The sequence below is a fragment of the Prionailurus bengalensis genome, chromosome B1 (genome assembly GCF_016509475.1).
Source record: "Prionailurus bengalensis isolate Pbe53 chromosome B1, Fcat_Pben_1.1_paternal_pri, whole genome shotgun sequence".
In the NCBI taxonomy this organism is placed as follows: domain Eukaryota; kingdom Metazoa; phylum Chordata; class Mammalia; order Carnivora; family Felidae; genus Prionailurus; species Prionailurus bengalensis.
In genome coordinates, this window is record NC_057344.1 from 82,493,316 (window position 1) to 82,637,494 (window position 144,179).

The 144,179-nt window shown below is 38.0% G+C and overlaps 2 protein-coding genes across 3 annotated transcripts; one reads left to right on the forward strand and one right to left on the reverse strand.

Moving 5' to 3' along the window:
* Positions 1-10,113: 10,113 nt before the first annotated feature.
* On the reverse strand, positions 10,114-105,862 carry LOC122475958 (hedgehog interacting protein). Its single transcript, XM_043568094.1, has 13 exons — positions 105,060-105,862; positions 99,105-99,297; positions 93,031-93,187; positions 92,138-92,339; positions 47,216-47,367; positions 46,656-46,829; positions 45,890-46,033; positions 42,484-42,605; positions 40,093-40,216; positions 38,997-39,127; positions 35,808-35,889; positions 19,652-19,800; positions 10,114-16,923 (listed from the first exon to the last, which is right to left on the reverse strand). The coding sequence occupies exons 1-13, from the start codon at positions 105,336-105,338 to the stop codon at positions 16,730-16,732; spliced, it is 2,103 nt and encodes a 700-aa protein (XP_043424029.1). The 5' UTR covers positions 105,339-105,862; the 3' UTR covers positions 10,114-16,729.
* LOC122475963 (CLK4-associating serine/arginine rich protein-like) lies at positions 105,809-108,810 on the forward strand. 2 transcript variants are annotated; one of them, XR_006295348.1, is made up of 3 exons: positions 105,809-106,276; positions 107,839-107,935; positions 108,216-108,810. XR_006295348.1 is itself a non-coding variant. In XM_043568108.1 (2 exons), the coding sequence occupies exons 1-2, from the start codon at positions 105,809-105,811 to the stop codon at positions 108,228-108,230; spliced, it is 483 nt and encodes a 160-aa protein (XP_043424043.1). In that variant the 3' UTR covers positions 108,231-108,810. The 2 variants fall into 2 exon arrangements, 1 of the variants encoding a protein (XP_043424043.1); XM_043568108.1 differs by lacking the exon at positions 107,839-107,935.
* The last annotated feature ends 35,369 nt before the right edge of the window (positions 108,811-144,179 follow it).

Consider the following 144,179-nt stretch of genomic DNA (forward strand, 5'->3'; position numbering starts at 1 on the left):
ACTACATTGTAGTGTATGAAACTCATCATCGGAAATAAATGTTTGAAAACAAAATGAGAATAAATATTATCATTAATTTGGCAGTCACATTGTGGGAGGCAATGCAAATACCTAGAAATTTGGAGTAATGAAGTCATTGTAATCTCAGTAAGTTTTTAGAAAAATGGATAGACAGATTTAAATAAATTCCAAACCCCCTCCCCCTTTTCTCCTTACCAGAAAAAAAAAAGACAAAAAACAGTATTGTTTATTATACTAAAGAGATGCTGGGCCAGTTTTGTCGGTCAGACTTCAAATGAATTGCAATTATATCCATGGAACACTATTTTCAAAGGACTTTCACTATGTTATCTTGTTTAATGTTTGCAGAAATGTGGCAATTATCTTTACATCCATTTTTATCAGATATGAAATAAGTATAGATCGGGGTGACTAGGTGGCCCAGTCGGTTGGGTGTCCGACTTCAGCTCAGGTCATGATCTCACAGTTCGTGGTTCGAGCCCCATGTCCGGATCTGTGCTGACAGCTCAGAGCCTGAAGCCTGCTTCGGATTCTATGTCTCCCTCTCTCTCTTTCTGCCCGTCCCCCACTCATGCTCTGTGTCTCTGTCTCTCAAGAATGAATAAACGTTAAAAAAAAATTGAAATAAGTATAGATCATGATGTCTTCCAAATGTTAATCATTCAGTGTCTCTTGAATATGACATTGGAAAGACCACAGTGATCAGTGGCTTCTGACTTAATTTCCAGTGCTCATCCAGCGAGTCCACCATCATGCCATTATCTAGTTCAAATTACCTTGGGCTTCTAACTAGAAACACAGATTAATTAATTAATTGTATATTTATTTTTTAAATTTATTTATTTATTTTGAGTGAGAGAGAGAGAGAGGGAGGGGCAGAGAGAGAGAGAGAGAGGAAGATAGAGAATCCCAAGCAGGCTCCGCGTTGTCAGCTCTATAGAGCCTGATGTGGGGTTCGAATGCACAAACCATAAGATCATGACCTGAGCTGGATCCAAGAGTTGCAGGCTTCACTGACTGAAGTGAAGTACCCAGGCACCCCGAACACAGATTAATTTATATAGTCATCATTAATTCATAGATTTCCAATTAGAATAGTGCACGATCTTGAATTACATTCTGAAGTCAAAGGAGTATAACAAGAATTGCCATAGTAGCCTGTCCACCCCCATGTGCTGAGGCACTCCCCCTGGAAGAGCACTGTTGCTCTCTTGGAAGCCATCCAATACATCCAAAATTCAGGTGTATTTCAGCTTCAGTATTCAGTTAAGGCTTTCCCTTTTGTGCATGTTTACAGGAGAAAGAAGACAACATTTAGTTTAATCCTGAGTCTTTTTCTTCTAACAATTTGGAGGCTACTTTCAAAAGAGCTGAGATGATAAATAGGATTTCCTGAAATGTTGCTGCTCAAAGAGGAGTCTATGGGGCAGCAACACTGGAGTCAGACTCTGCTTAGAAATGTAGACTCTCAGGTTCCACTTCATACTTAGTGGATAAACTGCCTTTCACAAGATCCCCCAGGTAACTGGTAAGAAAGTACATTAAAGTTTGAGAAACACTGGCCCAAAAGACAGAATACTAATTAACAGGACTGGGGATTGGGACTGGGGGATCGAGGTCAGATACGGCATCTGAAGTTGAAGAACGAACACATTCTTTCAGAGCTTGGTGTTCTGCAAGTTTGGTATGTGATGCCTGCTGTTCAAGGTTTTTGGCACTAGAGGGTGACATTGGGCTGCACAGCTGAGGGAGAAAGGCCTCCCTCCAGGAAGCAAATGGGCATCTTAAAATGAGGTACTATTAAACACTTTTGGTCTCGTGTTAAATTTTCTCTAGTTACCAAATAATGACTGACATTTATTAACATGAACCATGTGCCAAGCACTGGGCCAGGCCTTTCATGTGAATGGCTTCATTTAGTCCTCAGAGGGGCTATTATTGCCCTACTTTAAAGATAAATTGGAGCTTCAGGAGGTCAGGGAATATATTTATGGTCACACAGCTAGGAAGGGCTGAGAAGCGATGGATTGGACTGAGTCTGTCTGTCTGTGAGCCTGAGCTCTGATCCTCCACACTGCACTGTCCCCTCTCTTGGCTCCTCTCACAACCTGCAGGGCATGCATAATTAAATAAACAACTGTGACTTTGTTAAACAACTAAAATAGAAAAACAAAGAATTAAGTTACAATTCTGTGCATTTTTAATGCACTTTCTTTGGGAGGCAGGAGAGCACAGAGGATATGTCTACAGGCTCTAAAGTTATTCTGTTCAATACAGGAGCCACTAGCCTGGCGTGGCTATTGAGCACTTGAAATGTGGCTACTGTGGCTGAAGAAGTGAATGTTTAATTTGCTTAATCCTGACTGGTTTACCTTTAAAAACTTGGTCCAGGTATTAGAAGCATTTAAGTATGCTTGGAACAACTAGGGTATGTGAATCTACTTTTTCAACTGTCAAGTAGTTTTGATAAAAATTTCATGCCTGAATTAAAATGCACTGTAAGTGTGGAATACACACTGGTTTTTCAAAGACTTAGTATAAAAAAGGATAGAAAATATTTCATTAATAATTTATGCATTGATTACATGTTGAAATAATATTCTGGGTACATGTATTTATATAAAATATGTTATTAAAATAGTTTCGCCTATTTCTTATTTTACTTCTTTAATGTGGCTACTAGAAAATTTTAAATGATACACAGGGCTTATGTAATAATCTTGTTGGACAATGCCATTCCCAGAGACAGATTGTTGGGTTCAAATTCTCATAGCTTAATATGAGATATTAATATTCTTAATAGCTATGAGAATGCTGTATCCCTCCATTTCCTCATGTATGAAATGGTGAAAGAATACCTACCTCACATGGTTGTTGAGGAGGTTAAGTGAGTTCATATTTGTAAAATGCTCATCGAATGACAATTCTTCATGGGTCTTTTGTGTTTCTGTATATCTTATAAAGCAGAAGCACTGAATGCCTTTGTTCTGAACTATCTTTTCAAGGATGCTTACATAGCAAACAGCCTTGGAAAAGAGGTAGCTTCTCCCTCTAATACAAAGATCAGGTAGTTTTGCCTACTGTTCATCATAAAAGGGTTGGTATTCCTAAGCTCGAAGTTCCTTTTCTGCAACTGAACCCACTGTGTGTGCAAGTAGCACCTGGCCCCTTCTGTGTTACTTTATGAAATTTGGGGCTCAGAAAACTGGATGTTGGTTATGGTTATTGTTTTGAGTAATAAACTGTCCTTTGTCTCTGAACCAGGAGTTTCATGTCTTCTGCCAGCATTCATGAAATTGTGACAGCCTAATTTGTTAGCTTGTAGAGTGAAATCTCAGACCCTTCATAGTTCTTTATGGTACTTAGAATAGGTGCCTGGCACATAGCACTACGTAAGTATTAGATGTTATTACTTTTACCCCCCACTTACTTGCACATGGTTGAGCTGAACTGCTACTGTCTTATGCCTTTTGTGTCTACTTCCATTTAGGAAAAGATCTTTTTTTTCATTTTTTGGGGGGCCCCTGACATTATGCTTAACTGTACCTTATTGTTCATGCTTCACAGTTGACTTCAGGTTGCATGTGGTAAAATTGTTAGAACTGAATCATAGAGACAGCCTAATGGATTTGATTTGCGCTCTCTCTGAATGTTGTTGGTTATGGCTCCAAAATTCTTCTCTTCCAGGAGAATTTTATAGAACTAAAAATAAAGGCACATAGAAGCACTCCCATGCCCCTGGTTCCTCTGTCTGTACTTTGGGAAGTTTGGCATATGATAAGAGTCAGCCACTATCACTTGTGTCCACCAACATTCTATGTATATGGTGCTACTCTTCATCTGTATACTCAGAGATGTGCGTACACATTATTACAGTGCATAGTTTCCACACATGCATAATGGTTTTAACTGTACTATAAAACTATACCTAGAGTTAAAAAATTTTATTGGTTTTGGTCAAAAGCCAATGTAAAAAATTTCAGAGCAAAGGCTATACAGTACTCTTTAGTACTGTAAGAGTACAGTATACTATTTGGAATAAGCTATGGGATCAAAACATAACAAAGTCAGAGGGAATGTGAAATATTTTAGTGTGGATTATATATAAGGGATTATCAAACAAACACATCACCAACACATATAAACTGAACTCTCTGAATTGCTTTTAGGTCTGGTTTTTGAAGGAGACACTCTATTTTCATACTGGTAACTTAAATTTAAATTTAATTAAAATTAAATAAAATTAAACATTCAGTTCCTCAGTCACACATTTCAAGTGTTCCATAGCTACATGTGGCTGGCTAGTGGCTACTGTATTGGACACTGCAGACAGAATACATTTCTATCATCACAGAAAGCTCTACTGGGCAGCCCCTGCTCTAAAAAGTGCATAAATAGGGGCACCTGGCTGGCTCTTTCGGGTAAGCATCCGACTTCAGCTCAGGTCGTGGGTTCCAGCCCCGTGCTCCGCATCAGGCTCTGTGCTAACAGCTGGGGGCCTGGAACCTGCTTTGGATTCTGTGTCTCCCTCTCTCGCTGCCCCTCCTCTTCTTGTGCTCTGTCTCTCTCTGTCTCTCAAAAATAAATAAATGTTAAAAATTTTTTTTTAAGTGCATAAATATTTGAATCAGATGGTATGTCTTGTTCTGTAGTGAGCAGCATTAAAAGTTGCTTCCAAAAGTTCTCTACCTAGAATTGACATAATTCTAGATAAAGTGATTTTCTACTTTTTCAAATCTGTATCTTCATTTAAATATATCTATTCACAGTGATATTTTCCTTTAAAAATATTTTTCTCTTGATAGGAGTCTTTCACAGCTTTCTGTTATGACTACCTACTATCTTGGCACAATTTGCATAGCTTAGAACTAGCATGTATTTTGTTTATGGTTACATATTGCCTTAGCAACCCAGTTTAGGTTTATTTTGAACAGGTAGATGAATTCCAGCATACCTGAAAATATCGTAGCTGTTTGTGCAATTATGATGCTATTGCTGAAATGAAAACAGCAGCTGTGGTACCAACAGCAAGCAGCCCCAACTTCACATCATGAGGATGACCAACTGCCACGCACAAATATTCGCTCTGTGCTCCTGTGTACATTCTACTCAATGAAGCACAGGCCTGGAATTAAGATATAGGACACATCCTCGGTTCCCTTTTGGAGGCAGAGCCATGTTTCCATCGAGGACAGTATTACAATTCTGGCCTTGTAGTTAAAACAGCCTATAAACCTATAAAACAGGCTTTAGATCCTTGCCCTTCAAAGTGTGGGATGGGACACGTACCAGCTGTATTAGCATTACCTAGGAATTTATTAGAGATATAGAATCTCAGGCCCCACCCCAGACCTACTGAATCAGAATCTGGATTTTAGCAAAGCCCCCCGGTGACTGGAGGCCCACTGAAGATTGAGAAGCTCTGCCTTAAGATAATGAAAATGAGACCTCAGTAAGTCCGATGACATTTGTGGAGCGTGGGGTTATGAGTTGAACTGTGTCACCCTCACAAAATGTGTATGTGAGAGTCCTAACCTTCAGTACCTCAGAATGTGTCCTTATTTGAGGAAAAGTTCTTTACAGAGGTAATCAAGTTAAAATGAGGTCGTTAAGGTGAGCCTAAATCCAACATACCTGAGGCATGGCCAAAAATTTTTTTTTTTTATTAAAAAAATTTTTTTTAATGTTTTATTTATTTTTGAGACAGAGAGAGACAGAGCATGAGCAGGGGAGGGGCAGAGAGAGAGGGAGGCACAGAATCCGAAGCAGGCTCCAGGCTCTGAGCTGTCAGCCCAGAGAGAATCTTAAGCAGGCTCCACACCTAGCACAGAGCCCGATGTGGGGCTCAATTCCCACAACCCTGGGATCATAACCTGACCCATAATCGAGAGTCCAACAGCCAACAGACTGAGGCACCCAGTTGTCCCCACAGTTATCAGCATTAAATATAATGCCAATAAATAACTGATTCTCCCTGGGCTTATTAGTCAAATAAATTCATGTTATCTCTGTTTCAAAATTTGTTAGCAAGAAAATCCACTTGAGATAGTGTCTAACTTGTCCAATGTCTCAAAGTTTTTGTGAGTAATATAAACATAGTTGTTGGGAACAAATGATTTAGATCAACAAATATGGGATAAGAGCTTTTAGGCACAATAATTATGTTTTATGGTATGTGTACTTAAAAAAAAAGTAGCTTCCACAGATTTTTTTGGTAACTTGAAACTGTCAGGTTTTGCTAAGTTAAATTAAATGTTGGCATTTCATTAAATATCTGGATCATTTTCCAAGCAAGATAAAACACCAAAACATTGACCACTGAACATAGGTTTGTCTACTTTTGTCTTCCTATTGCTGAGAAACTAAAGATAAACTTAGGACTGTTAGTAACCATGTCTTGTGCCACACTGAAAGACTGTACTATTTAAAAGGGTGTATGCTTCTAGGTATTATAAAATGCATTTATAAATTTGTTGGTCCACAATTGCTTACTTATTAGTGTTCACTAAGAATTAAGGGATTCTAATATATAGAATATATATATAGAATATATATATAGAGAAAATATATATATTAAAATTCTAATATATAGAGAGAGATAGATATGAATGATAAGGAGGGAAGAAAATGACCATATATGAGAAGAAGGCAAGGAAGGGTGTGCATTATTGGTAAGAGAATAGTAAGTTGTAGAAAGTTTGTGGAAAAGAAATCTTTGAAAAGGAATTTTAATGTGTGGTCCAGCTAGCTAAGATTAAAATGAATTTATTTAAAAATTAGTTAATATCGGGGCACCTGGGGGGCTCAGTGGGTTAAGCGTCCCACTTTGGCTCAGGTCATGATCTCACCGATTGTGAGTTCGAGCCCTGAGTTGGGCTCTGTGCTGACAGCTCAGAGCCTGGATCCTTCTTCGGATTCTGTGTCTCCCTCTCTCTCTGCCCCTCCCCTGCTCGTTCTCTCTCTCTCTCTCTCTCTCTCTCAAAAATAAATAAAAACATTTAAAAAAAGAGAAAAGAAATGGAGTAGTTAACAGACTCCTATCTAAGATTTCCCAATTTCAAATCTGTCATCCACATGGATTTTTGGATTAGTAACATTAATAGAAATACTTGTTACAGCATTAGCTGTATTAGAGTTATTAGCTGGAAGGAACCTTACATGAGGAAACTGAGTCCTGGTGCAGCGAGAGATTTACGCAATATCACCTGGCTAATTAGGTGTAGATACAAGACCAGGATCCGTATTTCACAGCTCTCGTCCAGGGTTCCTGACAATCTACCTGAAATACATGGCTTTGGTAGCTGGAGATCATAGAACAGAGTGTCTATGATAATATACATTGCTTTACATAAAGCACATGGATTTTGCATCAAGTAGTTTTAATTATAAGGCTATAAATATGTCAAAAGGATCTGACAACATCTTCTTAAGTTACAAGAGTGAGCTCAAGTAGTTTCTTTTTTTAAAAAAAAAAATTTTTTTTTTCAACGTTTATTTATTTTTGGGACAGAGAGAGACAGAGCATGAACGGGGGAGGGGCAGAGAGAGAGGGAGACACAGAATCGGAAACAGGCTCCAGGCTCTGAGCCATCAGCCCAGAGATGACGCGGGGCTCGAACTCCGCGACCGCGAGATCGTGACCTGGCTGAAGTCGGACGCTTAACCAACTGCGCCACCCAGGCGCCGCAGCTGAAGTAGTTTCTGATGTGGGCATATTCCCAAGAAGAATGAGTTTTATAGTCAGGAGGTACCCAGGCTTCTCTCTCCCTCTTCCTTGGCCCCCTGTTTCCTCTTTTAAATTCTGTTGGTTTTAACATTAGAAAATGTCATAGAGAAATCAAACATAAATCAAATTATGGAAATGCAGAAGAAAGATTTCATCCAAGTTGTTTTTCTTCCTTTTATCTTCTCATCTTTGAATGATGGTAGGTTTTAATCTCCAGAGAGACCTCTTTGGAACTCCAAATAGGAAAAACTGTACCTTTTCTATGAGATACTAAGCATAGCTGCTATCTTCCTTTGGAAATAGTATATTAGTCTCTCTCTCTCTCTCTATATATATATATATAATGAGTGTAAATAATCAAATTCATAAAACTATCTCTTGAATTAGCTATCAGACTCCTGGACAAAACTAGCTGATAGGTTTTGTTTTGGTTTGTTTGTTTTTGGAGCTGATACTTCTAATAGTACATATGTGAGGTGTGAAAATTCTTTTTTATTAAATGTTAATTTATTTTGAGAGAGAGAGACAGAGAGCAAGAGAGCGAGCTATCTGTCAGCGCAGAGCCCAATGCGGGCCTCAAACTCACAAACCATGAGATCATGACCCAAGCCGCATCAAGAGTCAGATGCTTAACTGACTGAACCATCCAGGCACCCCATGAGGTATGAAAATTCTTAATGACAACTGTGGGAATGCCTTTTCCATTGGCAGCTGCCTAAATAATTTAAGGGTTTGTATCAGGTTTCCAGGTAAGATCTCTCTGACTTCATCTTCCTGTGATTACATTGGGATTGAAGGCAATGAATTATGAATGTGTTCTCTTACAGGAGATCTCTTCGTGTCCCTTCGTAATTTCACTATGTTATCTCTTCTCGTCTGTGTCTAAAGCACTCTAATTAATACATGTATCATGTTCTAAAAAAGGAAAACAGAAACCATTACAAGTGTTTACAACAAAGGAAATTGAATGTGGGGGAATTGATTACACTGGTGATGGCAGAGCTGAGAAGCCAATCAAGGGAGAGCGAGGGCACCCAGAGAGATTAGCAACAGCAAAAAACCAGTTGCGTCTCTAGGCTGTTACACACGTATGATTATTTTCCTTAAGGCAAGTATGCAGGAGCTGCTCTGTCAGGGATTACAAACGTAGAAGATGCCCTCAGGAGATTTATGATCTGGTTGGAAGACCAGACATGCACAGGAAACACAAGGTGATTAAGGGCTAAACTGTGGGGACACAGGCTAAGACCTAGAAGTGCAGTGCCTGAGGAAGAGAGAATTCTGGTGCTCCCCGGCCAATGTGGAATGAACTAAAGGGTACTTTTCATGGAGTGATTTTGCCTAACTTGAAACTTTTAGAGACTAAGCTGATCCCAGGGATTCTGCCTATGAATAAGCACCTTATGACACTTTTTATTCTCTTAGAAATAATGATCTCTTATGGAGAAACAGCTTTTCTTCTCAATGAGTCAAAAAGATGTATTTATTCAGGAAGAAAGGAGACCCAGATGAAATCATTTTGCTCTTCTAAAGAATATTGGTGGATTATGGGGCTCCTGGGTAGCTCGCTCAGCCGGTTAAGCGTCTGACTTCAGCTCAGGTCATGATCTCGCGGTTCATGGGTTCGAGCCCCACGTCGGGCTCTGTGCTGGCAGCTCAGAGCCTGGAGACTACTTTGGATTCTGTGTCTCCCTCTCTCTCTGCCCCTCCCCTGCTTGTGCTCTGTCTCTGTCTCTCAAAAATGAATAAAACATTACAAAAAAAGAATATTGGTAGATTTAAAATTTATGTTCAAAATACCATATCTGACGATATATATAAATACTCCTGATAGGGTTAATTGGAGGCAAATGGCAAGTTTTGGGGTATCTGCAATAATCTTTTCTCATGTCCCTCCCCTTCTATATACTTCTTCCTTTCAATTTGGGCACTCAGTACTCTCAACTGCTCTTTTACATTTTTCACTTATTAATTCTTACTGACTTAAAGGGATCAGATTTAAACTATTTACAACGTAGAATAAATTTGAATCAACATAACCTCTTATAGCCATCTGATATATATATATACATATATATACATATATATGTATATACATATATACATATATATGTATATATATGTATATATATATATATATATGTATGTATATATATGCAATGAAACTGACCCTTAACATTGGCATATATTTTGGGGAATAAAATTTTAAAATTAGAACATGAAAAGTGACAACAGGAAAGCATATTTTAAAGAAGTAGTTTGTGTACAGAATATTTAAAAATAAGCATTTATATAACCATTCTGAATATTTAGGAAAAAATTTTGAATACTAAAATAAAAAAGAATTTTAGAATAGCACATATACATCAGGTCATAAGATAAAGTTTAATACATTTGATCATGTTAAAGGACACAAAACACAGCCAATCTAACCAAATTTCAGGCATGCATTTACATAAATATATTAAATTAAGAAAAGAAATTGTACACTTAAACATCCTTTTCACCTAAAAATCATTAAATCCACAGATCAACAATAAAATCCAATTCTCTGCATTTACCACTTTAAGATACAATCGTTCTATTTTAAAGATAACACAAATACACTTGTTAGAATTTATATGCATTATACATATATTATATATTACATAGATAGTGTGTATACATATGTAGTGTTTGTACAGATAGATAAATATATATATACATGGGTGTGTGCACACGTACAGATACACACAGATGTACTTTAGGCCATCTGTACTATTATTGCTGGACTCTAAGTTGAGCTGAATTGGAGCTGCTTGGGTGTGACTGGTTATTGTCTTTTGCTTCAAACATGTTCATCATACCCACTGGGCTCACAATCCCCCATTGTAAACATCCTTGCCTTTTCTATAGCACATAATCATTCCAGGCACTTCAATAAATATTTGTGGAGTTAATGAATGGAAAGGTAGCTGAATAATAGAGGATTGATCAAAGAGAACTGAATGTTTTAATAACTTGGTTAAATAAATCAGATTAAGTCAAATTTAGAGGGATTATCTGAGCCAATGACTTTGCCTATTACCCTTCAGAAGAACATTTATGCAAATCCCAACTAGTACCTATATTACCTCTGCTCCCTCAAACATGTACCTGCCTTTACCACTTGTTCTCACAGCTTTCCACGTCCTAACAGAAATTCAGGCAAGGATTCGTTACTTGTCAACAACTTAAAGGAAAATGAACAGCTAGAAGAACGAAAACACGTTAGAAGAATAAGAAAGCTAACTATTCTTTAAAACTGGACTAAATTAATCATAAAGATAAAGCCAGGGAAGACACAGGGGTTTTGTTTTGTTTTTTCAGATTTCTTTTATGCTTATTGATGATAATGATTTGATAATTTTTTCATTTTAATTAGATGGGTTTCTTTCAAATTAATATGTCCTAGGGAATCAAGCCACCCAAATTCCATAGTACCTTCATATCATTTATCTTGTTACTATGTGGTTCTTGGTGAAATGCATGTCCAAAAATGTCCTGTGGATATGAGATACGGAGAGCACCTGATTCTCGTAAGGCTGTCAATTTAATTTCTCAATAATAGTATTATGAATAGAATGTATTAGGTTCTACTATACATGTAATCTTAACTTATTCTAGGAAAAGTCATGTCTCAGATTTTAAGAATGGGGTAAAGAAACACCCAACATACATTCTGGGCATAGACTACACCAAACCTGATCACACATTGTTCATATGAATGGAAACTATTGGCTAGTCGTCAGTGCAAAGAGAAATGTACTGGAATTAGTTTCTAACTATGAAGACAAAGTTTATTATAAATTTATCCATTATGAATTTTACAGCACTGTTAATGTTCTGTTCTTTCAATCCTATGTGCTAAAAATGTGTTTTTTTTAACTTAACATATTACAGTCAATTGAGATAACCCACCAAACATTTGTTAATTTGCATGTATATATAAAATATACGTATATTTTGATTTTAAGTAATATATAATTGACACATGCAAAAAAATATCCTTACTGAAACTAGATGTCTGACTGTGGTATACATGAGCAAATTCTAATAGGTTAGAATTCATGTTGAATTGATATCTTTTTTTGTGTGTGTGGTAAGTCAGTGTGTAATCTGGCTAAAAAAAAAGCATTAACAATTTTTAGACCTAAGGCTTTATGTGGATACCAGGAATCCATTATTTACTCTTTATTTTTTCAATCTGCTTATATATGACCTATACAAAAGAAAGCAAGGTAAATGATGGGCATCTCCTGGGTTCAGATTTAATTGGAGATTTTAAGAAAAGTGCTGAGCTGACAAATGAATACATCTCTTCCTAGCAGCTAGGGAGGGTACCACTATGATGGACAAGAAAATGGCACTCGTGCTGTCTTGAATGCAGCTCACTGTCCTAAACACTTATTTTAAAGCAATTTTAAACCTTACGAGAAGATATTTAAGAGACAGAAGTGTTGAAGTTGGCTAGGATTAGTGTTTGGCAGATTTTAAGGTCATGGTTTTAGTATTTTTCATATCAAAATGCTTCTATTATTCAGTGTCCACCTTCTCTGACATCGTTAATTATTGGAGGTATGACTAATTTGTGTTAGAGTGATGAAGAGAAAGAACGTAAGATAGCAAACGTATTTCTTTAGGATATTCTGAAGAGGGCCTTTCTGAAAGTATTCACAATACTAGGCTCACTAACTTCCTAGCACGGATACAGATATATGTACATTTTCTGGGCATGGAACTTTGGTCTGATTTCTCTGCAAGTTCAAGTCTCAACCCAGAGGTGGGGAAAGGAGAGATTTGGAATAATCTTCAAAACAGACTCCATACAGATGGTCATGCTTGACTAGGAAATAGCTACTAACTTTTACTACTGTTAGCTCAAGCTCTTGACTGGGGTATTCTTTGTGTTTTCCTGTATCTATGATGGAACACAAGCCAAGCTGGAGCATCCAGGATTGTAGTCATTTATCCTTTTGGTTATTTTTTTCGACAACTGTAATAGGTCGATCTAATATATTCATATTTGTCTACTGTTCTTCATGATAGAGTCTGAGCACATGTGACATTGGGAGAGGGTATTTTTCAGGAAAACAAAGATCATAATGAGCAAAATCAATAGCTATCTACCCCAGGACATCTTCATTATGGGTGTACTACTGAACACATGTCTGTTTAGTCAAAACCGATAGAAATGGAAGAGCAGGAAGAGGTTACAGGAAGAAGGATACATGGGGTGGGGGGAGGGAAGGTGAGAGAAGAGAGACAGAGAGACAGAGAGAGAGACAGAGATGGGGGTAGAGATAAATACTATAGGTAACATTCTGTAGAGACGCTCAGAAACTTTAATATATCAATCAGCCAACTACATCTGCCTAGGGTATACATCTTTTTCCTCTTAAAAATTTGGTCTTGCTTTCTCTTTTCTGTTTCAGAGCTAAGAATGTTAGACTAATAATTAAGTTTAAGTTAATGTGTGCTTTGAAAGACCCTGGATGTAGCATCTAACCTCATATTTCATACCTGGTAGGCTTATTATACAGTTTATGATTCAGAGATTAAAAAATAATACCGAAAAGAAACATATTAAGGTTGTTAATACATTGGGCTGTAATTATTTTCAAAGGAATCAATAGAGAAGAGGCACCTGCTCTGAAGTATATAAATGAAAAAGAGAATGGTTTTCTATTCAGGTCGTGCGTCTGTGTTGTATGTGTATGTTTCTCTGCTCTTTCTTTATGAGATAGTCCAATAATCTGAGAAAACTTCTGAGTATTCTTTGTGAAAGAATAAGACCTATATTTTACAATAGCCACACCGAAACAAAATTCCAAGAAGAAAAGGTATAGATGGAACTTTTTATCATTGCACACCTTATTTTTTTTTAACTCTTCTTTTCTTTTCAGTTTAATGAATGCCAATTCAGTTTTCTTTTCATTACCTTAAATAACTGGCCAGAAAGCAGGGTTCTATTAACCAGGACAAGAGTTTGGCCAAAGTCATGGTAGAAAGTTTTTTTTTTTTCCCAACCCTTTATAACTTCCCTAACAGCATTTCACATTAAATGGACACCCAAAGCTTAAGGTCCAGAATGGACAAAGGGATAATAATATACATTTTTCTATTTCTTTATCTCACACATCTACACTCATACCAAGGACATGATTTTTTGCATTCTGATTGTGTGCTTCCAGAACCAAGTAGACATTGCCATTCACAGGACAAAACAATAACTTTTTCCCTAGCTCATACTTTCAACCAATTCCTACCTGCCTATCATGGATCATTCAAGAGAATTCTCCAGTCACAGTTTAAAAATATGACTGGAAAAAAGCAAGGTCAAAAGATTTTTTTTGAAATGATCACTGAGTTTAAAATACGTCGCCATCAGTTAGCCACCGCTATTTACGTCTCTCCCAAGAACAAAAAGAAATGGCTCCAACGACTTGACTTTCTTTGCTCGGGTTTAATATCCATGGATCTTGCTATCTTCGCTTTTAGAAGAGTTTAGCCTTTTATTCTAATGGTTCACAATAGAAAAGGCAGTGACACCTGGGGTACATATGTTTTTCTAAGACATTTGAAACTCTTTCACTTGGGAAAGGACTGTGTAAACGTTTGGGTCTGGTCAATTTAATATAGATATTTTTAAACAGTAGAACTAATGGCAATATAACACCTTTTCGTTTGGAAAGATTCTTTTGGAAGAGATGGAAAGATTAAGTGTGTAAGAAGAAACCCTGGATTTTTCAGATTTTGCTGAATATATAGCAGTATCCTTATTGTTTTCAGTGAAACTATGAACAGGAGAATGTGTAATAAAACTGCACAATTTGACAGATTTAGACAGCTGGCTCCCTCACCAGAAGTTCACATTTTGTTAATGTCACCCACGTTGAATAAGGGACGATTAGATGGTAAGGTCCATTTACAAAAATGGTTGTCAGGACATTTTTTTTTTTAATTGTAAAACTTTCTGTGATGGAATTCAGTAAAAGGGCTATGAAGAGAAAGCAAAGGAGACAAAAGACTGCTATTAACCTCCAGATGCGGGCTACTGCAGGTTCATTGCAAGATTTGTCACACTCTTGGGCCAATGAAGTGTTAGTGTGACTAGAAGGGACCACCCCTTTTCTGGGGTAAGAGGGCAATTTGGTCTCCATGCTCATTTAATCCTGAGACTTCTTTGAATAGACTGTCAATTGAATCTAAATTGTGCAAAATTATGCATGCACTTTTTAATGCAGGCTATTGTTCACTAAGCACTGAACCAAGATTTCTCAACCCATTTCCATTTGGCATGAGGTCACTTGAAACTTAAGCAATCATATATGGAAGACAAGAGCAGTGTACTTAACCAACCTTTCTACATAAATGCTCACTGTGCTTTAATTGCAAACCTCTCACTTTAAAACAATAGAGAAATACTGGTTACCCGATTTTATTCTTTTTAATTGAGGTTCATATTCCCAAAGGTAAGGAGTGGGTTTGGAAAGTCAGCCTGTGCTCATATTCTATACTAGTCTACAATTTAGATTCTGGAAGAACAGATGTTTACAGAAGGACAACCCATAGCGGGTGTGTGCACGTCACGATAGATGCTTTCTCAGTAGTGCAAAGAGGCCTTATGATTTTGTTACAATCCAAATGTGGAGAGCTGGCCTCAAAAACCAGTAAGAAAAATGTCTATCAGACTTTTTGCAGTTTTAAATTAGATCATGGCATTTCTTTAAAAACCTGAACAGAACATTTATAGAAATTTATTCATACATTAACCAAAGAGGATTTTCACTGAGGTCTTAAAAGGAACATATACATTAAAACTCATATTTGGCAAGAATTAGTATTTTAAGCTTACATAGCCAAGATTTGTTAGAAACGAGTGAGCTCTTCTCCAGTGAGTTTCATTCAGTGTGAAATCTGCAACGTTCTAATCACATATACTCTGACAGTCTTGCTATGGTGAAAAGCACTTTACATATGTTTAATGCTGGAATTTTATAAGGATTGGCTGTTTTCTTGCTTTTTCATCCGTCGTTAATGATTACATGTTGGCACAGGGGCACATTGCTAGATTAGATCCACAGCACATTAAAGACTGTTTGCTTTCTCACTCCCCTTCTTTCCAATTAAGTTGGTGAAAAATGTAACTTTAGTATTTTACAGGACAGGGCAAAGATGTTTCATCTAGGTGATGTCTATATTATAAAAATAAAATAAAAAATATAAATAGGTAACACAAACCCAGTGCCTATTGTTAGATACAATATATAATAAAAGCAGACCTTTTAGGAAGATTGATTTCAGAATATGCCGTTATGATTTAATTATAAAACGCTTGAAAACAATCTTGAGATTAAACTAGAGTAACCGGATTTCTCTGCCAATAAGAAGGTAAGTGGGTAACATTCTGTAATTGGGTACATTGATACAAATGAAGATTACAATTTTATATCGTCGCCCATTTAGAAATTCATCAGGGAGTTCTGAAACATTCTCTCACATTATAATCCTTTAATATAAAAATATTGCCTTTTTTATTAGATCCATCAGATTGCACAGTAATGTTTCAAAACTCCATTAAAGTTGACTTTAGCTATTACAGACAGAAAATTCCTGGGAAGTCAGATAATCTCTTTTGGTGACATAAAAATTCCGTTATCAATTTACAATGGAATTTCTGTGTAAATTACCCCACACAAGGAAATATATATATTTAAAACCCATCTGTTATGCAACCACGCGTATAGGGGTTGTGAGTGTGTGTGTGTGTGTGTATGTGCATATGTGAACAAACGTGCCGACATACACACACAGGATCTGCACATTTCTGGAAATTATTTTTAAATTAATAAAAGAAAATGAAATCACAGGAAGTGTGTAGCAGGAGAACAGTCTTTCTTTTTAATGACAGGATAAAAAATAAATGCCCATTGGAAAGGAAGATTCAAACAGTCCCAGAAACTATACAATGTAACTTGTTAGATCCAGCAAATAAGATGTCATGTCAATGATCTGATCAAGAATACCTGCCCTGGTCACTCTGCGGATGTTTCTGTCCACTTGTTCACACTGAGGACCAAGATAGCCTTTTTTACAGAGGCACTTGTTCGGTCGCACACAGACACCTCCATGACGACACGCTGGCTCACATTTTGCTGGCAGGAAAAAAACAAAAGCGACAAAATCACACTCTCATTCTGCATGTCAGAAACAGCACCGAGTAACGAGGCCAACAAATATCTGATGAGTAAGGGGAAAGGAGGGGAAGAAGGAGGTAGCCAGTCAAACAGTGATCCAAAAGATAGTAAGTAACAAGAAGGAAAGAAGGTTTCCAGACCCACAGTTATGTGGAAGCCAGGACTCAGTAGAGAATGGGAGACATTTCCAGGGAAGCGGAGATCACGGGAAACCATTTCAAGCCCTTGCAGAACTGACTCTATTTAAAACGAGGATTTTAGTTCTTCAAATATGTCTGCTCCATGAGGGCATTTCCAACAGAGGGCCTTCCAAGTAACTCCATGTTCCCATTTCTCCAGGGCAGGGCCTTAATGTGGGAAGGGCCTGGCCTGAGAGGGAGACCGGCAGCTTCAGCATCTCCAGGGCAACATACAGGAAGGGTCAGTTCTCAGTTTTGGTCAGATGGAACAGCTCCCTTAGATTCCTCCTGCCTTTAGCTCCCAGGAGGTGCACAGCATCGCTTCATCTCTGATTACACTTTGTGGCCCTTCTGGGGCAGTGCAGCGGGCCAATCCTTTTCAGGGTGGCTCTCCACACAGAATCTCTTCATAAAAGGATTTTTACCACCACAATATAGGTGGGAAATGTAAAGATTTACTGCTAAAATGAGATGGAGAGATAAAATTGGTTTTAGAAGTTGTCTTTTACTGATGGGATAAATGTGGGCTGTGCAGCCACCAAAGACAGAAACAAATTCCTTGAACACGTGTCTTCATACTTTCAAGGGACAGGGTTATTTTAACCTTTTCAAATGCATTAATCAAAACCCAGGGGTCTGTGGTTGACAAATGGAAAAGAAACAACAAGAGAATAATGAGATGATTTTCTTTTTTACATTTGTGGTTGATGAACTATGTTAGTATATGAATAAAGTTCTTGCTTAGGTCAAAAATATCATGAATAGATTACTTTTATAAAATGGTTCTGATCTTATATATTCAAATGATTTAAACTGATAAGTGGAAAGATTAAAGTACTTTACTGAAATAAAACTTCATGTTATCTCAAAGAATGTCAATTTTCATTTACATCACTTATTATTATCATTATTTATAATGGTATGTATAATGCACCTATATTTAAAATAACTTGTTTACCCTCAGTTTAAACATACTGTTGCTAGAAGGCACTCAATAAATATTTGTTATCTGATAACTTGAGGTGACTTACGAGGTCAGGCAAAATGCAAAGTAAGGAATAAAACAGAATGGACACTATATAAAAGAAGCAGAGAGAATAGGTATTGTCAGGCATTAAAGGGGGCAGAATGAAGATACATTATCAGGAATTAGAATATCTGTGCATTTGAACACTGATCCTCATTTTTTTGTCAACTAAGGAAAAAGAAGACAGAATGGGTAAATAAAATGTAAGCAGCTATTTTAACTAACATAATTACCTAATTTCTGTAGACTTTTAATTATGATAACTCTCTCCTAGATATATAACCATGGTATTAATCAACCAGGTAGTGTTATTAGTGCTGAATCAATTTAAACTTAAATTGTACACTGCATATGTGACTGTAAATGTGGCCTACGTTTTGTTTGACAATATATAGAGAAGTTACGGTTGAAATTTTTGGAACAAATATGTGTTTCAAATAAAGAAAAAATAACATTTACACATTAACTATAATATTAAGTATGAATTTGTAACACATTTTCATTGGCAAGAGAGTCTTTAAGATTTGAAATATTTGTAAGTAATATGTATATGCTGGTTGTTGAAAACGCATTAAAAATGCATTTGTCCTTATGGAAATCTCCTCCAGTTTTACTGAGAAGTAATTGACATGTCTCACTGTAAAAGTTTCAGGTATACAGCATGATGGTTTGGTTTATATATATTGCAAAATGATTTCCCACAATAGATTTAGCTAACATCCATCATCACATATAGATAACATAAAAAGAAAAAAAAATTCTCCCGAAAATGGATTTTCACCACATACATCCTAGACGCTAGGTATCTGAATCTATCTAATTTTCTTCACACCAAGTAGAATTTAAACATCATTGCATGTAATTGAGGAAATCCCTGGTTAAAGGATAGGGTAACCGTGGAATAAATCTCTTCTGCTGTCTCTGAGCAGCTGCATACCTAGTTGATGGTTCACAAGGGAGTGGCAAAAAGAATTAAAAAATCTCATAATGTGCCCCTAGATAATTGCGTTTTCTCCTTTTTATTTAATAACACCCACTGAAAAACCCTGTTTTTAGTGCACTGTAGCAAGAAGGCAGGCAGTAAAGTTAGGGAGGGCATTTATGGGGTGTCTGGAAAATGCTGGCACTTGGAGAGGGGCTTTGCAAACACTAGGTCATTGGCTGGTGTGAAATCTCAAACCTAGGACTGAGAGCCTGTACAGATGATCTAGTTGTGCTTTTTTCATTTTTCACCATTTGAAAGGACTCAGTTATTTCAGAGTCTTTTACATTTATGATTAACTTATATATGTGAATTGTTTACATTAAGAGAATGGGAAAGATTTCATTTGCAAGTTCAGAAACAGACTGAGCATTCACATTATAAACGGCTAAATTCTGAGCCGTAGATAATTCTAGAAGACATAGCTGATGGTAAGTTCTTGAGTTCCTAAGGACTGCCCCGTGCCCAGCCTTTCCTGGGCACAACAGATATACTGACCAATTCTGCAGAAGTGCCCTTCCCATCCTGGGGTGCAGCAACACTTGCCCGTGGGGGTACAGTAGCCGTTCCGACAGAGCCGGGAGCATTCCGAAGTCAATGTCTGTGCAGGCTGTACCGTGGCTCTGCACTCCTCGGGCATCAGAGGTCTGCGTCAAAAGACAATGGATCAAAGTGTATTTGGGCTGAAAACCAGTATCAGGATGAAATCCCGCGAATTTGTAGCTTGCAAAGCATTTCTTTTCCTTTCTTTTAAGTGGGTCAGAAAGATGGACAACTTTTCTGAGAATACAAAATACATGCCAATGAAGAAATAACCTAACCAGTTCTGGACCAGAGAACATCATAATGAACATTACAAGAAATTTTGTCATGATCAAAATTCACTGATTAAAAATACAATTATATTATATTGGTGTTTTCTATTTGGTAGCTAAACATTTCTAGTGATTAAAATTCTTAAAATAAAGACACATAGTTTAAAACTCCCCCCCCCCCCGGTTTACAAAAATGTTTAGGAATTATATCTGAGATACTTTTCACTTGTTATTGGCATATTTGGCAATATCACAGGGTGAAGGCATTCATCTAAATGGCCACTTGCAGCCCAAAAAAGCTTGGGAATCATTTTTTGTTTAATTTACATTTCTCTTGAAATACCTTTCTCAGACTGATTTTTCTCAAAGGGATATCGTGTGTGTGTGTGTGTGTGTGTGTGTGTGTGTACGACTGACTCAAATTTTCAACCCTTTATGCAAAAAATAAACCATATATATATAGATAGATAGATATAGATATATATAGATATATAGATACATTTTCAGATCTTTTATTTTGTCCTGCTCTGAAGAAAAATAATGCTATTAGCAGCAAACAGAAACATCGTATCTGCTAAGTAAAAAGTCACAGACTTTGTTTTAATTGCTCTACAACTGCCATCACTGAGAGACGCCTTCAAAAGAAGATGTCTGTGGTTCTTACTGGTTCTGAAATAAGAGGCTGTCATTCAAGTTGGGCTAGAAGCATGGTCAAGTGCTCATCACCTAATGTAGGAGAAACAGTGCACAGTGGGATTCCTCTATCAGTCACTGTTGCCTGGGTCACAGTGTGGGGAGCAAGTGCTTTCCAAAAGTTCAGGAATGTAAACAAACACTCAGCACTACTCAGATCACCACCATTAGGATGGCCAAAGCAGTTGGACTCCTTAAGGACCATAACAAAGAAGGTGATAATTATAGGTCAAAGCCACCAGAAGAAGTAAATGATACAGCCTTCTAAGAGAAGCACATAATTAGGCCCTGTTGACTCCTTTTTCTTGAGACAGGTGATCTTGTTCTGTCCCTCTGGCAGTGAAAATACTTTGGGGCCTGACCTCCGGCTGTGTCTACAATGACTCAAACCATATTCAAAATACATAGTGACATCTTTCGCTTCTCTCTCCAATAAAAGTCCCACTCTATGTTGAAAGTACTGTTTTGCAACTAATGTGACAATTCAGAAAGCTCCCTTAACCTCTTATTTAAATCTAGAAATGTCAATTTATGTGAAAGGTCCTCAAGGCATTCCATGAGCTGGGCCTATTATCAGTCCGACAACATGAATAATTTCCATGTGTTCCCCAAGGAAGGGAGTCTTTCTGGGAGAGAGGGCAAGGCGCGATGAAGTGGAGAAAAAATGAAATGGTTATGCCAAGGGAAGTGGGGGCATTACTTTCACCTTCCTGTTTTGTTGTTGAATACCCCAAGTCGGCTCTATTTCTTTCTCAATAAAATTCTTGGGGCAGGTGGGTGGCTCAGTCAGTTAAGCATCGGACTCTTGATTGCGGCTCAGGTTGTGATCTCATGGGTTTATGACACTGAGCCCCAAGTCAGGCTCTGTGCTGAAAGCAAGGAGCCTGCTTGGGGTTCTCTCTCTTCCTCTCTCTGTCCCTCCTTCTCTCTCAAAATAAATAAATAAACTTTAAAATAAAACTCTTACCTAGTGAAACAATGGTGGCATTTTCGATCACTAGAAGGGCTGTTTTTCAACAGCCATGAAGTTCTTCTGAGTCACAGGCATTCAATAAACAGGTATTGTTCAAATTATACTGGTAACCGAATTCTGTTTATCTAATTTCTACTGATTACTCACTCATTCACCCTCTTTCTGACTCATTCAAGAAAAAAAGACTCAGAAGTAGGGTATGTCAGGGACACCTGGGTGGCTCAGTTGGTTGAGTGTCTGACTTCAGTTCGGATCATGATCTCACAATTCTTGAGTTCAAGCCCATGCCAGCACAGAGCCCACTTTGGATCCTCTGTCTCCCTCTCTCTCTCTGCCCCTCCCCCACTCATGTGCACACGCGCGCGCGCTCTCTCTCTCACTCTCTCTCTGTCTCTCAAAAATAAATATTAAAAAAGTAGAGTGTGTCAAAAATATATCACACATTATATATGATGCAAAATATGCAGGCATGTAGCTCCTACACTCCTTGACAACATGGTTTATGTCTGAGCAGGTGAATTTAAAGAGGAAGAAAGAGGACACTGGGGTGGCTGGGTGGCTCAGTCAGCTAAGCATCCAGCTATGGCTCAGGTCATGATCTCGAGGTTCATGAGTTTGAGCCTTGTGGGGGGCTGTTGTCAGCACAGAGCCTGCTTCGGATCCTCTGTCTCCCTCTCTCTGCCCCTCCTTGCTCTCTCTCTCTCTCATAAATACACATTTAAAAAAATAAAGAGAAGAGGACACCATTTACATCAAGAATGTAAGTGACCAGTTAAACAACAGCCGCCAGAAGATGTTGCCCATTTAAGTCAAAGTGTTAAGCACTGATTCCGTGTATACTGGGAAGAGGAATGAGGATGTGACAAAGGAGGACTGGGAATGAAACACAATTCTTCAGGGCAGAGCATCCGCTTCCTGTTTCCCTGCTGATCCTCCAATTAGATGCCTTGACTATTTTTCACCGTTCAAATATGTGGAAACTCAGATAGGTAGGGGGATTCTAAGTTGGTTTTTGCCAAAGATTTAGTAAATGCTTATCTTTCTGTGGATGTAATTATTTCATACGTGGGCTTGTTTGCTTTAGCTAATCTGAGACTAAGGCTGTCATATATAAACATGATTCCCTTAAGTTTTTATTTAAATATCTAGGAAAATAATCTTTTTTTTTTTCTTTTATGAAGTGGCCAACTAACATTCCTCACTTAGCATGTTAAATAAATGCTCTCTCTCTCTTTAAATTGTTATTCTGTTGGGGATCTTTTAATTGAAAATTTACACAATGGATAGCCTATCTCTTATAGAAATTGACTTAATGAATGGGTTCTCCTATCTCCTTTTCCATCCCCATTGAAATGAAAGCTTTCTGAACGCAAAAGTGACATATTCAACCCTCTTCAACACCAGTCACTCCCTCAGGCAAGTACTGTGCTCTTCATGGGGATAAGACATAAATAAAACTGGGTTACAGTCCTCATGGAGACACCACGGGGAAGAGAGACATTCAAACAAGTATACAAGTATACAAACAAGTATACAAGTATAATGCAGTGTGACCTTTGTTATGTTATAGGTGCATATAAAGCCACACAGGAATACAGACAAGGAAGCAATTAGTTTAGGATTGAGGGATGTTTTAGAAAGATGATATTCAAGCCACCAAAGTATGTTATCTCCTTCAACTACTTATATACATAGGAGCTAGGAAAACACTACAGAGGCATTCACTAAGTGTTTATTGAATGCATATAGTAGAAACTTTCTCAAATGCTTTTTCTGGAATATAAATTCCATGAAGACAAATGTTTCCCTCTCTTCTTTTTGTCTCTCCAGGGCCTAGAAAAATGTAAAGCACATGGAAGATTCTTAAAAATCTGTTGAATGAATGAACAAATAAGAATATGGAATTTTAAGAGAGTGTTTATTTTCTGTGCTACTGAGTAAAGACATTAGGAATATATGGGCTATTTAGGGGAGGGATATCATTTAAATCTGTTATACTTTTATATCATAAGCTTAAAACTAAGAAACACTTGCTATATTTCTCTGCATTGCCTAAATTAACTCAAATCTTACAAAATTCTTCTAAGGCATGGTTACATTCATTTTAAAAGAAACATTTTTACACTAATTATAATCATAGTAAATAAACAACAGACCATAAAGTAAGCATGACATAAAGAAATATGATTGCTTATTTCCTCTAGCTGGGAATTAAGCCAATGTATTAAAATTCATTTTTCTGGTTATATATCTGGTAAAGTGTGACAGAGAGTTTTGGTCATCCCAACCATCCCCTCCACTCACTCTTTGTTCTCCTAACATTTCTTTTTTCCATTGAAAAGAATAGGGTTCCTTTACATGGAATGAAGAGAAAACAAAAGGAATAAAACAAGTAAATTTGAATTTTATTATTCACCTTGAAATAGACTATCATATGTTTACATGAATACTACATATACCCAACTAGATGGCATCTAAACAAAATTCTAGAGTACATAGCTGTGATATGTACTTCATTTTTCATTCTTATTCTTACTGGACTGGAAACTTGGGTGTTTTAATGTAGGTGTACTAAGAATTGCTTAAATAGTTTTGTTCTTCTTTTAAACAATTACTTTTTTTAATTTGTGGATCTTTACCTCTAGTCAATGAAGTCCAAGGTAGCTTTCAAAGTAGAAAACTTACCCAAAAGGATGTTTAGGTTTGTGATAAAGAATACATTAAACCCATTTGTTGATAGTTATCTCTATAGTCTTCAAACTTAATTTAAATCAGAAAAACACACTTTATAATCTTTTTACACTTGACAATGAAACAGTAGGGCTAGTGCCAGAAAACTGCCCCAAATTCTTTAATGCATAAAGCATTGTTTCTGGAAAAACAATGGAAAAAAAAAGAGAGAGAGAGAGAATGGCTCTGAACTTATTTATGTACATTACATATCCTATTACAATTTTTTATTTGTACTGCATATTTTTAGAATTCCAACTTAGGATGGATAAAGCCAATGTTCCCCCACCCCCTACCCCCGAGATATTGCTTTGGATTACTACATTTTCTATTCTGCATTTTCTTAGAAACCTACTTTGTTTGGTAGTATCATAAAGATTTAGATACTTTCCTGAAATAAAGGAAGAAGTTGAGAAGCATAAGTGATTTGTAACATAATCACATGTAATGAATTTTTGTGAGTAGCTAAGGCCAACAGTGAATGTCTCTAGGTAGTGAGATTATAGATGGTTTTAGTTTTATGATATTTAATTTAATCAATCAACCAATCAATCAATCAATAAGAAGTCCTCTGTGTATCTGTATGGAAGCACAACTATAAATCCTATCTGAGCAGGCCTGTTCTTCAGATTGAATATGTCAGAAATCTGTCTATTGTGTTTTTTACAAAAAGTAAGGGGACTCATTCTGAAACTTTTGTTAGCGGCACAGATTTTAAATTCATGTTAGTGTAAAACAAGGTACATAAAATCATGAGTAATACTTATTTATAAAATCCTGACTTATTAGAGGTTTCAGAAGAAGTAATAATTCTATAGCTTCTCTTAGTTAACAATCTGCTTAAGGGGGCAAGGTGATGTAAGAACTGTCTTATTCTTTTATCCACATTCACACTGGGACACATGGAAAAATGTTCCTTTGCAACTGTAACCTTCGCAAAACTATTTTTCTTCCATGCTTTTTCCTATTCTCATGGGAAAGGATAAACTGATAAATCTAAGTTCTTACGACTCATAGCATGGTTCCAGACCAGAAGAACCAACATCACCTTGGAGTTGGTTAGAAATATAGAATCTCAGGCCCCTCCCCAGACTTACTGATTCTACACTATAGCCAGCGTGTCAGGTGACACACATGCAATTTCAAGTTTGAGAAGCACTGTTCTCACTTAGGGCCATTTCCTAGCCAGTAGCAATTAATGTGGCCATGAATTAGTATGGCCAGGAGCTTCTAAGTAAAGAATGCCTTGAAATTGTATGACTGGACGGAGTCTTCGCCACTGCACAGGAAGGCAGTCTTTGGATGCCACCATGGATTCTATGGTTTAATGGGTTTCCTCACTGTAAGCATTTTGATACACAGCAATAATCCATAATCATGCATCACCTCTAAGACCAATATTCAGCACTTTTAGCTAAGAAAAGCCAAGGGAATGGAAACTTCTCATAATGGGATAGATTTTACTGTTTCCCATCTGTGTAACTTGGGCACAGGCATAAGCACTAACTTAGTAGAACTGTTATCATCTTTCACATACACATTTTAGTGCTTTTCTCGAAGGTCAATATATAAATTGATTTTTTTTTTGAAGTCTGGATAATTTTTAGTCTGGATGTTCACTAAATTCTTCTTGCTCGTGTTCACATTTCTCTTTTCAGTGTCAATTTATCCACAAGGAGTAGAATTTTGTATTCCACTGGATCTATAGCATGTTTGGGGACTACACAGAGCCATTTTGTGGCAACTAGTAAGACAATACATTATACAAATTCAATTTGACTGTAAGGAATCTTATACATTCATAATGCAATCATATTCCAGGTAAAAACATAGCCATGCAATAATGGTCTCACTGGGACTTCATGGAAGTGTAGATGGCTGAATACATTTCCTAACAGTATTTTTCAAGTACTATTTGACATGTCATTAAGGAATGCTGTCCTTGACATTATATTACATGGAGGCTGCAGAAATATCTTTTTATACATGTCTTGAGCAACCTTGATATTGGAGTAAAGGGAAAGATAATTTAAATTCAAGAATAGCTCTGGGGGCACCTGGGTGGCTCAGTTGGTTAAGCATCTGACTCTTGGTATTGGCTCAGGTCATGATCTCGCAGTTTGTGAGATGGAGCTCTGCACTAACAGTATGGAGCCTGCTTGGGATTCTCTTTCTCAAGCCTCTCTGCCCCTCCCACCCCCAAATAAATAAATAAATAAATAAACATGAAAAAGAAAGAGAATAGCTTTGAACTTATGTACATTACATATCCTATTACAATTTTTAATTTGTACTGTATATTTCTAGAATTCCAATTTAGGATGGTTAAAGCCATTTTTTTCCCTAGACATTGCTTTGAATTGCTACTACATTTCTCTGTTCTGAAATGTGCTGAAAAAAATGGGGCTGGGCCTTGGCCTTTTTCTCTGAGACTAACGTTGTCTTCATTTCGAGGTCTTGCAATTTAAACACTGAGCATATGCTCACTCAGAAGTCTTGCTGACTGGCTTTAATACCTGGGCAGTTTGGGATCGAGTGAGCACTAAATTCTAAAGGGGCAAAGGCAGTGATGATTTGGTGAAGGGAGCCACAGGTTTAGCTGCCTTGGGCTAGTAAGATTATGAGAACTTCCACAAATATCACTAAATTCTGTTCTATGGTTAAAGATGCAACCATAATAAAACCAAATAATGAAGCCACTTACACTTTTCAGTAATTTCCTATTCAACTTTATCCTCATGAGGCAAGGCAAGTCCTGTTATTCCCCAAATTACAGGCACAGTACATGTATAAAGAGATTAAATGGCTTTCACACAACTAGTTACACGTAGTCTGGAACTATCTCCTAGCGTAGTGTTCTTTCCATTCAACTGGTTCTCTTTAGGAAAAAGGGAGCAAAGTACCCATATTTTAGCCCCTATTAATCTCACCATCCAAATACCACTACCACAATACACAAGTATCTACGAGGGTATATGGGTCTCCTTCATTCAACTTCTCAGATTAACTCAATGTATATATATTTCCATGGAAAAATTGGGAAATGAAAAGTTATGTATTTCCTCAAAGGGAAAACCTAGGAGAAATAATTAATGAAACTAGATGATAATGTCATCTTTTACAGAAAAAAAAAAGTCCAATTTTCTTAAACTGCCTACAATGTCTATTGCATTGTGTTTTCAATGTCCTAAATTCAGAAACAGGTCTACCCCAATTATCAGCGGCGAATACAGAAAAAATAGGCATTTCCACTTTAATTCAACGTACACGTTCCTGAAAAATCTATGGTACAAAACTGCATACTAAAAATAATAGGGTTTATGTGAAGACTAGGGTTGGGGAAGATACCTCAAGATCTGTACAACTTTGTAACTACAGCACTAAAAAAACAAAACCTGGAACCTTTGGGAGAGCGCTGGGACAGCTGGAGGCTGCCTCAGCTGAGATTAGGGACACACAAAAACAAAATGGTGGTGAGCTCCTGGGAAGTGCAACCTGCATGGAGCAGGGGCTGCAGGAAGCATCTCTGGGGAGGAACACCCATGCAGGCACTTATTTTTCATTTTACCTCTGAGCTGAGAAGCCTCCTCTGCCTTGGCAACAGCCAGCCTGAGGGTTTGTTCTTTTTCTTCTAATAATGGCCCTACTCGCTTGAAAAGCTACATAATTTCCATGTTATATGGTCATTGTTCTCTTTGAGAGTTAGTGTTAAAGAAAATCACAGTGTAGCAGAACGGACTGGGCCAGGGAGCCAAATCATGGTGAATCTTACCCATCTCAGTATCCATAGCTTTCTGGACTATAAGTTACAGTGTACAATGTTCTCGCATAATTTTTTTTGTCCCAAAGTGTTATTTATCTCAGATAATATTATTTATGTTTTTGATAATGTATGTGATCTCCCAGTTTAAGGTAAAGATTAGCTCCTTAGAGGTTGGGACTAAATTCTCATTTATATCCTCCCTCTGTAGCACATAATACAACATCTTGAACACAGGAGACAGGTAAAAGATACTTGTAGATTGATTAAATCTCCTGATTTAATTCTGGAGTGTAACAGTATACTTTGATAAGATAAAAATAAAAACTGAAAAACTGGAGCACAGTGAAAACTCAATGCCATTGCTCCCTAATATAAAGAAGGAAATCTACTCTGTTCAGAATTTTATGTTCAAAAGCAATTGTTAACTTAAAAACTTAATTTATAAAACCACAATTAATAAAAGAAATCTTAGATACTAAATAAATGTCTGTAATTGGGAAACTAGGCATTTAAAACACCTTGATTACATTATGATTCAAAAGACTTAAAAGCCTACAGTATTTTCTTTCAGGAATCACCAAAAATAAATAAATCTTTTTCTCATTTATAAAGCTGTAGAGGTATCAGTGTTTTAATTTTACATCATAGGAAGGCAGAAATTTTAAATATCACTAAACGTTTTAAATGGGAAGCAAAAATTCAACACAAGTTTCTTTCTGTCTTTAAAAGAACACAAGAATGTCAATTTAAATTCTCTTTCAAGACCATGAGGGTGACAAATACCCAAATTTTGTTGTTACATTTTTTGATTCATTTGTCAGTGTTGACAAAAACAAGTCGTGTAAGCAACAGATTTTTTTTGAATTAGTAAAAAAAAAAAAAAAAAAGGCAGGGGGAAAGGAAAAGATGCTAAGATGACGTTTTTCCTTTAAAAAATACATCTTTCTCAGGATACCTGGCTGGCTCAGTTGACAGAGCATGAGAATCTTGATCCTGAAGCTGTAAGTTCAAGCCCCATATTGGGTGTAGAGATTACTTAAAAATAAAATCTTAAATAAATAAATAAATAAATAAGTACACCTTCCTCTAGAAAACATCTTTTTACAAATTGATGGAACTGTTTTATGCAAGGTTAAATCTGCTTTTATCTCAATTACTGCAATATCTGATGACACATTGCCTTACAATGAAACTACAAAATATTCAGGAGATCTAATAATATCTGACTTCACCATTGCCCTAGGCAGGGGAGTAAGATGGGAATTAAAAAGAAAAGCTTTTAAGAATTTTCGACTCTTGGGGCGCCTGGGTGGCTCAGTCAGTTGAACTTCCGACTTTGGTTCAGGTCATGATCTCATGGTTCATGGGTTCAAGCCCCGTGTTGGGCTCTGTGCTGACAGTTCAGAGCCTGGAGCCTGCTTCAGATTCTGTGTCTCCCTTTCTGCCCCTCTCCTGCTCATGCTCTCTCTTTCTCTCAAAAATAAATAAACATAAACAAAAAAATAAAAAAAAAAGAATTTTCTACTCAACAAAAGAGTCTTATTTTGAAGAATATATTCTTCATTATTCATATTTTTCATTTTCGGTGGCAATGAAGTCTTCATTGCAATCTGTACAATTAATTCTAGGAATTGATATTTCAACATTTCAAAACTGATAGTTTAAGAGAGACTACAATTAGTATAAAGCAGAAAATTCCCTTGAATGCTGTGGTCATATGTCACATCTCCAGGAAATAAGATACACACACACACACACACACACACACATATATGTATATACATATGTGTATATATATATATATATATATGTGTGTGTATATATATATGGAGATATATATGTGTATAAATACGGAGAGAGAGAGAGAGAGAGAGTGAAAGAGAGAGAGAGAGAAAGAACGCCTTATAGAAGCATTTTAAGCGACAATGATTTTTTTTCATAAATTATTAAATAATATTTTCTATTTATTTTGAAATAGGTGGGGGTTCTAAGCAGCAGGGTGTGGCTTACCTGAGTGGGCTTAAATGTGTGTGCATATGTATCCATATGCAAATCTTAGTAAAGTATGACCAAAATTCCAGTTATTCTTAGGTCATTACCATACATTATGCATGCATGCTCCTTCATTCATAGAAGTTTTTAGTTTGATCTTATCCCATTCTTTTGTAATATTATCCTCAAAATTTCAAATGCTATGCAGCAGCTTAGAAAGGATTTGTCAGTCAAAATTGTGTTATGCATCGCAACATAAAGTATAGCTCATTAAGAATAAAATACAAGCTGGCAGATAAGAATATATCCATTTGTAGTTATCCGATATGTAGAAGAAGAATAATAACAAACATGTAAAACATGCATCCTTGTCTTTTAGACTTCAAATCCACCATGCTGAATGGATTTTTATAGGGCATATACTTGTTCATGACCTTTACTGTTAAGAAATTCTGTCATGTTTGAAAACTAGTCCCTAGTGGAGCCTGTGTCCCTGTTAATAGTTGAAAGGTCAATGGAGCTGCTAAACAGTTTGTATTACTGTCAGGGTGGCCATGAAAACACCGCCTGCGGCAAGAGGACTCGGCAGCTGGGTCAACAGGCACTGTGGGGATTTATCAACCTAGGGGGGCCACTTGCATAAAACTTTGACTGATGAATTGGGACTAGACTGGCTTATTGGGCTAAAGCCTCTCTATTATGTGTGACTTTCCTTAGGATGGCAGGGCTGCGTGCAGGCTCCCCGAGACATATGCTAAGGATAAACAACTGATTTCCTCTTACGAAGTGATTTTTTTTTAAGTATTCTTCAGCATCCAGGATAATAAGGAGTAGGATGAGGATATTAAGAAAAAAATAAACAAAAGGCAGTAAGTAGGGCCATGGAGGGGAGAAATGGGGAGGAGGCATGGGGAGCACTTTTTGGTACTGGTCACTGCAGGAGTCTGAAGATACAACGTTTCTATAAGATGACTTCTGAAGCCTGGAATTTGCATTGTTAATTTGTAGACCTCTTAAGGAATGGTCTTGTGTGACATGGTTGGATAACAGATAAGCACTATGTTAAAATAGAGCAAGACTGGCTACATGGTAATTAAATCAATATGATTAGGAAGAATTTTGTTTTACAGATTCCTGGAGAAATAACCCTGGAAATGTTTCAAAATTTTTTAAAAAAAGGGGGTCATTTGGTTTAAGTTCATCTGACACAAAAATTAAAGAATCTTTGGCAGCAGTATGAAAAAAAATTATGTTCTATAAAAATAAATCTTGGACGGTATGTAACTGTTAGAATTCTTTAATTTCCACCCCACAGGAGCATTTGTTTGGTTCTGAAAAGATTTAATTCAGAGCAAGCAACCAGGGCATGATGCTTGGACATTTGGAAACTAAGTATTAAGAGCTCTTGAAAGCTCCACCAACATCTTTACCCCAATTTGGGGAAGAGATCCTGAAAACGGAAGAGATCACCTTAAAATAATTCTTTTTTTTATATACATGTTTTTGTCTTAAGGTTTTATTTAAGTGATCTCTACACCCAACGCGGGGCTCAAACTCACGACCCTGAGATCAAGGGTCGCTCGCTCTTCCAACTGAGCCAGCCAAGGGCTCCACATGAAAATAATTCTTGAATGCATAGGATGAATACCAACAATACTACAGAATTCACTATGTTCTAAATGTATTATTTAACTATCTTCAAAGGCACTCCACAGAAATGAGGAAGGGGCAGAATGATCAGCTGTACTCTCTTGATGAGCAAAGGGGCACAGTAGAGTTAAATAACTTCATGCAGGGTCTTTCCATAAGGAAAATTCAGAGACAAGACCAGTTGACTCTGTGTCCTGACAAGATGGACTTGTTCCTAGTCTTGATTAGTCTTAGATGGCACTAAATTTTGGTGAAACTAAAATTATTGCCCACCTCTTGTACTCAGTGTATTGAAATCTGTTTTCTGGAACTGTTGGCCAAAGAAGCTCCCCTAGATGGGGCAGGCAGGACCCAATATTAGAGACTTTTGGGGATCCAGTGAGTTGACTCAGGAAGCTGGGTGATTGGTATTGACTTGATCCTAACTCCACTCTGTCGCAAGATGCAAGTGGTTCAACTTTGACAATATTCCTGAAGTGTGTTCAATGTTCTTTTTACTTTTTTAATGCTTATTCATTTTTGAGAGAGAGACAGAGTGCCAGCAGGGGCGGTGCAGAGATGGAGGGAGACACAGAATCTGAAGCAGGCTCTAGGCTCTGAGCTGTCAGCACAGAGACCGACGCGGGGCTTGAACTCATGGGCTGAGAGATCATGACCTGAGCCACCCAGGTGGCCCTCAATGTTCTAACATGAAGGAAAATTCATTCTTTCTCTACTTTTCCCTTAAATGACTCCTGAGTTCTAGTTACCGTTTAGGAAAACCTGGTTGTAGTGTTATTGAATTTGCATGTTTTTAAATGATAAATAATGAGTTTTGATTTTTCTAACAGGTTATCTTGCCATCCTTTTCTGAGAAGGATGCCCAGTGTAAAATAATTTTAAGCTTACGTAAATGCTTATGTAACAAATAGCATTAGGCCAAATTGTCCTTATAGACTGAGGTTAATGCTGTAACCTAATCTAGTTTTGCCAAAATGACTTAAGAATGTTGCATATGGTTTTTAAACTCTCTCGTCTTTGTTATATGTGAGTGTGTGTGTGTGTGTGCAGGGAAAAACAAAAAACATAAATTTTATAGTGAGTAAGAATGTAATTTCTATGACATGTAATATAGAATATAAAAATTTTATAATTTGGTGTTATTCTCTTCTAGGACCATGAGTCAAATGCTGTTTGAAAGTAATGATTCTGAAAGCATTATTGTTACAAGTCTGGGAACTCCTCCACAAGAATACAATTAACCTAAGATTTTAATTTGAGTTAGATTTTAGGTATAACAAGAAATGTCTATCTATTGTTTTCTTTAGTTCATGAGGCTCTTCAAATTCTCTCTCAAAAGTTTTGGAGAAACAGTTTGGTTCTCAAGCTCTTAACATCCTGAACAATGTTAAGCTAGTAATTAGCTCACGTTTCTAAAATAATCCTGTTCACGTACACTGAAGGGTCTGCTTCTATAGAACTTCAACTCATCTAGGGAGAAATACTATAATAATAAACGTTGGCATCCAAATTGAAACAGCATGAGGCTCCCAACAAATGTTTATGAAAACATTTGTTTTCTTATAGTTGGTTTAATCTTAAAATTTATGTCCATGCCTGTGTACAAGGACAGTGTGTTTGGGACTCTGTTACTACCCCCACCTTCTGAAAACCAAACACACATCTGAACCCTGGCCCCACACATGACAGGACTCAGCAGAAACAGGCACTGTAATGAGAAGTCAGGACTTTTCAGGTATGTCACTCTGAGACCACCCTACTAGAGGAGGCCCTCAGATCACAAAGCCAAGGTCCCTTATGGAAACCCTGCTAATTAGAGACGAATAATGGATTGAAGGTGTAAAATTCACCTCAGCTCACCACCAGCAGACTAAACAATCCAGATGACGAGAGAAAGATTTTGTGAGAAGGAGGAAGAATTCATTATAAGACTACCAGGAAGCTTGTAAAAGCATATCAGCTTTGACAAACCTAATGAAATAACAGTGACTATTTTGAAACGAAGGGCATTAGATCTGAGTGAAATCCCTAGACAGACACCATTATGAATCATTAGAATGCTTACTTTGTGAATTAACGTTAGCTTGATTTTTGTTCTTAATATTGCCAACTTCAACCACCACTGAAGTGCCTGTTATTTTTTTCATTCATCACTTTGCTTTTCGCAAAGAGGACATTCGTTTCACATCCAAGGAGGAAAAGATCTACAATATATAAATAGGTGCTTCTCTTATCGTGGAAGAAAATGATACGCCAAGAGACCATTTAGGACTGATCACTCCTTTTTTTTTTGTTCTGTAGTACCAATGTTAACTTACACTTTTCTCAAGAAAGTGTTTTGTGGTATGGGAAGAGGACAAAACTCTCTATTTTGTTTTCTGGGGGAAAAACATACACTATAACTTATAGATAATATTTTAAGGTGTAAATATAGCTTTTAGCAAACTTTTTAGATATTGGAATTTATTCTTCTAAAAGAGACGTGAGGGACGCCTGGGTGGCTCAGGTGGTTGGGTGTCCGACTTCAGCTCAGGTCATGATCTTACAGCTTGAGGGTTCAAGCCCCACGTAGGGCTCTGTGCTGACAGCTCGGAGCCTGGAGCCTGCTTTGGATTCTGTGTCTCCCTCTCTCTCTGCCCCTCCCCTCTCACTCTCTGTCTCTCTCTCCTTCAAATATAAATAAACATTAAAAAAAATTTTTTAAAGAGATGTGAAATTTGGGAATTTAAATACGCAAATGGGCTCAGGAAGATAAGTTAATACAGAAAGATTTTGAAATTCACACCCTGGTGGAGCTAGAGTCTGGCAACAGTGCATTCAACAGTAGTGGTATTTGAGGACACCTAGGTTCTGTAACAGTTATTTCTGAACTCATGGCTAATATCTATTTGACGGTATATAATTTTATCAGCTTCTGATAGTTCTGACTTATCCATGAAATTAAGAACTGACTAATTATGATTCAAGATAACAATGTTGTGATGTGTCGGTGGAAAAGAGCAAGGGGGATAAATATGTTATTTAAAAGATTAAACATTCGGGGCACCTGGATAGCTCAGTCCAACTCTTGATTTCAGCTCAGGTCATGATCTCATGGTTCTTGAGATCGAGCCCCTTGTTAGGCTCTGCACTGACAACTTGGAGCCTGCTTGGGACTTTCTCTCTCCCTCTCTTTCTGCCCCTCCCCTGCTCATATTCTCTGTCTCTCTCAAAATAAATAAATAAACATTAAAAAAATAAAAATTAGGCATGCCTGGGTGGCTCAGTCAGGTAAGCATCTGACTTCGGCTCAGGTCATGATCTCGCAGTTCACAAGTTGGAGTCCCCGCGTGGGGCTCTGTGCTGACAGCTCAGAGCCTGGAGCCTGCTTTAGATTCTGTCTCTCTCTGCCCCTCTCCTGCTCATGCTCATGCTCATGCTCTGTCTCTCTCTCTTTTAAAAATAAATAAACATTAAAAAAATCTAAGATTAAACATCAAATCTCCCTCTTGCTGCGGTAAATGACAACATTTCTTTAGTTTCCATTTGTTTAGTCACATTAGCCTGCATGACAGCTGTGAGCTTCCAGATAGTTTTGAAATGAGGCTCAGATGTTGAAACTGCCAAATAGCTTATCTTGATTACCTGACAAAAAAAAATCATACTGAATAGCTATAATGTCTGCCAATATGTTTCTAGTTTTCTAGAGAGAAGAGGAAGGTTTATTGCTTCCAACATGAAAGCCAATACCTTTCACATTAGGGTCCTCTTCTGGCGTGTAACTGAGGATGCTGATTCCACAAATTGAATGTTGCTCTCCGATGGCAACAAGAATGACATGAATATGTGGACACAATGGGGCTTATAAAGTTCAGCAGGGTCAAGTCTAGCCCTCATAGACTGGAGGGGAGGGTTCTCCCAGGATAGCACTTGGCATATGGACAAGGCAGAAGTGTTCATCTTTGTTGATTGCTAATTGCAATTCATCATCCTCAATGTGAAGACACTAAAACAACTTGGACAAACTACTTGACTTAAAGGAATATAAAGAGATCTCACCTTTTGGGATCTACAATTTTGTAGAGTTTTCCATTGTGAGTCTGGGTCATACTTTTACTACTTGATAGAATGTAAACTTCACCTGTGAAAAGTGAAATACAGTAAGTTAATTTACAGTATTATAAAGCCTTACTTCCTATTGTCGAAGCAGATTATTTCATATAAATAAATAGATATTTTGTTTTATTTATTTATTCAATTTGTTTAATGTTTATTTATTTTTGAGAAAAAGAGAGTGAGACAGAGTGTGAACAGGAGAGGGGCAGAGAGAGAGGGAGACACAGAATCTGAAGCAGGCTCTAGGCTCTGAGCTGTCAGCACAGAGCCTAACGTGGGGCTCACATCCACAGACTGTGAGATCATGACCTGAGTCGAAGTTGGGGGCTTAACCAACTAAGCCACCCAGATGTCCCAATAAATGGATATTTTATATTTATTTTTGTATCTATTTGTACATGTGTATATGTACGTATGTACATATGTACATAGGTATGTGTACGTATATGTGTGTATGTGCATGCACATTACATGTCATGTATCCGTATCTCTCTATATATCTCCTCACAGCCTCAAGAAAATCACTTGCCTAAAGATTATGAGAGTCTCTGGGGCACGTGGGTGGCTCAGTTGGTTAAGCATCCGACTTCGGCTCAGGTCACGATCTCACAATTGGTGGGTCCGAACCCTGTATCAGGCTCTGTGCTGACAGCTTAGAGCCTGGAGCCTGCTTCAGATTCTGTCTCTCTGTCTCTCTCTCTCTCTCTCTCTCTGCCCCTCCCCCACTCTCTCTCTCTCTCTCTCTCTCTCTCTCAAAAATAAACGTTAAAAAAAAAAGGATTATGAAAGTCTCACAAGTCTACTTTCACAGTGCATCCAGAATTCAGTCACTTGTCTCCACATCCTACTACTATTTCCAGAACAAGCAGATACCAGTGTGTCCTGGATTAGGGCAGGAGCCTCCTAACTGATCTCCCTGCTTCTCCCTTGTTCTTCCATGTTTAATTTCAACATACCATCCACAAAAGATCCTTAAAGCAAGCTGCATCATTTAAGTTGGATCACGTTCCTTTGTTTCAGTACTTCCAATGGCTTCTAATCTCTCTCAGAGCAAAAGTAAGTCCTGGCAGTGGCCTCTGATGCCTCCCCTTATTGCTCTGACCTCATGTGCTATGCTTCACCCTCTTGTTCACTCCTTCCTAGCCACAGTGGCCTCCTGGCTTTGTACACATGAGGCAGCCCCTGTGCCAGGCTCCTGTCTAAGGAGCCCCCCCCCCCCCCCGTTTCAGGTTCTTCGTCAGGCTCCTGACTCAGTTCCTATCTCAGCTTCTGTTCCAGGCTCTACCTGTCACAGCATCTCTCCCAAGTTGTCCCAGCCTCCTGTCCTTCACTAGATCTCCACTAGGTTGGCTTTTCTTTCCCCCTTCAAGTCTGTACATAAATATCATCTTTTCTGACTGCACTATTTAAAATTGCACTGTTCCCAACCCTCTTCACAATGGGACTTTTCTCCAAAGCATTTACCAGTTGACACTATATATAGATAGATATGTCCCTCTCTCTCTCTATATATATATATATACACACACACACACACACACACACACAAACATATGTGTACACCCAACATGGGGTTCGAACCCACGACCCTGAGATCAAGAGTTGGATGCTCCTCAGGCTTTGCCAGCCAGGTGCCCTCTTAAGTAATCTCTACACCCAACGTGAAGCTTGAACTCATGCCTCCGAGATGAAGAGTTGGATGCTCCCCCAACTGAGCCAGCCAGGCACCCCCATAGGGCTCTTAATTAAAGCCAAAGAGTATCACATTAAAGCATAATTCAGTGAAAGCCAGTTTAATTTTAATTATGAAGTATACACGATGCTGTAGCTTTTGACAGTAAGGATTGTATATGCTTCATTTGTTAGGTCTACTCCCAACATAGTATTAAGTGCAGATAGATGTTTGGATATTTTGACCAACGGTGGTGACACTAACAGGATGACTGATGGTGAGTCATTTGCAGTAAGGTCTGGGGAACTCAGAATGATTCAGTCACAACATCTAAATATTCATTTCTAACTCTGCCACAAACAATTTAATCCTCATTTATATTTTAAAACCAGGGTTTGCCAATGAAATTTAAATTACATTACAGAGGATTTCAGTGGAGAAGGGTATCTCTTTGGTTTTTCTGAGCGGGCTAGGAGATACCAAGGGAAAATTAATTGTAAATGTTTTCAATGTTGGAACAAGAAAAGAACAGACTGGACTTCTCTTCTTTAAATCATTGTATTCCTGTGGCTCTGAAATCCATGTTAAGTCCCTTGTTAAACTAAGTGAATGGCATAAAACTATTTACTTATGAATTCCCCATTTGATGTAATAAAACCAAAGCTGGACTTCTAGAGAAAATATTCAGATTCAGATGGGAAACACAACTCTTCTTTCTTAACACCTAAAATTCATCTCTCAGCCTGGGGGAGCATAGTAGCCATGGTTCGTTTGGGTGCTGACCTTTAAACAGTGTCATTATGAAAGCTATGTTTATCTCTATAATTTACAATCAGTAGCATTTTTTCTCTTTGATCGCATTCCAATTTCAACTTCTATTTGCTTGTAAGTTACATACATTTTGATAACATATGAAGAAACATATTATGTGTTATCCCAAAGATCGTCATTCAGAAGATCATTTTTATTCTGTTGGAAAGCAGATCTAAAACTTCAGCTTATCTTACACAAATTGCATGTCCCAGTGGATTAAAAAAAACAGAAATAGAGGATAAGGTGAGACTCAGATTGCAACAATTTTTTAAAAATTTGTTCCAAGAGACATGGAAAGGCTTTCAGATAGAGAATAGAAACAAATGACACAGCTTTACTTAAAGCTTAAGTAGATATTTAAGATTTTCTCTCTTTAGGACTCAAAAATTCTCTTTTGTTCTTGCCTTCCATTTTCCTGCTTTGTTACTTTTATATTTCTGGAGTGGAGATAAGACTAAAAGATGCCCAGGGAAAGCTCACTGGGAAAGAACACGTGACTGGGCCATCTCTAACCTCCACAGTGGGTCATCTTTGCTGCAGGTTACCATTGTCAGCAAATGGAGGACAAGATTGTTCTTCTTATTAAAACAAAGCCTCTTGGGCAAGGGAGTGAGAAAGCAACTTAATAGAAATGGTTTGTACAGTACCTAATTCATCTTCTCCAAATCCCAAGATGTGACCTGAAAAGTAACCTCTACAGGAACCACTGTTGCCGAGACAGAGTGGTTTTTCTTGCCATTGCTTGCTCACGGGACTTTGCTGGAGGGTTAAGAAATTCCTACAACAAAAACATACCGTAAACTTACAGTGAAAATAGGCGTTTGCTTAAAAAAAAAATAAATGAAAGGCTTAGAATAAAGTTCACAATAAATAATTGTTGTGCCATGAACCTGGCTTCTAAAAGGAAAAGTAATATAGCCCATAATGTGTGCAAATACTCTGAAATTCTCATGTAGGGAGAAAGTACTTAAAGATAATATTTTGTTTGGAGGGGGGCACTAAAAGTACCTGAGTATGAGAAAAGCCCTCCCCTTCATCCAGAGAATGATACTTCCTCTCCAGGACTAGACTCCATGCTGTGCTATTAATCAGAGAGAGGGACAGGGGGAAGATCATGGGGTCAGTACACTTTTCTAGTTCCTTTTAGTGACCAAGCATATCAGCTCTGCCATATGCCTGAATGCCAGTGACTCGGGAAACAAGGTTCTTAATTTGGGTTTCATCACAGAGTTCTTTCTAATTATCTACAATGTGACCTCTAAAAATTAGGCTAAAATGTAACTTTGTAGTATTCTTACCAATAAAGACAAACTGAGTTCTATTGTTAAGCATCCTGAAAAGTATGGCAAAAACAAAAGTTCTTAGCCTTCCAATTTCCAAATAATTTGGAAAATACTTGCACAACTCGTGTATAACAATAGTTTTCAAGTAACTCATTATCATGGTAAATTTATGTTAAGGATGAAGGGAAAAGCTTACATCATATGCAAAGTCCATATGAAGACCTCTCTGCTCTTAAAAATTATATTATGAATTTAATCAAATTTGTTTAAAAAGCATCTCTTAGGAAGTTCTTTAACAAAACCACCATAGATAATGAACTAAAAGAAAATAATAGTCTTTATGTGTGTACCTGACCTGACCCCCAAAGGGAGACGATCATTTGAATATTTTATGGCAGTTTGCCCACTAATTGATGGATATGTCATTTGATACATGAAATTATGGTACCAGGAAACCTACCCATTCCGGTCTCCAAACACATAGCTTCCATACAGTCTTTCAGACTGGCATCCTCGGTAAACAAATCCACCCACCAAAGGACCATTACTGAATGGCTTGAATTCTAAAAGTGATGGCTCACTTTCTGGAAAGAAATAAATGTAACATTAGATCAAATGAAACATATTTTTTATGAAATAAAAGTAATGTAGGCCAAGTAATACTATTATGGTCATTTATTTTACATTTGAAGTATGTTCCACAGTACACAAGCAGAACCCTTGTTGTAGATATTTAGTAGAAATAATTCCCATTGCTTAAACCATATCAAATACTAAGACTCTCCATGTGCATCGTACTGAAACAGGAATGCTCTGTGAATGCTTTGCTGCTATAATTGTCACACATACCAAATTTTCAGTGACATTAGAATCTGGATATTGTGGAAATCATGGTTATTTACTTAAGAACCAAAGACTTTTAAAAAATTATAATTTTTTTGTGTTGATTTTTTTTGTAGAAATGCTTCTGCATATATGTAGTAAATTAATCCAGACTTCTGTCAAGTTATATAAAATGTTGGAGAGTCCATATTTTAACGGAAATAAAAGGTCCTTAAAACCGCATTTGTATATTTAAAAACATTATCACTCAAGTAATATCTTCATTTAAACTATTTTAAGAGTTTTGTTTATAGAGTTGTATGGTTAACAAAGTCTATTGCAGCCATTCTTTTTTAAATTACATGTGTGTAGTCACATATCTCAATCTTTCCATGCATGCCATTATATACTTGAATTCATGTACACTAATTGCAATGGAAAAGATCTAAAGCCAGTTGCAAATTAATCTGAAAATTGCTACTTATGTGCTTAATGTCCAATAAGTCACTATCAACAGGCAGTATTTTAGGCAAAAACTTTGGTGGAGAGACAGTAATTTTAAAGTAATTGTCCCTTCCCACGTCATTAGGGTGAATATATTATAAAAAGTAGGAAAGATTAAGTTTTAACTAGTGCACTGCAAGGAAGCATAACTTCCAGGTCATGAACTCTGGAGTCAGTCAGCTTGGGTTTAAATCCAGGCCCTGCCACTTACGTTGTATGATAATTAACCTTTTTGTGTCTCAGTTTTCCCATCTGTACAATGTGGCCAATAATAGTGCCTATCACATGGAGTTGTTCCGTGAATGAAGTGAATCAAATTTATAATGTTACTACAGGGGCTGGCATGTAGTCAGTACTGACACGTGGTTATTTTGTCTTCGTTTCTGTTTTCTGCTTTATTGAAATAAAGATAAAAAATAAATTATAAAATATTTGAAGTATACATTGTGGTGATTTGATATATGTATACATTGTGAGGGGATTCTGTGGATGTGTTTTGAAAACATAAATATAAGGCTATCAATATTGTAGCCAGTTTCAGCTGAGGCCCAATTAATGTGATTAGAGAATTTAGTTTAATCTACAAATATAGCCAAAATTCCATCAAACTAGTGACTCATGAGATTTTTTTCCCAAACCACATTATTCTTTGGTTTGGCTTTTATAAGATGTGTGTGCGCGCACACACGAATACCTGAAAAAAAAAATAAAGTAAAATAACTGAATACCACATGAACTAACACAGCTGCTTCATTCCTGGTGCTAAATAAATATCTGTATTGAATGAGTAAATAGAAGAAGCAATCAATTTAATAATCTTAATCTACTGTGTTCCCTGAATCATAATAATTTTGATATATTGCTTCCTCCAAAAAGAGTAAATAATAAAACACTGAAAAATATTAAGATTTTTGGACTTCATTATTATCCAACTTTATTTTGTATATATATCTCTAAAACATTCTAGTAATCATGTTAGTAAAAGTAATGTCTAAACATTCCATTTTCATGACGTGGGTAAATAACATGTTTTTACATGTCAATTACTTTGTTTTCTTCTACAATGGGTATCTTAAAGAAATTACATTACTATTTGAAACACAATTTTTCTAATTGTTGAGACTAGAATATTGGGGATTGAGGAATTTCTTACCTTTAACTTGTTTTTTTCCACTGTATATAAGATGTTATGACAAGTTCTGCCTTATATTAGAAGTTACTCATCTTGACTCTCAGAGGAGCAAAATATAAACAGCTAATTTTTGAAGGTCCATTAAATTTTTTGCACCTACAGAGCACAGTTTAATCCATTGGAAAGATAATTACCCAAATGGAATTCCTGGGGCTCATAAGAGTCACTGGACCTTTAAAAACGTGTGCAATTTACTCGCTTACCACTGTTGGGTCAGTGTGTTTATGCCTTCCCAAAAGCTCATTTTGTAGAAATCCTTTTCTCTTCAATGAATATGCTAAAGTAAAACAAAGCCCGAATTAAAGCCAAATCAACAAATTATGTTCTACTTACCATAGTCTTTCCCCTTTATTATCTGTAGGATTCTGGCTGATGATCTGTTCTTTCCATTGGAGTCTGAACAAAGTATTGTTAAATTGATGTTTATATCAGTGGGATGTCGATCCACAGCACATCTGCATAACAAAAAGGAGACATCCATGAATTCCTACCAGGGTATTTTCTAAACTGAGACTGGAGATTCCTGACAGAGGAACCCCTTGGTGGGCTGGCAAGGACCCTATGGGCTATTTCCTTTGGATCCTCAGCAGAAACATCCTGATTTGTTTGTTCACTCTGCTGAAGCTAAATGATCTCTGGAGAATATTTCCTAATATTCCTTGGTATCTCTCGCTAGTATGAACATACACACTGACTTGAAACATTTGTTGGTGCTGTTATTAAGGACTATCGCATATATAACATGCTGGGAAGGTAGGAGAACCTTCAGCAGCAGCAAGTCACATCTGCAATACACAAAACAGGCTTCGTTTTGGTCTTTGTTTTGTGTTTTTACATGGAATGGCTATATTCTAAAGCTCAAGCTGCAAAGCATGCACTACAATGTAAGGTATAAAATAAAGCTGGTCCCCACAACCACTGAAGTCTTTTATGTTACACTGACTGTGTCTTCACGTCACCCCCAATCTGGGGTTAGAATATTTCTATGACTTAAGCCACCAACTGTCAACTCCATTAGCACAGGGACCCCTTCCAACTTCTTTATCACTGTGTTTCTGTTACCTAATTCAAACCCAAGAATATCAAAGGGGCTCAATATGTGTTGAATGTTTAAGTCAATGAGGGACTGGGCATGTGGAGTTTGGGTTGCGAGAAGAATGAAGCTGTATAATATAATTACTTCTGAAGTTCTCACAAATGTGGAAAACAGTGTTGCTTTGTTTTCAGGTTTCTCAACTTTGACATTCTTGACATTTTGAGTCAGACCATTCTTTGAGCGGGAAACTGGAAGGAGGAGGTTCTGTACTGAGCATGTACAACGTTTAGCAGCATGTCGGTGGCATGAACCCCTCCTCCAGAGTTGTGAAAACCAAAAATGTTTCTAGGCATTGCCAAATATTCTCTGGGGGCAAAATAATCCCATTGAGAATCACTCCTTTAGGTCAACAAAATACATTAATGACTTAACAACCAAACCAAATCTTTGGGGCTACTAAATAAACTAGAAAACAAAACAACCCGGGAGTAGGTTCTGGGGCTTAAGACATGTTAAGAGTCACACACAGCAATCATCTCAACAACAATAACAGCCACAAAATAAAAACTGTTGCATCCAAATGATCCCATTCATAATAGGGAAACTCTAAGCCTGACCTGCCAAAGATGAGTTAGTTGTTCCGTGGCAACAGTCCCTTTATTGTCTTTAATTCAACGATTCACAGAGTACAATGCCTGGCAGGGAACATGACACAGACGTGATGTGACTTAAGGTGGAACTAAATCCATGGATGGGGAGAACATTTTCCCATCTTGCCTTTCTTTTTAAGATGGAGGAACTATGACAAAAGAAGGTTTGACCACTTTCTATCAAGAAAAGAACAAATCTGGAAGAAAAGGCCAGGTCTCCCAAAGGTGGAGATGCCAGATGCCATCAGGCCTACCTCTGTCTGAATACTATGTCCACTGGGAACCACTTGACCTTTATAACCTTTAGTTTCTTTTCAGAAAAAAAAAAAAAAGAGGTGGGTACACATGGGTACTGGTCCTTATACATCTGTCCAAGTCCACAGAACATACAATCCCCAGTGAACCCTAATGTAAACTTTGGACTTTGGGTGATAATGATGTGTCCATGTAGGTTCATCCATTGTAACACATGGAATACTCTGGTGGGGATGTTGCTAATGGGGAGGCCGGGCATGTGTGGGGGCAGCGGACATGTGGGAAATCTCTGTACCTTCTGCCCAATGTTGCCGTCTTTAAAATTGAAGTCTTAAAAAAACAAGAAAGAAAAAGAGCGGTAATCTAATGTCAGCAGGACCTCAGAGTACTGCTGAATGTCACAAATGAGATAATGTGCGTAAGATACTGAGTTCAGCACTCTGCCCCAAGGTACTTAACACAAGTCAGCTTTACTTTTAGCCAAGAATTGTTTTACTTTCTTTTCTGCTTTATTAAGTCTTTCTCCGCTTGAAATACTCTTGAAGGGAGGTGCAGTTTCCCTTAAGCTCTCTGCTGCCGGAGGAGGTAAGACTCTACAGCATAGGTATCCTGCCATATGCAAGGTCTGTAAAGTGCCTCATCCTGTGTTTTTGCACTGAGGGTCCAGGACCCCTGGAAGGTTGCACGAAAGCTCCAGTGGGATTGTGGTGACTCAGGCTGCTCAACTTCAAAGTGCTGCTTTGCGGTGGTATCTGCGAGTTCTGAGCTATAGGAATGGAATGTGACAGTTTCCTCCACATCCTGAACCCACCGTAAGTACTCCCTGTCGCACAGATTTTAAGATCTGCTGAGATGCCAAAAAGGAAATGAACTGTAGACTTGGACTTTGATGGAGGGGAGATGAAGGGCATGAGGGATTATAAAAATAAAAAGTTCGAGAAATACTCACCTTGCACATAGTGAACACTCAATAAACATTAAATAGCAATAATAACTTAGCTAGTAAATGAATGAATGTGGCCAAATATCCCATAGTATGAATAAGAGACCACAGATTGGATGAAGCTTTCATCACAGAATTGCTATATTATACTCCATAGCATTTTTTAAGTGTACCCCAAATTTCTCACTCTACATACATCTCAGTGTTCCTTTCTTTATAGTTCATTGTAGTAAACGGTCAGTATGAATTCCTTTACTACTTATAATTTTTTTTTCAGGTGGAAAAATGTGAACATTGAGCTCAACTCCTTACAAACTCATACTGCATCATCATATTTAAGTGAAGCTGTAATAAGAAACACAATTTATTTAAAACCTATCAGGTGTGTCGGGCACTCTACTTTGCTTTTTTTCTAGATTTTCATTTAATCATGACAGCATCCTCAAAAGCTGTTACCACCCCCATTAAGTGCGTGTGGAAAATTTCATTTAGAGGGGTTTAAGGAGAAAAATTAAAAAGTTTATCATCTGAATCTGAAAAACGGAACTCTTAATCATTACACTAGTCCAATAGTGTTTAAAAACAACACTCTAGAACTTTAAGGCACTTTTCCTCCATGAATTTGTTCTCTTCCATATGTCTAATCTGCCGTCTCAATCTGCTTCACACATTAATAGAAGAAAGAGTGCTGAGATAATGAGCTGGTGTGATTTTACAGGTGCAACCTTGGACACCACCCGTGGCTGCTCGGTGCCTGGCCCCCCCTCATTCTTTTTCCAGTTCCCGAATCCCGGCCGGGCTCGGGTTTATAGCAGGTGCGGGGTGGTGGGGGAGGGGGGCAGGTCGTGTTCTCACCTGCCTGGATCGTGCAGGCCGTGCGCAAACACTTCCGGGGGCTGGTTGGTGCTGTTGAAGTGCGGATTACTTCTGGGGATGGAATAAGGCACGTTGCACATATCTGTGTCCACGTCCAGCCGCAGCACCGACCCTGTGAAATCACTGAGAAATTGGACAAAGAGGGTCAGTGTTTTCTGCTTTTGTTACATAGTTTACCTAACCTAAATGTGGGAAGGTCGCTCCACAGTCAAAAGAATCATTCCCCCATTTGAGACATAATTATTAAAGTTATGAATTCCATATCGTGGGGAAAGGAAACCGGGGCAGTTTGGTTTCACAGAAACGGCAGCACCTTGACACAGCTGAGTAGTGGCCAAGGACTGCAGCATCAGTAGCGTGCTACATTTTGCAGCTGTTCCTTAGTTTTTGCCAATCCCTGGATTTTCTGCGCCCCCAGAAGCGCCACTGGACCTTGTGCGTCCAGCCTGTGTATTGTGCAAACCACGCAGCACTGATGCATTCTAGAGCATCTGGGTATAGCGACTTCCAAAAATATCATCAGCATATTACTGAATTTTTCTTCATTTTACAAATGCAAACACCCATAAGAAAAGTTAAATGTTTAACCAAGGAGACATAATTCAAAGACGGTTCTTTTTTTTTTTTTTTTTTTTTTTTTCCCAAAGACAGCTCTTAACTCACTGCTCTGACCCTTTTTCCCCGGCTGACACTTAAGACATTTGAACATCAAGGGGAACGTTTTTGGTTTTGTTTTCTTTTTTACCTTAACCCATCCATTTCTTCCATATCATCCAGTGTGATCATCCCATCACCGAGAATGATGTACAAAAAGCCCTCAGGGCCAAAGAGCAGTTGCCCTCCTAGATGCTTTCTGTGGAGTTCTGCCACTTCAAGAAATACTCTGGCTGTTCTCAAATCAACTTGATGGGGATTTTTTCTACATTGGGGGAGGAAACAATACCATGATTGTTAAAGGTGTTTAGGTGAATCCACTAGAAGGTAAAAATGGTACACAAATTAGGGGAGCAAACACTTGGCACGTAAATAAGGAAACATGCTTGAAATGGAACTAATAAAAACTACTGAAAAATTACGTTATTTTCTAAGTTTCAGAAGTAGCACCTAAGCTGAAAGATAAGAGAGGAAAAGTGCCAAAGCTATCATTTTTCGCAATTCTCCTTAAGGACACATAGGGGGTTTTCAGCAAGGTGGAGATTGTGGTTTAATTACGGTCACCTTTGTTTCTAAAATAATTAGGAAGAGATAATGAGAAGATAAGATTGAAAAAATATTTATGCCTCAGTGCATTGTAGTGAGTGATACCTGGATACTGTGTATTCCACAACTCGAAGAATGTGGTCATGAGGCCCGATAGCCCACCGTTCTTGGTTGGTGGTATAAGACACATACAGCTTTCCATTTTTCTTGTAATTGGGATGGAATGCGAGGCTTAGCAGACCTCTTTCATCTCCTCCCTGCAGTCAAATGAAAAACACAAAGAATTGTGAAGTTAATTATGTTCTTTATTGTGTTTCAACTGGAACCCCAAAAGAGTCTCTTTCTTTTCTTCTGGATAATCTTTGCCCAAACTCTTTTCTTCCTTGCCCACTGCACAAAAAAAGATCATGAAACATTTCACTCTGCGGAACTCTTTAAGGGTTAGAACAAGACAGTTGTCTTGTGTGGCTCTCTATGCACAAGACCCTTACACCACTTTTGTCCAGTGATTTGTGTATGCAATCTTGGGAAGCTAGGAGGACAAGTTTAACTGTTGTGATTCTTTGCTGGGTTACTAGGTTGCTTGTAGCTCATAGAAGACAAATAAAAAGGTTCATAATCAGCAGTCACTTCTAATCCAAGTCTCCCAAACCTAAAACACAGTGTGGGCTGCCAACTCCCACTGTCTTGGCAATATGTTTAGAAAACAGTTAAATTGCTTGTGTAATATGTAAACCTTTGTTTTACCCTGGAGGCATCTACATCACTTGTCACAACGATGGTGGTCTGTTCATCATAACTAGGTAATAAGCAGCCTTGGCCTATCTACAGAGGAAGGAGGTATTTTTACACGTACCCTTTCACAGCATCGAGCTTTTCTTTACAGAAGGATGGAGAAACGGGAGGGGAGCTAAACACCAGGGCTGGGACTGGGGTGGGAGAAATGCTAGAGAGGAAAGGGGACACTAGGAAATAAAAAAAAAAAAAAAAGATCCCAAACGACTTTCTTTGTTATTACATGAATGTCAAGGATTGTATACATTAGGCATGCCAAATGCTGTAACAATTAAAACATCATTATGTTCTTAAATAGAAAGGCATTTTATCTTTATTTTCCTGCTAATTCAGCTTGATGAAACTCAATATGGTCTTAGCATTTGCTTTATCCCACAAGTAGTCCCGGAATTTCTATAATGAAATCATAGCATCTGAAATTATCTAGATCAGAGACTTAAAAGTTCAAATTCTAGTAAGCCAGTGAGGGCTTTCTCTGTAGTCTGAGGCATTATCCAAACTGGTGAAGAATACAACACAGAAACTGAAATGAAGCAACTGCTAGGACATCACCTTACCCCCGCTACTTCATTACCTGTCTCATCTCCTGAGGCAAACAGCTAGAAGTTACCCCTTGGAAATCTTACAGGAGGGAAATAAGTCTCGAACACTACAACTTCTTCACAAGTTTATGCTTGGTAATGGAAGCACTCTTTTGCTCTTCTCCCCCAGAAGACCATGTGTTACTACCGAAGCACGGAGCTGTGTGTGGTGGGATTCTACATGGACTGAAGAATTTAAAGTTGTGGGCATGGGGCGGGGGGTAGTGGATGGCTCAGCGGGCTGAGTGTCCGACCTCAGCTCAGGTCATGATCTAGTGGTTTGTGGGTTCGAGCCCCGCATCCAGCTCTGCACTGACAGCTCAGGGACTGGAGCCTGCCTTGGGTTCTGTCCTTCCCTCTCTCTCTGCCCCTCCCCCACTTATGCTCTGTCTGTCTCTCTGTCTCTCAAAAATAAATAAACATTAAATTTTTTTTAAGTTGTAGGTATAAAAGCTCACTTTTAATAACCATTGTTTGATTTATCTCTTGGATTAGACAAAAACTGCTTTCAGAGAGATGCCATCCAAAGTGGAAACACTTTTAAGAGTGTATAAATAAGAAAGTGGATGCAAATATTCCAGAACTACCAAAGCATAATTGAAATGTCAAAAAAGCCAACCTCTTCATTTGTAAGCTACAATATGCTTAATATTAATTTTAATCAAAACAATCTCATTGAAGGGGATGGATCTAATGACTGTGATGAATGAAAATGAGCCTCTATTTTTCAGATGATCTTAGAGTGATTTTTTTTCTTAGAGTGATTTTAGTATTGATTTGATGTTGCTTTTTTAAATAACTTCATTAAGCAAATATCTCTTCTTATGAGATGTTGAAAGCTGGGATGCATGACTAAGAATTGATTGTAGAAAAGCACATTTAAATCTCTTTGATGGATGTATAAGAAAGCTGAGGGGTGGGATTTAGTTTGTGATTAATTCCTCTTCCGAATGTATTTCACTTTAAAGCTTAAGTGCAGGGTAAGTACTTTATACCCACTTCACAAATATTTGCGTTCCACTATAAGGAGCTTTTGCTGAAAGCAGTTCTTTTATAGTTTTTAATCAAATCATCTGAGATACAATTTGAGTTGGATAGCAACATGGCTTAGAACTGTACTCACTGCTTTTCAGGAATTAGGAATGTAGAATTCATGCACTATAGAGAGATAGGGAAAGAGATTTAAACAAATCCACAAGTGACAGAAGGTAATTGTTCACTTTAGAGATTCACCTGTCACATAAATGAATGTGGGGGCATCAGTGGCATTTGTTAAGGTGCCAAATATAGAAACGTAATGAGACATTTGAATTACAAGATAATAAATGAAAAGAAAACAATTTTTTTAAAAGTCAGTAATTCTGAAGTTTTTAGGATGTAGGATTTACATTTGTTTAATTATTATATTACATATGATTTCATATTTTATTTATTTTTATTTTTTATATTTTTTAATGTTTTTATTTATTTTTGAGGCAGAGAGAGACAGAGCATGAGCAGGGGAGGGGCAGAGAGAGAGGGAGACACAGAATCTGAAACAGGCTCCAGGCTCCGAGCTGTCAGCAGAGCCTGACGCGGGGCTCGAACTCACGGACTGTAAGATCATGACCTGAGCCGAAGTCGGAAGCCCAACCGACCGCGCCACCCAGGCGCCCCTATGATTTCGTATTTTAAAGTCAGCTTCCAGGTAGTGATCTGGTTGGCTCTTAGACACATGACTAATTACTTTAAGTTATTTCAGAGAAATACTCACTCTCTTAACGATACTGATAAAAAAATTTAATGTATGATATAAATATGCTAGTGTATCTCAAAATTAGCTTTGTAAACTATGTAGTGTAACATGGCTCCTAAATGTTCAGAGATTGGGAAGAGGGGGTGTATACCACCACTGTCAGGAGATTAAAGTATCGACAGGCCAACATTTACCTTGAATTGGCCATCAGAATTAGATCATCTGTTTAAAGTATGTTACCGACACATCATGATTTTCCTCACAAAGGCAAACCTATCTTTGAGGTCTGGGTGATTTTTCAAGATCTATATGGAGAAATATGTTGATTGGGCATGAAAGGTTTAATTTTGAGGCAGGGTCTATTTAAGGCCAAAAGGCCAGAAACACCACCGGACATGGGAGGCTTCAATGATAGTCTTCACCAGGAAACTGCCCAGCCTGAGATCCTGAGCGCTGGAGCCTGGAGGCAGGGCAGACCCGCAGACCAGCTGTCCAGTCTCAGGGGGAAGCCCTTGTGTGCATGTTACTGACTCTCTTCTTACTGCTCCCCATCTTCTCCTCTCAATTATGTGGCGCTTTATGGAATTAAAAACCATGCACTCCTTCCAGAAATGTCAAATTATCAAGTTGTTTCTAGTGAGCATCTGGGGAGAATGAACCTCTAGTGATTAGTTCAGCCAAGCTGGCTAAAAAGGGAGAAAAACAATTAATAGAATGGCAAATGGAAGAGTCGCGGTCTAGGGAGCCATTCCTTTCAAAAACACATTGACTTCTAACCTTATACTTTTGAAAACATTCACCAAGGTCCAAAATGCTTATCCTGACTCATGTGAAAAGCAGTGATTTATCAAAACGTTCACATTATACTTTGTACTTCATTATTAATACCGAATGCTTTATGTGCGCATTTCACTATGTGCGCACTTCCAGGAACATACACCACTGCTAGAATGCTAGAAATGGGCTCCGAGTAATTTATAAAGAACATTTCAGTGTCCCCTCTGTTTGCGTAATGCCCTTTTTTGTTTTGTTAAAGTTAACTGCTGGAAACTTTTCATCCAAGCATCCTAGGCTACCATTGGGAACTTCCTTCCCCTTTGTTCAGCCTTCTCAAACTGCACCGACTTTGGGACAGCCCCTCACCAAGCACAGGTAGGTGAATGATTTGAAAATAACGTCCCTGTATACTTGAGAACCTTGAGATTTACCCATGTTTCAGAGTAAATCATAAAATTCTCCTAGAGACTTTAAATGAGTAGTTAACTGCCATTCTAGGTATCGTTCAGCTTTCAGAGCAATTTCACAGGGTCAACAGAAAAGAGACAAAAACTCCAAACAGAGAGTATTGACGACTTTAATGTAAATACAAGATCAGATCTAGTCCTATAGTTTTGGGACACTCTTCCCTGATGAACACATCAAAGTTCTAACCAGTTGACTAATATTCCTCTTCTTTGAAGAAAAGGGAAGTATCTACTGGAAAAAGAAAGATAATGATAAAATGATTATAATAGAAAGTATTTTTTCTTTTTTTTTAGAAAAAGTTTATTTTGAGAGAGAAAATGTGTATGCATGCAATTGGGGAAGGGGCAGAGAGGGAGAGAGGGACACAGAATCCCAAGCACTGTTAGTGTGGAGCCCAATGTGGGGCTCAAACTCACAAACCACGAGATCATGACCTGAGCCAAAGTCAGATGCTTAACTGACTGAGCCACCCAGGCACCCCTTTTTTTCTTTTTTAAGAGAAATGGTGGGCATGGTCTCTCATTGATTTTTAAGAAAAACAGTCCCTTCATACTTTCAATGTGGTTAAAGTTAATTTTTTCTGATTTCTATCTTTAAAATTTGCCTTAACCTTTCTCAGGGTTGTATATTTTAGGAAACAAGACTGGGTAACACTGAACTAGAAGCACCATTTCTCACTTCTGCACAGTTTTTCTTAGTGACTCTTTGGCAAGTGACTAGCTTCAAGCTTGGTAGCCTACAGAATGGCCTTATGGTATTGAGAAAGCAATGAAATGTAAATTAAACTAAATAATGCAGTGTTAAGTTCAAGATATGCCTTGTTATGTATAATCTTTGTAAAAAAAAGTCTGTATTTAACATTCATTCAACAAATATTCCTTGAATACCTACTATGTGTTAGGCATTGTACTTGGCACTAGGGACAAGACTAGACGACCAATAAGAACCAATCTCTGTCCTTTGGAAGCTTACAGTATACATGAAAGCAGATAACAAAGTCAGATAATAAGGTAAGTTTTTAGCTGTTTCACTCCCGCCATACTTCTTTGTGATGCTGATTTTGGGGTGCAAAGGAGACAAACACTGCTACACTATTATAAAGGTGCATGGCCCAAAAAAACGAGTATTAAAGGGAATAAATACATATTCTGGGTAACTTTGGACACACAGGCTAATTAGTATATTAGCATCTCAGGTTTCTCCACTCTAAAACTTGGAAAGGAAAAGAAAAAAGATTGGTTTTATGATATCTAAATTACCTGAAGAATATTAGGTAGAGTTTCTGCAAATAGTAAGACCATCTTCCAATTTATTTTATGCCCATGACACAGGTATGAATGAGGACCTCTGGTAGAATTCATGTTCCCTTAATAATGAAGAAGTTTCTGAGAATTAACATAGGGATAGACTGATGCTATTTTTAATTCCCTATAAAATATATACTTTTATTACAAGGCTGATCATCCCAGCTCCCTTTTTACTTGTTATTCACATGTCTACATTTTGTTGGTGCACACCAGGAAAGGAACAAGAGAACTTGGAAACCAACATGGGCCCCTCCTTTTTTTCTTTTAGACTAGAACCTTTTGCAGCTCAGAAATGAGAAATAGGTTAGTTTGAGAATTGTTCATTCAAACACAATGCCAGAAGTATTCACTTTTCATTGCTGGTGTAAAAAAATTACCACTAACTTAGTGGCTTGAAACAACACAAATCTATGATCTTAAAATCTGTAAGTTAGAATCCAACATGGGTCTCACTGGGCTAAAATAAATGTGTCCGTAGGGCTGTGCTTCCTTCTGGAACCTCTAGGGGATACTCCATTTCCTTTTCCTTTCCAGCTTCTAGAAGTCATCTGGCATTCCTTCGTTTGTCTCCTCCTTTCTCCATCTTCAAAAACCAGTTAAAGGGATGTATCTTTCTCCTATGGCACCATGCAGACATCCTCGACTCCCTCTTACACTTTTAAGAATTTGTGATGACACTGAGCCCACCCAGGTAATCCGGGATAATCTCCCTATGTGCCATTTAGCAACTCAATTCTGTTGCAACCTTAATTCCCTTTTGTGTGTAAAGTAACATATTCTAGGGATTAGGACAAGGACACCTTTTGGGGAGGGCCATTATTCTGCCTACTACATGGATATTTTAATCAGTTTTTAAAAAAGGATCGAAAGTACTTATGACCTGACTCATCTTGGCCGTGCCCTACTGGGAGCATCCTGAATGAGAAGACAAATGAAGTTCATGTACAAGTTCACAGAGATACTTAAGGAAAGGTTTATCACAGCAAGCACTCTCTCTTAGCTGTTAATAATGAAAGAACAACCAACACCCTTCAAAATGAAGTGAGAACACCTTTCACAGTTGAGGAGGAGGAAGAGAAGGGGAAGACCACCTGGTAACATGTGGGCATATATGAACTCAGTCAAGAGCAAAACTGCTGTATTAATCACAGGATGCAAAGAAGGTAAAAATAAAATGTAGACAAACCATTTCTACTAACTAGAGGATTTTAAGCTCACTAAAACTATTATTTTGTTTTGTTCATAAGTTTTGAAACATACTGTAAAGTGTTAATTTCTTCACAACTCCTGGAAAAGATGAGAAGCATTGCTTTTCAGTAGTTTCAAAAGTCTAACTTGGTCTTATAAGAGGAATCAATTCCCTGAGGACCCTGAGTTAGCTTATGGGAAGGGTAGGCAGGGGTGTCTTTTGTTATTCACAATAAACCCTGCCAACCTTACCTGAGTCTATGCTAATGAAGGGATTCTTGGCAGGCTCTTAGATAGCTTCAGGATGAGGACTGGTAGCCAGAGGAACCAAAAACATGATTAGCAGATTGGAACCTTCAGCCCAACTGTACCAACCCCCAACCCCCACCCCAACCTCCAACCTCCAGGGAAGGGAGAGAGATGAAATTGAGTTCAAACACCACCACACAGGATCTAATCATCACACCTAATGATTTGATCAGTCATCTATAATAAATTCTCCATAAAAACCTTAAACAACAGGGTTTAGATAGCCTCTGGGTTGGTCAACATATTGAGGTGCTGGGAGGGTGGCAGGAAGCTCCACATCTCCCTCCCCCATACGTTGCCATATGAATCTCTCCCGTCTGGCTTCTCCTGAGTTGTACACTTTATAATAAACCAGCAATAGTAAGTAAAGCAATTTTTTTAGTTCTGTAAGTTATTAAGCCTGAGGGGAGGCTAATGGGAACCTCTGAATTTATAGTCAGCTGGGCAGAAATGTGGGCAGCCTAGGCACCTTATTTGCAACTGGTACCTGAAGTGGAGGAAGTCTTGTGGGACAAAGCCCTTAATCAGTACTGTCTGGGCTAATTCCAGATAGCTAGCAACAGAATTGAAGTGAATCGTCGGACACCCAGTTGGTGTTGGGATGATTGGTTAGTATGAGGAAAAAACTTTCTCATTTGGTGTCAGAAAACACTCCAGAAAAAATCTGGGAGGTTCTTTAGCCCATCCTCCTTGCTGGGGAGAAGGAGATCATGATCAACTCTATTGAAAATCTGAAGTTAGAGAGTAGTCAGGAAAAATTTGGTAGTCTTCCAGTCATGCAAATCTTACTTGGAAATTCTCATTTTTATAGAATATCTTGTGTCATTTTATTATTCACTCTTTTGGCTTTCCTCACTTTCATTGTTCTCTGGGGATGAAACTAGCCAGAACATGCTGAGGAACTATCACTTATGGTACTAGTTTGCTCCTTTTCTTTAAAATTTCCTCTATTTTTCCCCCAGATTTGGCTTTTCTTTTAGGTATGTCCTTAACTCATTCCAATTATTCTCTTGGTTTCATAACTGTATGCTCTTTGAGGCACTGTCTTGTCTCTCTGAAGCCTCATTTCTGCTTAATCGTATTTACTCACTGTTCTAGTTCTCCAAGAAATTATATACAATTCTCAAATGCTTGCAGAACCCAAGCGCATCTCCGCCACACTCCCTTGACAAAGAAAACAGTCTGTCCTGTTTCAAATGAAGTTGGAGAGCTGCTGGAGGTTACCCTGCAATTCAGAGTTTTTAGGAAGTGTTTTGTGAGGTGTATGATTTCTGTTATGTAGCAATTGGTCCGTGTTGCATCTATGCTTAGGATGGTACATTTTGTCTTCTGAAGCGAATGCAAAAACAGACTAAAAAAGTACAAATGGGAGCTATTCTGGATGGAAACCACTAGACCACTAACTTCCCTCAACAATTCTCTTCCCCACGCTTTTTAAACATAAACAAAATAAATCAGTCATGCTGGGTTTAAGTTATGACCTACACAGAGGAAAGATACTAGAAATGGTTCTTTTCTAGAAATCCAGCTTCCCAGTTGCTTCTTAGTCCAAATACTAATATTCTTTTGCTGTCTCACACCTACAGGGAAAAATGTATAAAAATGCTCAATTATATACTTAAAAACTATTATGGTCATAATATTTTATTATGGATGTACATGATTTTATATAAACTTTACATCTGTCAGATGGAATGGTGTTTCATATTTCTATTTTTCCCTAAGCTTTTTACCTATTTTAACCATGATATTTGATACAGTATGGCATATTAGATAGTGGATGGACTTGGACCTTTTACTTTGTCCTGGCAGTCGTGAACTGCTGTAGAACTGGTAATATATGCTGCTCAAGAAATCCAACATGATGCCAGGGAATGGCTTGAACACTAGGGACCATTTGTCTTAATATGTGTCAAAGGATAATGGTATCTGTGGTATTCCAAAGTTCAGTTTTCCAAAACAACTTTTCTAAAAGAAAAAGAAGTACTTCAATAAAATTAAATTGTGTGAAGCATCTATTTGAAATAATAGAAAAATAATAAAACTACAAAAAGTATAAATTCTTCTCAGAAACAAAATCCTAGCCCTAAATGTTTTTTAGAAAAAGGAAAATTTATAGAGATGTTGTAAACATTGAGAGAAAGCACAGCTCTTATGCTGTGTGTTTTGGCTGCATGAAAATAAATTAACAAGAGTTTGGCAAAAACTGCAATATTTGTGGGAGTTAAAAATGAATACAAATGATAATTAAAAAAAAAATTGGAGCTATACTAAGCTTTGCTATTACAGCCTAGAGATTTAATACTTGTTAGACCTTAGATTTGAAAATGTACACATTTCTAGATCGAACTGTAAACAGATAAAATATTGGGCAGCTACCTTGTTAGACACAGCAAAATGCCAGATATGTAAATTAGGAACCAGAACAATTCTCCACTAGACTGTAAGCTTCTTGAAGGCAGGGATCTCATCTTGGTATTTCTGGTTTCTTACAAAGGATCTCATCTACAGTGGAAGCCTTGTTATAGAAGGTAACATGTATTGAATTCTTATTATGTGCCTGAGACCATGCTAAGCAATTTGCAAGCATTATCTTGTTGAAACTTTATAACAACTCTAGAGTTTAATACTATTCTATCATTGTCTTTATTTTCTGGAGAAGGACACAGAGGCATAGGGGATTTGAGTAAATTGTCCAAAGCGCACAACAAGAAGTGGCAAAGCAGAGATTGTCTGTGATTGGAGGACAAATAATGTGAACTATTATGTTACATTGCCCCACTATTTCCTAAATGAAGAAATGAACAAACAATGGATAGATTGTATTTTCTGTTCATGGCTTGAGGCATTATTTAAACAGCTCTACTTAAATTTCCAAAGTTTTGTGAGGGAATAAAATGAAGGTTATATCTCAGTTATTTTAACACAAAAATTAATTCAGGTTTTAGGGCAATGGGCTGATAAACTATCTGTAAAAAGAAATTCCTGATTTGTGTATATGTCCATGGTATAAGTACTCTCACCATGGCCAATTTCAAACTGGCAACTTGATGTCACTGACGGGGATGTGATGAGATGAACACAATTAGCTTTTGTAAGCCCACGACTGCCATTGTAGAATATTTCTATTCTCCTTCAAACCTCTTTTATTCTTTCTCTCCATTACTATTGTGCTCCTTTCTTTTTTCTCCTGCTTAAAAATTTTAATATACCTGTCCTTCTCAATGTTAAGCACCCAAATATTTTTGTAAGTTAAGTGGGGGGTTAAAATAACTAAATAAATCATTATTTAAACATGAGGGAGGTGGTATTTGTCACCTGTTTTTAAATGAAACATACATAAAAGCTAACATACCACCAAGAAACAGAGCAGAACACTCAAGAATCCTTTCAAAGGGGTTACTTGGTTATTTAACAGAGCAAGTGAAAACTTCTTAGTAAATTATCTTTCTGCCCTCTCGTAAGGTTGCTCAGATAATCAAAGAATGTGAAATCACTTTGTACATTCCAACATGCTAGTTGAATATAAGATAGCGATTACAGTCAATAGAGAGGTCGGAGCCATCCTCAAATTCAACTGACCTGTAAAATAGTAAGATTTTGGAAGGGAATGCAATTTTGAAACACAGCATGTGTAGTCTTACATTTTCACCAGGTGAGGAGTACATTTAAAATATGCACAGGAAGTATTGTCTTGCTCCATATCATTCAGAGAACTTTCAGACTTCAGAAAATTGCAGGCATGGAGAGGCACATTTATACTTCTATTTAGCACCAGGCTTGCCACATAGTTTTGATAAAGATCATTTCACATCTCTTCAGAAGATTTAGATGGTATCTGTTCCCAATGGTTTATTTATAAATGATTTGCAAGACTGGAGGTAATCTGAATGTATCTTAGAGTTGAAATATACATACTTGGCCACCATAGGAACATTATTATTATTATTATTTTAGTTAAAAAAATACATATAGTGTTCAGGTACTCTAAAGTTAACCGTGATGTAATATATTTTCTTTTCTTTTCTTTTCTTTTTTTTTTTTATTTGAGAGAGAGAGAATGCGTGCCTGTGCATGTGTGCCAGTCAGGGAGGGACAGAGGGAAAGGGAGAGAGAATCTCAAGCAGGCTCTCCTGGAGCCCAGGAGCCCAATGTGGGGCTCGATCACATGACCCTGAGATCACGACCTGAGTCAAAATCAAGAGTCAGACACTCAACTGACTGAGCCACCCAGGCGCCCCTAAAGTAATTTCTTTAGTAAACAAATCAACCCCAACATTTGAGTGTTCTCTCAGGATACCGGTACAGATCACAATGATCCTTCCTCTCTACCAAAAATAAACTCTATCTACAAATGCCCTTCTAAGATTTATGATAAAAAAAAATATGCATTCTTGATATTGACAAACAACCATGAAAATGACCTCAGAGCAATATTGAGTAATATAATACTTTTATATGAATAAAAGATACTGAATTTAGATTCAAATTTGGATATTAATTATAAACTAAAGAAGAATTTAAGATTATTCAAAAATGTATGAGACAATGTACATCCACTCAAAAATATACATACCCCCACAAATTAGGTGATGTTACAGAATAAAGGAAATATTTATATTTGAGGAATTTCATTTTTTCCACCTTTTACTCTCTCAAGAATTTCCTTCATAAGATCACTCTTTTTTTTTCTTTTTTAATTTCTTTAAATGTTTACTTTTGAGAGAGAGAGAGCGTGAGCAGGGGAGGGGCAGAGAGAGAGGGAGACACAGAATCTGAAGCAGGCTCCAGGCTCCGAGCTGTCAGCACAGACAGAGCCCGATGCGGGGCTCGAAGTCACAAACTATGAGACCATGACTTCAGCTGGAGTTGGATGCTTCACTGACTGAGCCACCCAGGTACCCCCACAGGATCATTCTTAAAGTATATTATTTTTTAAAATTATTAAGTTGATAAATATTGGGCCAGCCTTATTAGTAATTTCTACAACCCCCTCAAATTTATTTTACTTAAACGAGTAGGAAAAAGAAGATGTCCTTCTATTATCATCATGCAGCTTGGAAGTATCTTTCTTAGAATGACTTGGTCTATCTTAAGTATGGAGAACAAACAGAGGGTTACTGGAGGGATTGCGGGATGGGGGATGGGCTAAATGGGTAAGGGGATTACTCCTGAAATCATTGTTGCACTATATGCTAAATACGTTGGATGTAAATTAAAAAAAAAAAAGAATGACTTTGTCTATAATAAGGAAACATATTTTTTCATGGTTTATTAATAAGGGTCTTATGAAGGTTAATAATTCTAAGATTTGTAAGAATAAAAGTACATTTTTATGGAATTATTAGGAATACAAAATTTTTAATTAGAAAACTAATGAAATAAAATAGACCAGTAGGATTTCACTTACCATCCTTAAAACTAAAATATTTGAGGCATAATGTCTGACCATTCTGTTTTAAACATTAAACCTAGAACTACAAGGTATGTTTCCTTGATAGTTTCATCTGATCTATACCTTTTTGGTTTGAAAAGTCTTTTTTCTCTTGTCAGAAAAAAGAGATTCAGTGTCCTTTCAATGAAGAAAATGACAATACTGAAAATAAATGCTTAACTACAGCAAAGAGTACAAAATTGTTTTTAATGAATTTGACCTCTTGCTTTTATCACATTTGTTGTTTATGATGTGTGGCTAATATGGTGGTCATGCAGCTAAAAGCATTATCTTCACATCATTATATAGAAATATAACACTAGTATACTTGAGTTTCGTAGCCATGTTTCACTGCTCTTTGCCATTATATATTTCCTATTGTTACTCTAAGAACTCAAATTGACTTATATGAGAACAAACATTAAACAATTAAGATTATTGCTTTGAAAAGAAACCTTTAAAAAAGAAAACCCAAACCATTTAGACCACCAAGGAGCACTAATAAATTTAAGAAAATATGAGGTTTCCTCTATGTGACTTCTCTTGAAAAGTTATGCAATATATTACGGCAACTTCAAGGTCATATAAAAATTATGGTACTTTAAAAATTATTTCTATTAGGGTTTGTATTTACAGGATTTGTATGTCAATTAAACTTGCAATTAATAAAATAGCAAAATCAAATTCTTTGCATCTTTAAAAAATTTTTTAATGTTTTATCATTTATTTTTGAGAGAGAGATAGAGACAGAATGTGAGCAGGGAGGGGCAGAGAGGGAGGGAGACACAGAATCCGAGGTAAGCTTCAGACTGAGCTGTCAGCATAGAGCCTGATATGGGGCTCGAACTCACAAACCGCAAGATCATGACCTGAGCTGAAGTGGGACGCTTAACTGTCTGAGCCACCCAGGTGTCCCATGGAATTTATAACGGAAGATAACAGGGAGGGCTTGGGTTTCTTAAGTTCAGAAAGAAAAAGGGGCGCCTGGGTGGCTCACATGATTAAGCATCCAACTCTTGATTTTGACTCAGGTCATGATCTCACGGTTCATGAGATCAAGCTCCGCATTGGGCTTAGCACCTGATGATGCAGAGCCTGCTTGGGATTCTCTCTCTCCCTCTCTCTCTGCCCCTCCCTTGCTCATGCTCACTCTCTCAAAATAAATACATAAACTTAAAAAAAGCAGAAAGAAAAAACTCTGAGTACACATACCTTGCCTCAAAAACATGAAGATTAATTATAAGGATGACAATGTCTGGCTGTTCACCTTTTCCATGGAAGTGTCACAGTAGGACAGTTTTCAATGCAAAGGAAGCTCTGTTTCTTATAATTCTTAATATTATGGAAAACTTACTTTATATATCTAGGGATGCTATAATTTGGGGCCAAAAGGCAGAATTTGGGGAACTTCTGATATTCAAATTTCATGAGATTGTGTTCTTAGTTAACCTGAGGGAAGAGCCAAAGAGTGAAAGACAGACTAGAGTTCTCTAATGTTTATAATTCAGCATATGTAGCAATTTGAACAAAACTGATGGCACACAAATGATTCCCATTTTAATGCACAGATTCACCATGCAGACAAAGGGTCCTGGTTCTAAATCAAATGAAGTATTTATAAAGCATCCATTCTCTGCAACACTTGTAATGTCATTACCATTTACCTTTGCTTACTGCACATCCCTTGCTCTCAGATTCCCAGCACTCCATTCAATCATCAGGGGTAAATATGGCAAGCCAGTTGCTTCCGTGTCACTGTGCATCAAATTCCTATGCATTTATGTTTACAAGCATGGGCTCAGGGGTTTAGATTGCCTGGGTTTGGAACCTGGCTCCTTCACTTGTTAGCTTTTTGATGTGGAAAAGTTACTTGGCCTCTCTGTGTCTCCATTTAATCACCTTCCAAACAGGGGCATTTCCTATCTCATAGGTTGTCCAGAAGTAGTTAAGGAGAGAGTATAGGATGGATCCCAACACACCGGTGGCAGTCAATAGAAATCAGCCACTGTTATTGTACCCGATGGCTGGGGCTATTGTATTCTAGTTGCGGAAAGAGACTTGAAACAAGTGAGCCCTCAAATAAATACATAATTGAATTTTGAAAAGGGTTATAACATAAAAGAAGAGGGTATTATGGGAAAGCATATCAGAGGGAATTTAATTTAGACCAGGGGGTCAGAGAAGGCCTCTCCAAAGATGTACATTCATGCTGGGACTTTAGGCGGCCAGAGATTGAGAGGGAAGAAAATTCCAAGGAAAGAAAAATACCATCTCCCAGAAAGAAGCTTTACTGAGTATGATTCTTTGGGAAAGGGATGCAAGGGAAGAGAAAAAGACTATATATATTCTCTCCCATCTTTGCTCTCTGGCTGTGAGAGTGCTTGGTATCTGAGGGCACATGTTAATGGAGTGGAACAAATGTGGGCTCTTCAATATGAGAGCTGGGCTTGAATCCTTGCCTTGTGACTTACAGGCTGTTTGACTCTGGGAAAGTAATACAATACCCTTGAGCTTCAGGGTTTTTTTGTACTGCAAATGAATTATAACTTCTACTTTACAAGATTGCTTTTTTAATGAAAAATATACAAAATAAAGGTTCACAGTTACTAACACTCGGTAACTGTTAACTCGGTTACTAGCTGGCACATATTAGGTGCTCACCAATCAGCTCTTTTCTTCCTCAAGCTAGAGAGCAGAGGGGTGGACTTGTAGTTCACGTACATGACAGAGGGCCCAGGAATCCTATCCTTAAATGTAAGGAAGGATTGGAAGTTTGAGATTATTAACAGGGATGAACAATCATTTATTCATTCATTGATTATTCTGCCAGAGCTATAACCCCAAGCTAAGATACTACCCCCAAAAAAGTATAAGGTCAGCTTCAGAAGAAAGGATAATTCAATTATTCCTCCTAAGCACTAATAATTTTTTCATTTTTCATAGGGAAAACTGTTTTCTCCATTTTCATGGTTTCAAGTGGAAAACTACAGTTAGATAAAATGTTTGATTTTTTCCCCCTCATTTGATGGTGTGTGTGATGAGTGACTTTAGGGGTGAGGGCCTTGAAAGGGGCACTGATAATGGCACGTAGTTTTCTCATGTGTGACATTTGCAGTAAAGCTGCCTGTTTTACTGTATATTTGTAATTATTTGAAATCAAACAAAGGAACCAATTTATAAAGGCTTTCTTATATATGAAATCTAAATCTACATAGGCTCATTCAATTATATAAATAAGGATACTTATGTTTGTATTTATATGTGATGTGTGAATATTAAAAAAGAAAACATAAACACAAATACATTAACACAAAACTATATAGATATTTCAAGAATCATCATATGGTTAGGGGCACCTGGCTGGCTCAGTCAGTTGAGTGTCAGACTTCGGCTCAGGTCATGATCTCACGGTTTGTGGGTTGGAGCCCCACGTTGCCTTGGGCTTTGCGCTGACAGCGCAGAGCCTACTTTGGGTTCTCTGTCCCCTCTCTCTGTCCCTCCCTCGCTCATGCTCTCTCTCTCAAAAATAAATAAACATTAAAAAAAACTCATCATATGGTTAAAAAAGTAAAATTCTAGAAATAGCAACTCATCAGCCAAATTATGGACATAAATATCAGCAATATCAACAAACTGCTTTGTTCTTCTCCTTTAAAAATATTTACGGACACAAAATATATTGCCTTTTATGTTCCACCTATAAGCCTGGATTGTGGGAATCAGGGACTCAGGCAATGTGAAATTACCTATCAAGGGGCTCCTGGGTGGCTCAGTCTGTTAAGCGTCTGACTTTGGCTCAAGTCATGATCTCTAGGTTTGTGAGTTCAAGTTCCACATGGGGCTCGCTGCTGTCAATCACAAGCTCTGTCAGCACAGAGCTCACTTCGGATCCTTTGTCCCTTTCTCTCTTCCCCTCCCCTGCTTGTGCTCTCCCAAAAATAAATAAATATTAAAAAAAATTACCTATCAAAATTAATACGCATTATATAAAACCTTTAAAGGATTTTTTTCCTTACATTTATAACTAAAATGTAGGGTCATGTTCATGTGAATATTAGAAATCCAGGTATCTGGAAGCCTACTTTTTATTGCTATAAAAATGATAAAGGAAATTACTTCTTTTCTTGGAAAACTGGCAATCTTCTCAACATGTGATAAAGAGCAGACTATCACAGATACCTGTAAGATTGTCTAGAGAAATTTCAAATGTACAATGAATATTATTTTGTATAATATCACATGTCATTCCAGAATAGTCTAGAAGAAGGAAATGGCCTGAGACAGAACTGCCCTTATCAGTGCTGGAGTGACTTTAGCATCTAACCACTGCACTGGTTGAAACACAGATAAAGGTTAAGTTTCCTTTGAAGTTTCCTTTAATTTTGTGATAGAAGTCAAAATGGAGTTAAGAAAAGCATGGATAGGATAAAGGACAACTCATTTTTCTTCTTTGGCTATGAGAGTTTTTTGTTTTTTTTTTTTCTATTTACTGTCAGATGGTTAGAACAGCCTTACCCTACTTCTTTCACACAGGTTTGTGAAAAACCTATCTGATCCTTTTACACGGCCCCCTTAAAACAATAACAAAACTTTCTGACTCTCACCACCTAAGGAATGAGTCCAAATTATTTAACAGGGAACAGAAGACTGACCCATCACAGGACAGCCCTAACCTTTTTCTCCAGCCTTAGCTTCTGCTGTTTGATCTCATGTTCTTGCCATTTCAGCCAGGCAACTTCCATGCCCCCTAGGCTTTCATATCCTGATGGCTTTACACTTGGATCCTTCCTCTGCTTAGAAGACCATCCCTATTTAGTTGTTCTGGAGGAATCCACTGATCTTTAAAGACCCAGATCCAGCTCTTCTGCAAAGTATTTACTCTCAGACTCCAGAGTTGAACAGGCCTCTCCTACTTAGTGCTTTCTGTATATTGCTAGGATACCACACCACTGTCATATCATTTGGTGTTGACTGTACTTACCAGTGTCCCTACACCATAAAGAAATCTTCAATGTAAGTCAAGTCTCACTATTTTTTGACTGTACCCCAGCACTCAGCCCAATGACTGATACCTCATAGGCCTTCAACTATTGTTGAGTATATGAATAGAAAACTATAAATCCTATAGCTCTATCTCATGTATTGTGTATATGTTTATACTACACTCTTTTAAGACTTTATCTTATCAAATAAGTCGTTTAAAAGGATTTATCTAGAAAAGGTATGACTTCCCCTCAGTATTGGTAGAACAAAGGAGCATATTGCTAACACATACAATAAAATATTAGCCTAAAATTTTTTTTCGAGCTGGAGACAAAGTGATGCAGTAGTTCAGACAAAAATAAAAGGTAATTATTTCCCATTATGCAGTTTAGGAAAGTTTGTGCTTTACGACATTGTTGTTCTTCAGGATAAATGCGTAAAAGGCAACTAATGATAATATCGTAGTCCTAGAGTCACTTCCTAGGATAATGTCACTAGAAGACATAAAGCAAAGTATTAGGGAGTAACACTAGACAGTTTGTTTTTTCTTATAACTACTTGTCTAGAGCTTCAGAGTACAAACACTAATAAAAGTCAGTCATCATTATGATGTCATTCTCATAATTTCCTTAGAAATAAACTAGCAAGTACAAAAAATATTTATAATGTACGACATCATCTATGTGCCTTTCCATTGCTTAAACTTTGGGTTATATTTAGTGAGGTTTCCTGTTTGTTATAGAGAACACCTCCTGGGTGAAATAAAATACATTAAGAAAAGCTTTCTGAAGTCAAACTATCTTTTCAAACTGCATATGTGCAGGTGTAGCTTAAACACTATGGGCTGAGACAATTGTATGGCCCAATCCAGCATACTGTGAAAAGATTTTTTTCATTTTTGCGACCCAAACTCTTTGGAAGGTATTCATCTGTCACTGAAATGGATTCAGTATCTAAAATCAGCTCCCAAAAGTCATCTGCCTATTGCTATGGCATGGGCATTAGATGACATTTATACCACCCCAAACTTCATGGAGAATGAGTGCTCTGATGACATTTATAGTTGGAGTTTTTGGTGCTCCCACTTTAAACCCATAAAACATCATATCCTTTATCCACATTCAATTTACAGGTAATTACATCTTACACAGAATTTGAGGCACAAGAGAATTGAGATTTGTGTGTATGAGAATGAATTCTCAACCCTTCCATTTTTGCATATAACTTCTTAGATGATGCATTTCCTCACTTCCCATTCTTGCAGGGTTTCATCTGGCAGAATTAATATATACCACTTTACATAGTTTCTTTGACACTTAACATGCACCCCGTGATATGTGTCTTTTGGAGTATAAAATAGACTTAGGAAAACAAAAGAATGAAGGAAACGCAGACTTCTTCAAATACATTAGAAGGGCCTAACCCTTCCCCATAAGTTCTAATATTTAGACTCTCAATTTATTTTGGCAGAAAAATCAAACTTCCCACTCACCCAGGATAGGAAAGGCTTATCTCACCACAGGTGAAACTTTTCCCTAAGACCTGCATGAATAATGCATTTACACCTGTTGGCTGCGTACAACTTCAAAAAGAATCTATAATTAATTCTACAGAAGGGCACTCTGTCAACCAGTCTCAAACTGGGGCTCTTCTGGCAAGCCACATATGGCTTCCTTTACAATTCATATTGCTCAAGGCCAAATCAAATGTAGCTACTTTTTCTGCTTCAACAAGTTAGTCCAAGGTTGACCCCCACTTGGAAACAGAAGCTGCCTTGAGCAGGAACTTGATGAGCTAACTTTCTATTAGTTTATTATGTAATGGTCACAGAAGACAGCCCCATTGGGTATCAGTGCTGATTCTGGAACAAAATTGTTTTCAAATGTTCATAGATTGGATTCTGAATGGTTACTAGATGAACTGTGCATAATTACTGGGGTAAGACCGCATGAATCTGAATCATAGTTCTGCCGGTTACTAGACATTTATCATTCAGAAGTTAACTCTTCCGAACATGAGGTTTTTTTATCTATAAAATAAGAATAACAATGCCCGATTATAGGACTATTGCAAGGATTAAATGGATGTGTATTCTGTATCAACGCTGGAAGGTAGTGGAATTTCAAAGGCGCATCCTCTTCTCTAAACTAAAGGTATGCAGAAGACTGGCTGTATAAAGATGGCTTTGCCAGATACTATATCCGGCCCCTTGATTTGTTTGGCCAGCATCATCTGAAGGGTCACACTTTACACCGAGTGGCAGTCCTTCTTCTCTACGTCAAAGCACTCTTTTTTTATGAAAGCAATGTTTATTGCAATGTCTCTGGGCAGGACACATGAAGGCAATATTATTAGGATATCGAAGGAGACATAAGTAGGATTATCTGCTATATTATTCAGTTGTCACCAAGGAATGACGAGGGGACTGTCTAAATATAACAATTACACAGAATGACAAAACTGTGGTATGTTACCAAAGAATAGATCACCCTTGCCCTGGCGACTTGATCGCTTATTTTAAGCCAATCTGTCATGGAGCCTAAGAAACAAAGAATAATACCTTGAACAACAATGATTTGGAAAGAAATCCAGACTAAGCATCTTTCTTTTCAGTGTTTATGCTTTCACACACACTCTGAGAAACTTTTTGTCCCTGTGACTGTTGAGGCCGGACTAAAGACTTTGGGAAGCTCTGATAACCACCCAAGCTGCTTTGCCTAGAATGCTGTGGCCTTCTGACAAGCCCATAAACAGCTCTACAGTCTCAATCCTCTGTCCCCTTCTTTCCACTCAGAGTCATTTACATCTTTAATGGCCTTTTAATAATCTATATGAAGTCTATAACTTACTAGTCTAAGTTGTTATTAGAAATTTTATTTTTAAGCACCACTTAATTTGGATAAGCAGAGAGCAAATGCTTTCTTTTAAGAACATTTCCTTGTTTTACTTTGTTTTCACTATTTTGAATACATCTTTAATTCCCTATTTTTTCCCATCCTAACTCCAATAGCATCTTTAATCCCAAGACCTCCTACTCTTTTAAAAGATACATTAAATGCCCTCAGGATCACAGATAACAGAATTCTGCATTTTAACCAGCCTTTTTCCTTGAACAACTTTTATGTTGTTTCTACTGATTTTTTTTAAGCCTTGCAACATTTCCCCAAAGACTGCTTCTCACTAATTTCCTGGCTCTTAAAAAATTCCTTTTCTTTAAGTTTGGTGTCATAATAATACTTCTTACAGCCTCCAGGGAGGATACTGAACTTAATTATATTATGGCCACTGTAATTTGGTGGGTCAGCCACACTTACTTCCTTAACCAATTCATATGCTACTCAAGGCTAAACCAAGAGTAACCTCTCTTTATGCTTCAGCAACAAGCTGTTCCAAGAAAGCCGTTGTTTATAGTATTGAGAAACTGTTCCTCCAAGCCACATCCCAGTGTAATGTTCAGTTGGCAAAAAGAAGGTTGTATGTTGTTCAACACGGAAATCTGCCTCATTCGACCACCCAAGAGGGCAGCAAAAATAAGTCACCTAGTAAAGGTGGTCTTTTATACAAAGGTCAAACAGAACTTTACTGGAAACTTTGGGTGGACTGGAAAGTCCTGGCTGGATATAGCGAACTGCATAATTTAACATGTGCTCGAGTTTTACCATATAAGTGAAGCTTATTGCAACGTTGATGCATGCTCGATTATGTTTTTTCTTTAAGAAACAGTGATTAAAAAACGAAAAGGAAACACGATGGCTTGTGCAAGATATTGCTTCCTAATTCTGACACAAGCCTGGATCAGCCCCCTTCTTACTCCTATTTTTTTCTCTTTTTCTTTTATTGGTAATGACAACCACCTGCTCTTCCTGCTTTTCTTGAAGACTGAAAGGAGAAGATAGCAGGTAAGTAGGAGAGCAGAAGAAGGAGGTTTGGCCACTGTGCTGCTTCATCAGGCACAAGATATACTAAGTTAAAGCTAATGGATATTCTCTCAATTTTTAAAACATGTTTGCTTTCAGTCATTTTGTTGCCATGATCAAGATCATTTTTATGTCTGATCATAGTTAATGATCAGATGTGGTATAGTTAAGTACATTTTGTCACTTTAAAATTATAATTTTTTGAATGTTTATTTTTGATAGAGAGAGACAGAGTGTGAGTGGGAGAGGGCAGAAAGAGAGGGAGATACAGAATCTGAAGCAGGCTCCAGGCTCTGAGCTGTCAGCGCAAAGCCCAACACAGGCCTCGAACTCATGGGCTGCAACATCATGACCTGAGCCAAAGTCGGACACTTAACCGACTGAGCCACCCAGGCGCCCCATCACTTTAAAGTTATAAAATGTAGGGTGACTATTTGTCCTAGTTTGCTTGGATGCATTTCTCATTTATGTTCTAGTAAAATCAAGAGACTTTTACTCTCAAAAGTATACCAGTTCGGATGACAAATTAAATTGTCACCCTTATTTTAATACATATTTCATCTGCTAATCATGTGCAAAGGAGGATAATTCTACAAGTACACTTTTTAGACAAAAATATCAGTTTTGTAGAGTAAATGATGTAGAAGGCTGGAATATAGGAAGATGACATCAGTATGGTCCCTGTCTTCTAGGAGCTTATGGTCTATATGGAAAGATAATGGTAGTGTAAGGTGATTAGTCTTATAATAAAGGATGTAACTCATAAAGAATGTTCTTCTGCTATTTTGTATGGAGCAGAAGGATGGAGTTATATACATAGACAATGTTGCACTGTTAATGGTAGAAAGCAGCAGTATGTCTAGGGGGTCAAGAATGCAGTTGGGATTTGAGAGATGTATACAAGTCCCAGGTGTGCCAATGATAGATGGAAATTCAACATAAGTCATTTAGAGGAGGAAGTTGCAGAATGCAATCAAAAGCATCTAGATTTTCTTTTTACCAGTCCCATATATAAAACTTGCAAAAACAGTTCTTGTTAATGGTGTCCTAAAAATGTAAAACTCCAGGAAATACGAATCATAAGAAAATTAAGATTTTTTTGATAGGACTAAAATGTGCATTTAGACAAATATATTAACTCTTTAAAGACAGCCCTAATCTTGTTAAGATATTGTATAAATGATAGTCTAGTAGTCTTCAAAGATTTAAAGCAACATAACCTCGTAGAGAGGAGTGTACTGAGAATAACTAATTGACCATCTAATTTGGGGTCAGCCAACTTTTTCTTACTGGTCCAAATAGTAAATATTTAAGGTTTTGTGGGGCATACAGGGTCTCTGTGACAACTACTCAATTCCACTGTTGTAGCACAAATGGAGCCACAGATAATATGTGAATAAATGTTGTGGCTGTGTGCCAATAAAACTTTATTTATAAAAATAGGCAGTGGGCCAGATTTGGTCTGTAGTCTGCCAACCCTTAATCTAAGTGATTACCACACAGTATGTCTTAAGTATGCTTTACTCTAGCCTACAAGCTATATAATATCCACGTGTGTTGAAATAGTTGGTATAATTGTTACATGCTTTAAATTCAATTATTTAACTATAATCTTAAATTTATCTTCCAAGGACCAACCACTCACTGTAACAACAGTGACCCTTTGTTAAATCTTTGACATTATTAAAACAAAAGAAAATGATGTAATTAGCTCTAGTTTTTTAACAATAGGTCACCTCTTATATTCAGAAACTCATAAATATACCATAGTTATTCTTTGTTTTGTCTACAAAAATGAAGAGTAAGTAAAAGCATTTGCTTTGGACATTTATCCTAAGTGAGGATTGAGATTGAAAAATATTTTATCTGTTCAATCTGATCTAAGTTCTTTATTTTAAAGAGAAAATGAGGAACATCACATTGCATACGAATAGTCTAAACAAATTAATAAGGTTTCAAAATTTTGAACGAGAATGGAAAAGCCCGTGATCCGATAATGAAGCTTAATTCTGGAAGTTAACACTTCTACCAAAGTTACTACTTTAGAATTGTGGGCCAGATTATAAACCTAGAGATTTGTTTTCAGTGCCTAAACTCTCTCAGGTTTTACATTTCTTTGTGTTTTCCTCTTTGAACCCAAAGATCCTCAAACGTTCTTACCATCAAAATCAGCATTTGAGAAAAGAGATGATATTTGTTCTCACTACACTAAAAAGACTGGTAAGGATAAGAGTCAGTTTTATCAGGGTCATTTGCATTTTAAGAGATCAAACTAATAAAAATTTTTCTGTTGATCTTGTAAAATATATTTCATACATTCTTGCTTTTGTAAAAACAATTTTAATGTCTTAGTGTCATCCTGTAAAGAAATGATCTCATCTGCATTTTGTTTCACACCTAGAGATTGTTTTCCTGGGAATAATGCTAATCATCAACAGCATTAGTAGTATACTGGTTCATGTCTCTCTTTCCTTAATAAATTCCATTTAATTGAAATATCAATGGAAAGTGAATGCAATCATCTTTCTATCTTGATATGTGAGGATGTTTTGAAAGAAATAAATCTAACCCAAGGTGAACAGGTTGGCAACAAGTAGTGCCAGGCAGACCTTCACTTTGTGTTCATGGAAAAACACTGCATTTCCTTTGATGAAGTGCATCTGAACAACCAGCAGGTATTGTCATCCTGACATGAATCCATCAGTCGTGCTGTCTGGACGTCAGGGTACGTTATGGCATGTTTTTTCTGCCCTGCAAATCTGCTGTTTCCTACCCTGCTATCAGTTTCCATTTCTCAGTAAGTCAGCCCTTAGCTGCCCTCTAGATTCTCCATATTTCTAATCCACTCTTCACTGTTGCTCAGAAACACGAACATTCTGGGAACGCTAATAGCAAAACATCAGACTTGTTAAATAATGAAGATTAATTTTACATATAATTCAATGTCAGTCTGACTCTGTGTGGCTAACCAACCTCAAACAAATCATTTTGTTTCTCTAGGCTCTCGTTTCCTCAACTGTAGAAGGAAAGAGCTAGGTTACATGATTCCAAAGATCTGTTCAGCTCCTAAAAGTTTCATGATTTTATGACTAAAGCACATGGTGCTTAGTGACAGCTATTTTTTTTTTGAAGCTCAGAAGCCATTTTTGCTTAATTTTGCTTTCCCACCTCTGTCACTAAAAGTTGAACCAACTGCCAGACAAATGAGATGCTCAAGCTCGGTATTATGATCTAGGAGGTCCGTGATCTCTTCTAGGCATTTTTGTGGTCCAAAAACCTTTGAAAAGCAAAAGCTTTCTTACAAGTTTAGCGCAAACTTATTTGCCAGCAAAACTAGACCTGAACTCTTGTAAAGTTTTTATTGTCTTTTTTTTATTCCACTCAGTTTGAATATTTGGATATTTTTCTGTATGTTATTACAAGGTGCCATCCCAGACCCCAGCAGGATTGTCAAGTAATATGTAATATGTGAATCGCCTTGATTTAGGATGAATCTGAAAATCCCAGATTTCTGAAACTCATCTGGTCTCAAGGGTTTCATGCAAAGGATGGTGAGAGGTGGCAAACCTGATATATTTCTAATGATGACCTGAGTACTACAATGTTTCAAATTCAGCATTGAGGAATAAATGATGCTTGGTATTATTTTCATGTTTTTCATTACACTTCAAGTACATTCTTTGAAAACTGATAATTTTCACCATGTGTCTTTTAAATTATTAGCTAATTAAAATATTAGTTAATAAGTTAGTTAATCAGTTAATAAGAAGTTCCCATTCCCGTAACAGATAAATGGAAATTTTACACATTTTAGTATTTTGCAGGTCAATATTGGGAACAATCAGACAACCTCATACCAAATAAGTGAACAAGTAAATGGGAAGATATTTGAACCTATTGAGAAAGTAACCCTGGCACACAAATTCAAAAGTCCTCATTCCCTCCATCTTGCTTTTTTTTTTTAAGCTTATTTATTTATTTTGAGAGAGAGAGAGAGGGAGAGAGAGCGAGCGAGTGCAAGCAGGGGAAGGGCAGAGAGGAGGAAGAGAGAGAGAATAATCCCAGGCAGGCTCCACGATGTCAGAGCAGAGCCTGAGGCAGGGCTCAAACTCAGGAACCCCAAGATCATGACCTAAGCCAAAATCAAGAATTGGATGCCTAACTGATGGAGCCACCCAGGCGCCCCATCCATCTTTCTCTCTAATGCTACCAATCTCTATCTAAATGTTTATAATTAATTCATTGTAATCTATCAAAATACAAAGAGAGCATTTTTGGACTTTTCCCAATTCCTCTGGCTCAATCCGAAGAAATGCAATAAACATTAGCTTGATGAATGAGTCCATCAATGAATGAATGACACACTTAAAGCCATCGTCCCCATGTGGAGCTGAGCCATATTACTTTTGCAGATCTACAAGACATTCAGTAAGCTCCTGCACAAAAACTCTTCAGAAAATAAGTTATTCCTCTAAGCTGAAATCCACAGCTCTGTCAGGTTTTTGATTGAACCAAAAGTAGTTTTATTACCATCTCCTAGTTAATAATCCCCTGGCTGGATCCCACTTGGACCTTCCTAGAGTGAAAGGCCAGTTTCAAAGAAAAATGCTTTCCCATCATATGACATAACAGTGGCAGAATGAACAGTCTGACAAGGGGTCTGGGTAGTGAAATAAAGCAGAAGGGCCAAGTCATTTCAACTTTCTACATGAGCACATTAACACTGCTTTTAGAAGGAACAAATATGACTGAGAATGGTATAATATATGTTAAGGAAAACAAGTTAACCATTTAAGTGAAGGCTTATGAGAGTTTAGGCATGTTTTTTGGCAAAGAGAACAAAAAGGAAAGTCTGTCATATACTTCTGTAATACTATTCCCACTTAAAACTCAGACATATAAGATATAAACTAGGTTTTTTTCTATTAAAAAGAAATTAACTGTTTTTTGAATGCTTATTGCATGCAGTTAGCATTAATATGAAAAACATGTTTAAATGTGACAAAGGCTTTCAGTGAAAAAACCAATGACTACTTTAAAGATCTTCCTAATTGTTAGAGATAAACATACACAATCATGTGTAGAGTCAGGATTTGCGCCTTTCAAACTTTCTCTTGCTTTCATTTAAGTGAATAAGCAAGAACATATTTTAATATGCATATTAAATACCTAGCAAAGTCACACTAACAGACTCATGTAAATATTCAAAGTATAAAAAAGTACAAGATCACTCTTTAAGTAGTCTACAGCACATTAATCACACTATTATGACTAAAGACAAATGAAAACATACCATACTTGGTTCCCAAGGTTAATTAAATTGCACATAATGGAGCTCAACTTCAATGGAAAGAGAATGTGAATTTTATAGCCACAGGGTGCAAGATATTCCAAAACTACATGTTATGAAAATACAAAACCTTATCATTAAATATTTCATATTCTCTAAGCATTTTGGAGACAGTTCCCTACATACATCTGATATCCTTGTAGATTTGGATGCACACTCTACAGTGACTCACCAATAAATAAGATTGATAGATGGAGTTGAAACTAAAGTTTTAAAAAAGCCTTTCGATATAAGGAGAGGCCTGTGGGTTGTGTAGATGTGTTTCATACAGAGCCTCAGCTGCACTTTTTTCATAGCAGAGTCGTATTTTGCAGCTTGGAAGTTATTAAGTCAGTCTCTTGGACCCCGTTGTTTCTGGTAATTCAGCAATGCTTCCTGATGCATATTTTATTGGTCCATCAAATCTAGGTATCTTGGTCTATAGGTCTTAAAGATGAAGGTGGACACAAGCAAGAAACTAGTATTAAGTGAGCATTGACAAAGCACCACCTAATTAGGTATATCACACCAACAGAAAGCATTAGTTGGGTTACTTTGCAACCGTTGAATGTCCCTAAAATATGACATAGATGAAAGCTCAGGACTCTGATTCAGAGCAGGCTTAGTTGGCCCAAGAGCATGAATGTCTGCTGTTTACATTGCCTAGAAGCCATGCCCTCTTCCTCTAGTAAGAACACTTGGACTTTCCCCTGGGGCTCTACCCCTTCCACGGTTGGGGTTCAGCGCTTTGGGCTACACTAATCTCTGCCTCTAGCTCCAGAGAAGGGCACATGACCTGGGCCGGGCCAGTAATAGCGGCACATGTTCTGAAATTCAAGAGTGGCATCAGTTATAAAACTTATGTTGGAACTCATAGGAAAAAAGCAGCTTGCACTCCTCTGAATTACGCTGGTGAGCCTGGGGCTGCTACAGTCTGTGCCACAGGAAGAAAGTCCGCCCAAGAATGAAGCTAACATAAGAGAAACCCATGCCAAAATAGGAGAAAGCAAAGCCAGAAGTTGTTTTGTTTTGTTTTTGGAGTAAGCCTGTTTGAGTTGCGTTTGTTTTTCCTAGGATCTTCTCCCCTTGCATGCATTTTTCAATTCTTTCTAGATTCAGTTCTTAAGCTGCCTTGCCCTCCAGACAAGGAAAAGCTCCCAAATCGCCAAGGGAAAGTAGAGCAGTCATAGCAGCCTGAAGAAGCCAACTGGTTACAGAGAGGCCAACCACATCACTGGAAGCTGGCCATCATTGCTCTTGTCGTCTACCATAGAAAGAAACTCAGAATCTTTGGCTGAGGGTCTAAGACCCTTTATGGGTCCTGTCCCTTGCCTCTAGCTTTATCTCAGTCCCGACTATGTCTTCTGCATTGAAAGGCTCTTGTCTTTTTTCTGGCCATCCCCTTTAAGAGTTGTTTCCCATGTACCAGGTAATTTATTGTTTCTGCTCCCTCATTAGATTTGAGTTTCTCATATCCCTATTGCTTTTCTTGCCCACCATCCATTCCTTGTGGTCAGAGCACTCTGATTTTCCTGTGGGGAACTATCCTTCACATTCCAGGTCCTGGGTTTTGGGTTGGGTTCCAAAGATGAGTTCAGTACCTAACACATATTATAAATTGCTTCTTGGTCCAAGTTTAATGGTAATTGAATAACAAGTCTCCAGACAATGACAGTGTAAGAGCAGGCTGTACTGGCTAAAATCATCAAGATACCTACCTTAACATAAAATTTTTGATGAAGCAAAACAAAAACAAACACACAGACAAATAAAAACCACCTGGCCATATCTCAGCAGGTGCAGACATGATGACAAACAAATGCTTTTGGTAGGATTAAAACAAACAAACAACCTAAGACAGTCTGAATATTAGTGTCTTAACACATATCATCTATTTTATTCTCACTCTAGTTTTCAAATTCGGTTCAAAATTGTGGGTTTGCCATTTTCTCAAGTAAAATCTTCTTAGGGCTATCAACAAGTTACATCTACGTTCTGCTTTACTAATTAGTCTGTTTCCCAGATCCAGAGATAAACAATTGGGGGCAGGGTGTGGGGAAGAGGACATTCTGTGCTGAAATTTTTGGAAGCACATGCATGTGTACTCTTAATGTTAGTGTCACCAATTTAATATCGTCCCCGTCATTTAAAGATTCCTGTCTGTTGACAATTCTTTTACCATGAAGTTTCTCTCCTGGGTGGCATTTAAGCTATATTTAAAACTTACATCTTGTTTATATATGCTCTTGAGCCAGAACCTTTGATTTACAGGAAGGAATTTGCTGATCTCTTTCCTTCCCCACTAAAAAATCACTGACGTTATAGTAATTACTTCTACGACTGTTATTGTTGATCTCTTCAAAGGGCTGAAATGCAAAGCTTAGACAGTTTAGCTTTGCTTGTGCTATAAGCTGAAATAAAAACTAAAAAGATCATAGAAATATTCTACATTTACTCTGTGCACTTACACTTATATACCTAAACACTGTCTGAATAAAAATTAGATGTGTAATTATGAGGACAAGCTTATCTTTAGCAATATTTTATCCAGCCATGCAGGGTTCTGTTGTGCGCAAGTATACGTAGAAGTATGTGTGTAAATATGTAAATACTACATATTTTTAAACCATGTAATACACTTATAGACAATAAAACTGAGCAGTGAAATACTTTTTTAAAGGGAAGAATTAAAAATACTGCCCCATTAAGTGTCATCCAAAACTAATGGGAAAGGAAGGGAACTTAGACATTCATGCACATAAAACACGAACATCTGGGTCAACCAAGTTATGCCCTGATTATTAATGGACATTTCATTAATGATCACTTTGTATTTTTTATCTTGTAAAAAGGAATTATTTCCCAATGTTTTCAGTCTAATATAGCCAAATGAGGGTATATATTTTTTTCATCCAAAACTTAATCTGAATTCCTCTGTTTGATAATTTCAATGTACATTAGCATCCCAAAAAGCACAATAAAAACTTTCTCATGATGGAGACAATAAAAAAGTTGACAAGACTTGTTTTCAATAACTAAATGTTTTGTGAAAAATTAAATGTATTCTGATGCAATATCATCATTCATCTTTAATAGCTGCCATAAATTTTCAAGTGCCACAATAAATTCAAATTACCAAAATTATGGGATTAAATTTTCTACAGTGTTTTCCAAATGTCACCCAAGGCAGTCATAATTTAACTATAAGTCTGTTTTGAACTCATTTATATTTCAACTCACTAAATGTTTGGCATTAAAAATTAAATTGTTACGAATTATAGAAAGGGAAAAAATTAAATTGTAGAAATAAAAAGCTTACTGGCATGCTTCATCTGGAAGTTTAACAACAAATGTGGGGCTAACCCTATCTTGTGGGCACAAGAAAGGTCTCACTTTTCGTATGATATCCAACAATGTGACTAAATGCCTCCCAGAAATTTAGAATTAGAAATGCAAAGGTTAGATAAAGTTAAAGGTCATCCCTACAGGCAAGAGGGGGCCAGCTCCCTACCAAGTTTCTAGCAGACCTGCTTCCCTAGGGCACATCATAAAAGTAATTTACTGACAACTCACCTTACCAGGGGTCACTGGGGGCCTCAAGTCTTCTGGAATTCACTTTTAAGAAGCATGATTAAGTGGGGACAACTATTGGCCCTAAAGTATTTATGCCGAGAACAAATGTCTGTCAGAATTAAATTCTTTGTGTGTGGTGGTTTCAGACTTAAAAAAAGATGTGTGGCCTGATGAAAAGCACATATATTCTATTCACTGAATTAAATCTTAGAAAGAATACTGGTTAATTGATTTATTAGGTTTTAAAAAAATACTCCAGAAATCCAAATAGACAACACAGTCTAACAAAGTGGAGAATGCATTTACCAAGTTAGCTAAATTATTTTCAATCTTTTCTAGTCCAGTTTTGTCTTATGCTGGAGGCAAAAAAAACACATTCACATTATTTCAAAGAAAAATAAAAATGTCATTTAAACCGAGCCAAGAAAGTTGACTTACTTAACAATTTTTGCAAGAAAACTGATTTCCTGATTAAAACAAATCTCCTGCTTTTCGTGTTTTTGATAGTGTTGACATGAAATATTTGGTTCAATATTAAGTTGGGATGGCTTTTCCACATTTAAAAAATTACTTAAGGTTAAAAGTGTGCATTGGACAAAATTAAAGCAGATTATCTGACACTGTGTGTGGGATACAGCTCTAATCTCTACAGTGCATGGAAACGAAGCTGGTACTTTCAATTGCACAGCACACATCTCAGTAATAACAGGGGATGAGGCATACAATTTCAAGGAACACCCACAATGAAAATTATTCTTTCCAAACAGCGAATTGTTTTGGAATAAGTTAGGTTAATTGGCACCATGGGATTTCTCTCAAAGAAACACAGAGCACTGAAATCCTTACAAGTGCAAGTAAAATGATCAAGCATTACTCTCTCTCCCTTTTCAATTTCTCACATCTAGTCTATTCTATCCACAACAAAATTAACTTTTGTAGATTCACAGGCAGGTAGAAAAGGAGATCGTTTTTTTGCCAGCTGAATTTACAGTCCCAAAGACTGGTTAGTTAAATGAGGTTCAGTTGCCGACCACAAAGAAGAAATTCACTGAGTATATCTGGGAATATTCTACTTGAGAGTGAATTATGGGTATTTTATAAGGCCATTATTTTATCATTTAAATGGTTAGAAATTCCCTGCAACAACATTTGCATATCCTTCTTATTAAAGGTCCATAGTTTTGTATTCTGTCATCTCTTTAATCCTCTCTGACTTCAAGACACCTAGATTTATTTGGCTTCTTGCATACTAAATCCAAGTGGAATTATCCTTTACATTTTTGAATGTTTACTTATTTTTGACTGGGTGGGGGGACACAGAACCCAAAGCATGATCCAGGCTCTGAGCTGTCATCACAGAGCCCCACAAGGGTCTTGAACTCACGAGCCGTGAGATCATGACCTGAGCTGAAGCCAGATGCTCAACCAACTGAGCCACCCAGGCGATCCTAAGTGTAATTATCTTTTTAAAAAACAGTCATCGGACTCTTTTTCTCTACTTAAATTTGCATTTCCCAAGGAGGTATGTGTGTGCGCATGTGTGCACACATAGTTTTTGGTTGTGGTTATTATTTTCAGGAATTATCATTTACAGCTGGCAGAGTGAGACCTCTTTTTTATATTATCACAATTGATACTTTCCTATAATTTACAACCTTTCACCGGAACCCACTGAATGCTCTACATTGTTAATGTACCGAGTTTGAAAATTAGCACTTTAAAACTATGGGAAAGAAGGTAAATTCAGTGAACACTGTGTGTAAACGTGATTACATTAAATAGGATAAATTTCTAAATATTCCTCCAAGTACTGACCCACTGGAGGTTGGAACTGAAAGGAACTAAGCCATTATCGATCTGCTCATTTATAGGTGAGGAATCGAAGCTTGAGTGCTCAACGACAGGCCACATTCACAGAAGAGCTGGTGCTAGAAGTCAGTATTCCATATCCCTGCTTCCTCTCTTGCTCTTCCTCGTCTACTGTCAACAAGGCTGCTATTGATCTTGTTTAAACAGTTTAAGTCAAATCATGTCACTCTTCTGTTCAAAATGCTCCAATGATTCCCTATTTCTCTCAGAGTAAAAGCCAAAGACCCGAGAACATGTGAGACCCTGCATTAAATAATGAATACATACTTCCTGCCCCCACCAACACACAGATGCCCAACTCTGTGACCTCATCTCCTAGAACTACTTTCTTCTTTCTTTCCCCAGCTCCAGAGTGGTCTCTTCCTCAGCCCACCTCAAGGTCAGAATAGATCTTTACCTTCAGACTTGAAGGTTTGAAAACTTAACCAGCCGTTATCCCTATACACTAAAGACATTGCCCTGCCATTATTAACTGAAACCTGAAGTCTCACTTCATGTTGAGTTATGCAGCTTTAATTGGAGTGATGATGATCATACAGAAAGTGAGGGCACTTATTGGTCAGCGTGGTAAGGTGTCCGGTAAGCTCTGCATTGGCAGACACTGATGGGGTTGCTACATCAGGACAAAGAAGGCAAAAACCAAAATAAAGCAAAGGTAGCCTCACACTCCCTGACCCTGGGCAAGCATGAAGCTCCCGGTGCCTGAGTCACACCGACTGCTTCTCTTTACTGTAATTCCCTCAGAAACAGTTGGGAGACTTGCACTGCTTTCTATTTCACAGAATTTAGAGCTAGAAAGGACCTAAGGTATCATTTAGCCCAGTCCTCTGACTTCAAAGATGAGGACCCAGAGATCCTAGAAGGCTAAGCAGACTGCTCTAGGTCACACAACCACTGGCAAAACTGGTACCCTTGTCTTGGCAGTGGATGAGTATTAAGGCCACGCAGTGATTAGTTCTCACACATACCCAAGTGAGGCGGGATATGACAGGAATGTAACACATTAGGGATCAAAGGTGTTGGAAATTGATGCTGTCACCAAAGGTTTTACTTAGTAGTGCCTCTAATGATTATTTACATGGGAAGAAGCTTACCTAATCAGTCATGTCCAAAAGTTTTGTTTTGTTTTTCTGCAGAAGTTTTATATGTATTGACATTTAATCAAAACTAAAATCTTAAAATAGACACACACACCACACACCCACACACGCACATGCACACACACACACACACACACACTCATACACAAGCTTCCTTGGACAAGGAGCCATTCATTGTCTTTATGTTGCAATTAAGGAGCTATGGCAGCTATTGGGTAAATCTTTTTGGAGCTAGCCGCATTACTGCAAGTCACAAAATTCTAACTAAGATCAGCCCCAGGTGACACGCACTGAGACCCTGGGTGTAAATACGTTATTAATGTCATGGGGTCAATCTGACCTTCCAAACCCCTGGAGATTTAAACAGAAGTTTGAATGGTGATTAAAAGAGGAAAAACCACAGCCGACTGCATAAGAGAGCAAATGAGCTACGTAGCTTTTTCAACCTCGGGTCACAGGCTTGAATCCAGTCTAAAATATAACTTATGACAGATGCTTGGTGACCTGTAGGTGGATGGAAGTCATTTCAAGTTTTGTTTCACCTTCTTCTGAACAGGTGTGTTCACATTTATCCAACAAAGATGTTTGAACTGTGAAAGCCTCATCATCAATTCTTTCATAGAAAACCTAAGATTTAATGGGAATTAAATTTGGTTATCTCTTCATCCTTTTTAGAATAGTGCTTTCCTAATTTTTTTCTAACTTCAAGAGTCTTCCATTGACACTACATACACTGTCTTTTCTTTTTTTTAGGAATTTTTTTGAACAGTTTCAAACTGTTGGCTAAGGATTCTTAGAACAGATGTGTTTTCCCTATCTAGAAATAGCCTGAGGACAGATGTAATTTTATTTAAGTTTGTGATCCATTTGGATCAAAGGTGCTTTAGGATAAGAGGCTGGTTTAGAAACAGCTTATTAGAATTAAAAAACAAAGTAAAGAATTTAGCTGCTCTTAAAGAGAGCTAGAATATTGGATATTTGGATATTTGAAAGGCATACTTTTTCTCAAGAATTTTGTAACAATATATACAGTTAATATCTTTTGTCATAATGTTTCATTTTTATATTAGCTTCAGTTTATTGGGCTCAGTTCACATCAGATTAAATAATTTCAATTGCCAGCAATGATGTAATTAATCAAATTAATTGATGTTCTCTTTTCCTACATATATATATATGTATGATAGAGTAATTAGCACATATTGTATCTTTAATGATGACTTTTTACAGAATTTCTGTGATCTGAAATATAGGCCTGTGGATTTACCCATTATTTATTTTTTTGATTTTATCTTTGAATTTTAAAAATTTTATTTATTTTTATTTTTTTGGAGAAAGAGAAAGAGTGCATGGGAGAAAGGGGCAGAGGGAGAGAGAGAGAATCTTAAGCAGGCTCCACACTCAGTGCAGAGCCCAACACGGGGCTCAATCCCACAACCCTGGGAACATGACCTGAGTCGAAATTAAGAGTTGAACACTCAACTGACTGAGTCACCCAGGCACCCCTACACATTATTTTAAAATGAGTGAATGGATGAACTTAAAATTAAATTGTATATGTCATGCCCAGATAGAAATGAAAATTAACCTGCTAAAGGATTCAAATTTTACCTCCCTTTCGATGGTAATTTCTGAGAGCCACTGTGACAAAATGTGTTGTCACCTAGTATCAGAAAGTCATGCTGGGATAGGAAATTAGATGATTTCGAAAAAGATTTTCTGAAGCTTTTCTCATTATAATACATTATAGAATGGCCTTGATAAATAGCACTTTCTTTTTCTTTTTTTTAAAAAAAATTTAAATGTTTATTTGTTTTTGAGAGAGAGAGAGACAGAGAGAGAGAGACAGAGAGAGAGAGAGAGAGAGAGAGCCTGATCAAGGAAGGGGCAGAGAGAGAGGGAGATACAGAATCTGAAACAGGCTGAGCTGTCAGCACAGAGACCTACACGGAGCTTGAACTCACAAACCCGCGAGATCATGACCTGAGCTAAAGTCAGACTCAACTGACTGATCCACCCAGGCACCCCAGGACTTTATTTTTCAAAGCATATTTTGATTGCAAAGTCCAAAGCTGATTTTTATCTAGGCAGTGATCCAGTTTTTAAAAACACTTTATATATGTCCTCAGTTCTGGCCACCTTGACATTATGATAGTTCAGCATAATCAGACTTTATAGACTTAAAAATAACCTAATGTCAATTGATGAATACTAGCAAGAAGTAAACTAAAATGTATTATAGTAATTGATAACCTATTTTTTGTAAATTATTATCATATATTATATAAATCAATCTATCTATATATCATATAAATACAAAAATTAAAGAAGTCTATTAAAAGCAAAATCCTACATAAACAAGAGGGAGATAGTTGAGGTCATTGCATTTTTATATTCCTGTACCTGTTCTCTAGTACATTTCACTGATGTTTGTGGTTGCTTTTGTTTAACTTTGAAATTCTCCTTTAAAGTTCTTTCTTCCCTGACCTCATGGTAAGTTTTACTGATCTACTTTTTTCTTTCTTTCTTTCTTTCTTTCTTTCTTCTTTCTTTCTTTTTTAATGTTTATTTATTTATTTTGAGAGAGAGAGCCCAAATGGGAAAGTGGCAGAGAGAGAGAGGGACAGAGAGAATCCCAAGCAGGCTCTACACTTGGCGTGGAGCCTCACTGGGGCTTGGTCCCAGGACCATGAGATCATGACCTGAGGTGAAATCAAGAGTCAGATACTTAACCAACTGAGCCACCTAGGCACCCCTGATCTACTTTTCTAAAATAAAACAAAACAAAGCAAAGCAAAACAAAACTTTGTTGAGTAATACACTCTCTGTATCATGACATTACATGTTAACTTCATAGCGACTTTGCCCAACTGCTTCCTTTCCAAATCCTGAGATTCTACATCTGTACTTTGAGTAATAGTTGCTAGTGGGCAAAAGTATGTGCCTTCTTAGTTTTCAGTCCCAGTATATTTCCTTTGCAAATCCTACAATTTATTAACTCTATGGCAGATTGACACAAACCATGTTCCAAAATAAACACACAAAAAGACCTTCATTACTATAATATCCAGGTTGAGAAAAACTACTATGAAAGCAGGGAAATTCTGGTGAAAGGTTGCTGCTGTCCTCTTGGGTCAGCTGCTTTGTGCTTAACCATCCTTAGGCATGTGCCCTGAGGAACTCCAGAACTGGGGAATTTTGCATCGTGAGGTAGGCAGCAATGCCGTATACACCTACTATCAAGAGGCGATGCTGTAAAAATGAAGGTATGGTCTTTCCTAGTTACACACATAAATAAAAATACAGTCTAGGTTTATCTTTTTGAATTAAAGAAAACTCACACACATACATCAATAGCACTTTGTTTCCACGGGGCTGCCATGGAAACAAAGTGAAATTGTGCATATAAAGTGTTAGGTGCAACCTTTTATTATCTCTGTTTTACAGATGAAGAAACTAAGACTAGAGAGATCTGCCTAAGGCCAAACAATCAGCACATGGCGGGGACCCAGTGCCTGGAACCCAAGTTTGTATGCTTGACGCTGGATCTAGGCTGTCTGCCTCTTCATTGTCCTGCCAGCCCAGTGGAGCACTACTGAGTGCCTGTCACCAATCTCTGTTTCTGGAACGCACCTCTCCGTCCTTCCTCCCACGCAGTCAGCTGACCAAAGGCACAGAGCAGGAGAGCGCTGGGGTTGAGAGCGTCACATCAGATAGCTGCCTTGGAAATCCGGCCCTGGTGCTGGCTAGCTGTGCTATGCTGGGCAGTTTACCTAACCTCTGGGCCTCAGACTCTTCGTCTGTGAAATGGGATATTAACACATGCCTCACAGAGTTATGCCAGGATTACAGAGGTAATCTGTGTCATGGCTTAGCAAAGGAAGTGCTGGAGAAATGGCAGTTATGATTAGTAAGAATGCAGACTGCAGTATACTTGTTAACGCAGCTTGCTTGAGGACTGTAGTTTTGGGAAAGAACGCTATTGAATGTCTCTAAAAGGGAGTGCTGTGCTACTTTCTACTCTTTACAGATAGTTTGGGATGCCTGCTATTTCCTTTTCATTAGATAATGCAGCCACTAGAAAGCAATGACAGGTGGTAGCAACAATAGCTCTTCTTCCCTTTCTAGTCAGATATGTGAGGTGGCGGCAGCCATGTTCACACAGATGCTTTCCAAGAGTGGCAGAGACCTCCTCTGGGGTCCAGATTTCTTAGTTTTTCACTTGTTTTAATGATTACCACAGACTTCTGAGATTTATAGGCTCTATTTCCTCTGCCCTTCAAGTCTTAGATAAATATAAAGACATTAATGTAAAAACTTTCCTCACCTCAGCTGTGACTTATGGGATCTAAAATGTAGGAGAAGGCAGACCTTTCTCTGTTCAACTGGAGGGACATTACATCTGCCACTTCAGTTTCTGCTTCAGTAAAAAACATGATACATGATGGAAAATAATTTATAGATTAAACTGGCTTACACTGGCATGCACCATATATACGCTCATTTATATTTATTAAAATGTTTTATCAATAACAATGCAAATGCCAAAATAAAGAAATAAGAACACCAGAAATGAAAACCAACTTAACCAAACAAAAAATTACACTGAGATTATTTCACATTACCAAGGGACTTTTTGCTTTCCGTAAAATAATTTCTCTGTGGACATTTGCAGATTTCAGATGAGATTAAACTTATAGGAAAATTAAAAACATTTTTCACAGAGTACAGGGCATTCTGATGTAAAGTGTCAGCTACACTCAATAAAAAAAAAAGAGAGTTGGGTTTAATACCATATCGTTAATTACTTACTACCTTGATACAAAAAAAAATAACTGAGGACCCAAATTTTACTTGCAATGTACATTTTGCTTACATTTTAACTTAATGGTTTGGAACCAGAATGTTAAACGTCAAAAAAGGGAAGGCATTTTAAAGCTTTTGTTTGGAGGAGGACTATTTAGTTAACTCTCTACCCACTTTCAGAATGAAGTTACCTAATGGTTATTTCCACCACTATAGCAATTCTCTTTTAATGCAGTAATTTCATCAAACACTTTAAATATTAAATATCAAACACTTTTAAATTTTGTCATATATACAAAAACATTTTAGGATGGTGATTCTTCTATTGTAATATTTATCAAATATATCTTGCAGCTTTCTTTCAAGGGAACACATGCTTTCTTCCAACCTAAAGTATGCTTAAAAGCAGACTTCTAATGATTTTCTGAGGAAGTATGGGACACATGGTCCAATCACAGCCATATGCATACGTGTGCATGCTATGTTCCACTGCACTTTTGGGAAGTAAATTGCTTCTCACTTCTGCCCTCACTTATTTCACTCGAGCAAAAATATACTGACATTCCAGAGGCTGCATCAAGACAGCAAGTTAAAGGCAGAGAAAAACATGAAAGGTTAAGTCTCGGACAAACTTTCAAGAAGCAGGACATCAGCCCTGATGGGTTGATGAGCACTTGGATTTCATTAAACTTTCGATGCTCATAATTATGCGTGTGATTTACAAGCATGTGAAATCAGAGGCTGCCCCACTGGGGCTTGCCCCGGCACACCCTGCGTCCTCCTCCACATGCTCCTGTAGCTCCCCGGCGCCCGGGCCACTGTCTCTCAAGAGTCCCACCTCAATGGGCTCAGTCACCCGGACAATCAGCAGCTTTCAGCCTTATGTCCTCTCCTCCCCTGGTAAAAGGATTGCTTCGAAAAGCATCTTTTGAAATGAGGATCCAAGTAGATAGAGAGGGACAGGAGTCCAGTCACACTTGTTCCAGTGATAGACAAGTCTTTCGGCTTTGTCTGCTGCACTCTGCAAGCCAAAAGGGCTGCTGTGGGTGTGAGCCCCTCCGTCTTCTGGCCGCTCATGAGAACTGAGTGGCAGAGAAAGCTGTGTGTTAGTTTCCTTGAGGGGCCACCCTGTAGGTAACAGGTGCAGGCTTGTCCTTACTACACACACACAAAGCTAAGGCTGACTTTCAGATCCTTGGTAGTCAGGAAAAGTTTGGTAAAATTACACTAGAGTAGCTTTTGGTGTCATTTGTACAAGGGTTTACAGATATAAAGGCAAATTGCATATTTGAGGGACAGGAATGATAATGTTTTGCCAATTAGCTGAATACCAGGGCCCAAAAGGAACAAAAACAGGAAAAATTTAATGGGCAAAGCAATTGTTCAAACAGAATTATTGAGATTTTAAATACTATTTTTCAAAACTTTAAGAATCTTACACGGCACGAAAATTAACTCCTCTCTTCACTCAAAGTGGACAAGTAATATGTATAGGCCAATTAAGTGATAAGAAGTATGGGGCAAATGACAACCAGTATTCAACCATTTGTTCTTAGTGGTCGTTTCAGTAATAGCACTTGGGCATAATCTGGGCAGAGAAAAATGTGTCTCATTCAACATGTAACTGACCCAGGGGTTTGGTTCAGTCTAGATCAGTGGCTCTCAAATTGGCTACACATTGAAATCACTTGGGAAAGCTTTAAAAACATACCCATGCCTCAGTCCCAATCCCAGACAGTGGGGGATTTAATTTGGGCAGCAGCAATTTTTTTTTCAACGTTTTTTTTTTTTTTTTTTTTTTTTTTTTTTTTTTTTTTTTAATTTTTGAGACAGAGAGAGACAGAGCATGAGCAGGGGAGGGGCAGAGAGAGAGGGAGACACAGAATCAGAAACAGGCTCCAGGCTCTGAGCCATCAGCCCAGAGCCTGACGCGGGGCTCGAACTCACGGGCCGCGAGATCGTGACCTGGCTGAAGTCGGACGCTTAACCGACTGCGCCACCCAGGCGCCCCGTGCAGCAGCAATTTTGAAAGCTCTCTCAGGCAATTATACTGTGCATCCATTCTTTTATTTTTTAATTTTTTTTTAGATTTATGTATTTTTGAGAGACAGAGAGACACAGAGACAGAGTACAAGTAGGGGAGGGGCAGAGAGAGGAGACACAGAATCTGAAGCAGGCTCCAGGCTCGGAGCTGTCAGCACAGAGCCCAATGTGGGGCTCGAACTCACAAACCGTGACATCATGACCCGAGCTAAAGTCAGAGGCTTAACCGACTGAGCCACCCAGGCGCCCCTACTGTGCATCCATTCTTGAGAAGCACGGGTTTGTCATTTCCAAAGACTTCAGATCGATGAAGTTGGTTCTGGCACTTGCCAGAAGATCTGACTCAGAATTCAGACAGAAGCTCAATTTAAAGATTTCACAGTACCAGTATCTCTTACTTTTAAATGTTTATTTTTGAGAGAGAGAGAGAGAGAGAGAGACTGAGACAGAGACTGAGCATAAGCAAGGGAGGGCAGAGAGAGAGGGACACACAGAATCTGAAGCAGGCTCCAGACTCTGAGCTGTCAGCACAGAGCCCAATGTGGGGCTGGAACCCACGAACCAGGTGATCATGACCTGAGCCAAAGTGGGACGCTTAACCGACTGAGCCACCCAGGCGCCCCTCACACTACCAGTATCTTAAAGAAATTTTTACCTGGGGAGATAGTATAATTTTTTAAATTTCTCCCTTTGGGATAAAACAACAACAAACAATGTATGTGCACACATATATACATCCACAAATGATGATTTTAAAGACTGCTCACCAGCTGAACACTTGGGTCATTCTTCAGTGTCAGTATTAGTAGTTAGCTTCTACAGTGCACTATAATCAAAACTCGATCAAATCACTACATACTTTTAAAACATTTTTCTGGGGCACCTGGGTGGCTTAGTTGGTTAAGTGTCTGTCTTCAGCTCAGGTCATGATCTTGTGGTCTGTGAGTTCAAGCCCCGGGTCGAGCTCTGTAGTGACAGCTCAAAACCTGGAACCTGCTTTGGGTTCTGTGTCTCCCTCTCTCTCTGCCCCTCCCCCACTTGTGCTCTGTCTCTCTCTCTCTCTCTCTCTCAAAAATAAATAAACGTTAAAAAAGAAAAATTAAAACATTTTTCTGACTCACTCTTTATTTGGCAACGTCACAAACCCCAGTCTTCTAGGATTTGAGTTGTGAATAGAATTGTCTTTTCTCAAATAAAATGATAGTTTAAATTCATACGGCATAGAATTTATTCCATTAATCCAACTCCACAATTTATTTCCTATAGCAAAAAGAAGTCTTTAGCTTGTGTTTTGCAGTTTTGCATCTAACTTTGGTGAGACAGACAATTGTGTGTACTGAAATCTCCTGCAATATAGGCAGCACAATTTGGGTTTTTAAAAATAAGACAACATATTTTTAGCTTCAGACAGGACCGTTTAGGGAAGAGTTGACTAAGTTCCCTAGATGGTTGGCTATGTGGATGGCACTTCTGTGAAGTAGTTTTAAGAATCAGAGCTGGTAAAGGTTTGAGGATATCAACCAAGTCCAACTCCTTGGCACAAAAAGGTCAGTCCATTACCAGGTGATAGAAACCCCTGTCGATTTTTACTTGACCATTAACAGAAAAGGAATTCCAGATTCCCCTCTAGCAAGTCCTAGCTTTTAGAAACTCTTATAATCAGGAATTCCTCTTTATGTTTGATTTAATATACTCAGACTGGTCATCAATTACTGTCATGGAGGGATCTTCATTGTGGTTTGTCTTGTTTTCATTTCAAACATACGAAGGTTGGGGTTAGTATACATTACTAATTTCTGTGAACGGAGTATTGCAATCAATACCTTAGTTAAAACAGCTTTATGTCCTCTCTTAGAATTTTAAAATGGAAAGAACAGAGAAGTGATATACATAATAATTTTTGAGACTTCTATTTGTGTCATCTATACAAAATGATTGTTGACACAGAATACTGTCATGAACACACTGACTATTCATACATCAAGAAGCCTAAAAAAACTACTGTGAAATAGTTTGAAAATGTTTTTACTCCAGAAGTCTCTGAGAGCATATCACAAAAATCAGTGGTGTGACCAATTCATGAATGTGTTGGCATCTGCCCCATCATACCAACGACAGCCTCTCCTAATACTTCCAACTCATGACTCGAGATGGAAGTTTCATGAAGCCTAAGATAAAGGACAGATCACCTACCTAAGGGAACAAGGCTGTGGTATCATTACTCACTACCCAGTACACACTCAAAAATCCATGTGATAGATTCCTATCTTACTGACATCACTAGTGCCAAACTTCAAGGGAATTCAAATATTGCACTTTAAAACATGTCATGTCATATATTCTACAAATGCAGAATAATGGATTTTGAAGTTTATATTTAAGCCTTAAAAGCCCTGGAACTATCATAAGAAAGAAGACACAAGGGCTTCTGCAGAATTTCCAGAGGCCTGCAGAACATAGATAGCACAGAACCATAGCACTGTCATAACCTGGCTTATACAATTTTATTGCATGATAAAATGTCTCAAAGTCAGAGAAGATAAACTTTCATTCATTACACCAACGAATGGGCACAAACTGAAACGGAGGCATTCCGAAGGAACCCTAAGTCATTCTTTAGGTAGTTAAAATAGAAACAAGAATATCAGTTCTTTACTTCTTACAACAAAATTGAGCTCATTTCTAACACCTACATTTTACCATTCATTATCTTTTTAATACCAACATTGTTATTCAAATAATACATAAAAGCTGTATGTTATTCTTTTTTTAAAAAAAATGTTTATTTATTTTTGAGAGAGAGAGGGAGACAGAGGATCTGAAGTGGGTTCTGCACTGGCAGCTCAGAGCCAATACGGCGCTTGAGCTGAGATCATGATCTGAGCCAAAGTTGGACACTTAACTGACAGGTGCCCCTGTATGTTATTCGTTCAAATACTTGAAAACATATCCTACAGCCATTGGCAAGATGTTTAATGATCTATGTCCCCATCTCAGTAACGCTCTGTGAATGGACGTTAAGGAAGTCATTCATGAGCAGGTTAAATAATACATACAAGAATGATAAAGCACATTATTTACAATGATAAAAAGGAAACACTTCATAATTAGGAAATGGAATACCCGGAGGAGATAAAAACTAGGTTTTTGAGAAAAGTTCTCAAATTTGGTAATATACTCATGACATATTGTTATGTCAAAAAAAGAAGGTTAAAAAGGTGTATATATGGTTTGATTTCAAATTTATTTTAAAGCTGCTTAGGGAAAAAGCTGCAAGGAAACATATTTTTGTGTTTCCACATTTATTAATATGGACCTGTGTTACCTTTGTAGTCAGGATAAGTTCATCTAATTTTAATATAAAAGTTGGAGGTATATCAAAATGTAAGTAGTGATATTCTTTACCTGATGAGATGATAGGTGATGATTTTTAAAATGCAGTCCCAATTTTTTCTTTCATAGAGAGTATAACTTTCACAGTAAGAAAAATACACTGCTAGTGAGTAATGTTATTTGCTGCCGTATCTTAATTCTTTGTTCTTTTAGGTACCACTGGCAGTGAATTATCAGAACACATTCCAAAAAGTATTTATTGAAGTCTTATGTGAAAAACACAAATGCTTCATTTTAAGAGACTTTTGATGATCTGCTGTGAAGTCTAATGAAAACTTTTACTGGAAGAAAGTTGAAACTACTGAGCTAAACAGGTTTTCCATATGATCTGTGTGTTGGTGCTGAAGTACTTTTCCTTAAAGGACCAAAAGTACCATAAGGTACTTCTCGTATGCAGGATGTCTTAGTGACACTGACAACACACTCTTGAAGCGGGGTGGTGTCAATGATATGGCAATCCCTATATTCTAATGGAATTGTTCTAATGATTTTAAATGGTAGGTAATGAATTGGTGTGAGAAATACACCTATATTTTTCCCCGACTGTTTCTTCTGGTTTTGATGTTCTTACCTTTGAATAGAGCTCAACAAAGCAAGGAGGAGTTTATTTCTCTACGAGTAGAAGAGTATAAATCCTCCTTTGATTTCTTTCCCCAGGTAAGACATGACAAAGATAACCAGTTCTTCCCAAATCATACTGTTAGTTTGTTTCAACCTAACTTAGTCATGAGCTGTGGAATGTGCCTCAGTTTTAAAATGCCACAATTTGCTTTACAGCTTATACTGCCAATATTATAGCATGTCACACTCTTGTAAAACAAACTTGACAATAATTTTATTTATATGCCGCTAGATTATTTAACATGAGAATTCAATCGGAGAAATGAGAAAGAAGGCAATATGTGCATATGTAATATAAAGATGGCTAATTATAGATTAAAACATTTGACTTACCTGCAAAAACATTGTACAAGGAAGGCACAGTATAAGTAGCATTTTTTTATGACACAGACTCACAAACAGATGCGGGAAAAGAATGGTTTGCTGTTGCCCAAATAACCAAAAGACCTCTTTGTTTCTACTAGCAAATGCTGATACACAATTCTACGCATTATGCCTGTCAAACAACATTTAAACACATACTATATAAAACCAAGACTTAGTTTAAATGTGTAAATTACATAGGGAAAGCATGTCAAGATATCAATCTCATTGCACTGCTTAATAGTCACCAAATAACATTAGACATTTAATGCCACTGTCCCAATTCAGTTGCCATAATTCTTGTTCCCTTATGTTGTCTCCTTATTTTCTCCTTAAATATTCTTTCTTTTATTACAAATACCTCCGGTGAGAATGATAACACTAAAATAAAATTAACATAGCCAGAGCAAAGATAAATAAAATTTAAAAAGCCAACCTTTATTCCACTTTGAACAAGTTTGTGAATGTCCAAATAAGGCTCCTTGAAAATTTCTCCTTCGGGGGTAAGTATCTTCACGTAACCTTCTTTTTCCAGAATGAAGAGCCGGTGCGAGCCGTCCCCGCTGTGCAGGGCACCGACAGGCTGGCGCAGCCCATTCACCACCTCCTGGATACAGAAGCAGTTGTGTTTGTGCTTCCTAAACAAGTTAAAGAAAACCAGTAAGCTTTTCTTGAGGTGAAGGAGGCAAAGGATGCACTTAACATCCTTTTCAAAAGGTACTTCCTCTAGGAATCAATGGTTTTGAGAATCAGGAGGTGCCATTAACCCCAAAAGTCACAACAGGACTCTTTTAAATTGCTTTCAGTGGAACACATAAAACAGCCTTCTACCAAAAAGTCCAAGAGAGAATCAACATAAAAATGCTACATCTTTTAAAATTGCAGAAGCTCATTATCTTATCTTTGAGTGACTATAATTAAAATGAGCTTTACTCACAATAATTAAGCCTTACAGAAAGGCCCTCAGAGAGAAGGTTTTAAGATCTATTTATAAAACTCTGATTTGCTAATGATAATTGTGCTGAATATTTCCATAAGCTAACAATAAGCATAAAGTTCAAGTTTAAAACTGTAATCATGAAATTCACAGGAATCATAGAGAAGCCAAACTCATGATAATAAAAGATTAGTAGTCTAAGCATTAAATGCTTTTAAGGGAACATGGTATTAGGGAAGCAAACTATCCAAAAGACAGAAAAAAGCATCTGGAGGATATAGCTGCTGGAATCAAGCACAGAAACAGTTGATTCACTAATAAAACCGCAAGGTTTGTCAGTTGGTATTTTGTTTTTGTTTTTTTAAAATTAAAGAGCATTTATCTTTATGAACCTGCTGATCTCTTCCACTTTGTCATATTCTTCCATCTGGTCCAAGTAGTTAGATGCTGGTCCTCTGATTTGTTTTCTTGGAAAATCTGGAAAGCACAACCCACCATCTTTTCTTGCATAGTAAAAGCAAAACTCATCAGCAGTGGTTTGAAGGAAACCTTTAAAGAAATGCAAAAAGACTCATTAGAAATATTTAGTGTCACAGTAAAAACATCCTATATGAAAGATAAAATAGAGTTAAGAGATTTTTTAGAAAGTATATGAATATTCTAGGAAAATAATAAAAAGAATGAAAACTAATTTTTTTTTGCTTGGGATTTCTATTTTTTTCAAAAAAAAATTTAAGAATTTCAATTAAAATGGAGTAATATTGCATTGGCTATTTTAAAAGACTCATCTGAAATACACATAATACAAATCCAGCATTAATCTTGTTATTGTTATTGACTGTTTGCAAGATTCTATGGTATGTATGTTGTACGTTTATCTGATCACTATTCAGCATTTTCCCCCAGAGCAAAAATAACTTATTAAGAAGAACAAATTAGAGTGAAAGAAGAGATAGGCTATTAGGTGCTGATTTTGGTCATTTTACATATTTTTTTTGTACTGTTGCTCACATATGATTAAATAATAAATCTAATGAATATCACAAGGTAATTAGATGCTATAAGTGACTGGCTCACAGTAACTGTGCTAAGAACAGAGTCTCCATTTTCAAGTATGTAAGTGCCTTTTTCCTACACCTCACTTTATATAAAATAATGATTATTTTGTAAAACAAAACTATACTTAATATATCCCTTCAATCTTCTCAATCAGAAAGCTGGTATATCACCCCTCATTGAAAAAAAACAAACATGGATAACAAGCCAAAACAAAAATGCAAAATAGACTTACTTAAGGAAGTCTGAAAGAAAGCTGTTTTCTCTTTTCTTACATATTAAGAATTTTTTATCAAATAAAAACAGCTATACTTGACTAAAAAAAGAAGAGGACTTGATGACAAAAAAGAATTTTGACATTACTCTCACAATTTGAGTCATCAAGTATTGGCTTTTTTTGTGGTGGAGGGCATACTAATAAGATTCACTTCCATATCCTGATGATTTCTGCTCTCAGAATATGATATGGCTACCAGAATTGACCTCATATGATGTCCTAACTTCTTGCTTCTGGTGTCATATCTTTATGCATAATGTTTTGATTTTTTACCTAACAAATTAGATTACTGTACACCTATCAGCTTTGTGATAAAGGCACCTTATAACTTAGCTGATATTTAGAAGTGGTTAATGGGTCCAGGTTTTTAGGATTTCTAAAAACAAGAATTGGGGACCAATTCTTAACCAAGTGAGACTTACCAATGAAACATGAAAGACTAAAAGTTTATTTTCTATGCCCTTGACCTAGGTCCTCTCAAACCTAAAACTAATCTTATAATTCTGAGGATCTTGGTGTACGTTTTGACCTAACTTTTGAGTAAAATGTATCACCTCTAAATTTCTGAGACAGACTCTTCAAGGCCAATATCTGACTAGGCTACTAAGAAGCATCTTATCCTTGGAAACCAGGCAAGTGAGAGCATGTCCTTGGGAGTTGTGTGTGTATATGCGTGTGTGTGTGTGTGTGTGTGTGTGTGTATGGGGGTATGGGGGGGTGAGACTGAAAGTAGGCATAGTAGCTGGGAGGGGTGCTCCACACGAGGGGCAAGGCAGCTGCAAGGAGGTTATCTTTCTTTGAAAAAATTCAGGGATTAGAAATTGGGGAGAGGAATGAAGGCTGCACAGCATTTACTCTTCTTCAGCAAGTAACTGTTTACAAAAGATAACTTTCTCCTCCATTCTTTTCTGGCTAAGAATATACATGAAAACTGCCCAGTAGTGTTGAACGATCATATCTGAGGTGAAAAGAAGAGAAGGAGAATGGAGTTGTTAAATCAAACCTTTTGCAGTTTTGGGCTAGATCGTTTTTTGGATACACACACACACACCTACACACACACACACACACACACATACACACAGATACATACACACACAAACACACACACACACAAACACACACACACACAGCTCCCATCAGGCAGCAAGATCTCCATGCCAATATTACGCACGCAGGAATACTGTCATACTATGTATATACTTATAACTGAATGTGAAATGAGAAAATTTGTTTCAACATGATGGTTGCCTGCAGGATCACCAAAAAAAAAAATATTCAAAGTGTAACTGAGAAGAAATTTCAAATTTGCTTTAAAAAAAAAAAAACCTGTATTCCAGCATCATAGTCTGCAAACCAATACCATCTTAAGGAGAAATTAACAAACAATGCTGATGGCTGATTCCGTTTTACAAGGAGTTATTAGCTGGGGACAAACATGCGGAAGTGAGAAATCTTTTTCAAATAGAACATCTAAAGATTAATTAAGTACAGATTCATAAACTCTATGGCTCCAGAGGTACTATGTTCTCTTACCAAATCAAAAGGAGAACAAAAACAAAACTGGGATTAACAATGAATTATTCCTAGCTTTTTATAGAATCTCAGTATACTGAACAAGTGTGACAGAGGGAGTCAACTCAAAAGACTTTTACATAAAGATATGGGTATTTTCTCATAATTACACACATCTAACATTTTCATTAATACTTTACAATGATCTGATTTTGTGGACAGTGATGAATAAGATATATTTTGCTGTGAAGAGCTAAAAGGGACCTGGCTTCAGGACACTGGGCTTACATTTACTGCCAGGGAAGATAGAATTTACCAAATAGTACCCTTTTATTTGGAACAATACCCTGAAGAGCATTTTACTGAAGGTGGGTGTTTAGTTCAGCCTGTATCATCACAGTATCATCAAGTCTACTAATGATGGAAGTACACAGATTATTCCAGCACCTGTATTTTTTTTAAACTCCTGATAATTTATCAAATGTCCTGGAGCGGGATGAATCCAGTCCTACTATACCACAAAGCACCCCATAACATGCTCATGTAAACAAATATTCTCTGTGGAGTATTCTAAGCTCTAGCTTTTCTCTCAGAATGTATGCCAGAGAAAAGTTACTTTTCCTCCTTATATATGCTGTTCAGCAAATAAAGAAAGAAACGAAACGAAACCCATTGTTAGTAAGGCCTGCACTTGACAGCATTTTCTAATAGAGGTAGTGGATTTTGATGTATCCATCCATTCCGTCTGGCTTGCTCTCGTGGGGAAGACACATGTATAAGATATCTCCCTGGGGTCAGGAGTGGCTATGGACTAGAGAGACTCAGTGGAATCAAACCCTTGACCTTGGCCTCATTAGCAACAGGATTAAACCAATCGAACTAATTGTATACTGACATTTCACACTAAATCACCTACAGCTGAAGAGATGACAGTCTGAGAGTGATAAAAAGTGTATCATGATACTCGTGATAACAACTGTAAAGGAAGAAGCAAGGCCCATGTCTGTCCTTTTGTACACTTCCCACAGAGTGCACTATGCCATCACTGAGTGAACAGGAAAGCATCTACTCCGCTCATCACAGTGCAGCAGGAGAAAAGACCTGTGATGCTGAGCAAGAAGCTCCTGTGTGCGGGGTTTTTTTTTTCCAAATGCAATTTTGTTATTTTTAGAAGTTTTAAGAATTTACTTCCCTAAGTCAACTCACAACTGGTGAATATTATGATTAATAAAACACTAGTATATCCTCACTATATTAATTTTTAACTTTTCTCGTTTTTTTTGAAAATAGGCACACCATGAATGTTTCTGAATTAAAGTTTCTGAAGAGTTTCTTTCAGATGTACCTGTATTCCCAAGTGACTGGTGGTGCTTTCTGAAAGTCATGAAGGTGAAGCAAAGGGGTAGATCATTTATGTATTTATTTCTTTACGTTCTGGGCAATGGAGGGAAATGAAGACATCTCAGAAATTATTTTTCCTCTCTCTCAACCCCTTTTAGCATTTGCCTTAGTGCTGCATTTTTAAGTTTCTGATTTGCAGAAAGATGAGGCTGTTCATGAGAATAGTCCAATATATCGACTTCTTATAAGAAAGAATCACAAAGTAGCTGTTTTTTGCAACTTTGAACTCCAGAGAAAAGTTACACCATGTCATTAAGTAAACCTGAGAAGGTGAAAATATTAAAAATTTGCTTTGAGAGCAATTTCTGAAAGATAATTGTTCTAGAATTGTAAAGAGCCTTCTGTGTTGGGGCAAGGGCTGAGGGGAGGATTACCATCTTCTCTATCTACCATACTTCAGAAAATGGTCAACTGTGTGCCAAGGATCAGTCTGGCTAACAAATTGATTAACATAAATTAACACAAAGAATGTGTTATTACAACTCACTTTTGCGACAAGTATTCAGGATGATTATTAGCAGTTGACGGAGGCAGGAGAAGCCCCCCCTGCTTGTTGCTAAAGCCTGTAGCCTGTCCCTGGGAAGCACCCTTGCTGCTCTCTCTACCACTGGAGTAGAGCTTTCATCTGGTTATCTTTCAAGGCAGCCTGGGTGGCCACCAAAAGCACTTGACATCTTGATGCACTTCAGCAGTTTTACATATACACAAACTTTGTAGAAAAATAAATTTGTCATTCGTCACCACATATGTTGATCTGGGGAGCGAGGTGCTTGCAGTTCTGGCTCCTGAGCTGTTTGCTACACTCTTTCTTCTGCTGGATATTGCTTTTTGTTGTTTGTTTTGGAAGCTAAAATAACTTCACATAGATGGAGACTTTCTGGGTGAGTCTTTAAATACAGCATAGTTGTATTTATCTCCAGTAGATAAAGGTAGAGGAAAATGGGAAGTGTGGGTGTTCTTTTCAACTTACATTGGTAAAGGCAAACCTTCAAGACTTGAAATTTGCAGCAAACCTTTATGGTACCTAATCTGTTATCGCTTCTCGGCAGGCCTTCTATGCAACCGTGACCTATTCTACTTTGCTTTTGGGGAACGTGATAAAGAGGAAGAAACAGCTGGTTTAGGAAAAGCATGGTTGTGGTTTATAAAGACAATAATAATATTTTCACATGAATTGGTTTAGATACATGTTATGGTACACCAAAGGAAGCAAGCAATCCTAGTCAAAATGTTTTCTTAGGTTATTGCGAGAGCTCTATAAAAAAAAATCCACACTTTTCTGGGTCAGAGAAAAATGTAAAATATGCATAGCAGTTAAAAAGTTCTCCAAGGGCATCCTTAAAGCTTGTCTTTTCCTTCAATGCCATTTAGTTTTATAAACTGTTAGCTTCAGTAGATTTGTTTGTGTGTGACTTTGCTTAACTAAACAGAATCTGTGTCGTTAAATTCTTTTGTATCTCTATGTTGATTCTTCCAACTAAAGCAGTAACAACCAAAGTTTATAAACTTTTGATAGTAAAATTAATCCATGTCCAAGAATCTATATGTTTATTAGGGTCCAAAATATGGTAGTGAGCAGGTATATTCGTGACACTGTCAACCTAAGAACTTCTTAATCTATTCTATCACTTCCTCACTGCACAACTTTGGTTAAGGCATTTAACTTCTCAGGCTCAGTTATCGTCACCTGTCAAATGGGGATGACTCCACTTTTCCTACCTGCAGCATAGAGTTTTTGAAGAGCAAATTAGTCATTACATGTAAAGGTGCTTTGTAAGGTGTTACTTTTCTTGGATTTCTAGTGATACTTTAATTAAGGGAATACTACCTTAAAAGTCCATGGACAATCTGCACTTGCATATCAGCTATGTAGAAGAGGAGGCTGTCTTGATATGGATGCTAATGGATGAAGAAGACATCAACAAGAAACTTGAACTGATAATCCAATGTGTGTAGATTACCAACTGTAGTGTTGATTTAACAAGAACTGTAAAACATCCCATCGAAACCAACATACTGTGTGCAGACTGAAATGATAGTAATCCTTTTAGCAGCAATGAAAGGTTACACATTTGTAAAGGTTAATTGTGAGGCAAAAGTAGGTATTTTGGAAGGTGAGATAAATTTTACACTCTCAGAAGCAAACATTTAAGATCAGGTATCTTGTGAGGATATGCTGCAGTAGTTTATTTAATTTATCAATTTTTTTTTTTTTACCTGGAATATGGCCTCGGCAAGTATAAAAGAATTCTTTGCAATAGTCTTTGCAGAGCAGGGGAAGTACAAGGTCTCTTTCCAAGGCTTCTCTTTCAGGTGAGTTGAACAGGCTCTGAGAATGTGGAGAGCAAAGTGCACACTTGATTTCCTCCAGTAACTTCCCACATTCTGTGTTGTTGGTAACAGAAAATATCTGAAAGCCATAAATCAGAAACAAACTTCCTTTTATTCATGTGAAGCTAGGTCTAGTTATGTTTTTTGTAATCATATAAGTAGAATAGTATAACTTAGCCAGTGCAGTTGTCTGAAAAGAATTATCATATCAGAAACACAGGATGCTTTTAATAAGGCTAGAAGTACAGTCTCTTGGGCTGGGCTGGGGGAGCGGAGGGTAAGGATGCACAAAAGTCCTTCTTACTTTTGCAGATCAAAGCCTGTTTATCTTTTGGGTATGAAAAATTAAATGACACCTATATTGAGACCCTTTAACCCTTTACCATGTTACTCTGCATCAGAGTGCATAGCGATATTTGCATACTGCATAGTGATATTTGACTTTAAAATTCTAAATACCTTTATCCAACTGTATGTAAAGTAGAATTTTTTAAGATATGATCATTTCTGTCTTAGGTAAAAATGTATTTCACTCTTGAAATTCGTGATAGGATATTCTCAAAGATACTACTTTAATTACATTTTTCTAGTTTCAGTTCATTTTCAATCCACAGGTTGCATCGGGAAAGTTTCCTAAAGTGGGGGGAATATTGCCTTTTCATGTTGTAGAAAAATAATATCTGAAGCTGAAACTGGTTTCAGACCAATTTTTATTATTCATTTTATCTTAGCCAGGAAAAACTTTCTAACCAGCTCCTCAGGTATGTTATATGTGTGAATAAACACAGGAGTTTAATAAAAGTGCTTTTGTATAGGATTGAGTGAGTTTTAATAAAAAAAAAAGAATACTTTTATCTTTATTTATACAGTATTATGTCTTTTTTTTTCAATAAGACCAATTTGGGAGTTACTGATTCACTGAAGTTAGTAATTTGTAGATAAAATAGGTCTTGGTGTCCAGTACTAACTTTAAAAAACTGACTTCAGGAGCTCCTCTAATAAATATAGAAGACAATACCAGCACAATATTTGAGACGTAAAATGTAGTGCTGTCTAAATCATGCATTGATTTTTCATAATAAAAAACACAATAATGGGAATGAATTTTATACCTTTTCTCAGTTTATGTAACCAAATTTATACTTAACTATTTAGAACTAGGAACTGAAAATAACATTTGAAACTCTAAATCATTGTTCAAAGCAAATACTTCATTCATGAGTTGAGGTTCTAATTTGAGTAAATGGCATGGCTTCTATTTTTTAGGATAAAGATATTCTAGGTGATAACAAAATTTGGACCTGAAAGAACAAAGCAGCTAAAAAAAAAATCGCTGAATACAAGCATGCTGAAATTTTAGCATGCAGTAATTAAAAGCTCTATAGAAGTTACCATATATATATATGTACCTATATATAGATATAGCTATAGATATAGATATAGATATAGATATAGATACACACACACTCTGTGTTGTCACTACCTATAACATTCAGAAGAGTTATTATTAACCACAGTTATATTTACACGTTGATTTTTATCAATTTATTTAAATGACAATTGCTTAAATGGTTAAATTTTCTAAAAGGAAACATATGCCAGACACTTAGAATTTGCATTCCAAGAATGTTTTAAATGTCTTTTATTGTCCATACTCTGGCAGACCTCACCAGATCTATTCAATATTAATACTGTTCAACTTTGTTCTGTTTGTTTATTGTACAGCAGTCCCCTAAGAACAAAACAACTGCAGGATGCTGAAGCCACCTTTTTTGCTGGCTGGAAAACTAGAATGTAATTACCTTTAGTTTTATGGAGAATATGCATACTTCCATTTTTTATAGCTGAAACAAACTGATCCCCATGTACTCTCCCAGCTGCTATCCAGGAAGAGCTTGATTTTAGTGCCTAAAGAATTTTGTCTTTTACAATTTTTGGAATGTGTCCTGGCCACAAGATCTCTCATCAAAAGTTTCAGAAATAGGATTCAATAAATTATCTGAAATCGAGTATAATATTATTCTTTGTAAAGTTTCACGCTGTTCCGGCCCAGCAGGATGGTAACATTTTGCTCTGTGTGAGGTCTGCAGTGTAAATACCTATTTGAAGATAGATAGAGCCATCATTCTGGCTTTGGTTTCAATGAACCAATAGTCTTACTGAAGTCAATTAAACTGACTCAGCCCAAGCTGCAACACTGTTTTAGACAGATGAGTACTGGTGTGTGTAGGGTATTTTTTTCTTCTTTTTTGCCTATGTGCTTGTGTCTATATAGGTCCATAACTTTATGCCTGACAATGTCATCCATCTGAAGAAGAAATTTAAGCTAATTTCCTGTTTCGATTTTTAAAAGCCATATATGAAACCATCAAATTATAGTGGTTTAAACTAAATATACTTTGAAAGTCATGTAAAACTTCGAGACATTATTACAGCATGCCTAGTAATGACCGTGGCTGTTGCTGACTAATTTATAACATCTGGGAGGTCATCCTTTAATCTTTGGCCACAAGAAAGTAAAATCCACAGAAGAAAGGTAAGATGAACACCGTAGTACACAGTGAAGTGTGGCCCAGAACTATAGCTTATCAACAAATAGTAAAATGGGTGACAGAGACCTTCTGTATTTCTCTTTATTTATCAAGTAACTAAACAAAGAGGATAAAAAGGCACCCACGTGGTTTTGATGAGCAGACAACAGGAGAAAATACATGACAGCATATTAAGATGTCGCCTTAAGATCAGTGGGTACACAGAAAGTTATTTCTAAAAATCATATGCCTACAAGGCTGTTCAGCTGTTGGGTGGAACACATGCGTCTCGGCACTATAGTGCTGGATTATGTCATTAAAGAGTTCAGTTTCAATTTTAGGCTAATATGTAAATAGATCATTGTACTCAGGCAGCTGTTAAAGGGACCCCAGGATGAGTTATTTGTTTAGTTGGATGTGTTCAACAATAGCCTTTGTCCCTGAAAGAGCCAGAGCAAACAAATGATTGTAAAAGGGCACACTTGAAAACAATTACTTTTCACCCATTCCTTGACAGCTTTGGCTGTGAAACCACCCAAGGTAGAGAGAGCTTCTATGCCTCTGTGGCTACAAGTTTTAGAAATGGGGGTATTTCAGTTGGCTGCGGATTCAATTTGGCTAATGGGAATGAGGTCCTTTTAGCATGTTGTATTTAGGAACTGCAAAAATATTGCCAAGACAATAGAACTTCCTAAATTTTGGCAGTATTTGTTTATAATGGCAGTTAACAATCTTGTTACGATACACAAAATTATTAAAATGTACAAAAAATTAAAACAAAAAAGCATAATACCATTATGAAGAATTGAACTCAATGCCAGTTCATTACATTAAAGAATTGAACTCAATGCCAGTTCATTACATTAAAGAAAACGTGTTAGTTTGGAGTCTGGATTTAACTGCACAGCTGAGCATGCTCAAATATTCCTACCTATTTTGCTACTGTCTATGAAGTTTCTTCCTATAGGAGAAAGATGTGCCTGTAGTTTCTTGAAAAGTTGCAGAAATCTTTCTGGAGATTTTTTTTTTTTCCATAAACAAAAACGGGCCCTTTCAAACAGCCATCATCTCTCCTGTACACACGTTATGAAATAAGACCCTAACATATATTATAAGCCAGGAAGGCTTAGGGGAAAACAAGGAAACACTGAAGTTTATTATAAAATAACATGTTTTAAAAACTATTAAAACTTGAGAGCTAACATAGGTCAAGAATGCACATGCATAGCTATATCACTTCTCTGTTTTGAACAATTTGAGTATTGTTGGTTTATAAAGCACTTGTAATGGAACTAGCAAAGTCTAGTGTACCGAATTTAATTCAGACACATTTTCCAAATGAGTAGGGGTTTGTTGGAGATTGGAAGCACGTAAAACGGAAAGGAATGTGGATAGCTAACGTGGCAGATTTCTTCCTAAAGAATGATTTCTTAAAAAAAATTTTTTTTATATAACTCCTCTTAAGGGCTATAACTCCCCTCAGTTCCGCCCCCCCGCCCCTCCAACTCCCCACTCTATTCAGTTAAAGTTTTCATTCCTCATGTTCCTGGTAGAGTTCAGCATTGCAGGGGTCTGGAGATCACTGGTGTAGTCATAGTGTACATTGCACACAGGGAGACTTAATGGCAGATATTTCTAAACCTTTCTCTGAAGCTCCTGGTAAAACCCTGCAGATGATGTGAATGTAGCTTTTCTGATTTAATTCAATTACCACACAGGAGCTTAATGACATTGTTTTGAATAAAATGCTGGAATATCTGTTCCCTGAATCGCAGACTACTGCTGCATATGGTAAGAATAAAGAGAGAGTTGCAGCTGAAAACCTGCAGCAAGACGGTTCTCACTCATCTGGGAATAGAGGGAGTTGGACAAATGCTCCCTCAAAAGGCATGAACATTTGGACAGAGCTGGGGACTGAAAGAGAATGATGTTCTCTAGTTTCACCCATTAGTGAACCAACTAACAAACACAATGGTGTTGTTGTTATTCTTTTGCCATAAGCAACAGGACTCTGTGTGTGGGCAGCAGTTTAGTGGGGAGGAGGATAAGTCGACCCCTTTTTGTCCTATTGATTTTTTCCTATTTGCATGACTTGAGCAAATTAAATGATGCAATATGGCTTTTTGTTACAAAACAAAGTGAGAGATACCACCCAGACACATATGTTGATTCGTAGGAGCTGTTTACATGAGAATAGAGTGAAATCTACCGTGAACTGAGCATAAAAATTAGATTCAGCCTGGGTATTTTTTTTTTTTTTTAATGCCTGGGCCAGCAAGACTGAAGCACAAGTTTTCCAAGAGTCTCTCAGACCTTGACAACTGCAGTGTTGTAACAGAGGAATTCTTAATTAAACCTAAAATGGGGAACGGGAGGGGGAGCGAAGACACCTGATTGTTTATTTCACGTGCAGTGATTGTTAATGACGGGATCCCCCCTTCCCTTTTGCAGTACAGTAGATAGCCCACGTTGCTGCGTCCCATGACAAGAAAGATGTTGGAAACTCAAAAAAATAAGTTTGCCTTCACACTCAATCGACACTATCTCATATTCGTTTAAACTCAAGAACACAAGGGAAGTGTAAATGCCATTAGTCCTAAAACAAGTTTCTAGAGAAGATCTTCCTGGACAACTAACTGCCATTTGAAAGCCTAAATTTACAATGTTTCAAAACATTACAAACTGGGGCGGAGAACGGTCTCGGTTTTAGGTGACAAATACGCCCCAGCAAAATCTCTGGCCAGCTTTTCGGGTTCTCAACTGGAGTACCAGGAGTTCCTTTTCGCAGCTTAACTATTGTAATGCAAGACAACCCCCTCTGACGGGGCTGGGGATCATAAACCAACCATGCTTCAACATCCTTTACGATTCAATCCTCTCCCTCACCGAGCACGTGGAGAAAACTGCACAAATCTTGTTACCCTAGAAAAATAAACCGGAAACCACAGCCACCTTAATTTACAGTTTCACCGCAGCCAATGCCCGATTCGACCCAAAACACACTGTTAATCGCGATTCTTTTAAAATATTTACCCAGCCCAGGATGCGGGTACCACAGAAGCTTCTCTTTTCTGACACAGGCAGTTGTGCACAGCATCCCGACCACGGACTCGTGGGGGCGGGAGAGCTATCTGCGCACCCCAGAAGAACGCACCACCGAATCACGCTAGCACTTCAGCCAAAGTTATCAGACAGAACTCTCCAAACAAGTTTTCTCCCTTCTCATGGCCACTAGCAGTCCTGGAGCCCCAGGGAGCCCCCACCTAGCCAGCATGTCACTCTCGCATCTGTGAGGCGGGTGCGTGCTTACCTTGTTATCCAGGCGCCCCAACCCTGGGCTGTCACTCCGCAGACAGCAGGACAGCCGAGGGTAGAAGCCACCGCACAGCATCTCTCCCCCACTCAGCAGCTCCAGCTGGGACATCATCCGCCTATCTCTCCTTTTCAGGCGCTTCGGGGGGTTCCCATTCAGGCACCTTCTCCTCCGCGCTCCGCTCCCTTCGATTCTTTCCCCAAACTTAGCATCTCCTTCAAAGAAGCCCAGAGCCACGGCCAGGAGCAGCAGCTTAAAGGAGAGCATCTTCAGCATCGTCTGCCCCGAGCGGCAGGGGCTCGGCGCGGGAGGCTGGGGGGGGAACGCCACTGCCCACCAGGGGCACTAGGGCGCAGCTCCAGGAGGAGGCTGCGGGGGACACTCGAGAGGCAGAGAGTGGTGCCGGGGGCGGAAATATGTAGAGCGATGCAACTTTGCGAAAAATAAAAGACAAGGCGATGGGTCCAGTGCCTTAGGGGAGTCCGAGGACCGAGACAGGGTTGTGCAGATGACACCGTTTGCAGTTGTGCCAGGGTCAGTTGGGTTAGGGGCTTCCTGCTGCGGCTGGGAAGTGGGAGGAGGAGAAAGAGTTGGAAGAGGAGGAGGAAGAAGAGGAGGAGAAGACGGCCACAGAGGTTCACTTGTCCATGTAACGGGAGTTGTTTAGGTGAGACAGTAGCAGGAACAGAAAAGGCGGCGGCGGCGGCGGCGGGGCAGACACAGGCAGGGCCAGCGCTGGGCTCTAGATGATGCTGAGGTCTCCTCTGCCGGCGGCTGCAGCTTCTCACACAGCCTCTCATGTTTCGCTCCCTCTTTTCTTCTTCTTTTTAACTAGCGCGCGGGGAGGTGCTGCCACCGCGCGCCCCTTGACGTCACCGCTCCTCGCGCGCCCCCGCCCGGGCCGAGGTGGGGGTGGAGGGGAGGGGGCGGCACCGGCGCGAGCGCGTCCCCCGGGCCCGACGGCCTCGCGGCTGCGGCGGGGAGGGGCCACAGGCCGCGGCGGCGGACGGAGGGGGAGGGCCTGGCGGAGCCCTCGGAGCCAGCCTCGAAGGCGCGGGACGGAGCGCGCCCGCCTCGCCAGGGCGCCCGGCTGGGGGCGTCCCTGGCCCCGGCCCGCGGGCGCGCGGAGATGGCCCGCTGGTTCCCCTCTCTTCCCCAGAGCCCCTCCGCACTACCCCTGGCTAAAGGCTGCCCGGCCGAGGCTCCGAGAGCAAGTGAGTAAAAAAGGGGCGCCTTCTAGCCCCCCCTCCAAAACTAGGCCGGGGAGGGGGGGCGGAATGAACCGAGTGGGCTGGAGTTGGCGGGAGGGAGCTTTTCGTCCCTTTCCCTCTCCTGGCCGGACGGCCTCCCCCTGCTCGCCGGTGACTTGCAACGCGAAGCTCAAGTCGATAAAGATCTTCCTTGGGGTCTGATTTAGAGGCCGGGGTACAACCCAGATCCTGCGAGCCGCAGAGTAGGTTAAGGCGGTCCGAAGACTGTTCGAGAAGAAGAGAAGTATCCATCCTTGATAAAGGTGCCGCGCCCTGCTGAGGTGACACAAGCGCGTCTGCATGCATGCGGTGGGGTGTCGGGGCCCCCAGTCCTGCGGGCAGGGCCCGGACGCCCCTTCCGAGGTCCGACCTGTGCCCTGGAACCCAGTTGGACCCCGCCCGCACCGTCCCGGAACACCGGAGCGCACCCTCCCTCAGGTGGAGGACAGAGGAAGTTGGCCGCAGAATCAGCGTTCATTTTAAATGAAAAAAAAAAAAAAAAAAAAAAAAAAAATCCTGGGGAGATTTTCCTGGTGGTGTAAATACAGAGGCTACCGAAGCATTAGTTCTGGAGGAAGAATTCGTAGCAGGTTTGCGGGAGTCCCGAAGCGGGATGCCCTATGAACCCGATGTACCTAGATAATAACCTTTCCCCCAGCTAGTCGAAGTCTGTGTACAAGTGTTTCGAAAAAGATCTGTACCTTATCAAGAGTGGTGACCTGACGCTTACGCGATGCCCGCAATTTGGCGTGAGGGTGAGCCGATGGCAGGGTTGCACACAAAATGTGCCTTGTGCCCATTGGAGTAAGAGGGAGGCAGACTTTCCGTAGATGGGATTTTGAAGAAGAGATAAGGCAGTTTTCCCATTTGGGCGATGGAAGAATGTTCCCCATATTTGGATTTGCTTCACTTCTAGTACATAAACTAACGTGAAAGTCGACGATGGTGGAAGTGGACAGGGGATTAAGCTAATTGCTGTTAAAGTGGCCTCAGTGGCCAGATAGGCTTCTGCCCCTTTCAGTTTCTGGACCTGGATTTACTAGTGGAGGTAGGTTTTTCTCCCCGGAGAAGTGACCGCTTCAAATACCTGAAAAAAATCTGCTGCGATATTTGGTCCGGTACTGAGCTCAGTGTAGGTCTGGGATGGCATCCTTAACATTTCTCCCAGGGCCTGTTGTATGTACATGAGTTCTTTCTATGTGTGATCACAAATGCTACTTCTGATCCCACAGACTGCTTTATCTGACATGCTTCCTACATCAAGGACTTTTAATATAAAATAAATCATAGAACTATAAGGACTTAAGACTTTAAACTCTCATTTAATAAACAGGAGAAAACAGACATTCCATCAAGATTAAATCATCATCTTACAATCTCATCTAACTAGGTAGCTTAAAAAAACAGGATTTAGGGACCCAATCTAGGTTGGTTTCCACTATCCAATCCTTTACTCCCAAATAACCAGTTTTATGTTCTATTTCCAAAACAAAACAAAAAAAAAACCTTTTAAAATTATATTTCAGTGGCTTGAGCTCCGACTCCAAGTGATGAATTCATCATAGTAGTTTTGGAACAGGCCTTCCTTATGGTTTGTACTTCAAGACTAAGGACACTTAAAAGGTAAATTAATTTTGGTAAAAAAAAATTATGTGGCTGTTATAATCTGTGACCCTATGTTTTAAGAAATAGTTTATAAAAGATTACTGAAATGAGACACACATTTTCTTTCTTGTTACATGGGAGCTAGAATTGATCCCATGTATTGTTAGTCATGACGAGTCAATAAATCGGGTCACTGATGATATAACTCAGCTTATTTATTCTCAGTGTCACTGGTATAGTCACCAAGCAGTTTTATACAAGTAAAGTCACTTCTGATACTTTTTTTTTTCTTCCGCAGAGGGAAGTTGCATAGTTCACCTGTAGCCAACTTGACAGCATAATTTTTAGGAGTCAAGAATCGACATTGGGTTATTTCTTAAGATTGAGCCTTGAAAGTCCACTTGGATGTGATGCAGCTCTGTGCACACTTGCACATGAAAATGATCTTCCATCAAGGAGCTCTCCCTCTTCAGCTAAATCAACAGCAGTCGTTCGAAGAAGAAGGGACCCCCTATCTGACCAAATTCAGCCAGACTAATCAAATAAGTCTTTGTGAGCAAGGAGTAAAGCTGCACTAGGGGGGCCCCATCACACCTTTCTTGAGCAGCTCCCTCTAAGATTGCCACCTACATGCAGGTCCTACCCTGTACGAAGGATGGATGGAAGATTCTTGTGAACAGATTAGGTTTATTGTAAAAGATGAAATATTTGACCAAAATTGAAGTTAATTTCATGGATAAAGTTCAAAATATTACTGTGGATATGAATTATGTTTGTATGTATTTATATATGTATGTATATATAGTTATGTGGTTACATGTTTCTATGTATCAGAAATTAGCACAACTTAAACTTAGTAAATGTTGAAAATAAAACTATTTTGGATGTTGGAATCAGTTTTACATATGGATTTCTAGTCTTTTCAGAAACATATGCACTATTACATTTCAACAAGTATATACTGAGTACCAGCCACTGGGCTGTGCAATATACGTGCAGTAATGACCCTGTTTCTAAGTAGTTTATTATCTAGCAAGGAGGATAAATGATAAGGTCATAAATTAACCCACAATTATAAATTGTGGTAAGGGGTGTGAGAGACATGCTATGATGGAGAATAACAAGGCACACTTAGTTCAGACTGAGTCACTGAAAAGTCTCTCTGTGAAAATGACATTTCAGTTGAGACCTGTGAGGTGAGTTGGAAAGAGTTTATTTAAAGTTTAGAAACTACCATTTAAAGTTTAAAAACATTTGAAGTTTAGAAACATGTGAATTCAGAATAGAATAGGAGGCATTTAAGCAGAGGCACAGAATGAAGAGGTAACTAAGAAAGGAGAGAGGTTAAATTTATAGTGTAGTTTATAAACTCTAGGAAACTAATGAAGTTATATTCATGTATGTGTCATTTCCTTTTGCAGGTACCTAATCCTCATTTGTCTTTGTCTCTTTCTTTAAATCCTGGATTTTTACTCAACATTGAGGGATTATTGTAGTTTAATGACCCTTCAGCCTGTTGCATCTTATCTAACCAGCACTTACGTGTTATGTTTTCTTTGTTTTCATTTGTGCATTGGTGATAACTGTTGAGATTTTTTTTCTTTATGGGAGTTAAATATCCATGAGACTTTGAGCTCTATGAGGGTAGGAATTGCATTTCCTTCTTGTTGGGCCATCCCAGGGAGGAGTCTCATCGTACAGTGTCATACATTTCATACTCTTTAATCATCCTACTCATACAATGTCATACACCTGTCTCATACAGTGGCCAGTCTCTTCAGAAATTCTGCTGGCTGACCAGTCTTATTCAACTTAATACTTTTTTTTTTAATTTTACTTATTTTGAGAAAGAGAGAAAGCATGCAGTAGAGGGGCCAAGAGAAGAAGAGAGAGAATCCCACGTAGGCTCTGCACTGTCAGCGCAGAGCCCGATGGAGGGCTTGATCTCGCAAACAGTGAGATCATGACCTGAGCCAAGATCAAGAGTTGGACACTTAACCATCAGAGCCACCCAGGTGCGCCTCAAATTAATACTTTTAAAGGTTGGAAAATGGAGAAAATATTTGCATTATAAAAAATCTAAATTGTTAAACAAAAGGGAACATGCAACTTAAAGTGCACTATCATTAAAGACTTTCAAGAGATGCTATTATAAAGTACAGTTCCACAGAGGAAGGGCAGCCAACAAAGCCAAAGAATAATCACACATCTTTTAAAAATTAAAGATTCGTTACAGGTCAAGCACACTGACACAAGGGTAGGTCTGCTGATGAGTATTTTTCTACAGTTACTCAGTCGTCCTTTCAAAAGTTGGCACTTGCTGTGTGCCAGACTCTGCTCTGGGCACTGGGGACACAGCAGCAAACAATGATTCTCTCATAGATCTTGCAGTCTACTAGGGAAGGCAGTAGATAACATGGATATGACATTCGCCAGAAGGGGATGCTTGCTATAGAGGAAGGGGGTTACGGGGAAAGAGAAGGCAGGGGTTGAGAGAAATAATTTTGTACACATTGTTTTTTTTTTTTTTTTTTTTTGCCCCCAAAGCAGAGGTTATTTTTATTTTTTTTTTTAACTTGCTAAACTGATTTATTTATTAATTTATTTTTATTGTTTTTTTTTTTCTGAAATTTATTGACAAATTGGTTTCCATACAACACCCAGTGCTCATCCCAAAAGGTGCCCTCCTCAATACCCATCACCCACCCTCTCCTCCCTCCCATCCCCCATCAACCCTCAGTTTGTTCTCAGTTTTTAACAGTCTCTTATGCTTTGGCTCTCTCCCATTCTAACCTCTTTTTTTTTTTTTTTTTTCCTTCCCCTCCCCCATGGGTTCCTGTTAAGTTTCTCAGGATCCACATAAGAGTGAGACCATATGGTATCTGTCTTTCTCTGTATGGCTTATTTCACTTAGCATCACACTCTCCAGTTCCATCCACGTTGCTACAAAAGGCCATATTTCATTTTTTCTCATTGCCATGTAATATTCCATTGTGTATATAAACCACAATTTCTTTATCCATTCATCAGTTGATGGACATTTAGGCTCTTTCCATAATTTGGCTATTGTTGAGAGTGCTGCTATGAACATTGGGGTACAAGTGGCCCTATGCATCAGTGCTCCTGTATCCCTTGGATAAATTCCTAGCAGTGCTATTGCTGGGTCATAGGGTAGGTCTATTTTTAATTTTCTGAGGAACCTCCACACTGCTTTCCAGAGCGGCTGCACCAATTTGCATTCCCACCAACAGTGCAAGAGGGTTCCCGTTTCTCCACATCCTCTCCAGCATCTATAGTCTCCTGATTTGTTCATTTTGGCCACTCTGACTGGCGTGAGGTGATACCTGAGTGTGGTTTTGATTTGTATTTCCCTGATAAGGAGCGACGCTGAACATCTTTTCATGTGCCTGTTGGCCATCCGGATGTCTTCTTTAGAGAAGTGTCTATTCATGTTTTCTGCCCATTTCTTCACTGGGTTATTTGTTTTTCGGGTGTGGAGTTTGGTGAGCTCTTTATAGATTTTGGATACTAGCCCTTTGTCCGATATGTCATTTGCGAATATCTTTTCCCATTCCGTTGGTTGCCTTTTAGTTTTGTTGGTTGTTTCCTTTGCTGTGCAGAAGCTTTTTATCTTCATAAGGTCCCAGTAATTCACTTTTGCTTTTAATTCCCTTGCCTTTGGGGATGTGTCGAGTAAGAGATTGCTACGGCTGAGGTCAGAGAGGTCTTTTCCTGCTTTCTCCTCTAAGGTTTTGATGGTTTCCTGTCTCACATTGAGGTCCTTTATCCATTTTGAGTTTATTTTTGTGAATGGTGTGAGAAAGTGGTCTAGTTTCAACCTTCTGCATGTTGCTGTCCAGTTCTCCCAGCACCATTTGTTAAAGAGGCTGTCTTTTTTCCATTGGATGTTCTTTCCTGCTTTGTCAAAGATGAGTTGGCCATACGTTTGTGGGTCTAGTTCTGGGGTTTCTATTCTATTCCATTGGTCTATGTGTCTGTTTTGGTGCCAATACCATGCTGTCTTGATGATGACAGCTTTGTAGTAGAGGCTAAAGTCTGGGATTGTGATGCCTCCTGCTTTGGTCTTCTTCTTCAAAATTCCTTTGGCTATTCGGGGCCTTTTGTGGTTCCATATGAATTTTAGGATTGCTTGTTCTAGTTTCGAGAAGAATGCTGGTGCAATTTTGATTGGGATTGCATTGAATGTGTAGATAGCTTTGGGTAGTATTGACATTTTGACAATATTTATTTTTCCAATCCATGAGCAGGGAATGTCTTTCCATTTCTTTAAATCTTCTTCAATTTCCTTCAGAAGCTTTCTATAGTTTTCAGCATACAGATCCTTTACATCTTTGGTTAGATTTATTCCTAGGTATTTTATGCTTCTTGGTGCAATTGTGAATGGGATCAGTTTCTTTATTTGTCTTTCTGTTGCTTCATTGTTAGTGTATAAGAATGCAACTGATTTCTGTACATTGATTTTGTATCCTGCAACTTTGCTGAATTCCTGTATCAGTTCTAGCAGACTTTTGGTGGAGTCTATCGGATTTTCCATGTATAATATCATGTCATCTGCAAAAAGCGAAAGCTTGACTTCATCTTTGCCAATTTGGATGCCTTTGATTTCCTTTTGTTGTCTGATTGCTGATGCTAGAACTTCCAGCACTATGTTAAACAGCAGCGGTGAGAGTGGGCATCCTTGTCGTGTTCCTGATCTCAGGGAAAAAGCTTTCAGTTTTTCCCCGTTGAGGATGATGTTAGCTGTGGGCTTTTCATAAATGGCTTTTATGATCTTTAAGTATGTTCCTTCTATCCCGACTTTCTCAAGGGTTTTTATTAAGAAAGGGTGCTGGATTTTGTCGAAGGCCTTTTCTGCATCGATTGACAGGATCATATGGTTCTTCTCTCTTTTTTTGTTAATGTGATGTATCACGTTGATTGATTTGCGAATGTTGAACCAGCCCTGCATCCCAGGAATGAATCCCACTTGATCATGGTGAATAATTCTTTTTATATGCCGTTGAATTCGATTTGCTAGTATCTTATTGAGAATTTTTGCATCCATATTCATCAGGGATATTGGCCTGTAGTTCTCTTTATTTACTGGGTCTCTGTCTGGTTTAGGAATCAAAGTAATACTGGCTTCATAGAATGAGTCTGGAAGTTTTCCTTCCCTTTCTATTTCTTGGAATAGCTTGAGAAGGATAGGTATTATGTCTGCTTTAAACGTCTGGTAGAACTCCCCTGGGAAGCCATCTGGTCCTGGACTCTTATTTGTTGGGAGATTTTTGATAACCGATTCAATTTCTTCGCTGGTTATGGGTCTGTTCAAGCTTTCTATTTCCTCCTGATTGAGTTTTGGAAGCGTGTGGGTGTTCAGGAATTCGTCCATTTCTTCCAGGTTGTCCAATTTGTTGGCATATAAGTTTTCATAGTATTCCCTGATAATTGTTTGTATCTCTGAGGGATTGGTTGTAATAATTCCATTTTCATTCATGATTTTATCTATTTGGGTCATCTCCCTTTTCTTTTTGAGAAGCCTGGCTAGAGGTTTGTCAATTTTGTTTATTTTTTCAAAAGACCAACTCTTGGTTTCGTTGATCTGCTCTACAGTTTTTTTAGTTTCTATATTGTTTATTTCTGCTCTGATCTTTATTATTTCTCTTCTTCTGCTGGGCTTAGGCTGCCTTTGCTGTTCTGCTTCTAGTTCCTTTAGGTGTGCTGTTAGATTTTGTATTTGGGATTTTTCTTGTTTCTTGAGATAGGCCTGGATTGCAATGTATTTTCCTCTCAGGACTGCCTTTGCTGCGTCCCAAAGCGTTTGGATTGTTGTATTTTCATTTTCGTTTGTTTCCATATATTTTTTAATTTCTTCTCTAATTGCCTGGTTGACCCACTCATTCGTTAGTAGGGTGTTCTTTAACCTCCATGCTTTTGGAGGTTTTCCAGACTTTTTCCTGTGGTTGATTTCAAGCTTCATGGCATTGTGGTCTGAAAGTAAGCATGGTATAATTTCAATTCTTGTAAACTTATGAAGGGCTGTTTTGTGACCCAGTATATGATCTATCTTGGAGAATGTTCCATGTGCACTCGAGAAGAAAGTATATTCTGTTGCTTTGGGATGCAGAGTTCTAAATATATCTGTCAAGTCCATCTCATCCAATGTCTCATTCAGGGCCCTTGTTTCTTTATTGACCGTGTGTCTAGATGATCTATCCATTTCTGTAAGTGGTGTATTAAAGTCCCCTGCAATTACCACATTCTTATCAATAAGGTTGCTTATGTTTATGAGTAATTGTTTTATATATTTGGGGGCTCCGGTATTCGGTGCATAGACATTGATAATTGTTAGCTCTTCCTGATGGATAGACCCTGTAACTATTATATAATGTCCTTCTTCATCTCTTGTTACAGCCTTTAATTTAAAGTCTAGTTTGTCTGATATAAGTATGGCTACTCCAGCTTTCTTTTGGCTTCCAGTCGCATGATAAATAGTTCTCCTTCCCCTCACTCTCAATCTAAAGGTGTCCTCAGGTCTAAAATGAGTCTCTTGTAGACAGCAAATAGATGGGTCTTGTTTTTTTATCCATTCTGATACCCTATGTCTTTTGGTTGGCGCATTTAATCCATTTACATTCAGTGTTATTATAGAAAGATACGGGTTTAGAGTCATTGTGATGTCTGTATGTTTTATGCTTATAGTGATGTCTCTGGGACTTTGTCTCACAGGGTCCCCCTTAGGATCTCTTGTAGGGCTGGTTTAGTGGTGACAAATTCCTTCAGTTTTTGTTTGTTTGGGAAGACCTTTATCTCTCCTTCTATTCTAAATGACAGACTTGCTGGATAAAGGATTCTTGGCTGCATATTTTTTCTGTCTAGCACCCTGAAAATCTCTTGCCAATTCTTTCTGGCCTGCCAAGTTTCAAAAGAGAGATCAGTCACGAGTCTTATAGGTCTCCCTTTATATGTGAGGGCACGTTTACCCCTTGCTGCTTTCAGAATTTTCTCTTTATCCTTGTATTTTGCCAGTTTCACTATGATATGTCGTGCAGAAGATCGATTCAAGTTACGTCTGAAGGGAGTTCTCTGTGCCTCTTGGATTTCAATGCCTTTTTCCTTCCCCAGTTCAGGGAAGTTCTCAGCTATGATTTCTTCAAGTACCCCTTCAGCACCTTTCCCTCTCTCTTCCTCCTCTGGGATACCAATTATGCGTATATTATTTCTTTTTAGTGTATCACTTAATTCTCTAATTTTCCCCTCATACTCCTGGATTTTTTTATCTCTCTTTTTCTCAGCTTCCTCTTTTTCCATAACTTTATCTTCTAGTTCACCTATTCTCTCCTCTGCCTCTTCAAGCCGAGCTGTGGTGGTTTCCATTTTGTTATGCATTTCGTTTAAAGCGTTTTTCAGCTCCTCGTGACTGTTCCTTAGTCCCTTGATCTCTGTAGCAAGAGATTCTCTGCTGTCCTGTATACTGTTTTCAAGCCCAGCGATTAATTTTATGACTATTATTCTAAATTCACTTTCTGTTATATTATTTAAATCCTTTTTGATCAGCTCATTAGCTGTTGTTATTTCCTGGAGATTCTTCTGAGGGGAGTTCTTCCGCTTGGTCATTTTGGATAGTCCCTGGCGTGGTGAGGACCTGCAGGGCACTTCCCCTGTGCTGTGGTGTATACCTGGAGTTGGTGGGCGGGGCCGCAGTCAGACCTGATGTCTGCCCCCAGCCCACCGCTGGGGCCACAGTCAGACTGGTGTGTGCCTTCTCTTCCCCTCTCCTAGGGGCGGGATTCACTGTGGGGTGGTGTGGCTCGTCTGGGCTACTTGCACCCTGCCAGGCTTGTGATGCTGGGGATCTGGCGTATTAGCTGGGGTGGGTAGGCAAGGTGCTCGGGGGCAGGAGGGGCAGGCTTAGATCGCTTCTCCTTAGGTGATCCACTTCAGGAGGGGCCCTGTGGCAGCGGGAGGGAGTCAGATCCGCTGCCGGAGGTTTGGCTCCGCAGAAGCGCAGAGTTGGGTGTTTGCGCGGAGCGAGCAAGTTCCCTGGCAGGAACCGGTTCCCTTTGGGATTTCGGCTGGGGGATGGGCGGGGGAAATGGCGCTGGCGAGCGCCTTTGTTCCCCACCAAACTGAGCTCTGTTGTCAGGGGGCTCAGCAGCTCTCCCTCCCTTTGTCCTCCAGCCTTCCCGCTTTCCGAGCAGAGCTGTTAATTTCTGACCTCCCAGACGCTAAGTCGCGCTTGCTGTCGGAACACAGTCCGCCCGGCCCCTCCGCTTTTGCAAGCCCGACTCGGGGGCTCTGCTTGGCTGGCGAGCCGCCCCTCCGCCCCGGCTCCCTCCCGCCAGTCCGTGGAGCGCGCACCGCCTCGCCGCCCTTCCTACCCTCTTCCGTGGGCCTCTCGTCTGCGTTTGGCTCCGGCGACTCTGTTCTGCTAATCCTCTGGCGGTTTTCTGGGTTATTTAGGCAGGTGTAGATGGAATCTAAGTGATCAGCAGGACGTGCGGTGAGCCCAGCGTCCTCCTAAGCCGCCATCTTGCCGCAACTCCCTGTACACATTGTTAAGAAAGATGTCTCCAGAGGTATGGGCAGAGACTTGAAGTAGGGAGCCACATGCATGCAGATATCCACAAGCATAGGGAACAGCAAGTCAAAGGCCATGAAGCAAGCATGCTTAGTACGTCTAAGGATTTGTAAAGACATCAGTGTGGCTGTGACCAAGGAAATGATGAGAAAAGCAGGCCGAGAAGTAGCCAGGGGCAGGGCACAGATTGCATAGGATTTTGTAAGCTAGGTTTCCAACTTTGGCTTTTACTCTGAATGAATGATGAACTCAGGGTTCTTACCAGAAGTGAAGAAACTGTGCTAGCTATGTCCTATATCCACAGCGTGAATTAAGTATAAGGCGTGTGTTAAATGGGTGTCAGGAAACTGAAAAAACAAAAGGAACACCAAAGTAAAACAGTAACTGCAAGGAGCTGCTCCCATCCTTACGGACTGAGGAACAAAGGAAGAATGGGGGTTAACAGAACCCAGAAGCTGACTGAGCCCTGATGGCCTCATGGAGACAGGGCTGCAGCCCAGCACTTGCAGGTACTCCCCAAGGTGGTGGAATGAAATAGATTATGGCAGTGCTGGAAGGAAGCTAGAGACTGGAACCACCTGCCACTGATAGGGTATATTTGTTTCTAAGATGGCCCTAACGAAGTACCACAAACTAGGTAGTTTAAAACAATAGAGAGGTTATTCCCTCACAGCTCTAGAGAATGCATGTCTGAAATCAAAGCGCCAGCAGGCTTGGTTCCTTCTGAGGGATATGAGAGAATCTGTTCTGTGCCTTTCTCCTAGTTCTGGTAGGCTCAGGGGTTCTTTTCCTTGGTTTGTAAATTTTTAAAAAAAAATTTTTTTTTTCAACGTTTATTTATATTTGGGACAGAGAGAGACAGAGCATGAATGGGGGAGGGGCAGAGAGAGAGGGAGACACAGAATCGGAAACAGGCTCCAGGCTCCGAGCCATCAGCCCAGAGCCTGACGCGGGACTCGAACTCACGGACCGCGAGATCGTGACCTGGCTGAAGTCGGATGCTTAACCGACTGTGCCACCCAGGCGCCCTCTTGGTTTGTAAATTGACTTCCCTTTATATCTTCATATCATATCCCTATGTCCATATCTGTCTATGTGTCCATATTTCCTCTTTGTGTATAAAGACACCAGTCCTTGGGTTAAAGTCCACCTCCTCTTAACTTGATCATCTACAAAGACTTGATTTTCAAATAAGTTCACATTCATAGGTACTAGGGGTTAGGACTATAATATCATTGTGGGGCAGAGACACAATTTAATCCATAACACAAGATAAGGGGTTGATGCCAGAGTGATGCAGGCAGGAAAAGCAAGGTAAGAGGAAGAACAAGTCCCTTCTGTCATCCTTTTGCCTTCCATCCTCTTTGGCAGTTGAATATCCATGTGTAATGTCTGACTCCCCCCAAACTTGACTACTAATAGCCCATTGTTGATTGGAAGCCTTACCGATAACATTCAATTAGCAGGGGTGCCTGGGTGGCTCAGTTGGTTGAGCATCTGGCTCTTGATTTTGGCTCAGGTCATGATCTTATGGTAGTGAGACTGAGACCCCATGTCAGACTCTGCACTGAGCATGGAGCCTACTTGAGATTCTCTCTCCCTCTGCCTCTCTCCCCCACTTCCTTGATCCCTCTCTAAAATAATAAGACAAAAAACATTCAATTAGCACATATTTTGTATGTTATATGTATTATATGCTGTATTCTTATGATAAATTGAGCTAGTGAAAAGAAAATGTTACTAAGAAAATAAGTAAGAGAAAATACAGTACTATATTATATTTATTAAAAAAAATCCACATATAAGCGAACCTGCACAATATCAACCCAGGTTGTTCAAGGGTCAACTGTATTGCCTTGTTAGCCTTTTATTCTATAGAATCTGTAGTAATGTCACCTCTCTCATTTCTGATATTGATTGTGTCTTCTGTTTTGCTTCTTGATCAATATGAGTGAGAATTTATCAGTTTTGTTGCTTTTCTCAACAAGATTTTGGTTTCACTGATGTTTTTCTATTGTTTTTTTTTTAAATTTATTTATTTTAAGAAAGAGAGAGAGGGAGAAAGAGAGAGAGGAAGTGGGGGAGGGGCAGAGAGAGAATCCCAGGCAGGCTCTGCACCATCAGTGCAGAGCCCAATGTAGAGCTCGAACTCACAGACCATGAAATGACCTGAGCCAAAGTCAGACGCTCACCCAGCGGAGCCATCCAGGCGCCCCTATGTTGTTTTTGTTTTTTATTTAATTGATTTCCCCTTTGATCTTTATTGTTTACTCTCTTTTGTTTACTTTGGAATCCATTTGCTATGATTTTACTAGTTGCCTAAGATGGAACCTGAGGTCATTAATTTGAGAACTCTCTCTTTTTCTAATGTAGGCACTTAACACTATACATTTTCCCCTTCATACTGGTTTAGCCACATGCTACAAATTTTAAAATGCTGTATTTTCAGTTTCAATCAGTTAAAAATACTTTCTAATTTTCCCTTTGAGTTCCTTGACTTATAGGTTATTTAAAGTGTTTTAATTATTTTCCAAATACTTGGGTATATTTTTGAGGCCTTTCTGTTGATTCTAATTCAATTTCATTGTAGTCAAAGAGTATAATGTGTATGAACAGATTCTTTTAAAACATTTTTGAGACTTTTTTATAAATAGAAAAATGGTCTATCGTGGTAGACCTTCTGTGTAAAATTGAAAAGAATGTATATATTTTGGGTGGAGTGTTCCCTAAATGTTGATCAGGTTGATTTGGCAGATAGTGTTGTTCAGTCTTCTGTTTCCTTACTAAATTTCTGTCTACTTGTCTTGTCAATTATTTAGAGACAGAGAAGTATTGACATCTTTGACTATGGTGAGGATTTTTCTGTTTCTTCTTACAGTTCTGTCAGTCTTTGTTTCATATATTTTCAAGCTCTGTTAATTGAGTGTATAAACATTTAGGATGGCTATATCTTCCTATTGAATTATCTCTTTTGTCATTATGAAATGTCCTTCTTTATCATTGGGAATGATCTTTGCTCTAATATCTATTTTGTTATTAATACAAGCACTCTTTTTTTTCTTTTGAATAGTGTTAACAGGTTTTTTTCCATCCTATTATTTTTAATTTATTTCTGTCTTTATATTTAAAGTGCATTTATTGTAGGCAGCATATAGTTGAGTTTTGTTTATTTTTGCCAATATGACAACCTGTGAGTTAAAAAGAAAATTTTTTAAGTTTATTTATTTATTTTGAGAGAGAGAGAGAGAGAGAGAGAAAGCTCACATGTGAGTGTGAATGGGGGGAGGGGATGCTCCAAGTGATGTCAGCGCAAAGCCTGATACAGGGCTAAAAACGATGAACCATGAGCCTTGACCTGAGTCTAAATCAAGAGTCAGATGCTTAACCATCTGAGCCACCCAGGTGTCCCAACAACCTATGACTTGTAATTGAGGTATTTAGACCCTTCATATTTGGTGTAAGTACTGTTCCAGTTTGGTTTAAAATCCTTTTCCTTATTATTTGCTTTTTATTTGTTCTGTCTATTCTCTATTTGCTTTCTATTTTTTTTCTCCTTTTTTAGATTATTTTTATTTATTCCACTTTGTCTCTGTTATTGGCTTCTTAGCTATAACTTTTTCTTTTTTCTTTTGTGTTTATTCTAGTGTTTGGAGTATCTTTAGCTTATCATAGTGTATCTTCAGTTAATATTATACCCCTTTATGTATAATTTAAGAAACTTAACAGTAGGGGCACCTGGGTGGCTCAGTTGGTTAAGGCTCTGACTCTTGAGTTAAGCTCAGGTCTTGATCTCATGGTTAATGAGTTTGAGCCCCACATTGGGCTCTGTGCTGACAGTGTGGGGCCTGCTTAGGATTCTCTCTCTCCTCTCTCTCCTCTCTCTCCTCTCTCTACTCTCTCTCTGCCCCTCCCTCACTTGTGCTCATGCACGTGATTTCTCTCTCTCTTTCTCTCAAAATAAGTAAGTAAATAAATAAATAACAGTATACATTTATTTCCCCTTCTCAGCCTGTATACATATGCTCTCTATATATTCTAAGCTTCAGTATATATTATTATTTTTCTTTATACAGATATCTATTTTTTAAGAGAAATTTGAAAAAAAATAATAAAAGACTTCCATTTCCATGCACATACCATTTCTGCTGCTCTTCATTCCTTAGTATAGATCCAGATTTTTATCTGATATGATTTTCCTTGTGCCTGAAAAACATGTGTTAATAGTTTTTATAATAAGGGTCTGACTGTGATGATTTTTTCATTTTAGGATGTCTGGAAGAGTCTTTTTCCTTGTTTTTTTGAGATATATTTTTCCTGGGTATAAAATTTTAGGTTGACAGTTTCATCCCCCACCACCAGTACTTTAAAGATGTTGCTCTGCTGTCTTAATTATATTTTTCCAACAAGAACTTGTTCTCATTCTTATTTTTATTTTTTTATTTATTTGTATATTATGTGTCTTTTTTCTCTGGTTGCTTCTCACATTTTCCTTTTATCAGTGGATTTAAGCCATTTAAATCGAATATACCTTGGTGTGGTTTTCTTCATGGTTCTTGTGTTTGGGGTTTGTTGAGATTCTTGGATTTGTGGGTCTATAGATTTCATTAAATTTGGAAATATTTTTGTCTATTATGTCTTCAATATCTGCCCCTCAGATATTGGGGATTTTAGTTACATGTATATTAGGCCAGTTGTGTTCTATAGCTCACTGAAGCTCTCTTCATTTTAGTTTGTAGTCTTTATTTTCTCTGTATTTTATTTTAGATAGTTTCGATATATTTAAGTTGAATAGTCTTTAATTCTTCAATGTCTAAACTGCTGTTTATCCCATCCTAGGTATATTTTATTTCAAGCATTGCATTTTTCATCGCAAAACGTTTAATTGGGGCCTTTAAAAAAAATCTTTCAAGTTTGTATTCTACCTGTTCCATCTTTCCTCTACCTTTCTTGAACCTGTAGAATATAGTCACAAAAACCGTTTTGATGTCCTTGTTTGGACAGTTCTATCATCTGTGCCAGTTCTGGGACTGTGTTTATTTATTGATTTTTCTCTCTATTATGGTTAATATTATCCTACTTCTTTGCATGCCTGGTAATTTTTAATTTAATTCCAAACATTGTGATCTTTACCTTGTTAGAAGCTTAATATCCCTATAAATATTCTTGAGATTTGTCTGAAGTGCAGTTAAATGACTTGGTAAGAGTTTGATCTTTTTAAGCTTGCTATTAAACCTTGTTAGGTGAAACAAGAATTACTTTTAATCTAAGGGTAATTTTCTCCACTACTGAAGTGATACCATTGTACCTGCTCTTCCTCATTGTCCTTTCATTATGAGGTTTTCCTCTGTGGCTGTTTGGAACATGAACTATTCTTGGACCTGTCTGAGTTCTATGTATCTGTTCCTTTCAAGTAGTTCTTTCCCTTTCCTTGAGCAATTTCTCCATATAGTCGTATGCTACTAAAAACTCAGCTGAAAATTTTAGGAGTATCTCTGTGGATCTCCACAGCTCTCTTTCTGTGTAGCTGTCTCCTCTCCAGCACTTGGCTTTTTGAACTCCACCTCTTGGCCTCTCTAGACTCCATGTATCTCTTCTGTCAACTCAAGGTTACTGCCTGGTTCTGTTTAGATTCCCTTCCCTGCACCGCAGCCTGGAAAATCTGTCTGGGCAGTGTGCTGGGACAGTCACGGGGCTCACCTTGCTTGTTTTCCCTCTCTTAGGGATCAACATTCTCTGCTTACTGAGATGATATACGATGCCTGAATATCTTGTCCGGTGTTTTAGTTTTCATGGTTATAACATTATAATATTAACTGCTTAGTTGTTTCAGGCGGCATGGTGAATCTGGTCGCTGTTACTCCATTTCATCTAGGAGCAGATGTCTTACAGCATTTTTTTTTTTTTTTTGGTGGGAAAGTTTTTGATAACCAAATTAATTTCTTTAAGGATTTAGAAAATAACGGTAACCAAGTACATGGGAGATTCATTTCAGTTGCTTATTTTCAGCCAGTGTTCATGCCTTTCTGCCTCATTAGACCTATAGCATCATATAACCTATATCCTCTCGAAGTAGTTGTCAAGAGTTTGTTTCAGTCTTTTTTTCCATTTTTGCTCTTCGTTATAAGTAGTGATCCTAACTACATTTCCCCTTCTTATATGAAGTCCTTTTAACACTGTCTACCACCTTTTGTTTTCAGCCCATGCCAGGCCTTCTTCCCAGCTCTGCTATTACCCTGGGGAAGCTTGACTCTCAGAATGTTTTTCCCTCACGCTCCAACAGCAACAGTTACTTATTTTGTTTATGCTAAACCATGTGTTAAATTTATTTAGAAAAGGCACACACAAAACCTTCTTCTCCTTTTTTTTTTTTTTTTGCTTAGAGGTTAACACCTGGCTGTTGTGTATTCTGAATACAAGGATGGGGAAAGAGCAGCAGACTTTGAATGCATGCTTCTGTTTTCAGCCCTGTGTTGTACTCTGCTGCCCATCACACCTGGCATCTTGAGTCAATAATCTCCCCTAAATTCTGAAAGGCAGAATGGCTCCCTCCTTGGCTGCAGCCTCTTCATATCTATTCTCGGCTGTGTCTTTTCCTAGCCTGCTTCACCTCTCCTCTCAATTTCTACCTTCCAGAACTGTGTTAAAATAGTTCATCCATTGATAAACTCCCTCATGTCCTTTTTCCTGCTCTGTGTTTACTTCTTTTCTTTTAAACTGGTATATTCTTACTCTAATGGGAGCTGAGGGATGAGGGGAAATTAATCCATATGCTCAGTTTGTAATCTTGAACTGGCACTGATTGCTATTTAGTTACTAAAGCTAAGGATTATTTTGTTTCTGTAACTTACACTTAATTCTTTAATTCACACTACTGACCGATTCCTTTCCCGAAAGCTGTGTCTTTCCTTATTTCAGCAAGTCCAGTCTCAGCCGATTTTCCTCTTATTGATCTGGATACTACTCCTCAGTCTTCACTTCCTTTCTACATCCCTTTACATGTTTTTATACCCTAGTCTTACATTCTTGACTTTCTTCTCTGTTTAATATACATAATGAATACTTTCATTTTGTTTATTTTTTATTTTTTATTTTTTTATTATTTTTTTTGAATTTTATTTTTTTTCAATATATGAAGTTTATTGTCAAATTGGTTTCCATACAACACCCAGTGCTCATCCCAAAAGGTGCCCCCCTCAATACCCATCCCCCACCCTCCCCTCCCTCCCACCCCCCATCAACCCTCAGTTTGTTCTCAGTTTTTAACAGTCTTTTATGCTTTGACTCTCTCCCACTCTAACCTCTTTTTTTTTCCTTCCCCTCCCCCATGGGTTTCTGTTAAGTTTCTCAGGATCCACATAAGAGTGAAACCATATGGTATCTGTCTTTCTTTGTATGGCTTATTTCACTTAGAATAACACTCTCCAGTTCCATCCATGTTGCTACAAAGGGCCATATTTCATTCTTTCTCATTGCCACGTAGTACTCCATTGTGTATATAAACCACAATTTCTTTATCCATTCATGAGTTGATGGACATTTAGGCTCTTTCCATAATTTGGCTATTGTTGAGAGTGCTGCTATAAACATTGGGGTACAAGTGCCCCTATGCATCAGTATTCCTTGAATACTTTCATTTTGATATAGACCTGGTATTTCAAACTCAGCACACCCCAAACCAGACTTGTCAATTTCACTTCAAAATCTGCTGCTCACCTGTACCTCCTGCCCTGATGAACAATACTTCCATACCTCTAATCACCAAGCCAGAAGTTTAGAAGCCATCTGTCTTCCCCTTTTCAGATACAATTGGCTGTCGTGTCCTGCTTGTAACATCTCTTAAGTATTGCTCAAACATACTCTCTTCTTTCCCATCCTCTCAGCTTCTGCCTCTTTTATTTCTATTATTATTAATTTTTTATTATCGGAAACTTTAAACAAAGTAAAATGTACCTATCACTCAGTTTCAACAATTATCAACATTTGGCTAATCTTGTTTCATCTCTAGTCCTTTCTTATTTTGTCCTTTCACTGGATTATTTTAAAACAAGTTCCAGGTGGGGCATCTGGGTGGCTCAGTTGAGTGCCTGACTCTTGATTTCAGCTCAGGTCACGATCCCAGGGTTGTGGGATCAAGTCCTGTCTCTGGCTCTGCACTGAACATGGAGTCTGTTTAAGATATTCTCTCTCTCTCTCTCTCTGGCCTGCTTGCACTCTCTCTTTCTCTAAACAAACAAACAAACAAACAAACAAACAAAGTTCCAGGTGTTATATCATCCATCGGTAAAAACATCAGTATTAATTTCTAAAAGGAAGAGATTTTTTAAACAGTCATAGCACCTTTATCATCACAAAATAATAGCATTTCTTTAAATATATTTATATATCCAGTAAGAGATTTTTTTTAAACATAGGCACAGCACCTTTATCATCAGGTTTTATTTATTTAAAAAATAATAACACTTTTTTATAATATACTTATATATCCAGTAAGTGTTTATATTTCCTTGGTTGCATCATAATTTCTTGTTTTTACAGTAGATTGGTTCAAATCTGGAACTAAAGCAAGAACCACACATTACATTTGGTTGATATTACTTTACTCAGTCTTATTTAGTCTAGAGATTCCTTCTTCCTTTTGTTTTTCCTTCCATGTGTTTGCTGAATGAATCAGGTGATTTGTCCTATAGAATTTCCCACACTGTGGATTTTCCTGATTATATCCTCACGGTGTCTTTAAGGTGTTTCTCTATCTCTGTATTTTCTATAAACTCATATTTAGATCTGGAAGCTTGATTACAATTTTTGTAAGAATGCTCTGTAGATGGCTCCTATTTCATCATTTCAGGGGGCATATAATATACCAGTTTTCAGTGGGTTAGTGTGTTATCATAATAATCCATCCATTAAAAAATTCCCAATAACCTTTCATCTAATGGTTTTAACAGCTATTGATGAGTATTGCCTAGGTCTATTATTTATTAGGAACCTATCATTTCTTGACAGATTTATAGCAACAATTTCTTAAGGTCTTCACACTTGTAATTTCTTTTCCCCAACTTGACACCATTATACCTACTGCCACTAAATGGATGTTTGTATGCTACAAATCATTTCATGTGACTCCCTGGATAAAGTTCTTCAGCTGATTTTAGTGAATTCAGAATAAAATATAAAATCTGTGGTAAAGATATACAAACTCATGTTTAACTCCTGTTCCTATTCCCTTTATATTCCATTTATATTTAATTTATTCATAATTCATTGTAATTATTTTGCTGTATATAATTTATCATAAAACAGCTTTTAAAAACCACATATTAATTAGGCTTTATTTCTTACTCATTACACATTATATTTATTTATTCAATTCAACTGAATAAAATTTTAATTGTTTTAATTTAAATTTTAATTAGCTAACATACAGTGCAATATTGGTTTCAGGAGTGGAATTCAGTGATTCATCGCTTACATACAACACCCAGTGCTCATCACAGCAAGTGCCCTCCTTAATGCCCGTCACTATCTAGCCCATCTCCCATCCACCTCCTTCCATTAACCCTTAGTTTGTTCTCTATTGTTAAGAGTCTCTTGTGGTTTGTTTCCCTCTCTTCCCGCCCCCATCTTCCCATATGTTCATCTGTTTTGTTTCTTAAATTCCACATATTAGTGAAATCATATGGTATTTTTCTTTCTCTGACTTATTTCGCTTAGCATAATATATTCTAACTCCATCCACATCATTGCAAATGACAAGATTTCATTCTTTTTGATGGCTGAGTAATATTCCATTGTATATGTATACTACATCTTCTTTATGTATTCATCAGTCGATGGACATTTGTACTCTCCCCATACTTTGGCTATTGCTCATAATGCTGCTAGAAACATTGGGGTCCCCAATGCATATACCCCTTTGAATCTGTATTTTTGTATCCTTTGGGTAAATACCAATCATGTGATTGGTAGATTGTAGGGTAGTTCTAATTTTAGTTTTTTGAGGAACCTCCATACTGTTCTCCAGAGTGACTGCACGAGTTTGCATTCCCACCAGCAGTGCAAGAGGGTTTCCCTTTCTCCACATCCTCGTCAACACCTGCCATTTCTTGTGTTGTTCATTTTAGTCATTCTGACAGGTGTGAGGTGTATCTCATCATGGTTTGATTTGTATTTCCCTGATGATGAGCAATGTTGAGCATCTTTTCATGTGTCTATTAGCTATCTGTATGTCTTCCTTGAAAAAATGTCTAATCATGTCTTCTGCACATTTCTTAACTGGGTTATTTGTTTCTTAGGTGTTGAGTTTGATAAGTTCTTTATAGACTTTGGATACTAAACCTTTATCAGATATGTCATTTTCAAATATGTTCTCCCATTATGTAGGCTGCTTTTTAGTTTTGTCGCTTGTTTCCTTCACTGTGCAGAAACTTATCTTGGTAAAGTCCCAATAGTTCATGTTTACTTTTGTTTCCCTTGCCTTTGGCAATGTGTCTAGTAAGAAGTTGCTGTAGCTGAGGTCAAAGAGGTTGGTGCCTGTGTCTCTTCTATGATTTTGATGGTTTCCTGTCTCACATTTAGGTCTTTTATCCATTTTGAATTTATTTTTCTAATAAATTTAGAATGTAAGAAAGTGGTCCAGTTTTATTCTTCGGCATGTTGCCATCCAGTTTTCCCAACACCATTTGTTGAAGAGACTGTCTTTTTTCCATTGGATATTCTTTCTTGCTTTGTTGAAGGTGGTTGCCCATATAGTTGTGGGTCCTCAACTGAATAAAATTTTATTGCTATATATAAATTCCCTAAGGGCAGAAACAACAATTAGCAGATGACATTTACATGAATTTCTTTACAGATAGTTGGCCTTTTCTAAATATGTACAACTGGTCTGTTATCATGTCCAAATCATTGATGGAATGGTGGAATCATGTCGGAATCAGATGGAGTCTATCCGCAACATTCACTGCACTTGGCCACAGCAGCAGGTACTGTGGCCTGCCATTATTGTCTAGCCTCTTTTGTGTGGCCAGCTCCACATCTAATATGTGTCTTTGAGGCTCCAAGACTTTGCTGATGTGCCATTGAAAATCCTTGACTCAATGATTTGGTCTCTGCTCATTAACTGGAGGTCTCAGTGAGAGGGACTAAATTAGAATGGAGATCCCTGGGTGCCTGCAACAGGAGTCTTTTGTGTAGATTTCTCATGATGGCTAGAAGTTGTGTCTCTCAGAATTGAGTGTTGTCAATTCAAACTTAAATTTTTTTAACGTTTATTTTTGAGACAGAGAGAGTGTGAGCAGGGGAGGGGCAGAGAGAGAGAGAGAGAGAGAGAGACTCAGAATCCAAGCAGGCTCCAGGCTCTGAGCTGTCAGCACAGAGCCTGACACAGGGCTCAAACTCATCAACCTCAAGATCATGACCTGAGCTGAAGTCAGACACTCAACTGCCTAAGCCACCCAGGTGCCCCAATTCAAAATTACTTTTTAAAAAGTTTTGTTCAATGGTAGTGACTTAAACTGCTATTTTTATAGTATATGCTAAGTTTTTCTTTAGTAAATGTCAATTGCTTATAACACCTGAATCAGCTGCAGTGGTATAATTTGCTAATACATTTTCCTTCGATGGAAATGGAAGGGCGAGCTAATGGGACCAGAGGGTGTTCAGAAATGGTACTTAATTATAAAATAATGGAAAACAGTCTACATCATGAAATTACCTCATAAACAGAATGATTGCAACTGAGATGATTCAGTAATTAATGATTACATCAAGTAAATTAACTCATTTGTATCTCAGCCCTACATAAATGATGTGACAAAGTATAATACCTTAACTATCTAAACAATTAATAAAATATGGAAGACATTATAAATTCAGAGAATTGAAAGCCCACACAGCTATAGAATTAATTATTTTAGTGTGCTTTAGGTGTTTTGGAAACTGAGCATTAATTTTCTGGCTTGACTCATATCAAGACCACCCTGTAGGAAAGTTTAATTCCTCAGTGAGTATCTATTTATCATTTAACTAAATGTTTGGCAACTAAGCCACCAAAACAACATATGCAAATCAACATGTACTAGTGATTGAATGAAAACATGCTCTGTTTTTAGATGTGTTTAATTCAAGAGTAATGTAAAAATACTAAGATTTATTTATTCAAAACAGGCTACTTTAATCAAGATGAAGAACTAATCCTCAAAGATACTAGGCTGTGTACAATTTTGACAATTTGACAATCTGGCAAAAACATTTCTTTGAAAATATGAAAGATAGGTACAATATGAATCTAATTAAATCAAACTTAAATATGTGATCATTTAAACATTTTCAAATAAACATTTAAAACATTATTTACCTTATAAATAATTTTCCTGGAGAAAATTTATGTTATAGAACCCTTTCTCGTGTCGTTTAAAGTGTGGATTTGCAGTAGCCTTGTGGTTATTGGTCTGGACAGGGACAAATATATCTGTAAAAGAATGTTCTGACTAAACCAAAAACTTAGCATTTAAATTTTAGGGCCAAAAAATCATTACATCTAAGACAACAATATATCAAAATCTGATAGAATGTGATATAGTTAAAAAATTATTTGTGTGGGGTGGTTTGAGACCACAAATTTGGCCTTATTCTAAAACTCATGAATTGCACGTATCCTTTTATTTTCAGAATGAGTGGTTTACTCATCAAAGAAATTCTACAGTTCTTTTGTTGGAAATATGTCTAAATTTTATGTCCTGGCCAAGGGCATGAAGTTCTGCAAACATTTTCATGTATTAATAATTATAAACACCTGGGCATTTTGTAGACATTACAGATATTTTTACATGCATAAATTTAGAATAAATGTTGGATAAAAAAGAAAGCTTTTCAACTTTAAAATCTATTTGTATTTCTTAAGACCATAGATTCCACAAGATTCAATCTTTTGGTGTTTTGGTTTGCTTACCTTACATAAAATGTGATTTTTCTATTTAAAATATCTGAAATATATATATGCTCAAATATCCACGAGTTTTTGAAATATGTTTGGATAGTTTAAGTGTAAATTAACCCAAATGTCAGGATATCATATCCTTTAAAACAGATGTGTTTTTTTTTTCTCTTTTGGTAAAGGAATGGAGAGTTGTGGGTTTATTCTTGGGAGCATGAATTCAAAACATACTGAGCTAGACCTTAGTTTCCTATGAAAAATAATTCTATTTTAATCATCAAAATGTACATTATTTATTGTTTAAATGGTAGGTTAACATGACTGATATGTACCTGAGGAAGAATAATTTTATTTTCATCCTGAGAAAGTGAGAGTCTCTGTAGGTGGAACCAACACAAAGTACAGCACTACAGATGGCGGTAGTCCTCATATGAAGTCATCACTCACATTAGGAAAAGACACTTTTAAAAATGTGTTCATCTTGTGAAGTATGGATATTGATTTAGTGTCTCTTCAGGAAAAATTTAGATCGTATTTCTGAAGTTCAGCGTTGCATTCTGTAAATTAAAATTTTTATGTGCATGTAGTTTTTGAGAGAGAGAGAGAGAGAGAGACAGAGCACAAGTGGGGGAAGGGCAGAGAGACTCAGGGGGGAGACACAGAATCTGAAGCAGGCTCCACGTGCTGAGCTGGCAGCACAGAGCCTGACACAGGGCTCAGACTCGCGGACCATGAGATCATGACCCAAACCGAAGTCAGACACTCAACCAACTGAGTCACCCAGGCTCCCCACGTTCTGTGAGGAGCCTTATCTCATGTCTTTAAAAAGTAGGATTCTCCTCTTCGTCTCTGCTGGGATGTAATGATTTTTTCAATTCCTTTTGTGCTATTCTACTTATACAGATGAGTGGCTATCTTTTTCACATTGTTTTTTTCTAAGCTTTCTCTCCTCAACCACCTATGTGACATTGCTCCCTAGCCTTTGAATCCATTTGATCAATTACTTTCGTGAAATGAAAGTTTCTTGAATGGAAGAGCTGTATTTGAGTCCTTACTTTATACCAGGTGCAGCAATAAGTGTTTTGCATTATCACCTCATTTAATCATTGTAGCAACCCTGCACTGAAATAAATACATTTTACATAAAAGAAAAACTCAGCTGGGGAAAAATTTCCCATGGCTGCATAGCTACTAAATCACAGAGCTATGGTACAAACACAAACACGTCCAAAGACAATCTTCAGTCAGTTTACTATGGTCCTTCCAAAAGAGCTGGCCAGGGATGATCATTTTATCCTAAACACAGATGTCCTAGTATGGTGCTTATCTTCTCATTATTAATCTGAGACCGCATCTCCCTGTATGTGCACTGCTAAGAGTTCTTGGTCCTTGCTTATATCATGTATCTTTAAAGTCTGAAGCCCATTGCATATGTTCTTAGTCATTGTGGAACAAATAACACAACCTGTTTCTCTAATTCTCCTTATTTCCACTCACCTCTTCCTTCACTTCACCTTTATCTTCTCCTGAGATGACACCTTGTGCTTTGTCATCATCTCTGGTTTGATATTTCTCTATTTGACTACATCCTCTCTATTAATTATATATGCTTTGTAACAATATCATTACAAACTTGGCAGCTTAAAACAAAACACACTTATTATCTCACATTTTAATGGGTTAAGAGTACAGGAGTGGCTTTAGCGTCTCTCAGTGCTGCTATAAAGGTGTTGACTGGGGCTCCAGTCTCAACTAAGTCAAGACTGGGGAAGGATCTGTTTTCAAGCTCAGGTGGTTGTTGGCAGATTTCAGTTTCTTTCTTTCTTTTTTAAGCCACTCTATTGACGAATGATTGACATACAAAAAGCTATACATATTTCATGTGCACAACTTGGTGAGTTTAAGATGCAGCTGTTTCCTTTTGTTTGTTTTTAATTTAAATCCAAGTTAGCATATAGTGCAACAATGATTTCAGGAGTAGATTCCTAATGCCCCTTACCCATTTAGCCCATCCCTCCTCCCACAACTACTCCAGCAACCCTCTGTTTGTTATCCATATTAAGAGTCTCTTATGTTTTGTCCCCCTCCCTGTTTTTATATTATTTTTGCTTCCCTTCCCTTATGTTCATATGCTTTGTATCTTTTTTTTTTAAATGTTTATTCCTTTTTGAAAGAGATAGACAGACAGATCATGAGCAGGAGAGGGGCAGAGAGAGAGGGAGACTCAGAATCTGAACAGGCCCTGAGCTGTCAGCACAGAGCCTGACATGGGACTCGAACTCACCGACCGTGAGATTATGACCTGAGCCGAAGTCGGTCGTCCAACCGACTGAGCCACCCAGGCACCCCATTATCTGTTTTGTATCTTAAAGTCCTCTTATAAGTGAAGTCATATATTTGTCTCTCTCTGACTGATTTTGCTTAGCATAATACCCTCTAGTTCCACCCACGTAGTTGCAAATGGCAAGTTTTCATTCTTTTTGATTGCCAAGTAATACTCCATTGTATATATGTATACCACATCTTCTTTTCCATTCATCCATTGATGGACATTTGGGCTCTTTCCATACTTTGGCCATTGTTGGTAGTGCTGCTATAAACATTGGGGTGCACGTGCCCCTTTCAAAACAGCATACCTGTATCTCTTGGATAAATACAGGGATTTATCCCATTTACAGGGACCCTGCTGGGTTGTGGGGTAGTTCTATTTTTAAGTTTTTTTTTAATGTTTATTTTTGAGGAGGGGAGAGAGAGAGAGAGAGAGAGAGAGAGAAAAGGAAACACAGAATCCGAAGCAGGCTACAGGCTCTGAGCTGTCAGCACAGAGCCCGATACAGGGCATGAACTCACAAAGAGTGAGAACATGACCTGAGCCAAAGTCGGACAGTCAATCAACTGAGCCACCCAGGTGCCCCTCTATTTTTAAGTTTTTGAGGAACCTTCATACTGTTTTGCAGAGTGGCTGCACCAGTTTGCATTCCCATCAGCAGTGCAAAAGAGATCCTCTTTTTCCGCATCCTTGCCAACATCTGTTGTTGCCCGAGTTATTAATGTTAGTCATTCTGACAGGTATAAGGTGGTATCTCATTGTGGTTTTGATTTGTGTTTCCCTGATGATGAGTGATGTTGAGCATTTTTTCATGTGTCGGTTGGCCATCTGGATGTCTTCTTTGGAGAAGTGGACTCATGTTTTTTGCCCATTTCTTGACTGGATTATTTGTTTTTGGGGGGTTGAGTTTGAGAAGCTCTTTATACATTTTGGATACTAACCCTTTCTCTGATATGTAGTTTGCAAATATCTTCTCCCATTCCGTCCGTTCCCTTTTAATTTTGCTGATTGTTTCCTTCACTGTGCAGAAGCTTTTTATTTTAATGAGGTCCCAATAGTTCATTTTTGCTTTTGTTTCCCTTGCCTCTGGAGACATGTTGAGTAAGAAGTTGCTGCTGCCAAGGTCAAAGAGGTTTTTGCCTGCTTTCTCCTCAAGGATTTTGATGGCTTCCTGTCTTACATTTAAGTCTTTCATCCACTTTGAGTTTATTTTTGTGTATAATGTAAGAAAGTGGTTCAGGTTCATTTTTCTGCATGTCGCTGTCCAGTGTTCCCAGCATCACTTGCTGAAGAGACTATCTTTAATCCATTGGATATTGTTTCCTGCTTTGTCAAAGATTAGTTGGCCATACATTTGTGAGTCCATTTCTGGGTTCTCTATTCTGTTCCATTGATCTGAGTGTCTGTTCTTGTGCCAGTACCATACTGTCTTGATGATTACAGCTTTGTAGTATAGCTTGAAGTCTGGGATTGTGATGCCTCCTGCTTTGGTTTTCTTTTTCAAGATTGCTTTGGCTATTCGGGGTCTTTTCTGGTTCCATACAAATTTTAGGATTATTTGTTTTAGCTCTGTGAAGAATGCTGGTGTTATTTTGATAGATATTACATTGAATATGTAGATTGCTTTGGCATTTTATTGGCATATAATCACTCATAATATTCTCTTATTATGTTTGTATATCTGCTGTGTTGGTTGTGATCTCTCTTCTTTCATTCTTGATTTTATTTACTTGGGTCCTTTCCTTTTTCTTTTTTATCAAACTGGCTAGGAGTTTATAATTTTTTTCATTCTTTCAAAGAATCAGCTTACGGTTTCATTGATCTGTTCTACTGTTTGTTTGTTTGTTTGTTTGTTTGTTTGTTTGTTTTTTGGTTTTGATAACATTGATTTATGCTCTAATTTTTATTATTTCCTGTCTTCTGCTGGTTTGGGGTTTTATTTGCTGTTCTTTTTTCCAGCTCTTCAAGGTGTAAGGTTAGGTTGTGTATCTGAGACCTTTTTCCTTCTTTAGGAAGGGCTGGATTGGTATATACTTTCCTCTTATGACTGCCTTTGCTGCATCCCAGAGGTTTTGGGCTGTGGTGTTATCATTTTCATTGGCTTCCATGTACTTTTTAATTTCCTCTTTAACTTCTGGATTAGTGTATTCATTCTTTAGTAGGATGGCCTTTACTCTCCAAGTATTTGTTATCTTTCCACATTTTTTCTTGTGGTTGATTTTGAGTTTCATAGCGTTGTGGTCTGAAAATATGCATGGTATGATCTCAATCTTTTTGTACTTGTTGAGGGCTGATTTATGTCCCAGTATGTGATCTATTCTGGAGAACGTTCCATGTGCACTGGAGAAGAATGTGTATTCTGCTGCTTTAGGATGAATTGTTCTGAATATATCTGTTAAGTTCATCTGGTCCAGTGTGTCATTCAAAACCATTGTTTCCTTGTTGATTTTCTGTTTAGATGATCTGTCCATTGTTGCAAATGGAGTGTTGAAGTCCCCTACTATTATGGTATTATTATCAATTAGTTTCTTTATGTTTGTGATTAATTCATTTATATATTTGGGTGCTATCACACTTGGAGCACAAATGTTTGCAATTGTTAGGTCTTCTTGGGGGATAGAACCCTTAATATGATATAATGCCCTTCTTCATCTCTTAATACCGTCTTTATTTTAAAATCTAGATTGTCTGATATAAGTATGGCTACTCCAGCTTTCTTTTGTTGACCATTAGCATGATAGATGGTTCTCTAGCCCCTTACTTTCAATCTGAAGGTGTCTTTAGGTCTAAAGTGAGTCTCCTGTAAACAGCATATAGATAGATCTTGTTTTCTTATCCATTCTGTTACATAATGTCTTTTGATTGGAGCATTTAGTCCGTTGACATTAGAGTGAGTACTGAAAGATATGAATTTATTGTCATTATGTTGCCTGTAGAGTTGGAGTTTCTGGTGGTGTTCTCTGGTCCTTTCTAGTCTTTGTTGCTTTTGTTTTTTTTTTTTTTCTGTCTTTTCTCCCCTCAGAGAGTCCCCCTTAAAATTTCTTGCAGGGCTAGTTTAGTGGTCACAAACTCCTTTAATTTTTGTTTGTCTGGAAACTTTTTATCTCTCCTATTTTGAATGACAGCTTTGCTGGATAAAGAATTCTTGGCTGCATATTTTTCCAAATCAGCACATTGAATATATCCTGCCACTCCTTTCTGGCCTGCCAAGTTTCTGTGGATAGGTCTGCTGCCAATCTGATCTGTCTTCCCTTGTAGGTTAAGGACTTTTTTCCCTTGCTGCTTTCATGATTGTTTTCTTACCTGAGTATTTTGTGAATTTGACTATGATATGCCTTGTTGATGGTTGGTTTTTGTTGAATCTAATGGGAGTCCTCTGTATTTCCTGGATTTTGATGTCTGTATCTTTCCCCAGGTTAGGAAAGTTTTCAGCTATGATTTACTTACATAACACTACTACCTCTTTTTTTCTCTCTTCATCTTCTGGGACCCCTATGTTTCTGATGCTGTTCCTTTTTAATGAGCCACTGATTTTTCTAATTCTTAAATCATGTTCTTTTGCCTTAGTCTCCCTCTTTTTTTCTGCTTTCTTGTTCTCCATAAGTTTTTCCTATATATCACTGATTCACTGATCTGCCTCATCCATCTGGGCTGCCATGGCAGCCATTCGAGATTGCTGCTCAGTTATAGCAGTTTTTATTTCATCCTGACTAAGCTTTTGCTTCTTCTATCCCCACAGAAAGGGATTCTAATCTATTTTCAACCCCAGCTAGTATTCTTGTTACTGTGATTCTAAATTCTGGTTCAGACATCTTGCTTCTATCTGTGTTGATTAAGTCCCTGGCTGTCGTTTCTTCCCGCTCTTTCTTTTGGCGTGAATTCCTTAATTTCATCATTTTGAAGGAAGAAAAGGAATTAATAAAGTAAAAAAAAAATTAAATTAAAACATGAAAAACAACACACACAAAAAAGTCAAATAATTGATGCTAGATCCTAGGTGTTTTTTGGTCTGGTTGTTGAAAGGAGCTTGATAGATTAGAGAAAAAAAGAAAAGATAAAAAAAGAAGAAAGGGAAAAAAAAGGAAAAAATGGAAAACATTTGGAAATTTGAAAAAATGAATACAATGAAATAGAATAAAGTGAAATGATGGAAGTAAAATATAATTTGGAAATTTTACAAAAATTAAAAAACAGTAGGAAAAAAAGAAAAGTATTTTTAATAAAAATTGAAGATAAAAATAATTTTTTTTTCTTTCTGTATTCACGAGACAGAAAAGAAAATAAAAAGAAAAAAATTGAATGGATGGGCCAACGAATAGACTGAAATACGATTGAAATTACATCAGTTTCCCCTAGGAGTCAAACTGTGAAGCACTTTATAGTCTGTAAACTAAGCAGGTGGAGAAACTTATGGTGTTCCTGTAGAGCGAGGTTGGCTCAGTTGGGTGGCACTTAGTGTAAAAGCACCATTCTCACTAGATAGAGCTGCTTAGCTTACTGGGATGAATTGTTATGGTGCTTGTAGGTGCATATGTGCATGCGCAGGAGGGGTGAAAATGCCGTCACCCAGCTACCCAGTCTCTAGTATCGGAATTCTGTTCTTCCCGATTAGCAATCACACACCCGTCCTTTGTCTCCAGCTTTTGTTCACTCCCTGCTTTTACATTGTCTGTGACCAAGACATCAGGTTGCCAGGTGGCACCTCCCACCTGAGTTTTATCTCAGATGTGGCTGTGTTTCCTAACCCCTCACTTCTGAGGGACTGCGGCTTTGACCCACTCAGACTTTCTGGGGGAGGGTCTCACCGAGCAATGGCCAGGTGCTGGCCACGCCCAGGAACTTTTGTGGGACTGTGCTGCCGCTGATGCCCAGAGACTGCAACTGGGTGCCAGCCCGCCCCAGACAAATTTCATGTGATTGTGTAGCAGCAGCTTTTCAGGGATTATGGAAAATCACAACACACATCTGGTACTAGGCTTCACCCTTAACATCCTTGTTCCAGCACCAGTGAATGTAGTTGTTTTCCAGGGTCTGCTATAACCTTTGCCTGTGGGGTGTGTGCACAGCCTCTACCAAATATACTCCCAGCAGGGGAACTGCCTCTGCCTGTGACCCAAGGACCCCGAGGACCTCGTTCTCTGGTCCTGGAGACTCGCCCTTCCTACCAGAGCACCACCAGGTATCAAGCTTCAGAGTTTCAGACTCTGCACTGCCCCTGTTTATAGAGTCTTAATGGAATTTAGACCCTCTCCTTCCTCCTTTCTCCTTGTTTTGTTCAGTCCTTGATGCTGTTTCCACTTTTTCCCTTTTCTCTCCAGCTGCTTTGGAGAGGGGTGCTTTTCTCGTAGTCTCCCCTGCCATCCTCTCTCTGCAAGCAAAAACAGCTCCCTGCCCTCCACAGCTTCTCTCTGCCCCAGTTCACCTCTCTGTGCCAAGTACCTGCTGAGTTCTGTGGCTCAGGTTGTGAAGATTGTTGTGTTAATCGTCAAGTCAGTTCTCTAGGTGTGCAGGATGGTTGATCTGGCTGTTAGTGTTGATCTGGCTGTATTTCATGGACAAGAGATGCAAAAGAAAAAAAAAAAGAAAAAAGAACCTTCCATGCTGTTCCACCATCTTGGCCACTCATCCTGATTTCAGTTTCTTATAGGTTGTTGGACTGAAAGCCTCAGTTTCTTGTTAACTGATGGCCAGAGGACACTTTCAGTACTTACCACATGCCCCTTGATGTGGGTACATGGTTCAGCTCACAACATGGCAGCTTGCTTCTTCAAAGCCAGCAAGGGAAAGAGGGTGTCCTCTTAAGATAGCCATTACAGTCCTGTGTAATGTAATCATGTACATTTAATCATGTACATTTTGTCACCTTTGCTGTTTTCTGTTGGGTTAGAAGGAAGACATAGGTCTTACTCACTCTCAAGGGAAGAGAATCACACAAAAAACGTGAGTACTGGAAGGTGGGCATCGTGGGGGTCACCCTAATGTCTTCCTGTCCTTCTATCCTCAAGGCTTCCTGCTTACATATTTCTGCATTGCCTGTTTTACCTCATTTGGCTTTCTAAGCCATTGGTCTCTCTTCTTTCTCTTGATATATCAGTTTCCTCCTATTTTCTCTCATTGTCCTACTTAGATTAGATTCCTTGCTCCCATAGTTCAACTACTGTCTTGCTAATGATTCCCTTGACCCTTTGCCTATTGGCTGCAGTTACCAGAAGAGACTTTAACCCTAGATAATCCCAATAATCCTTCTCCCCTGAGTCTAAACTCAAATGGCACTACTATAAATTCATGCTCACAAATTCAACTTGGCTCTCAACAACACTCAGTGATTTTATCAGGTTTTCCAACACAGTTTGCTTTCCCACTTTCCACAATAACTATTCCAAACATTCTTCACTCTCCTCAGATCTCCAAGCCCCAACTTCCCAGCCTCTTTATTATCAGCCTAAGAATTTGTCTCTTATATTCTGCCCCTTAAAATGAGAAACCATCATATGGGATTTCTCTTGACTTCCTGCCACCAAATTTACAAATCTTCCTGTATCTGCTGCCATCTCTTCCTTTTTCCCCACTCTCACTGGACCAAGTGTTTTATGTTCTATAAAAAATCATATCCTCGGGGCGCCTGGGTGGCTCAGTCGGTTAAGTTACCGACTTCGGCTCAGGTCATGATCTCGCGGTCCGTGAGTTCAAGCCCCACGTCGGGCTCTGTGCTGACAGCTCAGAGCCTGGAGCCTGTTTTAGATTCTGTGTCTCCCTCTCTCTGACCCTCCCCCGTTCATGCTCTGTCTCTGTCTCAAAAATAAATAAACGTTAAAAAAATAAAAAAAAATCATATCCTCCACCTGAATCTCATTCCTACTTTAACATATAGCTTCAACCTCTTCATCTTTATTGGCTTCTTCTCATCGATACTTAAATATGTAAATATTTAAGCTATTCCTTGACCCATGTTTCCCTTTGCAGCCACATTCTTGTCTTTCTTCTCCTCCTCACAGCATGACTTCTTGATAGAGTTGTGTACACTGTCACCTTTACCTTATTTTCCATTAGCTTCCTGCTCCATTCCATTCTGGCTTCCAACTCCAGTCTGCCTTTGAAGTGGTTTCTGCCAATCTTATCCATGGCCTTCCAGTTATTAAATCTAAATAATGTTTCAGTCCTCAGTTAATTTAACCACTCAACAACACTCATTAGAGTTGACCATTCTTTTCTTAAAAACAAAATCTTTCTTTTTGTCACATGAGGACACATTCCAGCTTCCCATTCTGGCTATTTCTTTGCACTTTTTAAAGCTAAATTCTCTTTATTAAAACATTAAGTGTTGTCATTCCTCCAAATTCTGTCCAAAGTCCTCCATTCTTCTCATTTTCACTGTCCACTCTGTACACAATCTCATCTATTCCTGTGAGTTAATTTCCATTACTATGCCAAATAATCCCAAATTTATATGTGTGGATTGGGTGTCTCATGTCACTCCAGAATTACATATGTGCCTTTTTTTACATTTCTAATTTAATATTTCACGAGCATTTCAAATCCAAATTCACAATCTTTATTACATAGACCTTCCCTACTTGTCACATTCTGTACCCCAGTAAATGGCACTATATTTCCTGATGACTTGCTCAAACTAGAAACCTGTTTTATCCTAGCTACCCTATCCTTTTTCCTCACTCCATATTTTTAATCAGTTACCAAATCCTGTCCTTTCTATGTCTTAAGTAACTAATCTCTCTTCTCTATGTCTACTGGTATTATCTTAGTCTAGGTCACAATTATTCCTTGCCCAGCTATTGCATCGGCATCCTAAGTAATCTTTCAGTGTATGTAGTTACTCTTTTGAATCCATTCTCCACATTGTAACTAGAGCAATCTTTGTGTGTGTGTATTTTTTAATGCTTATTTATTTTTGAGAGAGAGAGAGGTAGAGAGAGTGTGTGTGCAAGTGGGGGAGGGGCAGAGAGAGGGGGACAGAGGATCTGAAGTGGGCTCTGTGCTGACAGCAGTAAGCCTTATGTGGGGCTCAAACTCACCAACCACAAGATCGTGACCTAGCTGAAGTCAGATGCTCCAACCGACTGAGGCACCCAGGTGCCCTAGAGCAATCTTTTAAAAATTCAAATCGAATCAATTAGTCCTGGCTTTAAAGACTTTTAATAGTTTTTCTTTATTGTCCTTATGATAAATCAAATTCCTTACCATGGTCAATAAGCTCCATGAGGGCAGAGACCTTGTGTCTTGGACACTGGTACATTTCCAGTGCCTATTTAGCACACTACCTGATACATAGGTAGTGCTTAATAAATTTTGGATGAATGAATAATAAACAAAAGAGCCCATATATTCTGTACTCTGTATACTTGTATCAGTTAGTTTTTGCTGTGTAATAAACCATCCCAAAACATAGCAGCTTAAAATATTTTATTTGCCCATAATTCTGTAGGTCAGTTAGGCATTTCTATTCTGGGATATTTTGGCACATCTTTGAGGTCATCTTGCAGCTTTACTGGGGGTTAGATACAGCCTCACATACATGTCTGGCCATTACTGGTGGGTTGGTATAACTAAGGGGGCTCAGCTGGGACCATACATTTCTGCTCCACATGGTCTCATCCTCCAGCAGGCTACCCCCATACTTGTTCATAGGTAGTGGTCTCAGGGTTCAAAGAGAAACATAAGAGAGAAAACTTAATGCATAAGCACTTTTTAAGGCTTTGCTAACATTTTTTGGTGCTGTCCAGTGAGTCAAGACAAATCACATAGTTAGGCTTATATGAATACCCATAGGCATAAACAAATTTGTGGTCATTTCTACAACAATCTGCTGTGACACTTTTGTAACCTCATCTTGACAAATCTACCCCTTTCTATTTCTTCTATACCAATCATATTGAACAATTTTAGTTTCTTGAATGGGTTCTGCATTATTGTCCATTTGCTTAGAATGCTGTCCTCTTCTGGTTTACTTTGCCTGTTTCAAGATAGTATTAATATATATGTCCAACTGTGTGTAATAGAGAACAAAAATAACAGTGGTTTAGATAAGACTGAATTTTATTTCTAAGTTGATATGGCTGCTACACTCTGAATATCATCAGAGATCCTACTCATATTTCCTCTTTTCTTGTTATTTTACTATCCCCATAGAATTTTCCTTACTCACATTCTCCAGGATGTCTTGTCCCCATTGTCATATTCCAGACAGCAGAACATGAGGGAAATAAAAGTAAGATCATATACTTTTCCCATTAAGGGTGCAAAACAGAAGTTCCATACATTGTTTCTACTCATATTTTCTTTGCCAGAAATTGGTAATTTGACTTCATTTAGCCGCATAGAAAGTAATGAGTCTTTATTCCGAATCTCTAGGTATCCAGGTAAAGTCCTATAACGGTGGAATGAAGAGAAAACAAATATTGGAAGACAACTACCATTAGCTCTCAGCTTAAATGTAATTTCCTCCAGAGAACCTTTTCTAAAACCCCAGTCAATGTGAATTCTCCCTTATGAGATTTCATATTATCAGGCACTTCTTCATTGAACCTGTTATTTTTGGTTGTTATTGGTCAAGTAGCAGTCATTCCTCTTATATTAGAAGTGGGCAAGAGATAATATTCTTCTTAGTCATACCGATATTTGCTTAGTATATAGTGTTTGACACGTTGTAGGCAATTGATGGATATTGGTTGTAGAATGAATAATTGTGGCCAGAGCCAAAACAATTACAAACAGGTTCAGGAGAAAGGAAAGCTGGTTGCTTTTATAATTTTATTGTCCATATTAATTTTCTGAAATTTAAATGAACAGAAACTAACATTAAAACTTGAATTAAAAATAAAAATTTGGTTAACAGAAAATAAGAAGTTGTTGCCAAGAAATGGTATACCATAGTAATTAGCTGTAATTAAAAGTAATTCTTAGAGATGTGACTTGATGGGACATAATAGAATGGCTTTGACCACATGTTTGGCATACAAAACAAAACAAAGCAAAACATTTTAAACAATTTTCATAAAATGTCTGAAGTAGAGATCACCTCTAAAGTACAGAGTAAGTCTATATAAATTCAATTCCCACATCTTTTGGAAGCAATTTCATAATGAAATAGATCTCTTTATCCATAGAAATTAAAAGCAAATTTTTAGCATTGTAGACATTCTCAATAAAGTGATTATTGTACCATTCATTCAATTGTAAATTTCTACAATGTTTTAAAATACTAAAACATATAACCTATCAAAGCAGGAAGAAATAGAAAATTTGAACAGATAAATTACTGGCAATGAAATGGAATCAGTAAAAAAACAAAAAACAAAAAACAAAAAACCTCCCAGCAAACAAAAGTTCAGGACCAGATGGCTTCACAGGGGAATTTTATTAAACATTTAAAGATGAGTTAATACCTATTCTTCTCAAACTATTCCAAAAAAATAAAAGAGAAAGGAAAACTTCCAAATTCATTCTGTGGGGCCAGCACTATCGTGATACAAAGTACAATAATCCATTCATGATAAAAGCCTCAATGAAGTAGGTTAAGAAGGAACATACCTCAACATAATTAAAGTCTTATATAGAAAACCCTCAGCGAACATCATGCTCAATGGGGAAAAACTAAGAGCTTTTCCCCTAAGGTCAGGAGCAAGAAAAGGATGTCCATTCTTCCCATTTTTATTCAACAAAGTACTGGAAGTCTTAGCTACAGCAATCAGACAACAAAAAGAAATAAAAGGCATCCAAACTGGTAAGGAAGAAGTAAGACTTTACTATTTGCAGATGATATGATACCATGTATAGAAACCCCTAAAGATTCCATGAAAAAATGACCAGAAATGACAAATGACTTTTGTAAAGTCACAGGATACAAAATACGTACAGAAGTCTGTTGCATTTCTATACACTAATAATGTAGCAGCAGAAAGAGAAATTAAGAAAAAAATCTCATTTACAATTGCACCAAAAATAGTAACATACCTGGGAATAAACTTAACCAAACAGGTGAAAACCTGCATTCCAAAAACTATAAAACATTGATGAAAGAAACTGAGGATGACAAAAAGAAATGGAAAGACATTCCATGCTCATGGATTGGAAGAACAAATAGAGTTAAAATGTCTGCACTACCCAAAGCAACCTACAGATTTAATGCTCTCCCTATCAAAATACCAACAGCAATTTTCACAGAACTAGGACAAATAGTCCTAAAATTTGTATAGAACCACAAAAGGCTTCAAATAGCTAAAGCAATCTTGAAGAAGAAGGAAAAACAAAACTGGAGGTTTTATAGACTTCACATTATATTACAAAGCGATAGTAATCAAAACAGAATGCTACTGGCACAAAATACAGACACATAGATTAATGAAATAAGATAGAGAGCCCAGAAATAAACCCACACTTATATGGTCAATTAATCTATGACAAAGGAGGCAAGAATATACAAAGGGGCAAAGACAGTTTCTTTAACAAATGGCGTTGGGAAAACTGGAAAGCTACATGCAAAAGAGTAAAACTGGACCACTTTCTTACATCATACTCAAAAATATACTAAAAGTGGATTAAAGGCCTAAATGTGAGACTTGAAATCACAACACTCCTAAAAGAAGACATAGGCATAATCTCTTGGAACATTTTTTTTTTCTGGATATGTCTCCTTAGGCAAGAGAAACAAAAGCAAAAATCAACTATTGGGACTACATCAAAATGAAAAGCTTTTGCATAGCAAAGGAAACTATCAACAAAACAAAAAGGCAACCTATTGAATGGAGAAGATATTTGCAAATGGCATATCTGATAGGGGTTAATATACAAAATATATAAAGAACTCATACAAGTCAACATAAACAAAACAAATAATCCAACTAAAAAATGGATAGAAGACATGAACAGACATGTATCCAAAGAAAACATACAGATGGCCAACAGACACATGAAAAGATGCTCAACATCACACATTAGCAGGGAAATGCAAATCAAAACCATGAGATACCACCTTGCACCTGTTAGAATGGCTAAATTCAAAAACTCAAGAAACAAGTGTTGGTGAGGATGTGGAGAATAAGGAACCCTTGTGTGTTGTTAGTGGAAATGAAAACTGGTGCAGCCACTGTGGAAGACCGTATGGATTTAATTTCAAAAAATTAAAATCTACCCTATAATCCAGCAATTGCGCTATTGGGTATTTACACAATAATTACAAAAACACTAATTCAAAGGGATATATGCACCCTTATGTTTATTGCAGCATTGTTTACAATAGCCAAACTGTGGAAGCAGCCCAAGTGTCCACTGATAGATGAATGGATAAGGAAGGTGCAATATATATATATGTATATGTATATATGTATATATGCATATGTATATATGTATATACATATATGCATATGTATATATGTATATACATATATGCATATGTATTGTATAT

What these genes read in the sequence shown, in the direction of transcription:
- LOC122475963 (XM_043568108.1), top strand. Translation starts at nt 105,809, where the DNA reads ATGATGCTGAGGTCTCCTCTGCCGGCGGCTGCAGCTTCTCACACAGCC.
- LOC122475958 (XM_043568094.1), bottom strand. Translation starts at nt 105,338, where the DNA reads ATGCTGAAGATGCTCTCCTTTAAGCTGCTGCTCCTGGCCGTGGCTCTG. An exon ending in TTGCCGAGGCCATATTCCAG is followed by an intron (nt 93,188 to 99,104) that starts GTAAAAAAAAAA and finishes ATTTCTTTAAAG; the next exon opens with GTTTCCTTCAAACCACTGCT. An exon ending in GAAGAAATGGATGGGTTAAG is followed by an intron (nt 46,034 to 46,655) that starts GTAAAAAAGAAA and finishes CCAATTTCTCAG; the next exon opens with TGATTTCACAGGGTCGGTGC.